This window comes from Rhamphochromis longiceps, linkage group LG4 (assembly GCF_057381845.1).
Source record: "Rhamphochromis longiceps isolate RC_006_pf linkage group LG4, R_longiceps_female_GT1.1, whole genome shotgun sequence".
In the NCBI taxonomy this organism is placed as follows: domain Eukaryota; kingdom Metazoa; phylum Chordata; class Actinopteri; order Cichliformes; family Cichlidae; genus Rhamphochromis; species Rhamphochromis longiceps.
In genome coordinates this window covers 35982196-36102883 of record NC_140560.1, presented here as the reverse complement: position 1 = coordinate 36102883, position 120688 = coordinate 35982196, and the positions used below count along the sequence as shown (strand labels likewise).

Here is a 120688-nt window from a genome sequence, read left to right as displayed (position 1 = left end):
TAAAAGAAATCTAAATTTTAATGTTTGCTTAGTTATAAAAACATGACTATATTGGAAAATTATTTTCACACAGAAGGAGCCACGGCGAGAGGATGAGCCTGGTATCAAATGTAGATAAAAAGGAGACGTTTCATATCATAGCAGGTTTCCAGAGCAACCTTCTCACATGGAGATATGAGCCTTGAAATGGGCTTTTTGAAGTTTTCTCCAGTGGAAAGCAAATAACCTTAGCATAAAAAGTTTTTTGTGTTTGGTTGATTATTTCTTTGTTATAATCATACTTCATGTTTTCATGAGCGCAACTCAGATGCTCAACCTACAAATGCATTTTCCTCACAAATGTGGCACCATTAAGGCGAAATAAAAACAGGTTTTCCAACTATATAAAATTATTTCTAAGAAGGTTAAATACTTGACACTATATCCCATCATATCGATACCCAAAATTAGGTATAGAAAATAACTTGGAAAAAAATGAAGATTTTGGTTTTTATCCCTGTTCGACTTCGACAATTTTGTAGAGTTTGTGATTTATTTCCAGTTTATGTCACGATCCTGGGTCTTTTGACCCAGCGTTTTGAGTTTTAGTTTATTTTTATGTTTATCGTTTAAGTTCATGTCGCTGTCACCCCAGAGCTGCTGAGCAATAGGGATGGGTATCGTTTAGGTTTTATCTGATACCGGTGCCAAACCGGTACTTTTGAAACGGTGCAGGTGCTCAAACGGTGCTCAAACCGGTGCTTAAAGAATGGAGAACACAAACTTTGTCCAAAAATCTCTTGTTTTTATTTTTAGCAATCTCTTTTTTTCTGCAAAATGATAACCAAGTTAGCCTTTTCTGTTGATACAACATATCTCCTTTGATTGGAAGCAGTGCTTAAACAATGAAAAATACAAACTTTGTCCTAAAACCTCTCATGTGTAGCTGTTTTTTTTGTAAAAAGATAACAATGTTAGCTTTTTCTGCAGCTATAGGGCATGTATGGTATCAGAAGAAGACAGCCGCATGTAACTACGACGGTGGTTGCTAGTTCACCTTACGTGCATTAATGTAATAACGTGGTTAGCCTACTCAACGTAAATTACACACGAACAACATTAAGCTACTCACGCAGAGAAGAACGGCTGCTGCTGCATCATCATCCTCATCATTTCTGCTACACTGGCAGGGCTAGGGGCCAGGACTCTCCTCTTCGGATTTTTGGAGGATGTTGCTAACTCCGCGTCAGATAACAGGCACCACACCTGCAGTAGATGCGCTCGGTGTGAGGTCTCGCAGCAAGCTATCAAATACGGCGCATTTCTCGGCTTTTAAAAAAAATGCTATGCGTCGCCAGGTGTTTCATCAGATTCGAGGAGTTACCTCCTTTGACAGTATCACCTTAAATCAGGGGTGTCAAACTCAAATACACAGTGGGCCAAAATTCCAAACTTGAACAAAGTCGCGGGCTAACATTAATATTTATTGAAAAAAAAATCTTCCTCCAGATTTATGAATGAATCTTTTCTTATGGACTCAAATAAGTTTTGCTGGAAAACTGAATATGGAACAAGCAAAGCTTAATACTAAACAATATATATATTAGCTGTATAATACCAGTAGGCCAGCTCTAATAGTAATTTGGTATGGCTTCGCGGGCCAAATGTAATTAGGCTGCGGGCCAAATTTGGCCCGCGGGCCAGAGTTTGACACCTATGCCTTAAAGCACTTGTTGCTGCTGAGTTTGCATCTTTTGCTGTGAAGTACAGCCAGACTTTTGACAGCTTCGCCTTGGGCGTTTTTAATCTGTAGCTCTGCTCTAAAAGAACGTACGTACCTGGGCCCGCCTACTATCCTCGGAAACGTAAAATGATTGGCTAGAATCTAAAGTGTATCACAGCTCAGGAAAACAAAAAGGAACCGAAATGTGCGCTGCTTTTCGGTCTGGTTACTACCGTTTATGTCAGAACCGGTGCCATACCGGTACCCATCCCTACTGAGCAAGCCCTGTCGGTGAGTGATTGTGACTGTTTTTCGCTCACTCAGTCCGAGCATTGTGACTATGGACAACCTGCTGCTGAGCTAAGCCCCTTCTATGATCTGTTTAGTTTTCCAGCCAGCTCCCACAGACACTTGTGAACCTGCTGTTGTGACTGAGACACCCTATGTTTCTCCACCAATTTCTTAGTCTGTGACTTTTTCTTCGCCTCAGTTGGTAAATACTAATGACAACAGAACGCCACCTGCCATAGTTAAACTGGCTAAAAAACTTGAACTTGATGCCACTGAGCTAATGAATCAAGTTGAATTTTGTGTTCCACAGCCAGCCATGTTCAAACACATTCACCATGTTTTAGAGAAAGACCAAGTTAACACAGTTCAAGCTGCACCTCAAGAGACTGTTTTGGGTGTGGCTTCACCCCTGGACTGTCCCGCTCACCAGCTTATACAGAGACTGTTAGTGAAAATACTCTTGAGCTCCATTCTGCACCATCTGTCCCTGCGCCCAAGGCGGCTAGGGCTTCTTTTACACCTGCACCAGTTCCTCGGGTGAAGGAGGCAGAGGTCCAGCGGATCCCTGTTCCGGCTCCCAGGTTGAGGCCTGCCAGGGCACAGTCGGTCTCCGCACCCTTTCCTACTCCTCGCGTGGGAGTGGCTAGTGTCCAGCAAGAGCCTGCACCCATTTCTGTTTCTGCTGGCAGCTCAGTTAAGCCCATCCAGCAGCTTTTCCAATGTTCTGGAGGCTCAGCGCCACCTCCTGGTCCATCACCCATGGCTTCCCCGCCATCGCCTGGTCCTGCCGTCACCTGGTCCTGCCTCGTCCATGTCCGGCTCAGCCTGCTCAACCTCGTCCACGTCTGGTTTGGCGTTGGCGGCCACCTTCCAGGATGCTGACTGGACATCTTCACCAGAAAAGACAGCCTTTGGACCTGCTCAATCACCACCGTCTTCTCCGCGGTCAGCGTCCTGAACTGCTTCGTCACCACCACTGGCGCCGCGGTCGGACTCCTGAACATTATGGTTCTGAGACTTAAAGAGGCAGACTAGTTTGAACATAAAATCTTACATGACTTTATTAAATATACTACAGTTAATGTACAGCTAAATAAAATGGCCCTGCAATTTCGGTGGTCAGTGGGAGGGATTATTGGGCTGCTGCCTTCTCCTCCTGTGAAGAGGAGAATTTCAGGTGTGTTGTCATTATCTGCTTGATGTGAAGGCTGAACTGGGCTCAGATAAAAATATCAAAGCACAGTTTGTTCATCACTGGCTCTACTGCGATGCACAGCTGGTTTGAAATGTTGTAGCTGAAGTGATGTAAACTGAGCTCCGGTGTCTTTTTCCCCTTTTCAGATAGCTGTGAAAGAACTGTTTACACAGCGTGTGGGCTGAATGAAATCACACACACCTGTCCATGAAATGAAATCACATTTGAACAAAAGGAGGCTGTGTCTACACAAAGCTGCAATTCCTTGAAATTCACCTAATGTTTGTTTAAGCGCCTGAATTAAAGGTGGAAGTCTTGTGTATTTAAGTTTAAATCTTTTGTGGTAGCACAATCTTAGAAAGGAAGTATTTTTTAAAGAGGATTGTGAGAATTTTTCTAATATTTTTCACTTTCCACATTCATTGAGGATACCTCTTTAAAATGCAGGGGGCACATTACTGGGATGGATGGATGGATGGATGGATGCGACCTGTTCTTGGTGCACGCTGCCTCTCACCCTGTGGTAGCTGCTACACAGTCCCGCCCCTCTGTGAGCCTGAGCTGGATATGCTGTTGAGAAATTTGCTGGACAGCTGGAAGGATGTTTGTGCTTAGGAGTACTCAATCTCAAGGTCATTGTACTGACTGACAACCTTTCCACTCCCACCTGGTCTGATAATGAGATCTCGTGTTTACTTTTTGCTTCGGCTCCCAGCCAACAATACTGATGCACAAAGGCCATTTGATTTAATATACTGGTGTCATCCATGCTATTATATTCTGTTTAATACAAGCGGCTTCACAGCGTAAGACAGTTTACTCAGACTATGGTAGGCAAACTGCCATGGCTGCTCTAAAGACTCTAGCTTGTCTTTCTTTAACTGGTGAGCTGTAAGATTAAATGGATTCTGATATTGGTAAAAATGGTAAATGGTCTGTATTTGGATAGGGCTTTACTTAGTTCCTAAGGACCCCAAAGCGCTTTACACTACATTCAGTCATTTTGTTTTGCCCAAGGACACAACGACCGAGACTGTTGCAGCCGGGGCTCGAACCGGCAATCTTCTGATTACAAAACGAACTGCCAACTCTTGAGCCACGATCGCCCCGTGTTATGAAACTCTTTCTGAGATATTGTTGGATTATATGAAGTTTGAGGTGTTTGCACTGTTCATATGGATTTCTTCTTCCTAGCAGGGTTTTCCAGTTGTTAATCTGTTAAAAACATTGATAACAGCAGTGAAAGAAACAAAACTTCTCCTTGTATTGACACATTGTAATCCACAGTTTTTTAAAACAAACAAAGACAGATCCTACTACCATCCATGTTTATTATAAATTTGTCCTTAGACACATTCTAAAGATGGACCCAACATACAGTGGTTGTGCTCCCGGTTGCAGATTTTATTGGTATTTTCTGCAGATAATGTCACTCAGTCTCCACTCAGAGCTGGTCTCAGTACGCGCACTGCACTGGTCTCCCGCCTCACTATAAGAGAAGAGGCTGTCATTAGTCAGGTCGCCACCATCTGTGGCCTCACCTGCCTACTGCCCCCTTGAGCTCACTGCACCATCCCTCCCCTGCAGCAGGGACCACACCTCCACCACACACGTATAAACCCACGTGTGTAAACCCTTCTGGTGTCACTCAAACCTCGGTGAAAAATGCCTTAAACGTTACAAACTGCCAGACTCAGTGAAATAATTCTCCTTTAGCTTTTGTGCATTTGCATATTTCTGGTATTGTTATCATCATGATTCCACTTGGCAGGAGTTACATGTGTTTACGCTGAGAAATTATTGCATTTACTCCCATTTTATTCATACTAAAAATAACCAAACAACTGACTGATTAAATGGTAAAATGAGTTCTGGTGAAAAATCTTTGAACAGATGAAATCACATGAACTTGTATATATGACTCTTTTACTTCTGATTATTTATTTCTTCCATTTCCTATACAGAGTCTAATGAAGCTGATGAGAAAGTCCAGGTGAAATCACAGGACGAGGACCTTGGTCGTGCCTGTGAGCTGCTGACATGAACTGAAAGCAGCTCGAAAACAAGAAGAAAGACGAGACAAAGACAATGAATGTGTTAATCTTTATAATTATCAATTTTGATTATTCTTCATAAAAAATATGTATTTTTGTGCCTTTTTGTTTGCCATCCACTTAACCAAGTTTTTGTCACATGACAGCAGTCTAACCACATGTTCAGCCCTCCTTGTCCTGGCCACCTCCTCCACCTCTACTGCAGGGACCACCAAAGCAGCTGAGAGAAATAATCTCTCCAGTGTGTGCTGCGTCTGCCCCGGGATCTCCTCCCAGTTGCACATGCCTGAAAAACTTCACCTAAAAGGAGCACAGGAGGCATTCTTATCAGATGCCCGAGCCACCGAGGAGCGTTGGCACTACTCTCTGATACTTAAATTCCTCCCTGGGTCTGGGAAGAGTTGCTGCCCTGACACTACATCCTCTGACCTTGGCCTCAGACTTGGAGGCGCCAATTCTCATTCCTGTTGTTTAACATATGGTTGCAGACGGCCCCAAAGTAATCCCGGGGTCCCCCAATTCTCATACACTCTCAGATTCGCACTGTATCTGTTTTTATGGGCTATTTGTTGCTTTTATTATTTTATTAACCATGGCTAAAGCTTCAAATGAGGTCAGGTTGTTTGCACTTAATGCCTGATTGCCAAAAGCCACGGGGTCAGACTGCTCTAACTGCTCACGGCTCGTTATGAAGTCAGTGAGAAGGGATGTCTGATGTGGTAATCTCAGGCACAGAAGCCCCACCCACCTGCCGTCTGACGAGCATCCAATGTGAAAAAGGGAGGAGGTGCTGAGGCATGCTACTGCGTGTTTGCACCACCACAGTGAGTGTCACGTGAAATTCTCAGACTTAAACCTGGAACTGAATCTTAAACAGACCACAGACAAATATCAAAGTTAGTCATCAGTAACTTGTAAACTCTTCTCAGTTTCTTTTTTTGTTTGTTTCTGTCATCAATCTTTTTCTTATGCTTCCATCTTCAAGCTTATGGGTTTTTTGTACTTTCAACCAAATAAATGCTCACTCTTTGTTGGTTTGAATCCGCCCACATGTCACTCTCATTTCAATAAGGCTAAGCAGAGGTTATCAACTTGATAACTTAACCCAGGTTTTGATAACTTTCCCAGATGAATGTGCCTGATCCCATCGGTGGATCACTGACTTCCTGACGGACAGGAAGCAGCACGTGAGGCTGGGAAAGAATGTCTCGGACTCTCGGACCATCAGCACCGGCTCCCCTCAGGGCTGTGTTCTTTCTCCTCTGCTCTTCTCCCTGTACACCAACTGCTGCACCTCCACCCACCAGTCTGTCAAGCTAATCAAGTTTGCAGATGACACCACCGTTATTGGACTCATCTCGGACGGGGACGAGTCTGCCTACAGGAGGGAGGTTGAACGTCTGGTGTCTTGGTGCAGCCACAACAACCTGGTGCTGAATGCCCAGAAGACAGTGGAGATTATTGTGGACTTCAGGAAGGACACAGCCCCACTCCCCCATCATCCTGACTGACACCCCCATCACCTCTGTGGACTCATTCCGCTTCCTGGGTACCACCATCACCCAGGACCTGAAGTGGGAGCCCACCATCACCTCCGTCATTAAGAAAGCCCAGCAGAGGATGTACTTCCTGAGGCAGCTGAAGAAATTCAACCTGCCAACACGGACGATGATGCAGTTCTACACCGCAATCATCGAGTCCATCCTCACCTCCTCCATCACCGTGTGGTACGCTGGAGCCACTATCAGGGACAAACAGAGACTGCAGCGTGTTGTGCGCTCTGCTGAGAAGGTGATTGGCTGCAGACTCCCATCTCTGCAGGACCTGTACACCTCCAGGACACTGGGGCGTGCAGCTCGGATCTCAGCTGACCCTTCTCACCCTGGACACAGTCTGTTTGACCTGCTCCCCTCAGGCAGGAGGCTCCGGTCCATTCGCACCAGAACCTCTCGCCATAAGAACAGTTTCTTCCCCTCTGCTGTTGGACACATGAACAATAACCATATGACTGTACCCGCCACTAACACATGACCCTACGCTGTGTTCACTGCATCATTCCATGTTCGCACTGATCACCACCTGCACTCATGTATATATCTATCTAGTTAGCACTTTCAATTTTAATTTTTATGTTTATTTAAGTGTTATCTGACAGTATGTTTGCACTAAGTACCGCAGCAATTTCCTAATGTTGTAAACCTGCTCAACATTTGGCAATAAAACCCTTTCTGATTCTGATTCAGGGTTAATCAGTTTAGTGCTCACATGGTTGGAGCTGAGAGCAGCTGACCAATCAGAAACACAGATGAGCCCACTGGCGGCGCATTGACTTTATAAAGCAAATTAAAACTACAATATTAGAAAATATCAAGAGATTAAACACATATAACACACTGAAAGCAGTTAAAGCTGCAGCAGTGTGTGTGTGTGTGTGTGTGTGTGTGTGTGTGTGTGTGTGTGTGTGTGTGTGTGTGTGTGTGTGTGTGTGCGTGTTTCCAAAGCTCTGTGGGAGTGTGCAGTCACGATTGTACAATGAGTGTGAATTTTAAATGCTTTGGTCAGCAGTATGGAAAAGACTTGTATGGGCAGAAATCTGTGCCATCAGAAACTGAATTTGAATAAGTTCAATTTGAATTTGAATTGCTCCGATTGAATCTGAATTGTAACTTGAATAAATGCTTTTGAAAACTGAATTTGAATTAGTCTAATTTGAAATTGAATTTATGGTTTGAAAATGATCATCACTAAATTGAAATTGAATTTATATTTTGAAAATGAATTGATTTGCTTTGAAACTGCATTTTATCCTTTAAAAATTCAGCTCTCGAATAATTTCAGTTTCACTTCTCACCATTCAGTTTCAGTTCTACAATTCAATTTCAGTTCCAAAATTCAGTTTTTTGGAACTTACATCCGGTTCCGGTTCAAGCGCAGATTAATAGAACTACGTTTTACTAGCGGACCGAAAGTGTTACCGACGGGAATCTACAGCGTCTTGAGCTGAATTAAGACTTCAGAAGTCATTCGTCATGTCGAATGACCAGCGGATAAACTCTCAGGTTGGTAATAAATGTACTACATGTATAAGAACAAGCGTCATGTTAACAAAAGATAGCCGTACAGTAACTGTTATGCTTATTGTAGCTGTTAGCTAAAAACGCTAATTTAGCGTAGTTTGCCCTGAATTCAGCTTTGACAACAAATATGATCGACTGTTTCTAGTAGAATTCCAAAGTTGTCATCTTGGACCCTCTCAGAGTGCCCCTCTGTATGCTTGCAGAGACCCCTACAGTAGGGAAACATGCAAAACAGTGTCCAAACCTTTGTGTTTTAGCTTTATTTATGTCTTACACAGCATCCCAACTCTTTAGCTAACTTAATAACTTTAGCTAAAGTGAATAGTTAGTCTAATTCATTAGTGCAGCATTACTGGATCACCTCTGTTTGAAGTGATATAATGTGATATACAACTATCACTGAAACAGCAAACTTTGTAAATAAGCAAACAACACTTCTCATTCTCTAAACGTTTGGCCACAGCTGTAGATTACACTATCAGTGCTTGTTCACTCTTGACAATAATTACATTTCTAAATTCTCTTTGTGCATTTACAGGTAAACAATATCTAATATTTTATTTAAATGACTGCTTTGTCTTTGAAAAGGGTGAAGAGCCTGAGGCCGGTGACAGTCCAGTTCTACTCTAAGTACATCCTTACAGTGGCTCACAGGACAAGGCCACATTCCTGTCCTGCCAGAAGAGAAGACAAACTTCAGAGTCTTCATGCAGTTCAACCACACCTGTCATATTCCATATGACAGGGGTCTCAAACTCCAGTCCTCAAGGGTGGACTGGAGTCATGCAACTTTTCCATGCCCTCGAGGACTGGAGTTTGAGACCCCTGCCGTATGGTGTTCATGCTGTTTTCTACCCCACAGTTACAGCATGTCTGACTGCCTGTTCAGCATATGCAAAAATATATGAGTTTAAGCATGTGATGACTAAGGCCTTCCATTATGGTGTTTGTCATCACATGTCACAGACATCTGGATGATCATTTGGAATAAACTAAAAACTTGTTACTTCATCTTTTATCTTTATTATTATTATTATTATTATTGTTGTTCTTATTTTACACTTTTCATGGTTAGGCATTAGGTTTATTTGTAGTAGTCCTTTCCAACGTCTTTCCCTCTTCCATGTTACTGTGTCAGCTTGTCAGCATCTATTTGGGTTTGGAAGTGGAACAGAAAGTCAGGAAATCCAAAGTGCCATTAAAACCAGAAGAGGTTCTTATATTTCAGAAGAAGGGATTAATTCAAAAGAAATGACCTCAATGCCATATTTTATTTAGGAACACTAGAGAGCACTTTGCAAAATAACACATTCTTATAATTTCACCCTCAGATGAGCCAAGCTACGACTGTCAGGGAATGTGATGTAGGTACAGAGCATATGAGAGTGGTTAAGTTAATGTCTCTTGTCTAGATGAAGGCACAATAGGGATCAATGGCAAGGCGTAGAGATTCAGTATCTTCAGTCTTCAGTGGACACTCCATTTCTGGCACAAAACACCTGTAAAAGATGGTCGATTTAGGAGGTGACCCGACAACTTCAGCCTGTCAAACATAGTAATGGAGCAGCATGTTTAAAAAATATATCTAATTAAGCATGCACTCAGTACCCTAAGAATTATTATGGTAGTTAAACACAGTGATAGTTGTATATCATATTATATCACTTCAAACAGAGGTGATCCAGTAATGCTGCACTAATGAATTAGACTAACTATTCACTTTAGCTAAAGTTATTAAGTCAGCTAAAGAGTTGGGATGCTGTGTAAGACATAAATAAAGCTAAAACACAAAGGTTTGGACACCGTTTTGCATGTTTCCCTACTGTAGGGGTCTCTGCAAGCATACAGAGGGGCACTCTGAGAGGGTCCAAGATGACAACTTTGGAATTCTACTAGAAACAGTCGATCATATTTGTCGTCAAAGCTGAATTCAGGGCAAACTACGCTAAATTAGCGTTTTTAGCTAACAGCTACAATAAGCATAACAGTTACCTTACGGTAGGGCTGCTCGATTCTGGCAAAAATGATAATCACGATTATTTTCACTGAAATTGAGATCTCGATTATTTGACGATATTTATTTAACCCTTTAAGACCTACCATAGAACCAAGTCCGCCAGAGCTTTTTTTTTTTTTTTACATGCTGTAGTGCCATTTGTGGGAGCATTTCAAGTTGCTATACATCAATACAACTGTTATAGCCCATATTTTAATAATATGTATGCATTAAGTGACCGAGGACAAGCTGATGACTTAAGCTTGTCACTGGCTTGCCATCACCAGTGTGTGAATGGGTGGATGACTGGATATGTCCTTAGGGACTAGTAAAGCGCTATATAAATACAGGCCATTTACATAAGATGTAAGTACAACTCCTCCGGTTTCTTATGCAAAACAAAATATTGCGCTAGCTTACACGGTTCCGGTTCTACAGGGATTTAAAGGGTTAACAATAACAATGTATTGAATAATGACTTTAAAAAAATAATATAAAATAGTGTGCAAATACTGATAACAGTGCAAATGTTTGCAATATAAAAAATAAATGAAAAATGTAAACATCTATGTTTAGTGAACTTTGCAGTGTTGCTCTGTGGTGCAGCTACTACACCGTGGCAACGTTTACACACTATGTCTACTTGATGTCTGACTCTGCGATCCCATAATGTTTACACACCACTGAAGGGTTTTTTTACCTCTCTTTTCAACCAACGGCAGTCACTCTCCTCTCCAAATAACTTCTGCTTAGCTTTCCGAGCCTCCCTTGGGTTCTCTTAATTGTTGTGACGGGTGTTCGAAATGCAGAGAGGTGCGCTCGATTTGCCACACGGAGCAGCGCGAGAGTAAAGCACGAGGGAGGGGCTAATAATCGGCTCAGTCATTTTTAATGATCGTTGAAAGCCCAGATCGTAATCGTGATTAAAATTCGATTAATTGAGCAGCCCTACCTTACGGCTATCTTTTGTTAACATGACGCTTGTTCTTATACATGTAGTACATTTATTACCAACCTGAGAGTTTATCCGCTGGTCATTCGACATGACGAATGACTTCTGAAGTCTTAATTCAGCTCAAGACGCTGTAGATTCCCGTCGGTAACACTTTCGGTCCGCTAGTAAAACGTAGTTCTATTAATCTGCGCTTGAACCGGAACCGGATGTAAGTTCCAAAAAACTGAATTTTGGAACTGAAATTGAATTGTAGAACTGAAACTGAATGGTGAGAAGTGAAACTGAAATTATTCGAGAGCTGAATTTTTAAAGGATAAAATGCAGTTTCAAAGCAAATCAATTCATTTTCAAAATATAAATTCAATTTCAATTTAGTGATGATCATTTTCAAACCATAAATTCAATTTCAAATTAGACTAATTCAAATTCAGTTTTCAAAAGCATTTATTCAAGTTACAATTCAGATTCAATCGGAGCAATTCAAATTCAAATTGAACTTATTCAAATTCAGTTTCTGATGGCACAGATTTCTGCCCATAGACTTGAGCTACAATATTAATAAAATCTATCATATTGCTGGAAGGGAAGCTGGCTGTAGTTTAACAGACTTATCAGAATCACAGCTCGATTGTTAAGACACAGGAGGATCTGAAGGATTACAACCGTTTTTCATTGAACACCTCTGCAGCTGAGGGTGTGTTTAAATGCCTGAGAGGAAAGTGCCGGTTCAGCTCAGTTTGTGGACTGAAATAACGTAAAAACAACTGTGTCAGGCGACACGTTTATAAACTCATCTCCAGTAAATGTGATTATTATAGAAGGGCGCTGGTTCATGCTGGCATCCGTGGTAATTTTGCACCAAATCTCACTTGTCTGATGCCAGAATTGTAAACGCCAATAAAAGGATTTCATTCACTGGGATTTCAGTGTGAGCCCAAGACCCAGGGACTCTGCTTTATTATGGCACAGACAGGTATGCCATATGTCATATGACATGTACACGTGTACATGCCGCTAGAAGGGTCGCTCATATTGATAACCCTGACAGTCCGAAAAGGCGGGTAATAAATTGTGGCTAATTCAAATAGACAAATTTATCAAATGTATTTCTAAAACGCGAGGCAGAATAAGCTAAAGGTTACCATAAAAAATAAATATAATTAATATGTGATATTAAACTCTAAAACATGGAGTCAAATTTCAACCGTGATTTTACAGTAGGGTCGTCAAGTTAACGATTATAAGATGGGGCAAAATGTTCAAAATAAAAGCTTTCTTTGGTCAGCCAACGGGCTGCCTTGCAACTAGGGTAAACAAGCCTTTATTTTGAAAATCAGTAACGGAAATGTGTGCTTGCGTCAGAGGTAGTTTTATTTGACTGGTTGACCGAACCAGCACCTCAGCTGGTTCGGTTAGTTTACTGCTGAAGTTAGCGCCGTGTTAGAGACGTATTTCTTTGTGGAAATGTGTTTTTATTTCCCGCTTTACACCGACTTCCAGGCTGCCACATAAAGGCGAACCAGTCCGTGCTGGCTGAACTGGAAAAGTGAGCTTTTTTCGGCTAGTGAGTGAGGATTTGGTCCCGAGCATCCTGCTAGCTTAGCAGCTAAGTTAGCAACACAAACCAGAGAGGAGGGAGGTGAGCAGTGTTTACTTTCATTTCCAGTAATGACAGCTCTGTGGCAGCTCGATATCTGCAGAATAACTTGATGAATTTATCTATTTTTATTAGTAATTATTTTATGCTGTTATTCAAACGTGATAGATGTGCTAGTCTGACGTTATACTTCCCGAATGAGCGGTTGCCATGCAAATGTCAGCTCTCTGAAGTTACATAAACTCAACTAAATGAAGGCAAAGTGGCCAGCGAAGATACACATACTTAACGTTTAGTAGGTCATATTTGTGGCCATGGCTCAAAGGAACTATGGCAGTACAGTTTTTGTCACTGACAGCTGGAAGAAGACATGTGACACTGAACACAAACCTTCAGATTTAACGCGTCATATTTCTGCCGAATTAAAGAGCAGCTCCTAAAAGTTAATTAATGTCCCAGGTTGGATTTTGTGCTTGTACTTCATGGAAATGTTAAGGTAAATGCTAAATTACACGATAAGTTACCGGGTTTTTGTTTCCATGCAAGTAAGAAAAGATTTAGCACTTCGAATGACACTCCCCCTGAAACTTAAGAAAAGATAATTGTTATCATCATGGCAGTAACGCAACAGGCTTCATAAGCTACCTGACTGCTTTTTCTTTCTGTCCAGGTGAGAGGTGAGAACCAGGGTCACCGACCATGGCAGGTGGGATTACAGACACAGGAGAGCCCTACTCTCCATTTGTAAGTTTCCAGCATGCAGGAGTTATCTCCCAGTCTCTCTTTGAATATTTAAAACACTCCCTTGCTGGTTTAAAACAGCCTCTCCTACTAAAGCACACTGTTACGAACACATGAAAGGGCGTTTAATGTTCAGCACATTATGACCTCTAAAGGCTGCCACACTGTGCTGCTTTTGGTTGTAATTTGTAGTTTAAAGGAAACAAAGGACGGTGTGTTAGTCACAGCTTTCCTGTCAATGAAAAGAGGAAAATCGAAGGAAATTGTTTGACTTCCAAGCGTGGCTGTGCTCTCGTCACTTCTGTCCCAAAGCAGCTGATGCATTTAGTCACTAAAGGAGCTAAGAGATGGTGCTGGTTGTGAGGACACCTAAACACAAAATCAGTGCTGATAGTTTAATTTAATTAAAAGTGTTTTCAAAGAAAGAGTAACACAGCAGCTATGTGACGGCCAGGGAATGATTTACTTGACCTGGATAGAAAATTAGAGGACATTAGTGTGTGATGGTGTCACTGTAGGAACCAAAGACTGGAAAGCAATGATCTTTCAAATTTTAGAAGAATTAGCTTTAAATCAAATCAAATCAAATCACTTTTATTGTCACATCACATGTGCAGGCACACTGGCACAGCACATGCGAGTGAAATTCTTGTGTGCGAGCCCCACAAGCAACAGAGATGTGCAAACACAACAACACAAACGAGCAAAATACAAGAATGGCCAACCTGAAACTAATAAATATATGTACAATATATAATAGTGTATGCATTTCTGGATGTGTATACTAAATATTTTCCTACGTGTGTGTGTGTGTGTGTGTGTGTGTGTGTGTGTGTGTGTATACACACATTTTTACAAATTAAATATTTAAAAAAAAATAATAATAATAATAATAATAATTATAAAATATACAGAGTTGAATATGTGCAAAACAAGTGGCAAAAAAAATAGCAGATTGAAACTGCTGAGGTTAAAATCCCGATTAAAAAGCCGCAGCTGTCGTCTTTGTCAGAGCTCCTTTTAAGGTCAGGCACATGCTTAACCACCTGACTGGCCTCTTTGAAAATGCTGTAGTTGCAGTATTGTTGCTTTATCGCCAACCTTGGAACTTGTTTGAACAAAGCTCTTCGAACCAGAGAGGGTTAAAAATAAGATTGAACCCCTGACATTCAGAAACCCGGAACCCTGTGAGCTGAACAACCACGTTAAATACTTCATAAAGTTAGGACACGTCTGTGTCAAGTTGCCTCAGAAATGTATCCATGTTACTTTTAGGATCGACTGTTGTGCTTCCTTATTATCAGGCTTTCCTAAAAGCTCTCTGAAAAGTCTTCAGTTGATTGAAAATACCACAGTGAGAGTACTAGCTTCACTCTCAGACTGCAAGCTTGTAGTTATATTTACTAGTTGTTGTTCATGTTCACTGTATGCAACGTTTTTCTCCCCCCTTTGGTTGATCCTGCTTCTACTGGCTGTCTCTTGATATTAAAATAGAGTTCTTCCTCTCCACAGTCACCAAGTGCTGCTCGCAGGGGATCATTTCATTTTTTTGGTTCTCTCTCTAATTTTCTTACAAACGAAGGGTCTTGAGATGACTTTTAGTGAAAATAGCTGATGAAGTCTGCTTGTAAAAATAAGTTTTGTGTGTGAAAGTGCAATGATAAATAAAGAGGAAGCTTAAAAGATCCTTCTACGTCCTCTTTTCTTCTTTTTGTCACGTCAGGCGTCTTTACTCAGTTCGACAGCTCAGTACATACCCTGACTTTGCTTACTTCAGCATGACTTTGCCACAAAGAGTCAGCTCTGCTGGTCAGATGATTTTCTGTTTTTGTTTTTTTTTTTTCTTTTTCCAGGAAGTAAAAGCCTTGAATGATTAAAGCACTCAGCTATCCGATAGTGTAAGTGCTGCCCAATTAAGCCCTACTGTCTCCCTTGGCACTGGCCCATTCTTCCACCCAAGTAGCTTGATCTGTATCAGCCCGGGTGCCAAGGAGCACCTGATACTGTGGTGCCTGAGGATTTGCACTTGAGGAAAAAGGCTTTTAGTAAATCATTAATAGTTTCTAATAATATTTTCTAATATTATTATACAATAGTAAAAAATATTGGATGTCTGTGGAGAGATGGGGTCAGCAGAGGTGAAATGAAAAGCTTGTGCGGTGATAAATGTTAATATTTATCAGGAGCACGCCTGTGCATGTCTTTACCTCCCGTGGTTTCCTCTCCAGGTGGGGCTGGTGTACATGTTCAACCTGATTGTGGGGACCGGAGCTCTGACGATGCCCAAAGCCTTCGCTCAAGCTGGGTGGGTGGTCAGCTTGGCCCTCATCATCTTTTTAGGATTTATGAGGTGAGTGTTGCTCTGATCCAAACTTAGTTAAATAATAATAGTCATTGACTTCCACCTCTGCCTTTTTTTTCCTGTCTGGGATTCACAGGTAAACGTGGGTTTCTTTCTTTGGTTGATATTTGCCACCCAGTAGGCCTTCTTTTACTTCCTCTTTCACTAATAACACGGCACATTTTAAAAACTCTATTGTGTCCAGGTTACTTTCTGTTAGGACTGCATGATTATGCCGGGTGTGATTTGTTCGTGGTTAACATCGCTGGCCCTGAATCTGAAGGATTGAGCTGCTTCCAGGAACGAGCTCTCGATTTGTTTCTTGTCTGGTGTTTGTATCGTCTTTTAATGTAGCGTTACAGGTTCAGACTGTTTACTGGAAACATAAAACTGCACGGTGCAGGGAGGAGCTGTGATTGGCACATGCAGGCACATCACCAGGTGGAGATTTAAAGACAGATTGATAGCACTCACCTTCAGTCAGTTATCTTGATTTAACTGAGACAAGCCAAAATTGTAATCAAGTGAAATTGTGCAGCCCTGTTTTCGTTTTTTAAATATATCTTCCATTTACAGATGTAGCCTAAACATCTCAGATGCGTGTTGGTATTTAAGTTTAAGAGAGAGAGGCTTGTAGCTGAAATATGAGAAGTGCTCATTCAAATGACTTCATGACACTGGACTTCCTTTGGTCCCTATCAGTGAACCCACAGCGAGAAGCAGCAATGTTTATTAAAGACATGCTCAGGCGCTGAAATTATTCAGGCTTTATTGGCACACTATGTGCAGGGTCAGTTATGTCGAGTTTTCAAATGAACATTTCTTTTGTAGTTCTGAGTGTTTCTTGCCAAATTTTACCCCTAAAATCAGATTATTATGTAGAAAAATATCTGATTTAAGAAATATATAAAGACTATTTAATTAACAAAAGTGTCGTGGCGTGGAGCACAGATTGCTTCAGTGGTTGTTGGTGGTAACTCAGGGATCTGAAGTTTATTTGAGAAAGGATGGAGCTTTCATAGTTCAGCACGCTGGACCTGGATGTGTAGCTTCTGGTGCCAACTAGCCTCCGGTTAGCTGGAATTAGGAAGTGAGGAATACACTGGAAGTAATTCTTTATAATGCAAGGTCGGATCAGGGTTTGGTTACCCAACTAATAATAATAAATAACAGAAATGCAATAATTCAGGATAACTTAACTGAATTGGGATTTATTAATAAATGAGTGACAGGAAGTCTTTGCTGAGCGATCCTACTCACACATGAGAGGAGCGAGTGGAGAAATAAAACGAAATAATCACGGTGATGACATCAGTTTCATACACAGAGACACCGAAGTATGTTTTAGAGGGAATCGCTTTATTTTTGTCTTGGTTTGTTTTGTTGTGAACATTTTTTACTCCCAGTATAGAATATTTCATGTTCTACATGTTGTATATATATTTCTCTGGTGACTGTTTGGTAGAACAAACTCACTCTGCACCCTGGTCATGGAGCAATCTGCAGAACACACTAAAGCTGTTCATTCATCTCCCTGGAAGAGCTCCGTTTCCAAGCGCGTTATTCCTGAGCTGGACTTTGTTTTGGGGTTTTTTGTAATTGTTTGCTTTGATTTTCTTGATCGCGCCTCTTCATTTTATAGCTTTCGCAACCTTTTGCTTTCTTGGCAGTGTGCTTTGAAAAAGAGATTTTAATTATAGGGAGCGCACCGGGCAAATAAGGATCAAATAAATAAATGCGTATAAAACTTTGCTTCTTCCACTTCATGTTAGTAGCTGGTGTATACCTGCAAGCAACGAAATGTTACTGATACTGGATCAGTTTTTCAGAGTTGGGATTACACTCAAACCAGCATAAATATGAGAATGTTACATCCAAACTCTGCAATCTGTCATTGCGAATATGGAAAGTTTATAGGGAAGGCCCAGTGTAGGCTTTTCCTAACAATATGAACCTTTTTATAAACCCATTTTCATTAAACTTATTCTAATCTGAAGCTTTCATAAATCCCTCATTTGTTATACACAGAAACTTGGTGCTTTCCTTTCTTCGCCAGCCTGCGGCGGCGTAATAAATGAAGGTTTCTGCTGGTGAAAGCACCATTTGATAATGGATCAGACTTTTTTTTTTCCTCTGTCATTAAAAATATGACCTGTTAACTCGATTATCATCTCCTCTACAGCTACATGACCACCACGTTCGTGATCGAGGCGATGGCAGCGGCCAACGCTCAGCTGCGCTGGAAGAGGAGAGAGCAGGAAGAGGTGAGATGATAAAGTGTCGGAAGGAGCAGGCTCTTACTCTATATGTAAATATCCTTTTTAATAAGATGTGGGCTGGACAGATCGCTCTCCCTTTGCTGTGAGGATGTGTGTCAGACAAACCAAATATTAAAGAAGTAAATGTTCCTCCCTGTCAGGGGGAGTTTAATAAGACACTTAGCCAAACAGAGCTGCGACCCTGCAGCAAGGTGAAAGTAATGTTTAGTGTTTAAAAGCAGTGCAGGGATGTTTCGAGCTCTTAGGTCTGCTTAAGGTCTCATTCTGACACGTTGACGCAGCAGAACTTGAACAGCGATAAAGTTGTAAAATGTTTACAGTAAACACTGAGAGTGAAAGACACCAGAGACAAAACAGCAGTCAGAGGAGGCATTCGCTTCCTTGCACATTTGGTCTGCATAATGTAAAGCCAGTAATGTCTCAGTCATATCGAGTAAAATCAGGAGGGAACTGCCTAGCGACTAGGAAAAATTGGTGGTTGCTCAGTGATTACGTTGAATTTTTTTGCAGTTTGTCCGCCTGAGTTTGAGTTGAGAAATACCTTAAACCTTCAGCGACCGCTTTCAATTTCAATGGACTCAGCTGACTACCAGCTGTTTTATTCTAGTTGTTCTCATATAATTGCAAGGTTGGCGAGCGTTTGTGCCATTTTTCAGTGTGATCACCGTACTACAGCGACTCTGAGTGCAGTCACGCTACGTCCACACTTGCACGGGTATTTTTGAAAACTGAGATTTTCCGTTTTTGTTTTTTTTTTTTTAAATCCCGTCCACACGTGCAGTTTTGGAAAAATATCTCTGTCCGCATGTAAACACTAAAAACTAAATGTTGGCCAATCAGAAGTCTAGAAGCCTGGGAGGAAAAGGGTAAAGAGGGTTTGTGCCACCACTAAACCTGAAGTACTGCTGAAAGGTTTTAGTTTTTCTGGTCAGGCAGCTAATTTTGTGTTATTTTTCAAGTGCGTTCATCATTTCAGATGTTAATAACTAAAGACAGTATTTTGGCTGTTGTGCAGACTCACAACTTAGGAATGAGCAAAATGCAAACAGCATGCATCAATTTAATTAAAAAAAGTAAATTTATTCAAAACTGACGTTGGGATTTGGGTTGTGAGTGTTGAATGTAGAAGTTCACCCTGATGCCTGCGTCTTTTTAAATGGAAGGACAGTAGCTGTGTGTACGGCACACACGGTGTCAAAAACGGCACACGCCTTTGACGTTGCGCGAGTCTGCTAATCAAATTTAGAAGAAGAATAAGACGTTGCATGAATCTCAGTTTTTCTCGTCCGCACCTAAACGCCAAAACTGAATTTTTGAAAATCTCCATTTCATTGACCCAAAACGCTGTTTATGTGCGGATGAAAATCCCGAATGCATAGAAGAATCTGCGTTTTCAAAAATACCCGTGTGCATGTGGACGTAGCCTCGGAGACGATTATGGCAACAGATTTGCGTTTTTCACTGATTTTTCTTTTCCCCCTGTTACATTTATTGCATATTTTTACAGAAAGGCTGCATGTAATTACGATTCATACTGACAGCAGACCAGCTTTGTGTTATTGTTGTGTTCTGCTCCCATTTAAAAGAAACGAGACTGCAAGATCATTGCGGTTGCAGTGATTGTGGTCGTAGCAACGACTACAACCACTCTTTCCTTTAGTGTAACTGTAGCTTCAGGCTTTGTCACCTTGACAGAAATCTGTGCTGTTTTCTGTTTTTCTGGGTATTTGCATCCGTTTAGACTTTTGACATGATGCAGGAACCCTACTCTTCTCTTTAGATTGAGGATTTGGCTCCACTCGAGCAGACACAGGTGACATTTGTAACTGTGATGCCAAATGCAGAGAAAACAGCTTCACCACATCTTATAGTGCTGCTATGAAGATTAAAGTGTCCACTGTACTGTGCAGTCATTTGACTCGAGAATGAGAACGGCAGTCTGACTATAGAGGTTTGTAACCTTTAAACACGACTGACGTCTTCCTTATTTGAGTTTATCACCACACGGACATTTGGACCTTCTTTATAGATCCGGTGACTGTCTTCATTTCACTCCCAGTAAAAATCACTTGACTGTAGAATATTTAAAGCTTAAAGCCTGAAAGTTCTCTCTTTTAAAAGGGAAGCTGTATTTTTTTTATTTAGGGGGCTGTTGTTGTTTTATTGCCCAATCCTAGCAGAAGTGAAATGCGCCTCTTGCCACTCGTCTATAAGAAACCCAATTTGGATGAAGCCGTCGGTGTAGAACGATACTGATTACCAGAGGAAACAACAGAGTCTTAAATCATTTTTACTTTGCCTTAGAAAAAAAATCTTGGTGTACTCCAAATGGCTCGGCCTTTGCTTTTTTGTTTCTCCCTGGGTACAGAAGTCATCTTGCTTAATGCCTGTGGGTTTCCAGTCGAGGAGTTATGAGCCCGAGGACAATAGCTCGGCTCGAACTGAGCCTCAAACACTCAGCCGTGATTCATGGCTGCTGTGCTGCTCAGCATTTTCCCTCCATCTAATGGAAACGGGAGAGCTGCTCAACACTTTATTTCCCTCTGCATGAGTGAAGCCTCTTAACAACAATATACGCTTTTTAAAACAAAAACACAAAAAACCCCATCAGGTTCAAAATGAGTTTATTTAGCAAAAACCAGAGAGCAGTCAGTCACCATTACCTGCTCTTTAGTTTGCACCGGTGCATGTTTGTCATGATTTGACATCACATATGTAAGTGTCACCCACTGACTCAGCGCTACTGATTTGGACGCCACCATGTTGGTTTTTTGAAAGTTACCGTATCTGAATGAGAGGTGGCGCTCTAACAGTTCTTATGGATGTCCGACACAAACAGACACCTGCTAATTAGTGCCAAGCAACACGCTAATTAAATACTGATGAAGTTCATCCACCCGAGCACTCAGCAAGGGAGATCTTTGTCTTCAAAAACACTCCAGAAAGCTTATATAAACTGTACTTTAGCATCAGCTTCATTTTTCAGTCCCTCAGGGGTCGCACATCCTCCTCTGTCACACCAACCCTCTGCATCTTCTCCTTTACTGCATCCATGAATCTTCTCTGTGGTCTTCCTCTTCTCCTCCTGCCTGGCAGCTCCATCCTCAGCATCCTTCGTCCAGTATGTCCACCCTCCTCCTCTGCACATGTCCAAACCCTCTCAGCCTCTCTGACTCTGAGCTGTCCCTCTGATGGACTCATTTCTAATCCTGTCCATCCTGCTGAGTCCAATGAACGTGAACATCTTCAGCTCGGTGTCCCGTCTTCCTCCCAGTGCCACCATCTCCACACCATACATCACAGCCGGTCGCACTTCTGTCTTGTAAACCTCTCCTTTCACTCTTGCTTCCATCCTTCAGCTGTCTTGTGCACTGTATTTAAACTCTAACACTGAACACAGGACATACGTTTGACCTTTGTCAGCCAGTTTGGAAGGAGAGAGAATGAGTGCCAGTTAACATATTGTTAAATGATTTCACTAAAAATAATTGGTGGATGGATATAAGCTGTGATATGTTTAACCTCTTTATATTATATGTTTTTGAGGGTTAATGATAACAGCAGGTGTAAAGTCCATACGTTCCCAGCTTTAAGTCAGCACAGATCCCTTATTGCAGCCTTTCTCAAACAGTGGGGTGCGATGCCAGAGGGGGAGCGTGTGACCCCGGGGAGCATGCTTTCTTTGCTGTACTAGAATAGAGTGTGATTGCACATCCGCTACAGTAGGTGGCAGGGTTTTTTGCACTGAGCACGTGCACACACACAGCACAGAGCAGGAGATAAAGTGCAGTAAACAAACTCTCCAAAAAATATTTAACAGTGACGAAAAGAAAGGCGGAGAGAGACAGCGATAACGGGACAAACGAACGTCTCCCGAAAGCTAAGACGAGGAAATATGACGAAGCGTACGCAGCACCTGTCGTCACTGTGACTTTGTGGGTTAAAGTGTTTTATGTATTTGAGGAGGACTGAGTTTGAAGTACAGTTTTTGAGGACACGGCTCTTTTGTGGTGCTACACACAAAAATGTTGTTGCTTGAATCTACCTGTGCTCCCGCCAACTGCCATTAAATACCAAAGCTTAAAATGATTCTGGCAGTCTGGCAGTGCACTGGAGGCTAAATTGTGAAACTCTCAAAAGGGTTTCTTTTAAATTTATTTTTTTGTCTGAACATTTAAGAATTCAAAGGGATTCATTTTCAAGGCAAAGAAAACTGTCAGACACCACCAGCTGTTATCAATCAATTACTTTTCATTACCTGAGGTATTAAAGAGGAGCCCTCCCAGCAGAAGTGATCTGGTTTAGTATGGGAGGCGTACAGGCCTGCCTGGAGGGAGCCATGACTGCCCTCTGCTGGTGTTTTAGGAGGACTGTAACTGAATTAACATGTCATAGTGTTCAGAGTTTCAGGAAGGATAATAAATGTTTGGCCTGACTATTGAAAATCATCAGGTTAATATTGAAACAGATTCTTTTCTACACAATCTGCAGAAGCTGTTCAAGTTAGAGAAACGGATCCCGTTTAATCGTTTTAAATCAGCACAGTTAGCACTGTGACTGCACCTGTTTTTATCCATTACACGGATGCCTTTTATCCAGTCTGCTTTTGTTTTATGTACATTTTATGTTTGTGGTTGTCTTTAATTTATCTGAATTGCAGTTTGAGTGAATAGGTCGTTGTTTGCTATGAAGCAGTGGGATGTTTAAAAGCTTTGAGGTGGTTACTGAAAAACATGTGACCCTCCTTTTGTTTTAATTTTAAGATCTGGGAGCCATCAGGAGGAGGGTCAGGTGGTCCGAGTGATGCTATAATCTGTGAACACGGTTATTACACTGGGGTGCAGACTGTGGTAGAAGAGGTGGTTTCTGTCCTCCTTCCTGTATTTACTCTTGTTGCCTCTGACACATCTGACCAATAGCCACGTTAAATGTTCTCAGATGGTTTGTACCGAAGATTTTGGCTTACTTGGAGATTTTTATTTTTTTTGTATGAAAACAAATTAAACCACAGGAAAAACGACTTTACAAAAATCCCTGATTTGAACCTGAGCAAACAAAGTGTGTCGGTGTGAAAACAGCCTAAAACCTGTGAGGTGAGGCTAAAATCAAGGTTGGAGTCCAAGAAACTAATTTACCATCTTTTAAAAGGCGGGTTCACATCCTGCAGTCTGGTGTTTGTTGAACTCTTAGTTAAGTTGTGATTGGCGCTGTAAGGCGGGCCATGTAGCTGCTGTTTGTCACTCCTCGTCCGATCTTTGTCCCTATGTCACTCACCTCATCATTGACACCTAATTGACGCTAATCTGCAGAGACTCTGTGGGCACGCGATTGCCTCCGTCCTCCACGGGGTTTCCCAGCTGCTGCTTGTAGTTTCCAGATGTTACCTTCCTCTGCTGCAGCTGTTTGCTGATTGTTTGTGTTTAGAAATGAGGAAAACAGGAAGTCACGCTTTCCTCCTGTCGTCCTCAGCAGGTCGAGAACAGCGACTCCACGTCCGAGTATTCAGACGACGACGAGGTCACGTGCCGGGGTCGATCGGAGCCGGAGACGAGGCCCATCTTGTCTGTTCGTGAGTGTCGCTCTCTTTAGAAAAATAGGAAAGAAGATGTAGTCTTACATCAAGACCACGCACTTAGTTCAGGTTTCTCTCTCATTGTAAGGTTTCACCTCTACAAATACGCTCGCCGAGGGCTTTATTACACGTTACAGATGTATGTGCATGGCTTGCTTAGCACAGTTTACCTTTAAGCAATTTTCCAAAATTGCTCATTTTGCAGGAAGTGTTCACAAATGCACGTAAAATTCAGAAATGAAGAACTGTGAGACATGTATAGACTTAATATATCACAAATTCATCGTGCTCCGGATCCAGGCTCTGAAGTCGAGGTGTGCCGGCTCAGGCTCCTCTTACTCATGTAGTTATCCAATCAGCAAGTCACATGACAGCAGTGCAGCTACAGACAAGTTAATATTCACATCAAACATTAGAGACACAGCAAGTGCTCCAATGACTGGCTAACGACATGAATTTTAGACTTTGTCATTTATCAAACAAAAATTGTCAGTTTTATGCGATTTTATATTAAATATTTTTCAGATTTTCACAATTTGGCAAATGAAACAAGGTGGAACAGCCTCTGAGTATAATTATCATCATTTCTGGCATTTCCTGAGAAAAAGTTACATTTGTTAAAATGCTTTAATGTGAGTTCTTTAAATAAATGTAGTAAATTTGTAGCAAGTATAAAGACACTTTTTTTTGATAGATAGATAGATATCTCAGTCTGGGCTTATCTGACTCCTTGCACGAGGTGTCTTTACTCCCGTCGTCTGCTTCCTGTCTTCACAGAGAGATCAGGGCAGGCCGATCATTTTGACATCATGGAGCGGGTTGAGATGGGTCAGATGGCCTCCATGTTCTTCAACAAAGGTAATAATCTTCTCGCCTCCAGCTCCTTCTTCACCTCCTCTCTCTGCCCATTATTCAGCCATTATTCAATTAACTTTCGACGTCGCCATCATTAGCCACGCGTAACATTTATATGGAGGAGTAGTGAGGGTTGTGTGGGATAATTCGGGAGAGATATTTTTTTTAATGTCCGGTGCTCACATTTACAAAAGGAAGACTACTGGCAGTTTAATTGGATGTAATTATAAATGGAAAAACTGCCTCTGGTTTTAATTACCTGTTTGAGACCCTATCAAAGTTGTTAATCTCTCTGCCTTGCTTGTGGGTGGGTGAGTAGGTGAGTGAGGGTAACCTGCACTTGTGGCAAATTCCTGAATGATTTGGGGCTAATGAGTTCTCTGTGAAGTTTTGCTGTTGAATTAAAGGCAGAATCACCTTCAACCGGAGACAGACAAAGCCTCGAGGCTCATATCGGAGCTCTCGTCTCCTCGTCTCCTTGCTCCTCTTGTCCGCTTGCATTAATCCAGCCAGCTCTTCTTCACTCGGCGCGGGTGCCTCCGCAGTCTGCAGCATCCCTGTTGTTGCAGGAGTAAAGGAACAGCAAAAGGTCGAAGCTCCGACAACATTGTTGCGCTGACACGCTCTGTCCTTCAGCGTTTCGGCAGCAGGTGGAGCACTTGGCACACGCTCAGTGTAACACATCCGCTCGGCTCATGTTCACACCCACACGTGTGAACGGACTCATGCATGCTGTGATGCAGCTCATGCTGTTAAAGCTGCAGTGCGCTCCGTACAGTCTGCTCGTCACTCACTCGCCTGTTCTGCTTGGTTAATGTGCTTAAAAGAAGAAAAAAAAACGAGGCTGGCTGACGACCTTTCCCACCACGAAACGACTCCATGCAGGTGAAACACGGGCAGCTATCGACTGGTAATAAGGAAATGAGTTTTCTCTCCTCGTTTCTCTCCCTCATGTGGTGAGAAGCAGCCCAGTCACTCTAATCAGAAACGAATTAGCCCAACACGTGCTGGTCGAGGAAAGAGACGGAGCCCTTTTCTCTGTCCCGATTACGCCGACCCGCTCAGCTTCTACCTGCTCACCACCTTCCTGTCCACTTCATCCACTTCTCATCTGTTGCAGTCATGCAGTTTTAATAAGCAGGCACTGACTTTTTAATATTTGGGTCAATAAAAATTCAAACATTGTTTCTTGTAGACATCTTAAAGGGCTTTAACCCTGCATTCTGTTTAATGGCCAGTAGGGAGCGACTCCTCTGGGTCACAAAGACATGAGAAAGCGTCCAAGCACACATCCAAGGTGTGCACATTGGCTGATAGCTTGTCCATCACAAGACTAACAGACAACAAAGCAACAAACCTGAAAAAAGCATCGACTCCTCCAGTTTCTCCAATGAATTATCAGCTTTAAACATCCAGAGTACTGACGCTTGCTTCTGTTCCTCCACATCAAAGACATTAAATTGGTGCGTTTTATTGAACGGATGATATGTCCTGTTATACTCATGCTCAAATTTGCTTATAGAAAAATATAGTTGGATTGTGGCATTTGTGGAGTGGGCCTCGATGTTTAAACGTTAATTTGGTTGCACTTTGTTTTTAACAGTGTGCATATAGAAATATGTTTTTCATTAGAATCTCATGTTCACTCATGAAGTCACTCAAAGGTGTTGGAAAAATATACAAATATAAAAAATCCAAACTCCAACCCAGCGTGTGGTTCAGATAATTTTTCAGAATGAAGGTAAAACTTTACATTTAACACACTGAAAAACTGATGCTAATGGAGTCAGGTGGGGTTCACTGAAAAAGTGCAGCGCAGGCTTTATTTATCAGCCAATATTCCCTGTTTGCTAATCTGTTGATGTCTGCATTTATAACAGCTGATAGATGAAAGTTTAAACTAAACTGAGCTGTGAGTGTTGCATCGTTAGGCCACCAAAAGGCAACCTGTAACTTCCCCACGGACAAAAACCAAATAAAAATCTGCACACAACAAAAGTTGGAGAAATGTCTTTAACTTTAATGTGTCTGAAATATTACATTCTATAATAATATCGTATTCTTAAATCACCAAATCGGTATCATAAATATAAAACCTTCTGAATGTTTGGCTCTTTGCAGCTGCAGGGACACTGCGCTGCTGCGTCGAGTTGTAGTAATAACTATTTATAAAGCACTTTCAAACAAAGTGCTATACAGCTATCTGAAACTAAAAAGATGAATAAATAAAAGGGATAAATAGCAGTACAAGTAAAACACAATACAAGTCAAAAACGGTAAGAATTTAAAAACTAAAAGGCAAAGAATTACGAAATGTGTCTTCACCTTAGTTTTAAAAACCTCCACAGAGCATGCCTGCCTAATATCTTGAGGGAGGTTGTTCCACAAGAACGGGACACGAAAAGAAAAAGCTCTCCAGCTGTCTTTTTTCTGGCTCTGGCCAGAGTCCTGAGATCGTAGAGCACGGCATGGAACATAAAGGTGTAAGAGGTTGGAGAGGTATGAAGGTGCCAGTCCATTTAAAGCAGGGGTGGGCAACTCCAGGCCTTGAGGGCCGGTGTCCCTGCAGGTTTTAGATGTGTCCTTGAACCAACACAGTTGATTTAAATGGCTAAATTAGCTCCTGCAGTTCTCCAGAGGCCTGGTAACGAACTAATCATGTGATTCAGGTGTGTTGACCCAGGGTGAGATCTAAAACCTGCAGGACACCGGCCCTCGGGGCCTGGAATTGCCCACCCCTGATTTTAAAGCGTTACAAGGGGTGGGTTTTGATAATCGATTTATCGATTAAAATCGATTCTGGCTTGGATAACGTGATATCGATTCATTAAAATCCTGAATCGATTTTTTAATATGAATTTATTTTGCCAGAAACGCCAGAATCTCAGGTTAAACCTCACAAAATTTCGAAAACCACCAAACAGGAACACAGATTCTTCACAAAGACGTAAACACAAAGCTCGACCCGCCGACGCATCAGAATCAGTGAGATGTCGCCTTTCTCACCCAACGGCACGGACACGGTCGGGGCTGAAAGCCGACAGCTCGCTGATTCTGATGCGTCGGCGGGTCGAGCTTTGTGTTCACGCCCTTTTTGCGCCGATTCTAAAGCTGTTAGTTTTAACTCTCTCCAAACATTATTGACCGAACTTCCACCACGATAAAATCACACTTCATGCACAGCTCTCTCTCTCTCCCCCTCCCTCCCTCCGCTGTTTTTTCCTTTTACTTATTTCCGAAAAGAAAACCTAATTTTTTAAAATTATGCAAAATTCAAAACGCTGTGTCTGTAATAAAACCGATCGATTCGGGACCTTGTGAATCGAATCGATTCTAGAAATCAGTGACGATACCCAGCCCTAGTTACAATAATCAATACGTGAAGACACAAATGCGCGTTCCCAGTTTCCTGAAAAAAGTAAACTAGACACAGCAGGCTGGACTGAGTGGTAGAAAAAACAAAAACTTAACCCCTGACTCCGATAGCAGACGTCTCTTTGCTCTAACCAGTCAGCATAACAGAAGGGAGAAAACTGTTGTGGGAAATGAAACATGAACTCAATGTAATGGAGTCTAAACCCAGCTTAAAAGTCAAAATCTCATTCAAACAAACACATACAGCACTTTGATCGTAGACATACGTACACACTGATCACACCCTGGTTGCAGGTCAAGGCTTTCTAATTCTAATTCATGCAAACACCTGAGGACTGATATAACTGTTAGGAAACACTCGTCACTGAGGTACACACATGGTGTGCTGAACAGTGTGTTTGTCTCTTGTCATTTTATATGATTATAAATTAAATTTGAGTTGATTTTTTGGGCCATAATAGATGAAAATAATCAGCAGATAATCTGATAATGAGGGAAAAATTGAGATATGTCTTTATTTTTTGGTTCTGTATGTCAGTCGGTGTTTATACAGAATTTAGAGGGTTGTTTTCTAAAATTAAAAATGTAAATGAAACATAATCCCAGCCAGTCTATCAGGGACTATTTATAGTCTGTATGGAAATGTGTGGGCTGAGCAGTTTTGTTTCTTTGTAGAGGCGACAACTTAATCCAAACCAAGTCCAAAAACCCCCAACCCTAAGTTGTGAGGGATTGTATCTTCCTTTAAATGCCAATTTTTTTTTTTGCAATGCTCCTTTCAAAACACTGCAAATTGTCACGTTTATGAATAAGTGGATTGGGCGTGAGGAGACAGATGTTGACATGTGACAGCCGGCAGTTGTCTTTTCTTGGAAAGCCGAGTAAAACAAAATGAGCTGAGGGCAGACTGCAGTCTTTACTGACAGGCGCATTCAGCACTCTTCATGCGTTATTAACAAGAATGGGTGCAAACAAACGCCTTCACGCTGTGCTAAAGTTACAGGACTTTAAAACAGTTTTATCACCGCCCTCAATTCTTCAAAGACCTGCAGGCGTGATTGCACACTGTCTTCCTGTCCCGCGCCGTAGCAGGCAATTAAAAAGCATCTCTCCTGCTGTTGAATAGGCACTCTTAGAGGGCATTCGACTTCCTCCTGGGCTGAAATTGACGTGACGGTGGCAGCAGCGGTAAAGCAGGCTTGGAATAAGGCCATGGATATCGTATCAGCCTGACCTGCAGCCACTGACAGGAATGTTGATGGAGGCAGGTTTATCTGCACCTCTGTGGAAAGGTGCTACTATAACCTTCACATTGACGATTTGAAAGTTGATTAGGAGACGACTTTGGCTAAAGTCACAAAGGCAGAGAGAGAGGGAGGCGAGCGGGAGTGCCATCCTCGCATCAGCGTCTCGTCCCGGCGTTTCATACTTTTGATATGATTTGCCGTTTGTCCACGGCTCTGCAAACAGAACGCTTGTTTCTTCAACGCAAGCCGTCCTTCCCCTGACATATGGAGGGCCGTGGACATGAATACTGATATATCTGTCTTAACACAGACCTCTGTCTTTAATGAGAGCCAAACATGGGCACATCCATTTTTAATACTTGAGTGACTTTTACTTAAATGTCATACTTGTGCATGCAGAGCTCTGGCAAAATGAAAACCAGCAGGGCCCGAGCCACTGGGAAGATGAAGGGACACGTTTGCTCCAGCATGGCTCCTGATCTTTTTCTATAAGTCACAAACACCTGTTTCCTGTAGCAGTTTTAGGATAATTTAATTTCAAAGTTTTGTTGTGATCACAAGTTCAGTCTCCTCCTTGAAGGCTTTACTTCTGTTGTATCCCCCCTTGTACTACTGAATGCTTTTGTCTTTGTAACTTGCAGTGCTTTCATCCATGTGATAAAGCAGTCCCCTTCCACGCAGATTCACAAGTAGGCAATACTTTTATTTTGCTAACTAGCTAGTGCCAGCACTTCCTGTCTTGTTGTCTTCATTGTCATTCAGCTGTCTCCTCCCGTGATCTGATGCTGTCCAGCCCTCTCGCTGCTGTTGCAATCTGTGAAACGGACAAACTACCGTCCATCGGTGCAAGAGCGAAAGACTGACTCGTGGAATCAGATTGATGGAAAGCCAAGTGTTTAATGTAATTCCTGGACTTTACGACTTCTGTTACTGCAGAATATCCTAGTAGGCAATCATTTAGAAAACCACCTCGAGGTGAGAGTCAGCGTTTCTGGCGTTGTGTTGATGCAGGTGAAATGACCAAACAATGAAGCTTCTCGGGAATTTTGTCTCTTTGTGTTTGGACAAAAAAATTTATTAGTAAAACTTTTTTTGCATCACGTTTTACTTTATTGCAAAACATAATAATCAATGTGCATGTTGTTAGTGAGAGCATTTCTTTTGTATTTTGTGCCATTTAAAATGCATTTAAGCATTTAGGATCCATTGATGTACACGGACTCATTATCGCAGTTACTGTTTTTGTTATTGTGTCGCTGGTTACACGAGAATGACACAGCAACTGACTAACTTCTGCTCCGACTTAGAAGGGAGATATTCTCCAGATGTTAATCTGAGAGATTAGTGATTGTTTAGCGCTGGGATGTCAAACTCATTTCACATCGATGGCCACATACAGCTGGACGAGTGAAACTCCTCTTTCTGTGAGTGTAAAGACGGGTAACTACACATTCATCCCTGAAGTATACTAATATAAGATACAAAAATGCAATTTTAGCAGCACGTCTCAGTTTTTCTACATGATAAATATGTCAAGCCGTCAATCGGTTTGATTAGCGACTGTTTGTAGTTTGTGTTCATCAGAATTTCCCTTTGATAGAACTGGAATCTGAGGAGAAGGCGACTACTGAGGTCCGAATAAAAGTTAATATTCTCTTTCTTCCTTTTATTTCAGAGGTTTTCCATAAGATGACAGCTCATTTTCAGGCATCACAAAACCAAACTGCTTCACCTTAAAGAGCAGGCCACAGGTGGCTTAGTACTAGAGTACGAATAAAATATTATCCCATTCCTTTTAGGACTTAAATGGTATTAAATCCCTCCAAAGTCTCCTTGTAGTCTTAACTAAATGTGGTCTTTGTGCTGTTCTCTCAGTTCCTCCCGGGCAGGTTTTCATGTCTGCTGTCAGTCAGAGGAAATGTGCTGATGGATGGCGGCGGTGTTTCACAGCTACACGGAGTCCTCAGCTCCTACACGAAGGCCCATTTTGTAGCCCGCGTGCCTGCGGCTCGGAGTAATTGGGAAAAATTAGTTGCGGTGCAGCGAAGGCCTGCACGCCCGTGGTCATGTGGAGCGCTCGCCTTTCTATCATTTACCGACTGCAGCAGCAGAATACCCTGCTACCTGTTTCTCAATGATAAGTCTCATCCATGATCAAATTATTAATGGCTGTCCAGTCTGAACCCGGACATTTTTAGGCCATCGTAATGCGAGGTGCTGACCACAGTGCTTCGTTAGTTTGCAGCAGACTCTGAACTTGGGACTGTGTGGAAATATCTGCCATTTAATTCCTGCACCTGTACTTTCTGTAGTATTAGAATATGAAGGCGCAGTGACCTTGGTGTGAAAGCCAGACTCAGTGCAGACAAAGCAAGCAGGTTAACGTCTAAGCTCACACCATATTCCAGCAGCATGCAGAACCACATTTAGCAGCAATGATTTGAAGTAACAGTTTTCTATATGACTTCATCAGTCTGTCACATCCTTCTTCTTTACAGCGCTGCTTCAGGTCATAGAGGTTTGCAGCTTTGTGGAGCTCAGGTTGAGGTCTGGATTTTGGAAGACTGCACCTTTTATTCTTTTTCAGCTTTTCTGCTGTAGATTTGCGCTTGAGATCATTGTCCTGTTTTATGATCCAGTTTGGACCAAGCTTTAACACTTGAAGAGTTTATGGGCGACTCAGTGGCTGCAAGGTGCTCTAACCATCACCTTTGTATGAGGTGTTGTTATTGATGTTCTGTGTTTGGTTTCCTCTGATTGTGGTGCTGTGCATTATCGTCAGTTGTCTCCAATTCGGTCTCATCTCTTTAAAGGACATTGTTCCAGAGGTCTTGCGGTTTGTCCGTACTGCCATGTTTTTTTCAAACAAGCCGTACTTGTGCAGACTTTTCTAATTGTGCTTTCATGAACTTTGACCTTTAACGTGCTAACTGAGGCCTGTGAAGTCTGAGATGCAGTTCTTGGGTTTTTTGCACGGTCAGATCTTTGGCTGCCAAAACTACAGCTTTTATAGAGGTTCTCACATTTACTGGTGATTAATTAATGAAGTGCATTTGATAGCAGCACCTGGCTGCTGCTCCCCTTTTAATTGCAGTAAGGGTGTTCTTTGTGCAGGCCTTTGTAGTCCTGTTTATGTTTCATGGGTCTGCGTCTTTGTTCTTAACAGAACGAGCCGTTCACCATGACATATGTAGTACATATGCTGTTAAAATGTAATGGGTATGTTCCATTTTGACACTGTATTGACCACATGATTAATTGTTTCATTTTCTTATAATGATAATAACCAGCACACTCTAATAGAGTCTGGGCTAAATTAGACTCGGATTACTCTTTTAGGGCTCCAGACTCTAATGTTGCATTCTGACTGTTGTGAGTCAGCTGACAGCTTTAATTACAACGAGATGAATGGTTGTTTATTAGGCTGCCACTTCCTCGTGTTTTCAACTTCTGTCACTGCTTAATTTAACTGTTTGATGGGCACCCTCAGCCATAAAAGAAGCAGTGTAGCCCTTAAAGCCATAAATCTGTCAACTTTTATTTCTTTTTAATCGACTGTATGCTCTAATTTCCTTGGCAGTAATGAATTAGCTGAGGGGTCTGGTTGGACGGTCGAAACCCCTTCTAAGAATTCAAGAGGATGATGGATGTGTGGGGCACCGTGTTGATGTGTCTGCTGGTGAAAGCTCTCGATCTTGGCTGCATGGCGAGAGGAGGACAGATGGTTAAAGAACTTGTAAAGAGTAAAGGCTGATGAGGAAAATTCCCCGATTAGTTTTTTTAAATTAACGCTATTAATATATTTCATTGAACCAGTAAGACGTGCCTATGCCGTGCAGGCCGCTGTCCCAGAAAAGGGATGGAGGGATGTAATGAGCAGAGGTGTAGATGAGAGTACATTTTAATAGAGATGGCAAAGTTTCACACTCGTGGTCCGTCGCTCATATTTCATGATGAAATGTTGAGACGGACGCTAAAAATGAAAAATGCGTCTCCTTGTCACTTATTGATCTCGTGTTACTTTGTTTTTATTCACGTGGAGAAACCAGCCGTGCTTTGGTGATCTGTAAAGATTGTCTGCGTCACACAAACGTAATTGCCAAATTATAAGCTTTAATGGGGAGTGGTACGTACACACAGGAGTGACCCACACCAGGCTGTGATGGCTCTGTCCCCGTGTCTGCCGCCTGCCTGTTAATCCCTGATGGTGGAGTTGCCATCTGCACTCAGTTTGGATCCAAGTTGTCCTTAAACACCTCACCGAGCCTGGAAACCAACCGTCCATCAACGCACTACCTTCTATGTGAAACTCTGAAAAAGACTCCTGTCCTCAAACATAAATATCCCATCATGTAGACTGTATATTTATGGCAGTTTTGAGTATCCTTAGTTGTAGGTAGTTTCCACAGTGCATGGATGTCATACTGGTCTGTTGTTGTGAAAGGAGGGCTGACCATGAAAGCAGAGTTGTTGATTTACAGGTCAGTCTCCATCCACTTTGGTTAGGGGAAGAATGAGATGCTGATACAAGAGGTGGAACTGAGCTTCCTTTGAAGGATGTCTCATCTTAGCGAGAGGGTGAGGAGCTCGGTCCTTTAGGAGCAGCTCAGAGTTTCGAGGAGTCAGTTGACCATGATGCCTGCTGGGTTCTTCCTAGGTGAGGTGTTCTTGCTGGGGGAGGCCCCGGTGCAGACCCAGGAGATGAGATCTTTTTAGACATGCCCTTGATCCAATGCAGCTGATTTAAATGGCTAAATGACCTCCTCAGCATGTGTTGAAGTTCTGCAGAGGCCTGGTAATGAACTAATTATTTGATTCAGGTGTGACTCTTGGTGAGATCTTAAACCTGCAGGACAACGGTCTTTGAGGCCTGGAGTTTCCCACCCTTGCCTTAGTGTCTCCTGGTAGAGCTGGAGAAGTTGGGTAGGGGGGAGGTCTTGACACTCTGTTTAAACCACTGCCCCCTGACTCAAACTTGGACCTGGACGGATGTCTTGTAGTGAGGCTCTGGACCCAGATTGAAGGATCAAATTTGAATTAATCCTCATTTCATTCTGAGCATTTGTCTGAGACTACAAGACGAGACCAAGATAAGGTCCTTTGATTGGGTTGACCAAACCATTTGTCAGAATTTGGTCATGCCTAACGTCCGTAGCTTTTCTCAGCACTGAGTACAATGCATCCCTGACTCATTAATATATTAATGTCTTTGTTTTTGTCTTTCAGTTGGCGTCAATATGTTCTACATCTGCATCATAGTCTATCTTTATGGAGACCTGGCCATCTACGCAGCAGCTGTGCCGATATCGCTGATGGAAGTTGCCTGGTAGGATTATTTTTGGATTTATTTCGAAATAACGAGATTATATTAGAAGTAGACCTACTCTGCTTGTCCTTAGCCATGATTAATATAGAGACTAATGTTTCCAACCATAGAGGTCAGTGTATGTACAGGTAATCTCTTCTCACTTTAGTGATTTCATTCCGGTCAGACTCATAAATACTCAGGAGCTTCTACTCGCTGGACTTCATAGAGCCAGTTCATAGGAGGTGCTTGTGAAGTTGTACAGAATTAATTAACATTAAGCAACAAGGCCCCTCTCTGCTGCAAGCCCCATTTTGCTTTGAGACATGAAGTGAGGCGCTCCAAAGCATTTTCCTGGGAGCAGCCTCCTGTTTTTGTGAACACGTGGAAATTTCTGTTGTGGTTTAACTTCACTTCTAATTTGTTCCTATTGTTTGGAAACGGGTGCTGCTGTAGAATCTTATCGGGACTATTGATAAGTATTAGTCTCAGTTCTTTTATGGGTATTGACTTTGTAACAAAAATGAAAGGGCATAAATACTCAGTTTAATATTGTATTATTGAAACTGTATTCATTTATTTACTCAAATTAATTTGGACAGTAGTGTAGTAGTGTAATAAATATTTAGCTATTTTGCTGAAATTATGCCTTCATTAAACATTATTTTGCAAAAACCGTTTGTTCCACTTTGAGTGCAGAAACCCCGCCCACCTGGCACTCAGAACATTTCTTTGAGGGGCAGCCAATCACAAAGTTGGCTAATAGGAGGTGCAGCCTTAAAGGGGGTGGGGCTAAAGTGGCAAAGCTGCTCAAGTAGAGTCCAAGCTTAAAAATACGAATCTGAAAATTGGGGATTACTTGTGATATTCTTCATGAAAAGTATTCATAACCTTTGTGCTTTTACTTTTGGCACAATGAAGCACGCCCGTCTTCTCATTGGCTCCTCTGTCCTTTCTCTTTAGTCCTGTTGTGACCTGCTGAACCCGAGATTAAGACAATAAAGCCTCGCTCTCACTTTTAGGCCTGCTCACCTCATACCGGTGCTGCTGGCGACTGAGTCGTGTTGATTTGCTTCCAGAAAGGTTTTTATTGCGAGTGTCTGGGTGAAAATGAGGTATTTCATATATAGTTATAGTGGACTGAGCCCTTCAGAGCCCAGATCACAGAAATAGTCATTCTGCCTTCAGTGTTTTTTTTTTATTATTTGTGGATTGTGACAGTTTCTGACAGTGATGTTTTTAATAGTTTCAGGCAGTTTCAAAGGAGTTTTAAGGAAGCTATAATGCACAGTCCTTTATTAACTGATTTATTTCAGTGAAATAAACCAACATGGCAGCAGCAGCAGTGTAAAACCGAGCTGTCTGAGAGCAGTCTATTCTCAGCTATTAATGGGGGAACAATCCAACCCTTGGTAAACATTCAGGCTTTTGGAGAGGGGCAAAAAAGGGCCACTGTAGAGGAAACAGGTGTGGTGGCTTTAAAACACAAGCCAAAATAGAAGCAGAAGGAAAAACATGCTACATGTGCTTAAAGGGGACCTGTGGTTCTCATTTTCAGCTCCATGTCTTTGTTCTTTGACTCTGCTAGGGTAGCTTTGCATGATTTCCTGTTCAAAATGTTCCTTGTTTCTCTTAAACTGGGCCTTGTTGCAGCGCCTCCGTTCATCTGTCTGAAAAAGTCGTTCTTTCTCCCATCTTTCTCGCTTTAAGTTCATGGCTTCTCCTCGTGACCATATAAGGGATGCCCCCCCTCGTATTTAACGTGTCCTTCCCTCTTCTAATTGGTGTTATGACAAAACTGACCTCTCCATCCTGTCCAGGGGTTTGGCATGCTGATGCTGTCTCATTGTATTAAATTCTCCTCACTCTGGTGCCAACCTTGCTAACCTTCCAGCTAGAACAAATGTGAGCTGTAACTGAGACTTCAGAGGCAGTTTGCCTCGCCTGAAGGCACAAACTGGAGACCTCCGAGTAACACTGACAGAACTAGATGATTTTCCTAACGCTTGCTATGTTACGCAACAATGACAGGCTTAGTGATCGCTCTTAAGCGATACGCTCTAAAGCTTTTCCTTCAGTGGAAATCTTCGTCTGTGTAAACACAGACATTTTAAATTAAACCTTTGATAAAAGTTTGTGCGTCAGAGTTAGAGCTGCGGTGACAGTTTGTTTGTTTCACACAGCCGACAGGTGACGGGGTTTAACATGAAGCTCTTTTTTTGTGATTGCCTGCAGTGGAAACCACTCCTGCAGCGCTGGAAGTGTCAAGTACAACGACACAGATCCGTGCTGGGGCTCTGTCACGAGGAAAGATGCGTACCGGGTGTTTCTGGTAAGTGTTTATTTATTCATTTTTTAACCTACGGTACTTTTATCAGTTTCCAGCTAACGGTCACTTTTCAAGCCTCAGGAAGTGGAACTTAGCCCAGTTCTGCAGCCACAGTCAGTTGACCTCAAAATGTTAGGACCAAGGCCAAACTGTGGAGAGCTGGCAGACTGTAGCTGCTCTGACAAATCCCTCCAACATCCAACTAACCAGTGCAAGCTACCAACTAGGGCTGCCACAAACGATTATTTTGATAGTCGACTAGTCACCGATTATTTATGCGATTAGTCGACTAATCAGATCATCATCATCATCCAAAATAAACAAAAAGTCCTTCAAAAATAAAATGCAGCAACCATCACTGGACGTAAAACTACAGCTTATTGCACCAGCAGCATCTGCTCTTATATAACTATCATTAGCTTACAGCTTTAAGTGTTTAAGGTCTGTGCTAACTAAAAATAAAGACAAGATGATAGTTTATTCAATTTTAATGAAATTTGCAGATTGTTTCGGTGAAGTTTAATAAACTCCTTGCTATCTAAAATATAACAGGACACCGGAGTATATTCTCCAGCATCTCACACTTCTGATAATCAGCTGTCTGCTTGACGTTTATTCAGCTGTGTAAAAACTATAACTTTAATCTCAGACAAACAGATTTACTCAGGAACAAATAAAATACTAAAAAAAAAAAAAGCCAAACAACAACATTTTTAATTTATCTAAGTGACTCATATATATTTAACCTGAGTCGCGAAAGACGGCGGTGGGTTTGAAAACAATTTGCGGGAGTCCGGTGTTCTCACGGCGCTAGTGACCTAGCCCCCGGCTCGCTATCGAGCTAGTGGGTAACAGACGTCTCCGAAAACGTCGGAGCGCTTTTGAAAATATGTGGTGTCCTGATAAACTGAGCCGATATTTGAGGTTTACACAGCTACATTCTCGCCTGAAAATATGTTAAACGTTTATTTTGTGACCCAGAAAGAATAATAAGAGTAATATTAAAACTAACTAGCTACCGCCATTGTTGGAAACTAAGCTGGGCCGCGCTATGAATTCTGGGACACAGCTGCTTCTTCTTCTTCGGGGTTTAACGGCAGCTGGTATCCTTGTACATGCAGTGCTGCCATCTTCTGTTTCAGTCCGTTATTACACTCTTAAATCCTGCTACTTATTCCTGCGTCTTTTGCGATCTTACAAAGCTTCAAACGACACGTCGACTATTAAATCAGTCGTCGACGATTTTGATAGTCGACGTAATCGTGACTAGTCGACAAATCGTGGCAGCCCTACTACCAACTAAAGATTCATTTATAGGGTTTTTTGTTCGGGACACACCAAAAAGGTGTGACAGTTTAAAGCCACGCCTGTATTCATAGCAGCTGAAAGTATCCTCTGGATCAGTGGACATGCAGTACTTTGTTCTTTTGGTTTGTCTTCTGGCTGAAATGTGCACAGAAGTGGACAGCTTTCACATTTCTCTGTGTGTCTCCTGTGCGGTTTTTGCAAATATTAAACATGTTTTTAAAAATCTAATTGAGAAAGTTGGCAACAACAGAATACATCTTGCTGTGTTGGTTCAACCTAACCAGGCTTTTCAATTTGGTTTCAAAGTGTTATTGTCATTTCCCTGGGTGGCTGTAGCTCAAATTGCTCTCCGATGCGTCCATCGGAGTATGAATGTGTGTGAATGTCAGTTAGAAAGCACCTAGGAAAAATGTGCTGGTGTGAATGGGTGAATGCACAAGTTGTGTAAAGCGCTTTGAGTGCTCAGAAGAGTAGAAAAGCGCTATATAAGAACCAGTCCATTTACCATTTACCAGTCCCTGTACAATTGTGCAATTCTTCCACTGATGTCCACAACAGATGGCAAACAGCAAAATCCACATATAAAACAGATAAATAGAATAAATTATAATTAAAAACGGTTATAAAATCACATATGTGCAAAAAATAGAACTATAGAAATAAAATGAAAGAATCTGACCTCCCGTGAGTTATGTGCATATTGTGGATATTTATGCAGTTTGGAGTACTTGATCAGCTGTATGTGCAGTAGACAGCTGTGAGTGTGCAAAGTGAGAAATGCAGACAGTAGCAGATGAAAGTAGGCCAAGATTAACTTCTGTTTAATGGCAGCAGGAAGAAAGAGTTCTTTAGTCTGCAGATCTTAGATTTCACACTTTCATACCTCCACACGAGGGTAGAAGTGTGAACAGTCCATGTTGGAGGTGGGTCTTTGATGAAGGAGGCAGCTGTCCTGTGGTCAGGCTTTCTGCTTCAGGCTGTAACATAAAAAGCAGATACTTGACTCTTCCTTTGCACAAAATGCATGCCGCTTGTTTCAGTCATAAAAAAAAGAGACCCAGAGCAAATCAAGAGAACAACGTTTGCAGAAAACCAGCACTCTTCTGAATTCATGGATTAATATGTATTATTTTACCACTCAGGACTTTCTCAGGGCTGGTTTGTGTCTCATTTATTTACACAGGACAGGCTAGTGAGTGCGTTCAGGTCTGTTTCATACCCTAATGAAGGAGATGTGGAAATCAATTTGTGGCCAGATCAAAGCGAAATTAATTTTATGGATTGAATATTCTTGGAAAATAGTCTAAAGATTAACTGATCCATTTTCTAATTGCTGCAGCTTTTTATCAGTAAACATAAAAATATATTTATGGATTTTCTGCATCACATGCAATGTGTTGCATATAGTTTGCATTTCCTACCCAACTTTGTTTATTCATTAACTCTTTATTACAATAATATGTGACAATTTTGTATTTCCTGTGGAGTTAAAACTGCAGCTCTGGACATTTGAGATACTAACAAGCCCCAAATTTCCTGCTAACCCCTTAGTTCATGGTCCCCTCAGGTTCTGTTCAGCTCGATGTGTCTCAGTCAAGTCGCATTTACAAACAGCATGACAGTAGTTAAATGTGGGAACCACATGCGAGGAAAAACAGGTGTCAGTGAGAGTTTGTGGACTTTGTTGTTTCCAGCATAAAAAGCAAAGACAGTACAAGAGGTTTGAATAGAAACGGTTTGTTCAGCAGTGCAAGTACAGCATGTTTTCCAGGGAACAGTATTCCACAGTGATGACTTCACTGGGCACCAGATAAAAATATTCTTTTGGCCCAAGCAGCCCATGTTCGTACACCCTGCATGGATATTTTTATCTCCCATAAGAACAAGGCGTAATGTGCCCAGCCTCCATTTCTGTCAGACTCTGATCTTAACAACATTTTCTGTTCTCTTCTTCACTCAAACTTCCCCCGACACCCTGCACACCCCCACCTCGGCTGCCCACAGGAAGTGTTTTGTGTCCTTGAAGTCTTAACTGTGATTTCCACTCGAGCTTTAACTTTGCACTGAGACAGTGATCGATGTGCTGATCTTCTCCTGAATAATTTTGGAGCCTCGCCTCTCTCCTCTCTCTCTCGCTCTTCGTCCAGTCCTTGCTTATATTTAACAGAATGAGCAGACAAAATAATTTCCTAATAAATGAACTTTTCTCTCCTTTGTCTCCTTTGGGGTGAAGCTTCTTGTTATATAAAACTAATTTAAATAATGCTGACTTGTGATCTCCGGACTTTTCGTTTACAGTTGCAGTTTTGCAGACTAATTTAACAGTTTCGTTAGAATCAATCATGATTATGTGAGACAAGAAAAAAAGATTTTTATGGCTAAGTAATAACAGAAATATGTATATAAATATATGAGACTCTCATTAATTAATAACAGCTACTCTGCGGTTTTGTCCGTTCCTTTGAAATGCTTGAAAAGAAAACCGTGCTGTCTGTGGACGTATTTCAAACTTGCAACAATGGAGTATTGTTTAGGAAAGGCGTGAAACATGCTGTCCAACCACCAAACCAAACTAAACCAAACTAACCGTGCAAGCAGTTGTTTCCAAGCCAGCTGAGAGATACAATCTCTCCAGCAGTGCTGTGTACGTCGAGGTCCCGCCGCAGTTGGAAAGTGCTCAGCTAGGTGGTGTTCAGGAGGTTTCATCCTCAGATACCAAAAGCCGTCCACTTGGCTCTTTTGTAGGAGTGGCAGCTTTATCCTGAGCTCCTCTTATCTCTAAGACTGAGCCCAGCCAACCTTCAGAGGGAGCCCGTTTCTGCCACATTTTATCCGCCAACCTATAATTTGGTCACTGCACACAGCTTGTGGCCGTTGTTGAGGGTAGAGACATAGATTAATTAATACTTAACACATTCACTTTCATGCTCAGGTGTCTCTTTACCGAAGTAGGACGTTACAGCGTCCACACCACTGTAGACAATGACTGCAGATGCTGCATCTGTCAGTCTCCCGCTCTGCTCTCACCTCACCTGTGACAAGGACTCTTCCACCTGGGGCAGCACTTCATACCCAACCCTGAGCGGGCCCTCCGCTCTTTTCCAGACCCGTAGCTTCAAACTCAGAGGTGCTAATTCACAATCCAAGCCACTTCACACCTGGCTGCAAACCATCTCAGTGCGAGCTCGAGGTCACCGCCCGATGAAGACAAAATCGGTTACAGCGCTTTGAACTGACATCAGGGTTCTTACAGCGAAAGAGTAGATTTAACTTTTAACGTTTATTTCTATCAAAATTTAATTTGAAGTGGCAATAAAGTTTCACATAATTATATCTGCCAATGCCGCGTGCGTGTGTGCGTGCAGGCATGCATGGGATTATGTGAATAAGTCTTATATAGCAAAAAGTTGCACTTTGAAGAAATGAAGAGGAACAGAGAACTGTATATAAATCTATGTAATGACACAAATGTAATTATTGTTCATTACACCGATCTAAATGAGTCAAACTTACACCCCTCGCGTTCGATTTTTCACTGTGTTAATAACTAGAAATAATATGATCTTTATCATAATCAGCTTACAGCTGACAAGTAATAATTTGTTACATTTTTATTTGTTTTTTATTAGGAATATAATTTTAACAGTATTTTTGTCCATCAGATCTTTCTTTCATATCTTCAATAAGTCATAATTCTGTTAGGGGGGATAAAACACTCCTGTGGTCGGCTCACAGTGGCTGGCCTGCGTCTTCACTGGGGTCTGTGTGGGGTCAGAGGCTCTAGCCTAAAGTTACTACCCAGACTGATGACTCTAAATAATTGACTCTTTCTTATCAGCTCTTCTTTTGCCTGCAGGGGACCATCAAAGCCAGCCCCACACAGAACCAGAAGTCTTTTTCAGTGTTGCATTGGGAGCTCAGTTGCCCTTCTTCTTCCATTGTGTTGAACTGGGAGTTTATTTCTGGGACCCACCACTTTCACTCAGTTGCAAAGTTTAGGACAGGTCGCCCAGGAAGCCATGCTCAAAATTGCTATCTGAAAGGCCGAGCTTTATGATAAATATACATGTCTCACCTTTATTCATCGGTAGAAATATCCTCTTCCAGCTGTATGTTTTTTAAAAAGCATTTCCAATCCGCCTGCACACATCCACCCTAATGGGTCACACTTTTTTTTAATCTACTTTTTTAGAGGACAGATATTCTCTTAAATTGAAACTGGCATCAAACGACACACCTTAAAATACCAAAGTTGTGCATTTAAATGAATCTTTCTGTAACCTTGATGTTTTAAAGATAATACTTAACTAAAGCCAGACCAGCTTCAAGGACGTTCTCGTCTCACACTCTTAAAGGAGCCCTGTTCTGCTCATTTCCACTGCCACATTTGTACCTTTGGAGCTTGAGTGGCTTTGTACGATTCACCGCTCAAAGCATTTCTTTTTAAAAAATTCTTAATACCACAGGCCCTGCAGCTGATCCGCTGAGTGAAACGAGCCGTTTTAGGTCCCGTTACTCTACCGCGAAACTAACCGTCTCCTGATTGGCTGAAGTGATATTGATACTGGTCCCACTGACATCTTAGAAAACGGATGATAGAAAAGCTGGTAGGACTTTATTATACAACCTCTGACTAAGAGCGTAACTGCCTCGTAAATAAATGGAATTTCAATCATAATTCAACAATATTTTCCAGTATTATATCTACGTACAGTGTAAGATGGAGAAACATTGTTTGTTTTTCTGCAAAGTTACCAGGAGTTTAAGCACTACTTAAATTACTTATATAATTTTCATAGTTTACTTTTGTTTTCACATTTACTTAAAAATTAATTATTTCTTCTTTCCTGTATAATACCTTAAGTTTTGCAATACATAAAAAATTATGTATTACTTAAAGTTACTTATAATATAATTACAGTATAATTATTTCTTTGTTGTAAGGTACCATTACGTGTTTCTGTCTGAAGCGTTACACATTATTTGAAATTACTTAAAATAACTGTAACAAAGAAATATTGGGGAAAAAACAACAGTTCTGATCTTTTATTCCACTGCACGATATATACAGGATTAGACAGAAACAGGATAAAATGGTCATCATGTACTTAAAGCAGCATAAACAGCTTTGAGGATAAAGAGTGCTTCAGGAGCTGCATTTACGAGATTCGTATTATTTTGCTCTTTGCAGGTAATGCATGAAAACAAAACCAACTAACTCCAAGGTACTTTCTGTTAAATAACATTTATAATGTGTTTATTCTCCTTTCATGAATGTAATGAGTGCTTTGCACAGTTATAAGTGTGCTCGTTTTGATTTTGGATTTAAACTCAAGTTTAACAAATCTTCATTTTTTTCTTTTTTTGGCTGCTTGCCACAGCCTATCATCGGCCTCCATCTCACCCTATCTCTGTCATCTTCTGTCACACCAACCACCTGCTTTTCTTCCTCCACCACATCCATGCCTGGCAGCTCCAGCTTCACCATCCTTTGCCCAATATATCAGCTCTCCCTCTGCACTGTCCATCCCTGCCTGAGCTGTCCCTCTGATATACGCATTTCTAATCATGTCCATCCTGGAAATTTGACAAACATTTTCTGCTAAAAGGACAATGCTTTCTGACATGTGTGTTTGTTAACACCCTTCTAGACTACTAAACCGTGTCCACGTTTTAAGGCTTCCATTGTTAGCACATCAGCAGTGGGACGCTCGTTGTCGATGAACACAAAGTCGAAGGTTATTATAATGCCATGTCAGGAGAATAAAGACATTTGAATTATTTAAAAGGGAGTTACATTAAGTAATATTCAGATTACCTTAAACAGGAATCTGAATATTGGATGTGTAATTTTACCGTTTGATTAATAGACTTTACTCCATCTTATCTTTGAGACCAGTTTAGCAGCTGGGCTTCTAACGTCACTTCACTTTGTTCGGTTTGTTTGGCCGCGTCTCGTCTGCCCGGCGCTGCATTGTTAGATTTTTATGTGTGAATCTGTTGAGCAGTTTTGGCAGATTTTTTCCCCCAGACGGACAGTCTGCAGCACTCGGGGTGCTTTGTTCGCAGCGGACAACAGATTGTGGGTTATTTTTAGGTTTGACAGCAGCTGTCCCCGTGCAGATGATTAGACCTTTAGCAGCAGCGCTGTAGAGATGAGCAGGGATGAGAAAAACATTAAGGATGACACCTGTTTTGATCCGGGTTTTTGAGCTTTGGCAGCATTTGTGATCAAACGGGTCAGAATTTAACCTGTTTGATTCAGAGTTCCTTTCTTTCTTCCCCCCTGGAGTTTCAGGCCCTATGGTTTGTTTTTAGCGCCTCACCTTAGGCCTGCTCTCCAACCATCTGTCAGTCACCCAAACAGAGTGACAGGCTTGACACGACGCCTCTTCTCCCCACAGGGAGATGATGGGTGATGTTTGTCGAGTGCACCGAGTTAAATTAGCCGCACGCTGCCTGTGATCTTGCATTGTCATATTTAGTTTCACTCAGCCACAAGCCACTTAAGTGTGATGTGAATATTTTATTGTGCATTAACCTCTCATTTTAATGAAGAATTCACAAAGAGACAGAATAATTACTTCACAATAATAAGGCCTAAAAGCAGCCGGGTTGATAATTCATCAGGTCACATCTTTAATCAGCATCGGCTTCGTGCATCAGCACTGTCAGCTGTGGGTGTGACGTGATCTTCAACTTCTGAAAGCTCTTACAAAGATCTGTTGACTGAGATCTGCTCTCCTGCTGATTGATTCTCATGTTCACCACCCAAATGGATAAATGGATGGCTGAATGCGTTATTTTCTTTTCCCCCTTCCTGGCAGTATTTGTTGGCTCCAGGGTGTGAAGGGGAGACGATAGAGGCCATTGCATAACAGAGTTGATCACAGTGTTGATCCTGGCCCTTTACACAGCTTTGATTGAAAAGATTAAGCGGCCGTGAAAGAGCCGGGTGTTTCTGGCTTTTTGCTTGAGCTCCAGCAGAGATTCCCGAGACCTCGATTAAACTTCTCTGTCCTTGATTGTCCCCAGATAAGTTTTCTTTTTGAATTTCACCACAGGGTCTGTGTCACACTGACTAGCCAAGCAGTGGTTGGTACACCCCACCCTGCTGGACGGCCAGTACATTTTAAATGGCTGATTTATTGTTCTCCCAGTATGTGGGAAGTGATGGAAAATCGATGCCGTATATGAGCTCAGAGGCAGTTTATGCTTGCGCTGCATTGTTCACGGCTTATCGTCATGCAGATATTTCAATTACACTGCGTGACTATTAAGCCACGCACAGTTTCATGTGTTGAAATAAAGTTAATTTTAACTCGCCTGTCCCCCACAGCTTCAGAAATGACCCAACCTGCCACTTTCCTCAATACAGACCTGATTGATTAATTAACTGACTAATAAAGATTTATTCTAAGAGGAGTTTCAGTGACCTTGAGTGCTGTTCCCCTTGAAGGCCGCGCACCTTGTTGTTACTGCAGTACTTTAGCCTGTTACGGCCTGAAACAAGCCATTTATGTGTAACTTTTACTAGAGAGCTTTGCATGATTCACACTTCAAAATAATCCCTCTCTTATACATGGCCTTGGTCTAGCCCCTCAGTTCATCTTCTCTCTGAAACAAGATGTTTCCTTCATCCTGCCTTGAAGCCGTGGCTGCTTTTTCTATCACGCAATTATTCACAAAAAAATAAAGTCAGCTGCCCCACACCCGTCTCTATTTTATTTAGAATTAATTGTGAATCCACTTCAAGTGAAATAAAGGACAGCACTGGTTTATCATATGACTCTTAATTATTGCTTTTAGAGAAATTATATTCTTCATATTCAAACTTGGTGAGTTTTACTTTGTCTGCATAGATACAGTTAATGACAGGCTCTCTATTAGTAATCTCAATCTAATCGAGCTGCACTGAACTGTGAATGAGTGTGAGCTTTCACGGAGAGGTGGAAATGCACTGTAGCAAGAAGTGTAGTGAAAAAAGCTAAATTGGTTTTATTCCAGTGATCTTGTTTTCATAATTGTTCAAAGCACAAATCTGAAATTAAATAATAATGCTGTTAATCAAAGGAAAAACTGGTTGGTTTTGGTAGTACAAACTACAGAAAATGGTGACAATGCCAACAAACTACTGGAAACAAATATAACCAACAACAGTATCTTATGTGTGGGAATAACTTGGAATAACGTCATTAAAAAAAAACCCAAAAAAAGTTTCATTCTTTTCCCTGTTGCTCTCTGATGCACTAAAGGACTCTATGCAGTGGGGGACACCTGACTATCCGGTCTGGAAGTATGACGTCATTAGCTGCTTCCGGGTCAAACGAACACTGCGCCATCACTGAGAGTTACAAACTGTCTAAATTCTTTCATCTGTAATAAAATGATCAGCATTCTGCTCTACCAGGTGTAACAGTGAAGTTTAACATCCAAGTAGGGCTGTGCGATATGACCAAAATCTCATATCCCGATATAAGACATCTATCGTCCCGATAACGATATAAATCACAAAAATGTAACATTTTCTGTAAATTCTGTGAATCTCGTGCAGCTCAACTTGCAGGAAGTGTTTCCAGCTGCGCGTCATGTACCTGAGTCGAGTGTTTTAACCGATGCATGAAACGATACATCTGTAGACATAAGTTGTAACGGCGCCGTTTTCTTTGTATTTATTACACGGCGTGCTGCGGGGAAAAGCCTGTTCTAACGTTTGAGTCTAAGGTTTATTTTTTAGCACCCGGAGGCTCTTTTTTTTAATTCTCATCCGTAAATACTCTGAATCACGCAAAAGAGTATGCAGTTTATTTTGAAAAGCCTCAACAGGATCTTGAGCTTTATTGTGAAAGGTTTATGTGGAACATAAACAAGCGGACACGCGATGGTGTTACCGTCGTTGTTGCTAACGACAACGCATAAAAACAGGTGGTTGTCCATCCATAGTGTGGTTATATTACATATAAGAGAAAGAGAGAACTTTAAGAAATTAATACAGCCACTACAGTGACATCAAAACCATGAACAAATATTGCCGTAAACAGTTTATTTTGCGACACCACGAAACAAACGATAGCGTAAAATGAAACGACAGAGGTTTTTATATCGTCATCCGATATATATCGTTATATCGAACAGCCCTAAACAGTGGTAATAAAAACAGAGGGAGGCTGACAGTCATCACTGACTGTTCTTTTTAGGGCTTGTTCAGATGAAATGAATACCAAAGATGGCTTGAGTGGCTCTCTACAAAGAATATAGCAGCACACCTAATGTTTGCAGCTAACCAAAAAACGTCTGAAACGATGTCTTTTGAACATTAGACAAAAGAGGAGATGTTTGTCCATTGTGCACAGCACTGTGTTTGGAGAAAACCAAATACACCATATCAGCGCAAACATCTCAAACCGACTGTCAACATGATTGTGGAGGGATGGTGGTTTGGGCACCTTGTGCCCATTGATGAACTCCAAAGTATTCTACAGTGAAATGTTAACGTTAAATCTCGGCCCAACCTGGGTCATCAATAGGACAATGATCCCAAGCACAGCAGCAAACCTCGCACTGAATTATTGAAAAAGAAAAGAATGAAGGTTCTGCAATGATCCAAAGTCCAGATCTGTGATAATGTGAGATCCTGATAAAGTCATGCAGAAAACCATTAGAGCAGCCTGGAGTCTCTGAAGGACAACCACAAAGAATGGTATACAGAACTGTGTAGAAAAACCTCAGGTCTGCAAAGTGGTGAGCAAAGGTTTGACTTTAATTAAAACGAAATTTGGACCTGTGTACTTTTTATACGTTTATTCGGTACGTCTGGCAAAACAGCAGGGCCCTGTTTCAGGAAGCCGGTTTGGAAAACTCAGAGTGAAAAACGACACTCACGGTTGAGTAACCCCGAACTGTCCAACTCGGAATATTCCGTTTCAGAAAGGCTGATAACAAGTAGTTCAGTCAACGCGGAGTTGCTTTAACCCTAAGTGAAGCGCGCGGACGAGGATACATAAAGCCCTGATAAGCGGAGCACAGATTAAGCGAGTCACCATGGAGACGGAGGGAAAGAAGGCGCGGTCAATGTATTTCACAGCGCTTGAGGCCGAAATTCTGATGGCAGCATATGCCGATAACATGCAAATTCCGCGGAAAAAAGTAACACAGCCACAGCTGCAAAAGCATGCATGGCAAAACATAGCCGACAGAGTCAATGCGTGAGTGTTAATTTAAACATTGATCGAGGGATTTCCACCCATTTAACACGTTATTTTATCATATGTTATTTTATTTGTTATTTTATACATTTTATTTTGTGATGTGATGTGAGCGCAGGTGCAACCCAACAGGCCCCAAACGTTCCTGGCAGCAAGTAAAAATGAAATATAAAAATATAGTCCAAACAGGTAAGGTGTAATTGTATTATGAGCCATAGTGCTTGGTCTGTTTGTCCCATGTAAATCAATTGCAGTTAGAGGCTACATTAATTTTCTTTCTGTAAGCACTTATTGAAATTATCTGAGCACATTACAAGTACATATTTGCTTACTCTGTATGCTCAAATGTGGCCCGTTATAGCCAACAGAAAAAAAGCGGAGGCCCGAAAAACAGGTGGGGGTCCTCCACCACCACCACTCACAGAGGCTGAGCAGTTGGCCCTCAGCCAAAACAGTGGGCGCCCTGTGGCTGAAGGCATCTCTGCGGGGACATCCTCTGAGGCAATAACCCCGCAAGACACAAGTGCCTACATAGGGGGTAAATTCAAAATAATACATGATGTGCATACATCCTTTCTTCACAGTCACCTTTGCAGTGCTACTCATTCATTTGATAAACTCTTTACCATAATGGATTATTTTGTAGTGAAGTTATTTTCCTACTGATTTTGCCTTCCCTCAGTCTTGGTTGTCTTTGAGAGCATAATGACAATGAAGTGTAAGGTGATTGGTATGTTTGTTAATTGCCATTTGGTCCCTTGTAAGTTATAAGTGACCTGTATAAACCTCATATTCTATCAGTTGATGGTGGTGGTGTACTGCATCTGGTGCAGCCTCCTGTTGAGCCAGACCAACATGCAGTTGTGAGTAATACTCCACAGATTATATGAGTTTACAGTAGAACAGCAATGTTGTTTATTTCTTTACTACAGGAAAATAATGAAGAAACATTGACAGCTGTTACAGAGGAGGAAGCAACAGAGACACTTTATGAGGTTTACATCTTTTAATACTTTGTGTACAGGAAATACAGGCGACCAATAAAGCCAGTTGAACAAAAAATCTGTTTATTCTTCTTTCAACATGTTGAGGTGATGGGTCAAAAGAAATGATTGTGACATATGGTGTCTCTGACTGCTCTTCCATCTTGTATGTCCGTGGGAGGGTCAGGATGTTCATGGTTTGGATCACTGCTGATGTTTGGTTCAGAAGGACAGTGTTCTCCTCTAATTGTGGCAATGTTGTGAAGAATCACACATGCCACAATAATGTCACATGCCCTTTCTGGGGTGACCCTGAGTCTTTGCAGGCACTGGAACCGGGCCTTAAGCATTCCGATAGTCATTTCAATTCTGGCTCTTGTCCTGCAATTAGCCAGATTATATCGCTGCTGTGGGCCCGGTTCAGGGTCAGAGTAAGGGGTAAGCAAATAGGGTAAACATGGATACCCCCTATCACCAAGCAAGTAGCCAGTGAACTCTCCTAAGACAGAAGGATACACTTCAGTTCAAATGTCCCTGAAGCAATTGGTCTTTATATATTTTAAAGTATTCTCAACTCACCATGTCCAAATTTTGTGCTCAGTGTACATTCACGGAATATTTGTGAGTCATGGACAGAGCCTGGCCACTTGGCTTCCACATTTGTGATAATGTTGGCAGCATCACATATGATCTTCACAGTGCAGAGAACACAAATTAGCATCCATTACTATAATGAAATAATTTGTTAGTTTGAAATGCTACAGGGAACTATGTACCTGTACATTAATGCTGTGGAAAGACTTCCTGTTCACATAGTCTCCTTCATTTACTGAAGGAGCAATGATTGGAATGTGAGTGCCATCTGTACAGCCAATCACGCCTGGGAACCCTGAAAATAAATGTGCAATTTAAGTAGTAGTTCAAGTATCACCACATCATACATTAAGTTTTGGTCATCCTGATACCTGCAATTTTGTGGCATCCCTCTTTGATGAATCTTGTGGGTCTGTGACCGGGGAACACCACAGACGAGTACAGGAGACGTTTCAGTGCAACTGTAACATTCCTGACTGCCCGACAGACGGTAGCCTTGGAAACGTGCTCAGCGTCACCAATATTATACAGAAAGCTCCCGTTTGCAAAAAACCGAAGTGCAATACAAATAATATGCAATGAACTGAGAGCATGTCCGCGATGTGTCACATGCGTAATATATGGCCTGAGGATGTTATCCAAATAAATTATAGATTGTGCTGAGAAACGGTAACGTTCGCACAGAAAATCATCAGGAAATGATAAAATGTCCAAACGCGCTCTAATCACTCTCTCCCGGCGGAGAGCTCTGCGGAGAATTTGGGCTTCACGATCTACTGGCTCTTCAAGGAAGTGGCACGCCATGTCCGACACTTCCTACAGTCAGGTTTCCGACAAAGGGGCGGAGACAGTCAGGGTTAGTTGTAGTAAACCTGCTAGGGGGCAGGTTAGCTTCACGGAGTGTGTCGTCATAGTGACTCACTCAGGCTGCAGCTGAACTCGCTTTGTGAAACCGAAAACCCAGAGTTTTCGTTAACTCAGGGTATACTTACTCAGTTTTTCCACTAAACCGGCTTCCTGAAACAGGGCCCAGGATGTGAAAAAGTAGTGGGATAACTGAGTGCGTGTAAACAGGCTCATGCGATCCTGACAATCTAAATCACTTCATTCAGACATTAGTTGTCGTCAGTTTATTATTGGGCTGCAGTTCTGTAGACAGATTGTTGTGCACGGTTTGGGGGATGTTTTTAGCTTTTATGCATTTGTTCTCTTCTAAAAACATTTGTGTGCCACAGTTTGTTGGTTTGTTTAAAGCTTGTGTAATCATCTGACTGTTGGTTTTCTTTGCTCTGTTGAACTGTTTTAGCGGCAGTTAATTATCCCGACACTGAAAACAAGTTTTACATGAAGTCGAATGCTGCATTAAAAGCAGCTCGTTTTAAACACCTCAGTTTGATCTAATGTGGGCCAGACCACTGAAATTACCTTTTTCTTTTAGCATAAAGAAGTTTTAAATGTATTTTTTAAAAAGTTCACTTTAACAAAGTGATGATGAACACCCTGAGATGTCTTAAGAAAAATAATGCGTCTCAGTTTTTCCACATTCATTCAGTTTAATGCCATTACAGAAAATGGTGCTGTAGTAAATCAAAGGAAGCCTCGGGCTTAAACTCTGAGAAATAAATCCCTAAAATTACAGAAAAAGTATTACTCACACTTTCTCCTGTGATTAAAAAAAAGAGAGAGGATATTTTCTATGAATTCACCAAAAATGTTTTAAATAATTTAACGGTGAACGTGCAATAAAAAATCAAAAACCTCTGTTATTCAGTGGAAGACTAACTGTGAATATTCATTTTATTTGTTCATCTATTGCTTATTTACTCTGTGTGAGATGGAGGCTTTGTAAGAAGTCTGCAAAGCTTAGAGTTTAGAAGCTCCCAGTTCCCAGTTTTAGCTCTTGTTTACATTTTTCAGTGGGCTGGTTCTGATCCCTGTGAACTCACCCTACATAAACCTCTAAATGACACATAGTGTGTACTTGAACTTGATGAAAAGCGGATGTTTTTTACAGTGTCTGAGCTCATTTTTCCTTATCCTTGAAGTTTGACAGCTCATGTCATTTCTATATTGGAGCCTAGTATTTAAGAGCAGTTTCCATCCTGCTGATCTGCTGCACATGACTGAAGCAGTCATGTTTGATTTGTACAGTGCAGATATATGCTGTATGTAATGGCAGTGGCTATCCCAGTCAGGGCCGGAGCAGCGGGGAAACGACAGTGCAGATGGTTTAATGGGGATTACCGCAGCGGGATGAAGTGTTGGAGCTACGATCCACGGGGGGGGAGTCCACTCCATGCAACAGCAGGAAGCCGTATCAGAGCGGGGAGGGGGGAAAGCATGGTGCTGTTTAAATGGTGGAGACTGGAGAGGAGGGAGCAGTTATCAAGGAGACGTAGAGGTCACTGAGGAATAACTGATGGACCTTTTTAAAGTTTTAAAAATTAGGTTCAGATAGTTATTCAGGCCATTTTCGTGTAGGCTGATAAACAGAATGATTAATAATGGGGAGTTGTTTAGGAGAGATAATGTACTGTACACTCATGCATCATGCCTTTATTAAGCAGTAGCATGTTCAAGGGCATTGTGAGGGTGGGGCACCTGATGAGACTGTCCTCCCAGAATCAGCATCATTTGTTTCAGTAAATGCAAAAAAGTCACAAGTTTAGGTTTAAGCAAGGATGGAATGTGTCGTAAAATCACAACAATATCAAGTGGTTCAACAAAATGTTGCAGTTTGATTCTTGTTTCTTATTAGAGCAGTAAATGGTGAATATTTGCAGATGGATGGAAAATAAATGCATAAAAGGAAAAAATTAGTCATATATGATGTCCCCATGTGGTGTAATTGTTTCTTCTGAGCTTTTATAGGCACATGACCACTAACCGTGTGATGTTAATCATGTGACCACTAACCGTGTGATGTTAATCATGTGACCACTAACCATTTTGAAACTATTACAGTCTTGGTAACAATGCACAATCAAGTACCCTCAGCAGGTCACAGTAGATAGCTGCCACTTCTTGAACATGGTTCTGCTTGAGGTTTCTTCCTGTTAAAACTGTTTCTCCTTGCCGCTGTCACCAAGTGTTTGCTGATAGGTCGTCAGATTTTGTTTTTTTGGTCCTGTTTTATCGTAGGGTCTTTATCCTCTGATATATAGAGCATTAAAGCAAGTACTTTGGCACAATGGAAATAAAATTTCACTGAAGTGAAGTGAATTAAATAAAGTTGCACAGACCTAGAGACTCGTCCACAACCATCAGTTGTTAAGAGACAAATGAGTATTCCCCAGCTGGTTGCCAGTGGTTGGTGGAGGTTGATGGGCGGCTCTGGTTGCTCGGGGAAAATGTTGGAACTTGTGATTGCTTTGGTTGCTACCATATAGCTAGTTGCAGTTTGAATAGTAAAAACTGACTTCTCTACAAACATTGCCCAACTTCCCTCTGAGCTGTAGAAAAAGAACCTGTTCACGTGTTTGCTTCAGCGCCGAGGGACAACGTTTACTTTGAAGGTGAACCTTGTCCGTCTCTGGTTTGCATCATAACTTCAAGTTTTACTATCACAAAGCTAGAAAAACAACTACAGGCAACTGAGGGAATCTAGTTGCACCCAAAGCGATCAGTAGGCCTTTTTTTTTTCTTTGGTCTAGCAAAGTTTTTACCCACCAACTTCCAGCAACCATTGCCAGCCAGTCAGGAATATACATAGGAGCTGTATTGTTGGGCAAAGTGTGCGTGACATCACATGAGAACCTCTGTATATACTTGGTTTTTTCTCTTACTGCTTCATCGAGCTGTATTCCATGTGAAGTGGAAGGAAATCAACATGCAGAATGCGAAGAGTGCAAAGCCGGTTATCTGGTACAAGGACGTTTCAGAGGGATCTGAAGGCAAATGAATGTGATTTACATCAAACATACAGGAGTACTTGGCTGCAATTAAAATGCAGACAGGTTAACAATAGCTGTCTACACTGAGACCCGGTATAACCTTGAGCTCATTACGTGTCCTGCTGCTTCTTTTGGGCGCTCGTGTACTGAAGACTGCAGTTCATTCCAGTGTCCTGAATTGATTGGGTAGTTGGGTCACGGTGCATCTCTCTAGCATCTGTTTAAATGCTGTCCACTGACCCATAATGCCCTTCACTAAATAAAACATTGAGCAATTGTCTTTTTCAATTAAGAAAAATCCACGTAAGGCTTTATTTTTTTCATTTATTCTGATTGTTTTCATCTGTCTATCATATTGGAGGCAACTTGTTTTATCCCTGCTTCTGAATCCTTCTCTTTGCTCTCATTTTTCCAATACTCGTGATGGCAGGAGTGAAATGGTCATCGTCCTAATAAACCAGCAGCAAATAATCATTTCTCATGTCCCCCCAGATATGTCTCAAGCCCATCATAAATCTTCACTGTGCCCTGCTGCTTGTTATTTTTACCTTGGTAGGTGTTTAACGGCGTCTTTCTTGAGAGGCCGTTTTGCATTTTGTAGGTTTTAATTAGGAAAATGTCTCCAAAACAGCAACTTCTTCAAAGCCGTAAAAGTCTGTAGCAAATGCACACACGTCACTCTTTACTGTAATTTTCTTTTCTTTCACACTGAATGACCTGATGTTTTTGAATACAAACAGGTTTGACGGTAGAAAGGAGTATTATGGGACAAAAGAGCAATTATTCCTCAGAGTTATTTCCAACACTGCCTGATGTGTGAAATGTTAATATTTCTGTAATGACAGATGAGTGTTCATAAAGGAAAGTGGTGCCAGCGAGATTATAAAATTATTTACACTTGCTGTTGCTTTTCTGAGCTTTTTCCCCATCGCATTAATGAGGAGTGATTAAAAGTTTGAAGCTTTTTCTAGAAGAATTAAAACCTTTGCCTAATTTAAACTTTGGATGAAGCCCATTCAGTGTCGTCTCCTTGTGTCTCTGCTCTGCTTCCTTCCTCTCGTGGATTGATGGTTGGAAATGACAATGCTGAGAGCAGACTATTAAAATATCAGAGACATATTCCAATAACCTCCATTTTCTCCTTGAGCTCTACTGCACAAAAAGCAAAGAGAGAAAACAAACGAATAAAAACTCAAATCCTGCACCAGAAAAATTCGATCTCACACACCAAGAATCGTATCGGCATCATAACCAAACGCTGACTTGCACAGACACAGTTATCTGTTCTTTCACCATTAACTCGCCCAATCTTGTAAATCGATACGACGTGAAAGTTTCCCATCTATGACGAGCTCGATCTCTCTCATCACTTCTAACCAGGATAACATCACTCTTTGAATTGCATATTTTCCACACTCAGTTGAAAAGTTATCTTGTCCGTTGTGTGTTTTCCTGTAACTGCTGACTTCCATATACTGAGAGTGGAGGATTTTTTTAAACTAGCAATATTACTTCTTTGGCTGCTGCCAAAAGTATTTGCTGTAAATGCATCTTTTATTTTTATTTTTTTTCTGCTCCTCGCCACTTCTCATCATCCCACGGATGGGCAGAAACTGTGTCCTGGGTAACTGAAATATTTTGTCAAGTAAACCAACTCGTTGCCTCCAAAAATAATCCAGAAGAAAGCACTCCTAAAGTGCAAAGATGACTCCCCAACACAGTTTTTCCAGAAGAAACTCATCTTGCTGGCGTCCTTTGTGTTATATTTCAGCAGCAATTCTAGTCTTTTTACCTGCTTGACTCATACCTTAAATCTTAGCATTTAAATAACTGGGTTTAGAACAAGTGAACTGATCAAATTTTCACAAAAAACAAATATAAATAAGTTTGTCCTGCTCTGGGACATGCACCAACTCCATCACTTTGCTGTTCTTGGTTGGGGTTATCTGGTAATTGCATTTCATTTTTTCCTCATTAACCAAATGATTGCAAGTATTTGTAGTGACCACATTTTGATCTAGGGCTGCCACAAACTATTATTTTGATAGTCGACTAGTCACCGATTATTTTTGCGATTAGTCGACTAATCAGATCATCATCCATTGGACGTAAAAGTACAGCTTATTGCACCAGCAGCATCTGCTCTTATATAACTATCATTAGCTTACAGCTTTAAGTGTTTAAGGTCTGTGCTAACTAAAAATAAAGACAAGATGACAGTTTATTAAATTTTAATGAAATCTGCAGATTGTTTTGGTGAAGTTTAATAAACTCCTTGCTATCTAAAATATAACAGGACACTGGAGTAAATTCTGGAGCATCTCACACTTCTGATAATCAGCTGTCTGCTTCACGTTTATTCAGCTGTGTAAAAACTATAACTTTAATCTCAGCCAAACCAATTTACTCAGGAACAAATAAAATACTGAAAAAAGCCAAACAATAACATTTTTAAGTTATCTAAGTGACTCATATATCATGTTTAACCTGAGTAGCGAAAGACGGCGGTGGGTTTGAAAACGATTTGCCAGGAGTCCGGTGTTCTCACGGTGCTAGTGAGCCTAGCCCCCGCCTAGCTATCGAGCTAGTGGGTAACAGACGTCTCCGAAAACGTCGGAGCGCTTTGGAAAATATGCGGTGTCTTGATAAACTGAGCAGATATTTGAGGTTTACACAGCTACATTCTCCCTGAAAATATGTTAAACGTTTATTTTGTGACCCAGAAAGAATAATAAGAGTAATATTAAAACTAACTAGCTGCCGCCATTGTTGGAAACTGAGCTGGGCCGCGCTATGAATTCTGGGATACAGCTTCTTCTTCTTCGGGGTTTAACGGCAGCTGGCATCCTTGTACATGCAGTGCTGCCATCTTCTGTTTCAGTCCGTTTTTACACTCTTAAATCCTGCTATTATTCCTGCGTCTTTTGTGATCTTACAAAGCTTCAAACGACGCGTCGACTATTAAATCAGTCGTCGACGTAATCGTGACTAGTATCGTGGCAGCCCTATTTTGATCACACAGCAGGAACCCTATCTCCAAAAAATCATGATGATGGTCCTGGCTTGACTCTGAACAGACTGATGACAAACAGGGTGCATTTTAATTGCCAGATTGACTCACAGCAGACTGACTTCATCGTGCTGCTGTTTTATTGACATCTTTATGGACTTAAGACAGGCTGCAAGTGGTTGCAGACCTGGTTAAAGCACCTGTTTCAAAGGCAGTAAGATTGAGTGCACTGCATATAGTCACATTGATTTGTACTGCAATCTCAAACCACTGTTTTCTGTGCCTGTAGCATAAGCAGAGATCACAGAGGTTGTAGACTGGAACAAGCACTACTGATGATAAAACTGTGTGAAGTCTTGAAGGCTAAAAACTTTCTACACTAATTATTCTTCATTCATGTTCGTTTTACTGCTGGAAAGTGTTTGTTTTCTGTTTCCCGTTGCTGTTGTTTGTTCTGATTTATTCTGCTTGTAGATTGATTCTGTTTTCAGATGGCTCCGTTTTATGGTTTTTATCTCTGTACTCAGTTGACACTTCTGAGCAATTTAAGCCATCTTTATGATGACTGGAGGCATTTAAGAAACATGTCTTTGGCTCTACAGTAATAATAAGGCCAAAGATGGCAGCATATTCCAATAGAAGTGCTTGCTGGATGGTTGTGCAACACCCGTAACTCTCTCCTTCTACATTTTTCTAATGTCATAACTGATGTTATGATTTTTTTCTAATTGAAACCAACAATCTAACATTTACTACTTGGTGATTGGCCAGATGTGTAATGTTGGGGAACTGCTATAATCACTTTCTGACGTACAGCCTCAGAGATGCTCCGTGTTAATGGGAGCGTTTGTTTTTGTCTTTGTTTAGTTTTCATTATAAGTTTGTAAGTGGAATGCAAGGAAAATGTGACCCCATTACCCGAAGGTAAACGCTGTCTGTCGAAAGACCTTTTGTTGTTATTGAAATCGTGGAAGTGGAACATCCTAATCACCTTCTAAATCACTCTGCAGATGACCGATGTGTGATTAACTTTTACACACGAGTTCTGCCACAAACGGTCCAGCCAGCTCGTTTACTGCGCTTGCATATTGCAACAGTCGTTGTTTGACAGTGATGAGATCTGTGTGATTTAGGAGCACTGCAGTGAAATAAAGCTGTCTCTGCTCTACAGTGTTCCATCAGGTTGGCTCTGCGGTCTGAACTTGAATGCCACATAGTTAATCTTCCCACTTTTTTGTTGGGCGATATCATCCAAACTTGAGACGGCGTTACCCTCTCTCCACGGTCAGAATCACATCCCAAACCAGGCACTGTTTGTTTTTGCTCCTGAACTTTATCTTGAGCTGCATATTCACGTACTCTTTAAAATATAATGACCCGCTCTGCAGTGCTGTCGCAGGAAACGCCATCAGCCATTCTCCTTGTCTCTGTCCTCACTTCTCCGCCGCCTTGTCATCCTGTCTTTAATTGTATATGCACGGCGGTCTCCAGGGTGTGTCTCTAACCAGCAGTCTGAGGCTGTAAATCCCCTCTACATCATGCATGAACTGACTCCTGGATTCTGACGGATATCTGGAAATCTGGAGTTGCTTGTGGGATTTTTAAGAACATCAAAATAATGTTTCCTCGTTTTTCATGTTCCTGTTTGAGTGATTTTGAAGACGTGACTCCAAATCTAACCTCGGCCAAGTCGCTCCTTCTTGAGGCAAGGCCTCGATTAGCATAAGCGGACAACATGTTCTGCAACACAAAGTAACACAGTCTAAGCAAAGCAGCATTAAAAAAGACCTTTACTGAGGAGCATAGATGTGTTAAGTAGTTCCTTTCTTCACTGTAATCTTATTGATACACACATTATTGATACACAATATTCGATGTTCTAGGTTCATTAATCATAGCAGACACATTCCTACTTCCCCTGACAGAGGTCTGTTCACTGACTTCCTGAAGCCTGCTTTTGTAAAACGCGTTCAGAGAAAGACACAATGATATATTTCGATATTCAACAATACACTCTGTGTTGGTGCAGAATGTCTAGTTAAATATATGAAGCCAAATGGTGGCCCAAAGACTCAGAGGGGTGAAAGGAGCATCCGGGGCTGATGGAGACAGTCACATGAGACAAATGGAGAGGCTTCTGCTTTCAGTAAAAAAGCACTTTTTAAAAAAAAAATCCTCTCTAACAAAACACAAATATGAACACACAGAATGAGGAATTAGCACAACGTTGCTTTTTTAAAATAATATTTATGTTTAGATTGACAGAAAGTGTTACTTGTCTACTTTGGGAATGTTTTCCTGCAGAATTTGAACCCATTTCATTCCTCAGTGTGTGTGTGTGTGTGTGTGTGTGTGTGTGTGTGTGTGTGTGTGTGTGTGTGTGTGTGTGTGTTGAATTTACAAGGTTTATCTACTCTCTCAGGCTCAACACAGGCAGTTATTCTCATAATGATAATAATATTAATAATGATAATAAACTCTAGTTCTCTAATGTACATCCAGTTCCTCTCAGTGTAATTGTTAGAAGCGGTCCATACTTTCACACACATGTATGCAATTTGACTCCTCAAAGTTTAGTTTGGTTAACAAGTGTGCTCATGGTTTGAGCTCAGCAGGCGGCGATGGTTGATGGGCGTGGCTCATTTGGTCATGGCTGCAGTGCTATGACAACAAGCTAGTTGTGTGAAAATCATGATGTCAAATAGTTAAAGGATGCATAAAATCATGAACCCCGTTATGACCTGTTAGCACTTAATGGGCTACATGCTTACATCTTTTATATACAGTCTGTGATTTTTAAGGGAATCAGATTTTAAATGAATCCTTTCGTTGTCACTTCATTTGTGTTAAAAAGAAAGAAGATGGTGTATAATAATGGGTTAAGCAATACAAACGTATGTCTGTGTAAACACGCTGTATCAGGTCAGCTTCATTTATTTATTTGTGCATTTATTTTTTGATTGAGTGTCCGTTTTATCCATTTTCTCATGTTATCCACTGTTTTGTATGTAAAGCACGTTGAGTTTAATGTGATGAAACATGCGTATAAATGTCAGTTAGGTTTGCTTGATGGGGATGTTTTCAGGTGATTAATGGTGCTGAACGAACACTCTTATAAAGTGCTTTCTTTCATGCTCCATCTGTATTTTCTGTTTCTCCCTCGACCACTTCCACCATAATCATGTTCTAACACTCTTTGTCTTACTTGCCTCTCCTCCTCCTCGCTGCCCGTATATTCAGCAAATCCTTGTTTTTGCTATCACGAGGATTTGCATGTATGTTTTGGGCTTTTATGGACTATTTCAGGCCATTTCTACTCCCTGCTGTCGGGGTATCCTCACGTCTTATATCATACATGTCAGAATCGTAGCAATGATACATTTTTCTTTGTGGTCTGTATGTAAGATGCAGTCATAGTGGTGTTTCCAGCATCATTCAGTCACGGAGTGGTTTACTCTCTCGTGCATCATTAAGGTTAAATATCGCCGGGAAACAACAATCTTTCTTTCTTTGCTTTCATTCATGTCATGAACATACAAAGCATGTCGAGCTATTTAAACATATGTTGAATAATTGAATCGTTTTTTTATTGCTGATTAATTTCAGTCAGCCATAACGGAAAGAAAACTGCTTCATTCGCACAGTGAATGTGAGCAATGTCTTAATTTCTGTCAGAGGGTTGGAAAAAAACTCTTAAATTTAAACGTTCAAGGTCTCAACTCAAGGTCTTAATTAAAGTTAAATGATGCTTGCAGTTGTTGAGGTCTTAAATAATTGCAGTTTTGCAGAGGAAGCAGCTCAGCTCTATTTCAAACACTGTTGAGTTGTCTGCATTGCAGCTATTTAACTGTGTTTGTTGTGAAATGCATCTTGTAATTAATTCAAGCTGGCATTTCAAGTGTTACACTTTAAAAATATGAACCAAAGAATAATATTTCATGCATTTCTTAAGGCAGGTATCTAGGAATGAGACAAACTTGTTCAGAGTAACTAGCACCTCCTTCCTTATAAAGGAAGGAGGTGCTAGTTGTTTTTGCTCTCAGTGGGACAAAAACAGAGACGTAAGATGTGTTAAGAGACCATAAGTACAGTTTGAACAATCCTCCAAATTCATGGAGTCTGCTGCTATTAGACGTACGTGATAATTTACAGATCATAGCAAAAAAGATGTTTTTAAAACTAAACACTGACATTATTTTACATCTTGATTCAGACAACTTATTTCTCTTACATTTCCATTTGTGTTTAGAAGACAAGTGCTGGCATCATCACATCATGAAAATCATTTTAGCGTTTTCACGTGTTACAAAGCCACCGTGTGGGCCAGACTGATGGAGATAGGAGACTGTAAATAATGGAGCAACAGTCAGCTGCCTCTCAAGAAATGTCCTCATCCTATGAATGAACTCAAACTGCAGCTGCAGATGTCCTTTCTTCACCTGCTCCAAGTGCGTGACCCTCCAGCTCACAGCAGAAACAGAACAAAGACTACGATTTCCAGCTGCAGATCACAACAATTGAGTCAAAATTAACTGCAGGATAACTGAAGAGTCTCTTGGGAGGCTGCTGAATGATTTCCGAGGACCACCAAAACAGCAGCAAGCTGGTTAGCTGTCAAACTTTCAAAATAAGAGCAAGGGGATCTTGTTTACAGATGGGAATAAATATAAATCTGTCCTATATTCCTTTAAAGATAAAGTTAGTCTTAGTGTGGAAAAAATACAGATATTTGTGTTAGTTAGTGCTAGAGTCTCCGTGCAGCAGGCATTAATTACAGTATAATATTCATTGTTCTTTTAACTCTGCAGTCAGATTGATGAAATAGATCACAGCGCAGTGTGTAATGCTGCCTCACCTTAACATATGTGCATACATCAAAAAGTATATGCATTGGTATGCATTACATGTTGATTGAGGTCATCATAAACCTCATAATAATGAGATGAGATGGGCCTGTCTGGCTTTGCCCAACACATGACAATGATTAATCAATCACTTAAGACGTTCACTTTGCTTTCATTAATCAGGGCAGCTGTGTGTGGGTAGAGGCAAAGAAACTGAGAGGGAATGGCTCAATCAATCAAAAGCAGGTGGGGATGTTTGAGAGGACGATAAACTTGAGTTTCATGCAGAAACAACACTAACATCTTTCCCCTGTCAGCAGCAGCAGCGTGCGACTGCACAGAGCACAACTAGCTGCAACTGGAAACAGGAACACCTGATTTTTAAAGGTGGACACTGGAGCTTCTTGTGAACCTGCTGGGTGGGTGGGCGGCGTAGAAACCCACGTTTTCAGGTGTGATAACTCGATACCATACTCTGCTGCTGTTCTGTCTCTGTCCGTTTTATTCAAGCTCACTTTGACAGCATAGAAAACTCAGTTTTCAGAGCAGCAGCAGGATTACTTTTACATACGCTCATGTCGTCACTTTAAGCGTTGTCTGAATCTACAAATTATAGAAAGTAAGTAAAGGTTTGACCTTAGCACAGGTGTTCCTCACGTGGGTGTTTTTTAACTTTGTGTTTGCATCCCTGGTTTAAAAAGCAACAACTAAACAAAAATAATAAAAGTGTGGATGAGTGGTGACGTTCGGTACCAGCGCTTTCTGTTTGAAATCTGTTCAGAACAAAGATTAACATCAGACACAAATGGCCTGGGAGCTCGGGACTCTGGGGGCAGAGAATCATAATCCTTCTTCCTCTGATTGTGTGTGTGTGTGTGTGTGTGTGTGTGTGTGTGTGTGTGTGTGTGTGTGTGTGTGTGTTGAATTTACAAGGTTTATCTACTCTCTCAGGCTCAACACAGGCAGTTATTCTCATAATGATAATAATATTAATAATGATAATAAACTCTAGTTCTCTAATGTACATCCAGTTCCTCTCAGTGTAATTGTTAGAAGCGGTGAGTGTGTGTGTGTGTGTGTGTGTGTGTGTGTGTGGGGGGGGGGATTATGAGTGCCCAGGCTGGACCATCAGGGCACTTAGGATTTTCACTGCTGGACTTTCTCCCTGAGGTGATCACTGCTAGTCATCGGGGTATTTTCCCCCTGACCCGCTTTGAGTATGGCGAGGTGCCCGCCAATATTATTTATCACGCAATATCTGCAGTTACCCAATCCCCGACGGCGTGGCAGTCGTGAACAAAGCAGTCGTGTGGCTCTTCTGGGTATGAATTCAGCCACAGTGACATCAGAGCGCTTAAGGACATCTGTGCCACGAGTGTTTGGCTGATTAATTACTTAAATGGGGTGGACGGTCAGGGGTTGACTTATGGCCCAACTGTGATGGAGGCGCTCACATATGCGGTGATTAAAAGAGACCAGTGGAACGGCTCTTGAGCTCAGAGTTACGCAATCTACCGCCAATTAAATGCCTTTTCATAGTCCCTGCGCTCTGTCAGCCACACAAATCCAAAACAAAGTGATTGACAGCTATCGTCTGGTTTGCCAGTTGGTGGCGGGTTTTCGCCATTACCGAGATCATTCACCATATCTAAGCCCCGTTAATCTCCTCCTTCCAAATTATAACTTTGTTTCGTGGCACAACACAAAGTGCATCAAAAGTGGGTTTTTTTCACTTTTAAAAGTTTCGTACTTTGTTGAACAGAAAGAACAGAGAAGGGGGACGATGTGCAACGCACACCTCCGGTCAGAGTCCATCACAGCAGCTGTGGTCACATGGTCAGTATCATAAAGTACAAGGCGGCTGGTATGCTCCTGTTTTAGTTATTTATTTATTTTTTAAGTGAGACTTTCTTCCTGGATCAGATTTGCAAGCGTTCTGTTATCTGACAGAGACTGCCATGCAAAAAGTTTTGAGAAAACAGGAGGCATCAGGCTGTAGCTCCCTCTGATCCCTGTGGTTTACCTTGGTACAAGGATGAGGAATGGCAACATGCGTGTTGTTGATGTATGTTTGCATCACAGTGCGAGTCTGATGGATGATGTAGTCACCATAACTCCACCTGTTGGTTAGTGAAGTCCTGCTAAAAAAGCTTTAAGCGGAGCTGCTGTTTCGCTGCTGGTGTTTTGAAAGCGGACAAGACGAGCTGTGAGGTGGTCTGACTGAGCATGCTCAGTGTCAGCGGATGCTATAAATCTGATTATATCATCAAAAGATGGCTAAAAAAATTTAGACTATTTACTGTGAAAATTAAATATTGATTGTGGGGAGAGAAAAACACAAAAGCAAAACACCTCACTATAAAAGGACTATTAAAGGTTCATCACAATCATTTTTTAATTCTTATAAAAAAAACAGTGCCTCATTCACAGTGCAGGGACCACACAAATTCACTTTTCTTACAGCTTGATCTGATGAAGTCCAAACTGCAGAAAAAATAGTGACTCGCTGGTAAAAAAAATATTTAAAGGAAAACTTCAACAACAGGCGTCTTTCTGGTAATCTGTTTAATCAGCTACCAAGCTTCCTTGGTAAATTGTGTTTTCTAGTAAAAAAGCATGTCAGATTTTATAATCCATGACTTTAAATTCTCTTAATAACTTTTTTGCGTACTCAGTATCATTTACATACCCACTTTCCACCTTGTTTACATAAGTGCTGCATCAGTGAACGTGTGTGATTCTCTGAATGTGAATAAGAAAAAGAGAATTTGGATCTTCACTTATTCCAACAATGAAAATCATTTTCATGTAACTAATCGCACGAGAAAGTTTTATTGTAAAATGTGCTCATTCCAACTGCTGCTATTGCTACTACTACTACTACTTCTCCTTCATCATCTTCTCAGTCTTCATCTCCTTCTTATTCCACCTCATCAGTTCATCCTCTGTCTGAAACAAGCTGCCCCCCAAACACAAAAACATGACCATATTAGGCATATCCCCTCTCTTTGACATCATACAGACACAAAAAAGATGTGATAAACTGAGTGAACATCTGGCTCATCCTTGTACATACACTGTCCTTTGGCCTTGCTTAAATGAGAATCCAGCACTGAAACAGGAGTTATAATACAGCAAAAACAGAATTTTTACCATTACAGTTGCTTCGACCCCACATTTGTGTGTTCAGGTTGTTGAACAGTTTTTCCTGAGTGTTTAGTCATGCACCGTCACTCAGTATTCTCCACTGAGACATAATGGGACCGATCTCGGTGTTTGTGTCAGTCGTCGCTTTGGTCACCTTTGCAGTTTCTCATCTCAGACTTGCTGTTTACTGCATTTCACTGAAGTGTGTGATTGCAGCCAGCCTAGGTGGCTGAGAGTGTCGTGCTGAGGAGGAGAAATGGACGATTTTTAAGAACGTCTTCGTCGTCAAACCTGAATCGCTCACAGTTGACGGGTGTGCTGCTGCGGAGGAGCAAAGCCCATCGGCCTGCCAAAAAGGAGGGAACGCAGGGGTGTGGGAAGGGTGAGGTGAGCGTCCAGACTAAATTGATTCGTGCCACTTTTCTCCTGACAGCATTTGTTTTTGTTTATTGCGACATTTATTAAAGTGAGCGTGAAATGTAAGCAGTTTCTGTGGCGAGAAAGCAAAAACACCGTCAGAATCTGTAGACCGGCTCCACGAACAGGAGCCGGATGAAATTGCAAGAGCAGCCCAAACAGAGTATTAAATGAATAAATGCATTGGAAGCAAGTGTCATTCAATCTGTCTGCGTTATGAAATCCTGGTAATATTAATCTGTTGCTGTCTGGCAGTTTTGTTTTTTCTGGTGGGCATTTCCAGCTAAAGCAGGCCATGTTCACTCCAACGACACCGAGGCTGTTCGGTCTGATCTGAAAGCAGTTACTGCTGTTTGGAGAGAACACAATCAGAGGAAAATGAGTGATGACTTCAGTGTGCAGCTTCGGTTTTATCTGCTATATAAGGTGTAGTGCTGGGCGATATATATCGTGTGGACGATAGAAAAGTGTCTATCGTGTCATTTGTCTTCTATCGTTTCTAACCTAATTTTATAAATTATGACATAAAATATATCATTAACCCTATAACACCGGTCAGAGCAGGCACGCTCCGTTTTGCATAACTATTTTTAAACCTCTGTAGAACTGCAACCACATAAGCTAGCGCAATAATTTGTTTTGCATATGAGGAGTTGTACTTACATCTTATGCCATCAGCTTGTCCCAGGTCCTGGTTTCCTTCCACATATAGCTTTGCAAAAATTGCATAAAAAGCACTTGCAGCAACAACAACATAATATTCCAGAAACACGCTTTGCCGATCCGATCAGCTGTTCATAACACTTCCTATTTGGAATATAGGTCACCGCGAACTATCGCATGTCTGCCATTACCTGCCCGAAACCGGAAGTGACGTCATTTTTGCGGAAATGTAGTTTGTTTTTTTTTACCATCAGGGCCTTATAAGCCTGTACTGGTGTTTTTAAAAGTCATGTTTGACTTCATGCTTGTCTGTATCATTTCTGGGATGCTTAGAACTCAAATTACACTGTTGGAAATAGTTTGTTTTGATGCACATGCTGTTTTTTTTTTGTTTTTGTTTTTTTTTTTTGCAAATTTGCACTATAATATTTATTTTCATTATTCCTGCAGTATATAAAAATTTGTGTATCTCAAAAATAAAACTATGAAGACACTCAAAATAAATTTCACGTGTTTGGAAACTATTTTGTGCAACTTTTTTGTATTTACAGTTTTGAGGGATAAGCCTCTTACATTTCTCTAAGTAGAAATATATGTAAAAAAAAAAAAAAAAAAAAAAAAGAGAACGATTTTCATTTTTTTTGTAGTTTATTGCACTTTTTTGCAATTTATGTAGTTACTATGGACTTAATGCATACATATTATTAAAATTTGGGCTATAACGGTTGTATTGATGTATAGCAACTTGAAATGGCTCCACAGCATGTAAAAATATAAAGATAAGCTCTGGCGGACTTGGTTCTATGGTAGGTCTTAAAAGGTTAAATAGCCTGTGGCAAATATATTAGTGTTGTCTTCTCACTATACATACTCTTAATTTTATGCAAGAGAAAATAAAGTATAAAAAAATGATATTTTTCGCAAAGAAACTCCGTCTTGTGGTTTTGCGACATGGTGCTGCTTTACATGCACCCGGATTTGCGACATGCTTTACGGTAACCCGGACATGCAACAGGCAGACACAGCTACACAAGCAGCCCAAGAAGAAGCACTTTTACCGAAAAGAGGGAGTATGTCTGTGATTTGGTTACATTTTGGGTTCAACAGCACCAACACGGAGCAGAAGACGCCCATTTGAAAGCTATGCTATAAAACTATTCGTGCACCCGATGGCAACACAACAAACCTCTTCTATGACCTACAGAAGGTCCAAGAAAAAGAATACTCAAGAATCTAGAAAATCCGAGCTAAACCAACTTGTGGAACGACGGGAGCAAGTTGGGAAAAGTTGAGAAGGACAGCTTGATCCGAGGTACATTATGCCCGGTCGTAAGCACTTCAGTAAAGTCGAGTTGCCTCGCTTATATGACGCATGCCGGGCCAAAGTAGAGAAGGATCTTTGCAGTGTCGTGCATTATGCCTTGACGACTGACCTATGGATGAGCAGAGATAAGCAGCCCTACATGAGCGTAACCATCCATGTCACTAACAAAGACTCCACCCTCTGCGCTCGCTGTTTACAGACTGCGTACTTTCCAGATGACCACAGGTCAGGTGGTATATCGTGATATATATCGTTATCGTGATATAAAATAATTCATATCGCGATAAATATTTTTTCATATCGCCCAGCACTAATAAGGTGCTGAAGTGGAAAACGTGTTGGTGTAAGGCAAGGCAAGGCAAATTTATTTGTATAGCACAATTCAACAACAAGGTGATTCAAAGTGCTTTACAGAGACATTAGAAACAAAAACAAATAAAAAGCATGATTTAAAATTGATTAAAACAAACTAACTAACTAAACACACACATTTCACACCTGTTCGCGCGATCTGAACCCTTATCGTAAGGGGAGCTACCAGTCCTTCTGTGGACGAGCTACTTTCTATTTTAAATTCCCTGAATTTAAAATACTCTCTAGACCCAGTTGGGGAGCTACCCAGAGCTCTAATCCCACACCTGTTCGCGCGATCTGTAGTGCAGCAGCTCCTCGGTTCATTCTCAGCACCAGTTTTATGTGCACTTTGCTTTTTGACACGACCAAACAAGAAAATTGTCTCTGCTCTGAGCATGAAGTTTACCTGATCAGAGTTTCTGAGCCGCTGTACAAGGTGTCATCCAGACGTTTGGGGAATGAATGGATGAAATCTAAACCTTACCTGATTTAAATTTGGACAAACTCTTGTTTGACAGCTTCATCACAAATCCAGAACCTGCACAGAGAGCAAACATCAAGTTCTGTTTCAAAGTGACCCGGTCATTCGATGGTCGATGGTCGGTAAGGCCTGCGAACATGGAGAATGCTGTTTTTTTGTTTCGTTATTCTTCGGGTCGAGCAGAGTGAGTCTGTTGGCGCGTGCATGACGAGATGACTTTGTAATGAAAACATTTAAAAGCTTTAAGATTGTTTATTTTCATTTCTCTTCCTGGAACATTTTGATCACTGTTTGTAATGACAGTAAACACCAAACAAACAACACAATATGTGTGGCATCAGAGAACCTGAGTGTACAAGCTTGTGAGGCTGTCACTAAGGACAAGTTTCTGTCAACATGAATTTGCATTATGTTCATACACCAGGTTGGCTTTGTAGTTTGTGCTTGAGCTGCTCTCACCTTTCTTTTTTGTTTCTTTTTTGTGTGTTTTTAGTTCTTCTTGTGTTACCTTAATTTCAGTCTTTCAGTAATGTGTCGCTTTTTAAATCTTTTGAGTAATGTGCTGTGTATCGGCCTTGTAAAGCACTCTGATGTTAAGTTTCTCCTGTGTAAATCACTGAATGAATCATTTTAACTTGTTTGTTTGAGTAGCAGAAGGTCAGGGCCTGTGAGCTGCTGTTTAGCTTTTCATTAGAAACATCAATGTTTCAGTTTTCTTAAAAAATGCCAGAAAAGCCAGAGCAGTTAGGAGAGCTCGGAGTATCTCTGTGTGACATGTGGGCGCTTTAAAACGGACTGAAAATCAAATGGCATCAATGTCATGAAGTCCATTCATAAAACAGGAAGGTCTGCTCAGACATATTTGCTAATGTTACAGGTAAACTGATAAAGTGCATGGTTGGATTGGTGTTATTTAAAGTGCAATTGTGAAGTGTGACCCTACCAGTTTTTCTCCTTTTGAGTGGGTCATGCCAGCTCTGTGGGTCTGACTCACTCACAAACACATGGCATCTGATTCCTCGCCCACTCACTTTTCTCCTGCTCCATTCCCATGCTCTCTCGCTCCCTGACATCCTGTCATCTTTCCAGTCTTCTGTTTCCTGATCTCAAATCTGCCAGAATCAAGAGCTTGTTATTGTGTCGACGTAGGTTCGTCATTTTTGTCCAGTTATGCACTCATTCTTTCTTTTTCTTCTCGCTTCCTCGCAGATGAACATAAATTCGGACCAATGTTTTGAAGGTTATGGTCAGTGTGGGATAAAAACCACCAAATATCAAAATACAGATGCAAGTCCAAACCTTAGCTGCCGCGTTATTGTGTCTGTTGCTGAGCTGATGGAAACCCCAGTAAAGATGTGTTGCAGTTCTTCATTTTTGGACGTTTTCTTGTAGTACTCTTGTAGCTGAGGCCCAGTTGAGTGGAGTCCGGTGTCCTCAGGCTGTTGGAGGTGCAGTCTTGATTCACGATCAGTCCAAAAACTGCTGAGAGTCGCACGCAGACAACAACAGACAAGCCTCAGGGATATTACCTGAATCTGTGCCACATTCGAGGGATGCACTGCAAAGTGAAATTAATGGGTTATGAAGACACGTTTTGCCTAAAGCCAGAGTCACAAAGGTGGCTCTGCTTGTACCTGGCTCGATCGCCACGGTAACTGATGCTGCACATCTGAACTGCCTTGAAGGAGGTCACGTTCAGATGTTGTCATCACTAAGACAGATATAGATTCTCACCTGAGGGAGTACATTACACATTTTTGGACGCTGACACACTTTCTGTTTTATCTCTTTACCAAAAATATTCAAGTTATAAATCTAAGATCAGATAGTACAGGACTAGACACTGACCAATGAGAACAGCTGTTTTTCTACAGGTACAAGGCTACTCTTACTTATTTTGTTATAAAATAAGCAGGTTAAAGGTCTGGTGATGATTTCAAGCGCGGCATTTATATTTGGAAGGTTTGGCATTTTTTTAGAGATCAATGTTTAAAGTTTTAGAGCCCTAATAGGGGGCGGTCTTCTTTAAAACGACCCCTATTCTTCACAACTCTCTGTGACCAGGTCCTCTGACTGAAGCAGGCGGTGATTGATTGGTCTGTTTTGTGTGGGAAAATAATCACATGACTTGGTGAAATGCACCTTAATGAACTATTGTGACACCCATCGTCTCTTCTCAGTACAATGTGAAATTTATTTAGCTTTGAAAATAATCGATGTTATACTAACAAATGTTGGCCATTGCCACCGTACATGTCTAGTATTTTCTTTGTTGATCCTATGAAGGCATCATCACCTGTTTCACTGATTTCTGGGTGTATTCTCTCAATACATCTTGTCTGGAAAGTTAGGTTGGGAAGCGCATCTGTAACCGGAAGGTCGCCTGTTCGATCCCCGGGCTCTCTGTCCTGGTCGTTGTGTCCTTGGGCAAGACACTTTACCCTACTTGCCTACTGGTGTTGGCCAGAGGGGCCGATGGCGCGATATGGCAGCCTCGCTTCTGTCAGTCTGCCCCAGGGCAGCTGTGGCTACAACCGTAGCTGCCTCCACCAGTGTATGAATGCGAGAGTGAATGAATAGTGGCATTGTAAAGCGCTTTGGGTGCCTTGAAAAGCGCTATATAAATCCAATCCATTTATTATTATTATGCATGATTTTATGTTAATGATGGAGCTTCATGACGTCCTGGCCAAACTGTCCGATTACACTTCCCACGGAGTTTGTTTGCAATCATGCAGCTTCTAAAATTCTTATTTGAATTTGGTTTGGAGGCACTTCAGTGCTACAGGATTCTTCAGGCTCAAAGACATCTGAGGAATAAATAATCGAAATAAATCAAACTTAATCAGAGTTAGTTGACTAGATGGATGCAATCAGCCAAACACATAATATAGAGGATTTGTAGATGAATACTTTTTTATGCCTGGATGAAGTTTTATTGTATCTGAACCCAAGTGTTACAATCAAAGAACCTCTTTAACAGAAACGTTACGTTTACACTTTCAATTAAAAATCATAGAAGAATATTAAGCCCATGCAAAGTCACTTATAATTAATCATGCTGGTATATTTTGTACAGATTGCACACATGATTGGTGAACTTTGTGCTAGGCTAAGCACAGTTTCATCATTGGCACCACAAAATCCAAAGAAAAAGATTAAGATAGATACGAACCAGCCTTTGTCGTCCAGCGCGACAAACACACCGTAGATGAATTCAGTCTGAAATTAGACCTCACATTGTCATTCTGTAGTTTGCAAAGTGATCTTTAGACAGAAAATAAAGGAACAGGAGAGCGGCCGACCATGCTTCAGGGCTGAAATACAGCTTTCTGTCAGCCGGCTGCCATTAATTTCACTTTCTTCTTCAGACACATCTCTCTTCATAATGGTTCATTCATTACCTCCAATGGCTGTTGCAGATTTATGCTTTGGCTCAGCCCGAGCTTAGACTGCACTTTGCCAAGGGGACAGCTGGTAATACTTTAATATATAGAGACATAGGCATCATCATTATTCAGCAGGATTAAAAGCTGTTGGGGGGGTTTTCTGTCAAACTCACAGATAGCCCAGCTGTCCTTTTTAACATCTTTTGAGCTCTTATTGTGTCTAAAATTGCTCCTTTGTTTCCTCATTCATTGATTTCAACTTTGGAAAAACTCTGTAAGGCTGGGGTGTCAAAATTAAGGCCCGGGGGCCAGAATCGGCCTGCCAAAGGCTCCAACCTGGGCCACTGAGCTGCTTTGGAAAATGTGAAGTAGGACATAAATGATCGGTATCGAGAGGCAAGTAAACAAACACCTCCGCAAGTGGCTCAGGTATGTGACTGGTCATCACTGCCGACCTGAGGGCGTTTTGGTTCAGGGTCGAAATGCCTGATGATATTTGGACACCACCTGACGACACCTGGTTGAAAGCTGCAGTCGCTTACAGCCACTTAAGGTGCAACTTTTAGGTGTATTTTATAAGTTTCCAACTGTATTTTCATCAGCTTCGCAGGTTTTCTCCTGAAGACCAAACCAGTGGTCATTCATACTATCCCAGTGTAAATAACAGATAAACAATAAAATAACACAAAGTTTCTGTTTTTCCACTATCTACTATAGAAATGTATGTTTACAGTAGCTTCACAGTGGAACAAAAAACCCCAAAACAAATTAAAACAAATTGAAAAACCTTTCATTTTATTCTTATAGGACACTCGGGACGATGAGCTACCAGAACTTTTGTTTGTCATTTTACACATTATTTCAATTTAAATTTCTTACAGTTTCCGGATGAAGAGTCGCGCTGACACACTTTCATTACTACAGCATCATTTCTTGATCGTGTAGAAAAACCAACATGTGCTGCTGAAATTGCTTCTTTTCCTTATATTAAAATATCTCAGGGATTAAATTTATGGTTAAAGTTCTTTACACTGCCTTTTTACTCAAACTCCTTTTATGATGTAAAATGAGTTTGATACACCGGCTGAAGGTCTCGTGGGGAACCTTTCAACCACCAAGTTCCACTTCTGAGTAAAAAAACCTCATAAAATATGTATGTGGGGTAATCAGGTTGTTAGTTTTTAACTGTTGCAAATCGGCAACGCCTGCCTTAAGAGGGTTAAATATACAAAGTGTGTTTTCATTTTATTGTGTTTTTGATGGAGGGGGTCAACACAGGAGGTCCATAACTGTTTGCCTTCTTTCATCAGCTTTTAGTGTTAGAAAAGGTTTTAGGGATGCTGAAGCTCCCAAAGAAGACTCACACTCCTTATACACACATGTGACTTTATGTTTGATTTAACCATCCTGCTCGCGTCTGTAGTTGGAAACAGTTACCATCAAGGGAGTGATGAGTCTTTAACCAACCAGTTAGCATGCATTAGCAGGATGCTAACATTGTTTTTACAAAATTGCACACGCAGTCATGTTAAATTTGTGAAAACTAAAATAAACTGAGTTTTTTATGTTTAGCGGCAGATGTAAAGTGTTTCAGCTTCGTTCACTCCGTTGAGGACTGCAGGTGCTCCTGGACTGCAGCCAGTTTTAGTACATTTGGATCAATAGGATGTGGACAGGCCACGTTGTTGTATTCATTCTCAGTGTCTGAACAAATACATCACATAGTTCCTGAGACTTTTTATACGTGTGGAGAAAAAACTAATATAAACTTGTGTTGCTGTAAAAGAATAGCACTGAAGTCATTATTACCCATCGTTCGGGGACAGTAAAGGTCTGAAAATTTAAAAAGAAAAAACGAGAAACCCATTTGTAGCAGTTCCATCGATGTCTTCAAACATTATAAAAGCACCTTTGTGTTACCATCCACCCACCCTTTTATACAAACTCTGGTATTATTTGATTTTGTGCCATTGAAGTCCTCGTTCAGGGATACACTGGTGGCACTCGGTGTTTTCTTCATCAAAATTTTAAAAGTGCTAAATTCGCCTCATTCTTTTTATTTTTCAAGTACTTTGGAAGGTGTTAAGCAGCCTGTTTGTGCACCTCCATTGCTGGGCTGAAATCCTGCGCTCTTGCAGAGGTGTGTGTCAGTGTGTGTCTGTCCTCATGCGTTTGATGGGAGGGCGAGGTCCTCTCTTTGAAAGCCTGCAGGCTGCTCTTCAGATGAAAAAGCACACAAGCGACTGCCTCGGAGATCACATGCCACTCAAACTGTGCAGTCAGACCTGAGAGTGTCAGAGAGCGGGGATATGGAAGAGACGGATGAAGGGAATACGTTTGCAGGCGTGGGGGAGAGGGAGTGATGGGAGCTGATGGGAATGGAGCTACAGTAGCTGAGCTGCGTCTGATTGCAGCTCTTGATAAAGAAAGTATCTGATAGGCTATCAGAGCTGTGGCCTGGGAGGATTTGAAATTTTTGTTGTACTATGGATTGGGCCACCTCTTCATCTTTTCACCCATCTTTGAGAGCGCTGATGGGATTTTGACAGCACTTGAGGAACGTTGCGTCTTCGATAGCGTTTCAGAATTGCATGTCAGTGTCGCAACTGCAAGACAAAAAAAAGAGTTGCTGGCTAAAGTCTGCAGGATCAGTCCAACTCAGGAGTTGGGAAAAGCTGCGATGCTGAAGCCAGAAAGTGTTTTTCCAGTTTTGTGTTTTCGTTCCTGTCTGTTGTTATATGAGATATTTTTCTGGCTTAAAATGGGGAGATAGTTCTTTTTGGTCATTTGAAAATTAAAAGTGTATTTTTGCTTTTCATACACAAGAAACCCCTGACATGTCTCGTTATAATGGTGGCCACAGTTTCAAATAACGGGGTCAGTGTATGCGCAGGTAATTCCTGTGAGCAGAGAAGCCCAAACATGTTGATGAGTGACAGCCGATCAGAATATTGTTGATTAAAGGGGGAGGGGCTAAAACGACCTAGATCAGACAGAAGGTGAACTGTGGCCCAGTGTAAGAACACAAGAGATACTTTACAGTAGCTTCACAGTCCGATCCAGTAATACAGACGAGCAGAACGTCACGTTGGAAGTTTTCTTTCATTTAACAGATTGACTGACAGGTTATTATTCATGTAACGCAGGAAACGTGACTTTGCTGTTAATCTCTTGGTTTAGTTTCAGGATCCTGCACTGTTTGAGCTTTTGTTACTTTTCTGAGTCATTTCATTTTTTCCTCTGACATATTTATTTTTATTGAGCAATTTTACTGTAATGGGCCGTTTTAGTATGCATTGGTGGTTTTTCTGTGGCGATTTTCCCAATTTTGGAGGTTAATAAAAAGTGCTTCTGTCTACATTCTCTGTATTTTTCATCTCTTATGGTTCACAGTGAAGCACTCAAAGGCAGCTTTTACATGACTGTGATTGATTTCTGACCTAATTAAGAAATGTAAAGCACTTCTTCATTAATTAATGTGCCTTCTTCAGCTAGCTAAATGTGCTTTCCCATTTGCTGTTCCCACAGAGCGTGTTCACTGTTTTGTTGGGCCCGTTCACCTTCTTCAACGCCCAGAAGACAAAGTATCTCCAGATTCTCACCTCACTCATGCGATGGATTGGTAAGAAAACATTCCTGCAGTATTCCCTCGTAACGTGCTGTTTTTCTTTTCACTATTTTCTCCCCTCGCTTTCTGTGACCTCTCCATTTCTGCAGCCTCTTTTTCCACACACACATATTTCCATTTTATCGGCGTCTCCCTCAGAGTTTCTTTCATCCCTCCCTCCTGCCTTCACCTGCCTGTGTGGCTGCTGCGTTTAAGGTCCGTCCATCATGGTTTGGTCCATCTCCTCTCATTCCTCAGCCTGACAGGCTTGACAGCCCGTCCCAAGCTTGATTGGACCGTCACTCACATGGCGACGGATGAAAATAAACCGCCCGTCCTGGGTCCACTGTTAAAATCACAACACCACTGAATCACGGCAGTCCCGCCGCCCCCGTACGGCCGCACGCTCGCTCACGTAAACGCACGCAGACACAACAGCGTTCGCGCTCTGTCCATCGTCTGACTAAATAACACGCGGGTTTTAGCTGCATCCTTCCCTCTTCCTCGTCTCAGCGTCCCCTGGCTCTGCAATTGATTGGTCGTGTCACTTTTGCAGGGCTCCAAACAACACGGGATAATGATTTAAAACGGCTCCAGTGGACAAGCGAAGATACTGGAACAGCAAATCGTTAAAAAAGAAAAACCAGCCTGTTTTTCTTGTAGGGCGGGGGTAAACCATCAAAATTACGTTGAAGTTGTTGATAAAAGCCAAAGATAAACTTGTCGTACTTATTTTGTTCTTGGTCTGCTGTACTTTAGGTCGAGTTTTGGCAGAGAAGAGAAGCAGACGTGCTTATTAAACTAACTATTAAATAATTCTCTCTGAACGTGAGCATCAAAATCAGCTGCGTCTCCAGTGAGTCTCTCGTCCTGTGGATGAATTTCTGCGTCACCTTGCTGGGCTGAAGCAGCTGAAATAGATCAGGCTAGCTGATTACTGAACATTAGAGTGAATGAATTATTCACTAGTAAAGTGATCATGTCATTGACCGGCTCTTAGAGGGATAAAAATGTAGTAGTTAGTAGTTAAATATAGCTGCACGGGCCTCTCAGCTGCCCATATTACCAGTATGGGATAAATATACGACCTGCTAAAAGTTAAAAACCCTTCAAAGCTATAAACAGACGGATACACTGGGGGAAGAGGCCGGTTATCAGCTGAACATATACAGTCCTGCAGCACATTTAACTAGTGAAGCATATCAAAATTCCCAGTCTTTCCTTTTGTCTGGAAATTATCTTCTATGATCAATTAACATTTCTCCTGTAGTGACATTCACACCAAGCAGCTCTGTCAGTGGCATACATTTAGTCAACTACACAAACAGCACACATTCAGTCAGTGTCTGTAAAGGTCAGTACTGTTCTCGGAATGAGTTCACCTCTGTGGACTCATTCCGCTTCCTGGGTACCACCATCACCCAGGACCTGAAGTGGGAGCCCACCATCACCTCCGTCATCAAGAAAGCCCAGCAGAGGATGTACTTCCTGAGGCAGCTGAAGAAATTCAACCTGCCAACACGGACGATGATGCAATTCTACACTGCAATCATCGAGTCCATCCTCACCTCCTCCATCACCGTGTGGTACGCTGGAGCCACTATCAGGGACAAACAGAGACTGCAGCGTGTTGTGCGCTCTGCTGAGAAGGTGATTGGCTGCAGACTCCCATCTCTGCAGGACCTGTACACCTCCAGGACACTGCGGCGTGCAGCCCGGATCTCAGCTGACCCTTCTCACCCTGGACACAGTCTGTTTGACCTGCTCCCCTCAGGCAGGAGGCTCCGGTCCATTCGCACCAGAACCTCTCGCCACAAGAACAGTTTCTTCCCCTCTGCTGTTGGACACATGAACAATAACCACATGACTGTCCCCGCCACTAACACATGACCCTACGCTGTGTCACTGCATCATTTCATGTTTGGCACTGATCACCACCTGCACTCATGTATATATCTTTCTACGTAGCACTCATAATTCTTATTCTCATGTATATATCTCATGTATATCTCATGCACATATCTTTCTTTCGACATAGCACTTTAATTCTTATTGTCTGCACTGAAGCACCGCAGCAATTTCCTAATGTTGTAAACCTCAACATCTGGCAATAAACCCATTCTGATTCTGATTCTGATTCTGATTCTGATAAAAGCGCTCCACAACAATCCAGAAGCAAGTCGACCTCTTTACGAGAGACGACAGCTAAAGCGTTGGCGCTGTTTCAAAACATTTTTGTGTTTCGTGTCGACTTTCACGTCCTGTTTTACATCCAGCAGTTTCCACTTTGTTACACGTTAAAATGAGGACTTAATAACCTTCTGTAACACTCCGAGTCCAAGTGCTGACCTGTGCACAGATGTCTTGGCCCTCGTCGCGGCCTACTTTATCCATCACACCATCGATCCTTATTATCGGCCTGGATCCTTTTCTTTGCTCTGTCCAGTTGTGCATCTTTGTTTTTGGTGCAGAGCAGCAAGCAGCCTTCCCAGTGTGTAAAGACAGTCTGAGTTTTAGATTGCTTGTTGGAGTATTTCTGCATGAGCTGCGTCTTGAGGACGAGTCAATGTGCTGGAGCAAATAGGCTGCATGCAGAATATGAACAAATGAACGATAAGAAGCTTGTTTGCGAGCTGGGGCGCTCGTACTCGTAGCCCCATATTTTGTAATTCTACCATCTGGAAAATGTATGTTGTGTAGTTGTTTTTTATATTGTGTCCCTGGGTGTTGGTATCCGCTTTATTTGAAGGCGCTGACACTGACCACATGAGACAGGAGACCCTGCCTCCCCTCCTGACCATTACTCACCAGTCCCCGGATACACCTGCAGTCACATGTGCTGCCCTGAGCGAAGACGGGGTGCGTTTGATGTCAGGGGTAGCAGCTGGCCGGTGCGTCGGTGCCCCGCCCGCCGCCCTCGGCTCCGGCCTTGTCACAGTTGTTGCCACTCAACTGTAGTCACCTCGTTGTCCAGAGAGCCCCGATTTTTACACCAAACATGAGTGATGGTGTACCTGCCTGCTGCTCGGCTGTCGGTGACATGCTGGGATATTCAGCAGAGTCGCCATTAGCCTGGGTCAGCGCGACACCTTTTATACAACCCAGAATTCCTAGCTGCAGTCATTTAGTCACCTTGTTTGCAGCGGTGCCATATAAATCTAAATTAATGCTTTATAGTCACTAATAAAGGACGTCATCAGGGCCATCTGCATCTCTGCGATAACGTGTCTCACAGCAGAAGTACCTCACATGTTGGTGAAGGACAAGGAGACAGAGAAGGAACCACAGTGCACAGCTTGTATATGAATATTCAGTGTTATGTATACACGATGCGTTGTAGCTGCAGTTAGATGTAGTTGGAGTGTCTTCACCTTATTTTTGTTGTTTTTTTTCCACATTAATCTTAATAAATATAAGGTAAAGGCAGACATTGCTGTAACCTGTTGCAGCCGGCCTCTTCCTGCCCGCTGTCAGCAGAGTGGATCATTACTGGTGCTCCAGAAGGACACTTTCCAAACACTTACAGGAGTACACAGCTTCTCTAATTGTTATTGAGTCATATGAGACAAAGGGAAAAAGTTAACAGCCTGTCCGCTCAGTAAATAAGTATTCATTACTGCCAGCCATCTCTCCTGAGACGTGTGGATAGATGTGTAGAGGGGCTGCTGTCTGAGTTTATCAGTAGGTCGGTGCCATGTGGATCTCAGGGCTCCTAAAAACAGCCATCAGACTTACTTAGCAGGAAAGCCTTTAAACATTTGTACTCGATGTTTGTGGCTGAAACAGTCCTCGATCAGGAAACTCCCATCTCCCATTATTGGGAAAAATGAAAACATAGATTTACACTCTAGCTTGACTGGCTGGCAGCAGGATATGGCTGCGATGGAGTGACTTTAGTTTGTCCAGTAAAATAGTACTTTTTGATTTCAGTGTAATTCATTTAAAACACTTTAAATCTTTAAGATTTTGTCCTGAGTTCATCTTTCATAAATAGCTTTTGCTGTAAGTCAAATGCTGTAAGTTTCAGCGAGCCGCAGGTCTCTCCATCCATCTAATGTTCTTAGTTTACAACAACATAATGTAAAGAGCCAAGAAACTCCCCGCAGGGATGCTCACAGCTGCCCACTGCCATTTTAAATGGCCATGGGATTGAGATATTGTTTTTGAAGGTCAGGGGGACTCTGGTGGCTTGTTGACTGGAAAGGTTCTGCTCATTCAGAGCGAGGGGTGAATTATGAGCCGGTCTTAATGAAGTGAGCAGCAGCCAGAATCACAGTTCAGAGGTCCTGAAAAATTACATTTCAAGACCAGCTGATGAGCATCAGTCCTGTTCTGGCTTTCAGTGACATTTGTGCTGTCAGGAGCAAAGAACCTTTTCTTTTTTTGCGTCTAAACATTTACATGATCACGACCACTTTCAGTGTTTTTACTGCCTGCTTGGCTTCGCTGCTTAGCACTGATGTTCCTTTGTGTGATGGCCACTTTGATTTTCTGCAGAGATGGTTTTGAGGTGGTTCAGGAATCACGATCCAATACAACTGTATCCACTAGCTAAGCTTTTAATTAGAGACACTGACCTCAGGTCTTTGTTTACCTCAGAGGCGGTGTCATTACACAGAAAGATTTGATTAAAGTGATTAAAATGTAATGCTGCAGTTTCAGCCATTTGTTTAAAAAATCGTTAATGCTTAATCCACTTAGCATTGTGGTCGTCATTTATTTGACATTTGACCTTAATTAGGCGTAATATTAGAATTATGTTTTGTAGGCTTTTTTAAAAACATTGATTAAAATGTAAACGGCTGACACTGTCCACTGCACGCACTCACTGCTGGGTAACAACTGGGAAACCAGTATATATACTGTATACTTATAGAAAGTTGGGTTGGACATGACAAAGCAGCTAATAGCAGGATGTACAATGTTAGCAAGCAGGTAGCTGTAACCTAGCTACACTGCAGGAATCTGGTGATGGTTAGTTTGTAACATTAGCTGGTAAAATAACATGAAAATGCTTCGTGGAGTTTATAGACCAGCATTGAGGGTCAATTAACAGACCTTGTCTATATTTTTCATATATTAACATGGATACTTGCATTAGCTAACATTTTCCAGAGGAGAGATCCTTCCATGAATATGATGACAGTTTGACTGTGCTCTTCCCCTGATGCTCAAATTCCTGTTTGGTAAGAGGGGCTTCATTAGTTACACTGTATTAAGTGCTTCATATCCAACGTAGCAGCTAAACGTCAGTATAAAATCCACCATGGATTTTTCCCAAACATTGAGTTTGTGTTGAGCTAGGAGATAAAACTTTGCTGAATTTTTCGCACTCTGCGATGTCTTTTTGCAACTCGACTGAACTGGTTTTATTCTGTTTATTAATAATCTGAGCACCTTTTTCATTTTGTGGTTGATTGCTGTCCTACAGGAGCTGTGCTTTTGTTTTTTCAAAACTCTGACAATTGGCTGGGCTCTTAATGCGAGTTAATATCATGTTCATGTATCCCTGATGTGTCACAGCTAATTGCTGTGCTATCACAGTTCGCATGTCATTACCAGTTTGGCCCCTTTCAGTTGCAAACTGATAGCAGACGGACTTCCTCTGATTGCCGTTTTATCACTTTATTGATGCACCAGAGTTGTTTCGAAGATGACACATGACTGCATGTTAAACTCGTGATGTTTAACATTTATTCGTAGTTCTTCCCCTGGAAACCATTTTACTGGGAAAGTCCTGACAGTCTATTTTATAAGTTACTTTAGACACGGACAATTTAAAAAAGCATCACAGTCATTTAAAATCAACATATTTAAGTCATAGTATAGAATAAGTATAAAAATCTAATAATTTCTTTTGAGAAAGTAGAATGAGCCAGAGAAATGTTATTTTTTTTAGTCCTAACCTTTTTTTAAATGAAGAATAAACCACTTCTTTACATTGTTTGTTTCCTTTTTATAAAGCACCTTGAGGCGACTGATGTTGCGAGTTGTTGCTATATAAATAAAATGAAATTTTGCATCTTTATCAAAGCATTTAAATCAGTGAAACAGAGGTTTGGCTGGCTCGTGTCTGTGAACCTCAGCTGCAGCATGGGGTGCTAAACGGTGCAGCCAACTGCTGCGCTGCTTTGTGCCATGTATACAGAAAGCCCTATCCAACATCACAGAGCACGTTAGGAGGCGAGGAAGCCACTTATCACCCAACAAATACGAGTAATTCAACAGCCCCAGCAGCTCGCTACCTCTGTTCCTGATAGGCTTGACGTGATGGAGGCTCGGCACAGTGAGAATTCCTGAAACCCTGGTGAGACCTGGGCAAAGAGCCGGAGCTACTAATTACTGCAGAGATTATCCAAGAGTGCTCAAGGAGTACCTCTCTTAATTAGGGATGGCAAGATTGCTGTGCGTTAAAACTGCCAGGGGGGGGATGCTTAAATTGGCCAACGTGACAAGAAAACAAGCAGCATCACCAGAACCTCGTGTTACATTCGAGCGCACAGCATTTCCTCTTCAGCACGGCTGCTTTTTTAAGCATCAAAGCACAGCGCAGATGTCCTTGACCTTCCTGCAGTCATCAGTGAATTGCTCACACTTAAGTACTCGCGTTGTTCCATTCAAAGAGCAGGGCCTCCCAACTTTCAGCTTTCCTGTGCACCACTGCACATGAGATTGATCACCTCTCACCTTCTACCATTTTCTCCTCATTGATTGAGTCCAGGATTCCCATCTCTTCTCCGATAGCATCTGGGAGTCTTTCTCTCAAGGCAGTCGATGACTTCTTGGAGCATTGAGAGAGTCTGCCAGCCTTGGCTCTAACCGCGTCTGCTATGTTTGCTACTAGAGACAACACAGCCGTACGAGCTTGCTCTGGAGGGTCGTTAAGTTGAAGCATTCCTCACAAGGTCAATGGCGTTCCCATCCAGGTAATATAAATCACTGGCTCAAAGAGATTGACGGGCCTAGTCGTGGGGATTGGGATACGTGGCTGCTCAATTTACTCAGCTCCTGTTGTCGCACGTCAAGTGCGGTGGAGAGTATTGGTTGGGCTCAGTGTGTCTATGTGAAGGCGCATTGAATTAGCATATCTCGACGGGTAGGTGCAGGGGTAATGGCTCATCCTGTCTGTGATGGTATGTTGTGCAGGGGCTTTGAAAGATGGGTGTTGTTTTCACGCTTCCACATGTGCACTGCACAGACGTGGCACTGAAATCCAGTCCATGAAGGTGATTCTGAAAGTTTAATTTCAAACATTTATAACCTGTGATTTCAGTATAACTGCCCAAATAAGCTCCCACAGGCCAAAGATGGCTGATGACTGGTAGATATGCAAGTATACAGTCAGATCAGACATTAGTCACTCCTATGATGAAGTCCATGAGATGTCAGATTGCATCAACGTGCGAATAGTAGCATTAACAGCTCCAGTGCCTTTTGCACACTCAATCCATCACCTAAACCAAAAGGAGTCATTTCAGCAGGGCGCACAGCATTTCCTGTTGTGTATACTAGCAAGTGAGGACTACATCGATGTTTGTGACACCTAATTTACAGGTCAGTTAACTGGTTTGGCATTTTTAGGTTTTAGAATTGGCTAAGACTACAATAGAGCACTAAAATAATACTGTTTAGTTTAAACATCTACGCCTTTACTCGCTCACATACTTGGTAAAATTATCTTTGGGTCTAATTCTCCTGAAATCATTTGAGATTTATGTGTGAAATGTTTCCGGTGAGCAAATAAAAACCACAGAAGAAGACAGGAGCATTAATGGCTACAAGAAGACGTGATGAGTTTAGATTAACGCAGAGTCGTGTGTACGCACTACCCGGCTCTCTGTAATTTGTCACTGAATAATGCCTTTTAAGGAGTAATGAATGCCCCTTATGCTCGTCTCTTACGTCAGTCCAGAGAATTATGAGGCCTTACTGAATTTACTATGTAAATAAACTTCTACACTCAGTTAAGGTGATCAAAGCTAATATGCTTTCATTTCACGGCTGTACAGTACTCCAGCATTGAGATTCATGGCTTATAGGTGCAATGAGCGCGATAAAATTGTCACGGCCGGACGTGATTTGCCCACCTCGTGTAGCATTATGCAGGCGAGGGCCGGTGACAAATGAGCACATTATGAAAGGCTTCAATCTAGTGCTCAGCTCCTCTCTACCATCTGATTGACTTTCAGTTACTTTGAATTATAATGAGTTGGTTCCTGTGACTTTAGTGGGATAAATGAGTGCTTTGTCTCTGATCAGCATAAAAACGTTCTAATTGTGGGCCAAAGAAATGTTTTCCAATCGATTCTTTTCAATTTAAAAGCATTTGGAGTTATATTTCATTTTTAAGCTTCAATAAGATTTGACTGGGAGCTTCCCAGTACAACCAGCCCCGTTGTCCTTGCAGGCTCTCCTGCAGCATCTTAATCTTGGCCAGACTTGGAAAAAGGTGCTTTAGGTAATGTAACCGTGCCCAACCACCCTGAGGCACTCTTAATTAAAAGCCCCGTGCTAGTTTCCTTCCTGTGCAGCCTGTGAGTGTTGGAGAAAGATGGAGAAAAGCCTTCTTTCTCTTCCCCTGCACCTTCGTCTCCCTGGTGTACCGCAGGCAGACGGGTTTAGTTGCCAGCTATTTCACACATAGCTTCGTGCAGACAGAAAGGCGGAAAAAGATGAGAGTTTGAAGGAGAAAGAAGACAGGCGGAGCAAAGGGGGCAGACAGATGGTTTTGGCAATGACTCTTTCACACATTGCAGATGTTTTGTAGGAAGAGGAGCAATTCAGAAAGAGTATCTATACAGCACAGATAAATTAAGGGACTTTTTTGCGTGTCATCGTCCTTGAAAGCTGGTGTGTTGCCCATTCGTTTGACATCTCTGTGTAAGAGGGTTGAGGTTGTAGCGGGGAGTCGCAGAGCTTTCCCCGGAGCCACAGATTACATTGGGCCTAAGCCAAAGATGCATTCAATATTGAACAGTCGTGAAACAGGTTTTACAGAGTTTGTGCTTACATGTGAAATTCAAGGCAAGCGTGAAACAAGGGTGCGAAATGTAGCTGTGTTGTGTTTTCCTGACACGGCTACATTTTCAGCAAGTGTTCAATCAGGCGGCCCATCAGTTATAATCCCATGAGTTTAGCCTCTGGAGACAATGGCCCGAGTTTTGGAGAAAGCTAAACGATGGACACAGCTTCTGGGTCTAATGGAGTTGCTTTCTTTTGACGTGGCCAGTAGGGGGCGACCTTTCTGGTTCTGCAAAGAAGTCTGTTTGAATCGAGGTCTATGACAAAATTAGCTCACTTCTCCTTTGACGTATGACCTCAGTAAAAACGCTTCTGATGAGCGCCATGTTTCTCTGTTAAATGATCTTCACTTTCTGAGTAAAACAGACGATAAAGGACGGCGCGCTTTAAAGTGTCGCTGCTTTGTGATAGATGAGTCGGTACCTTATGAGCTTGCAGTGTCGTGTCGTTGCCTTTTTTAAAATTGTGCACGATATAAAATATATACCAAGTTATACTGAAATCAGTGCTGATTTCGTTCGTTATCCATGCAGGTAAATTTAAGCAAGTGAATAAAAGTGAATATTATTTTTCAGAGATCAGATTACTCTTTTGTAAAGCTCTACATCCACACTGAAACACTGAAACACTAAAACAAAGGCAAAATGAGCTTTTTTTCCTGGTTCTTCTTTGGTCAGCAGTTATTTTGCCTCTTGTACAGTGTAGATGAACAAAGCTTGCCTTGTGGCATATTGCATCCCTACAGTTTGGTCTGCAGATGTTAGATATTCCCATCAAAGACAGCGTGAGTCTCAGTCTTATAGAGTGATGTCAGAGTTTAAGGTATAGAATTATTTTACTGCAGATATGAGGCATATAATGGTCCGAGTGACACTTCCTAAATGTCACCGAGTGTTTAAAGGACAGCTGATAATGAAAGCTGAGGAGCTGGCTCCTGGCCTGGGCTATGACTAACTCCTGGTGTCACGGGTTGATTGAGTGTGTGTGTGTGTGTGTGTGTGTGTGTGTGTGTGTGTGTGTGTGTGTGTGAGAGAGAGGAGAGATGGCTTGCTGGGCCACATGACCGTTAGCCTGTAACAGGACTGCATGCGGCTCTCAGGAGTCTCCTTTAGACACAGCTGCCAACGATGCGCCTCCTGAAATCAATTGGAGCTGCAGTGGGAACCGCAGGACGGTTTTATACTGGGCCGTGAAACGACCGCTGGTTTGTTTTTTACGCCTGATGTTTCTGGAACAAACAGCTGGAAGGCAGTTCAGCACTGCCATCTTTATCCACATGAGGTTAAACTCTGAGAGAACTGAGACCGGACTACAATGTGGTCACCATATCAGGTTTTCACCTCGTTGATCTTTTGAGAGAATTCACTCTATAACTATAGAAATCAGTCAAATGCACCTTCAACTTTATGTATGGCATGTTTTGGAAGCCCAGTTTAATTCAAAATAAAAGCACAAAAAAGGTGGAGAGACAATTATTTCTGATATTTTCATGTTTATATTTTATTTTTATATAATAATAATAATCTGATAACCAGTTTGGAGTTGAGTGGATTATATGCACCAAATACTTCATTTAAAAAAGTTGAATTAAACTGACGCTGTAAAGCCTGGATTTAAACCAAAATAATACTTATTGGGTACACTTTGCTGTTTTACAAGAACATTAAAATCAAGTGAGACCATCAGAAAAACGCTGTCTTAAACCCTCCCTCTTTACTATTTATCATCTCTTTTATTTGTTATTTGTAAAGTTGATAAATAATGTACAGGAAGTTCAGCTCCCTCACACTAACGCAGTCCTGCACTCACAAACACAAGATTCAATCTAAATACCTTTGATAACACTTGGAAGATTACAAGATTTAACCCTGTGGATGTTAGTAACTAATGTTAGAGTGATGTTACTGATATTTAACTAAATTAGATTTTTTTTGAGCTGCAGTTGCGCAACACTGAAGGCCAGATGACCAGATCATGATATCTTTAAAATAGCTTAATTGAAAATGTGTAAAAAGTACATTTACTGTAATAGTTTGCAGAAGTTTGAAGTTAAACATCTTCAAAAAATATAATCTGCAAGAACTATATAGTTTCTAATATAGATGTAAGATGCTTATTTGATTAATTTGACTTACATTTCTGTATTTAAACCCAGAGAAATGATTCATTTAGTGTAATGGTCAACATTTCCCTTTTACTCCTGTCAGCCACCACGCTGAGGCTGCAGTCACACAACCATAGAGACCGGTCAAGCACCCCATAGTAACCACCGATCACTAAGGGAAAACGGGTATTTTCCTGTTGCCAAGTGCTTCCTGTTACTACTTAGTTGCACAGAGTTATATGGGTACTACTGAAAACCTCCCTATGATTAAGTTCTTTGCAGATGTCTACAGTCACCCGCAAGTTGCATTGAAGACTCCAACTTGTCTGCAAATATTTGTGTGTCAACCAACCCACCCACCAACCCCTATCCACCCCCACCCAAATCAGTCAAGGCAGGCGGCCATCCCTCCCTGAGCCTTGTTCTGCTAGAGCAGGGGTCTCCGACTCCAGGTCTCGAGGGCCGATGTCCTGCAGGTTTTAGATCTCACACTGGGTCTGCACACCTGAATCAAATGATGAGTTCATTAGCAGACCTCTGGAGAACTTCACGACATGTTGAGGAGGAAATTTAGCCATTTGAATCAGCTGTTGGTTCAAGGACACATCTAACGCTGCAGGCCCTTGAGGCCTGGCGTTGGGGACCCCTGTGCTGGAGGTTTCTTCCTGTTAAATGGAAGTTTTTCCTTACTGCTGTTGCCAAAGCACTTGCTCATACGTGGGTCATATGATTGTTGAGATTTTCTGTTTTCTTTGTATTATTGTAGGGTTTTTACCTTACACTATAAAGCGCCTTAAGGCAACTGTTGTTGTCATTTGGCGGTGTGTATAAATAAAACTGAACTTAATTGAATTTGCCAACTAGGCCTTCTTAGTAAAAGCAGTAAAACTGTGAAAAGTGTTATGCAAACTGGAAATGGAGACTGTTCACTGTCAAAATAAAAGCTGGGCCTTTTCAAAAATGCCATATGGTGCGCTACTGTTCGGTGGTTAGTTGGCAAGTGTTTGCTCGTCAGGGTCTTTCGTGTAAACTGTGGGAACCTCAGATATCTGTTAGCAGCCAAAGCAAACACAGGGAGGTTTTTGGTGGAGGATCCTCTCGGCAACAGATTTCAGTCCGCAAACTCAACAAGCACTCACCAACTGGTTGAGGAATACACATCTTTCCCTACTGACTGGAGGTTGCCGAGGAATCACCCATTGGTCTTTGGGGGTCATTTGAGGCACACGGTGCTGATGCCCCACTGGCCTGCTGATTTAAATCCTCTGTTTGTGGGGTGCAGTCAGTTGGAAGAAAGCAGGCTTGTTTTGAACTTTAACTTCTTTCATAGCTACTCAAGAAAAATAAAGTGGAGCTGAAAATGAGCAGAATAGTTCTCCTTTCTACCAGGATGGTCAAATGTACAATAATATTATAGCTTTTCTGCCATCAGTGGGTTTTTAAAATCTATTTCCTGTTTTGTTTTTGTCCCTCCAGCTTTCACCATGATGATCATCTTGGCAGTAATTCGCATCGGTAAAGACCACGGCGCGGGACACCCACCTGTCGCCTCCTTGTCTGGGGTCCCCAACCTGTTCGGGGTGTGCGTCTACTCCTTCATGTGCCAACACTCACTGCCGTCCCTGGTGACGCCCATCTCTAACAAGAAGCGCGTCGGCTCGCTGGTGCTTTTCGACTACATCCTCATCCTCGGCTTCTACGTGCTCCTCTCGTTCACCGCCATCTTCTGCTTCGATAGCTCGCTGCTCTACGACATGTACACCCTGAACTTCACAGACAACTGCGACGTCTTAGACATCCCGGTGCTGCGCTACTTCCTCGGCTTGTTCCCCGTCTTCACCATCAGCACCAACTTCCCCATCATCGCCGTCACGCTTCGAAACAACTGGAAGACCCTGTTCCACCGAGACGGAGGTACCTACCCGTGGGTGGTGGACCGAGTGGTATTTCCCCTCATTACACTCGTGCCCCCCATCGTGGTTGCCTTCTGTACACACAACTTGGAATCCTTGGTGGGAATCACAGGGTCCTATGCCGGTACAGGGATCCAGTACATTGTCCCAGCCTTCCTTGTCTTTTACGCCAGGCGCCACCTGGAGCCTGTGATGGGCAGAGATGCCATCAACAAGCACCGGTCACCCTTCCGCCACAGCTTCTGGGTGTGGTTCGTTTTGCTGTGGGCTGCCTTCAGCCTCATGTTTGTCACAGCCAACATCATCCTGACTGACACCAAGAACTGAGAACTCGTATCTGTGTTTCAGTTTGTGGTTCCCGTACAGGAAGCCTTATTGCTGCTGGTTGGGCAGTGTGCCCTTTTTTTGAACGTTTGTTGGGTCAATTAAATGTAATTAAGAGTAATTTATCAAATATTTTTTGAAAATTCAATTCAGTTTTGTTTATATAGCGCCAAATCACAATAAAAGTTGCCTCAAGGCGCTTTATATTGTACAGCAGATACAGAGAAAAGCCCAACAATAGTATGACCCCCTATGAGCAAGCACTTTGGCAACAGTGGGAAGGAAAAACTCCCTTTTAACAGGAAGAAACCTCCAGCAGAACCAGGCCCAGGGAGGGGCGGGGCCATCTGCTGCGACCGGTTGGGGTGAGAGAAGGAAGACAGGATAAAGACATGCTGTGGAAGAGAGACAGAGGTTAATAACAGATATGATTCAATGCAGAGAGCTCTGTTAATACATAGTGAGTGAGAAAGGTGACTGGAAAGGAAAAACTCAATGCATCATGGGAATCCCCCGGCAGCCTATGTCTATTGCAGCATAACTAAGGGAGGATTCAGGGTCACCTGGTCCAGCCCTAACTATATGCTTTAGCAAAAAGGAAAGTTTGAAGCCTGATCTTGAAAGTAGAGATAGTGTCTGTCTCCTGAATCCAAACTGGAAGCTGGTTCCACAGAAGAGGGGCCTGAAAACTGAAGGCTCTGCCTCCCATTCTACTTTTAAATACTCTAGGAACAACAAGTAGGCCTGCAGAGCGAGAGCGAAGTGCTCTAATAGGGTGATATGGTACTACAAGGTCATTAAGATAAGATGGGGCCTGATTATTTAAGAGCTTGTATGTGAGGAGCAGGATTTTTTTTTTACAGTTCATTACAGTCGTCCAGCCTGGAAGTAATAAATGCATGAACTAGTTTTTCAGCGTCACTCTGAGACAGGATATTTCTAACTTTAGAGATGTTGCACAAATGGAAGAAAGCAGTCTTACATATTTGTTTAATATGTGCGTTGAAGGACATGTCCTGGTCAAAAGGGACCAAATGTCACATGTTTCATGTTCCACAAAAGTAAAGCTGGAGCAGTGCATGAGAGTTAAAGGGAATTTATTAATAGGGTTTTTTGTCAATAAACACCAGACAGTTTGAGTTTTTCACAAAGTTTTGCACTTTTTAAAAATGTATCCGACAGGCTTTTTGTGGCTTTTTAAGCCTCAAAAGAAGAGAAAGATGTTTAACCCTTATTTATCACCCGCCAGGATTGCTGTCCAAGTATCGGACAAAATTGTCAACGCAACCATCACTGGAGAGCGTTCTTCCAGCAAACGCTTCATTTAAAGCAAGCGTTAGAGTCGGGTGGTGTGACTCACATTACAACAACAACATTACGGGCAACCAAGTAGTTCTGAATGCTACAACGTGGAAAAATGAGTTTTTCCTTTGCAGTTAGCTCGATCATGTTGTTATCTGGAGGATTTGTAGACTACTGGGGATTTAGCTGTGACTCTATCGCAGAGCAGGTTGGTTTTATTCAGTCCACCTCTTCAGCAGTAATGGTGCTTCTGAAGTAGCAGCTGACACGTAGCATCACCCTGATACACAAGAATATGAATTATTCCACAGTGTGAAGGACGTCTGCTCTGTCATCACACTGGCTCAACAACAATGTGCTGTTTTTGATCTGCAGCAACATATGCTCTCATTGGTAATCTGAGTACTCTAACATGCTACTTAACACGCCGTGCTGCTTAACAGCTCTGTGGGTTGCTCTTAAAGTTTGCCTCATTCATATTCCAAACTATAGAAAAGATCCGACGGACCTTGAGGGCAGAATGTTCCAGTAAAAATATATTAAAGCAAGCGGAAGAGCAGACATGAAAAAGAGCCTGTCACATTCAGACTTGTGCTCTGTTGCAAAACTTGATAATGAGATTGGAACTGGGACCAACAGAAGAAGAAAAACGAAGGGATCGGGGACGATCACTCTTTCATGTCTGACGTGCATCCATTCCTCAGCGGCGGCTGCCTCCAATCTCCTCGCCTCCCCCTGGTGAACAATGAAGCTCCGTCCGTGACAGATCCACTGACAGATAGGCTTCCAGGAGGAGCTCCATCTCTGTTTATCACCTGACACTCGCGCCTGTAGTTCACACACAGGGCATGTCTTCCCGTCTTCTACTCCTCAGCACCCATTCATGACTCTGTCAGCCTCGAGCTGTATCCATCACACAGCTGCACCTGACAGGATAATGGAGATCTACAGTGCTTCAGCTCTGGCTGTGACGAAGGCATCCGCGGCCAAAAGCGATGGGAGCCAACTGCACAGCTTCATAAAGTGCACGCTGTACTGTACACCAATGGTAACTTCACTGACACTTGGCAGCTTCTTCCAACTTCATTATCGCCCTTACACTTCCATCTTTGACCCGTTGCACGATTCTGTCTGTGTGATTTTCACATTACAGTGGAAATCATCTGGAAATACTTCAGTGCAGACTAACAACAACCAGAAAAACCTTCATGCTCGACTTATAGTGTCGCACACAGGTTTGCAGGCAAATGTAGGTGGTGCTCAGAGACCCAAGCAGCAGTGACCTCCAGCAGCGTGGTGACCACAGAGTGAGAAACTAGCAGCAGTACAAAGCGGGCAGATCCCAAATTAAATTTACCTGAACTGTGAGCTGAGCTGTCACAGCATAGAGTAACTTTGACATATGACAGGTTCAGCCGCAAAGCGAAGCACGGTGAACAAAACGCTGCTTTAAGGAAAACAGTTGAGATCACAACGCGGCAAAGATGAATGCAATCATGGGCAATGAACTTTCAGCCTTTGGAGACAAACAGCTCTGGAAATAAATGGACAAATGGAAATAAAAAGGCAGCAAGACAGTGTGCCATTGAACACGGTCAAGTTGGCATTTTACATTCAGCCTGGCATCTAGAACAGAACAGAAGTCCCTCATCAGATAGCAACGTAGTTGCTGCAGGACGGCAACTTAACTGCACGTTAATATAAGCAACCTTTGTTTTTATGTAACAACGTAACCAGAATGCCACCAGCTGAGTGAAGTACCTGCTGTGTAGAGACACATCAGTGCAGACCGACTCAGACTGTTTATGAATCAGTCTGGGATTATTTGCAATCCTTCACCGATCTTCAGTCGCTTTTCTATTTTTGCTTTAGTGTGTTGGAGCTGTTAGGAGTTCTTTTGTTCTTTTTGTTGAATATGATTTTGTGACTGTTTGCAACCACCAAAGACAAAATTCAGCATTTAAGAAGCGCAAGAAAGTAGAGCTGGGAGGTGTGTTGCTTTATAACAGAGATACAGATTCCTGCTTGGCTGATGTAGTTTGGTTGCATCCGTCCATTTTCTACCACTTAACGGGGTTATGGGCTCACGGAGGCAGCCCTTTCCATCTGCTGCTTCAGCCCCTCTGTCGGATGTAGAGGACTTGCCAGTCTAATAATAAACTCTAGGTTTACTCTAGGTTAGCACTACTTCCCTTTATGTAAGGCTTTGACTTTGAGATGCTTAAATCGTGACTGGGTAACACCAAAGTCCTTCTCGAAGTCTTTGCCCAGTTGTTTGGATAAAATAAATAATTATTTAAATAAATGTAATTTCAGTGGATTCAGATCAGCATTAAAACCGCATATAAAGAGTCATAGGTCAAGTTTAATAAAAACCACCTAAAGGTTATCTCCGCCCGGATGCGTGCGGCTGTGAAATTCTCCCGTGGATTTTAATTTCAGATTATTAGTGTCTGAGGCTCCACACCTCAGAGTGTTTGGAACAAATGGAAAATGAGGACAAGTACAGATTTCTACTGCTTTCTGGTGATGGTAACATGTGAGGTAAATGGAGCTTTTATTTGGTTTGAAGCTGAAGTATGTAAAAGTCCCAGTCAGCCTGATTGAACATCAGATGGTCTGGAAGTATTTCCAGTGGGGAAATAGTTTTGGTTTACAAGGATTTTCTGCACCTTTACTGTGTAAAAACAGCTTTTTTGTCTGTGGACTTCATAACATTCCTACATTGTCTCACATTGTTTTTGTTTACATCTCAGAATAAAGATCCAGGTTATGTTTATGGTTAAACTGAGCATCTGTCTGTCAAAGGAAGAACGGACAGGTCAGCTGACCCAGCAAAGACATCCACACTTTTAGTCCAAAGCACAGTTAAAACGTCCTACAGTATATGCAGCGTGTACAGGATGATTACACGAGACTGTGGGAAAGTATTATCTTCTGGGTTTTAATTGTTGCTGTTGTTCTCAGCCTGTAGAAGAATTAACAGTTGTGGTCAATTTACATGCAAACGCAGTTTGAGGGTGTTGGGAGGGTTCAGCGGGTTGAGCAGTGGTTCCAAAGGCGCCGCAGCTTTTTCATCAACCGCTGTAATGCAGTTTAAATTGAAAGGTAATGTGCTGCGACTCGAGTGTTTTTAAGGCACTGCAGCGTCAGTCCAGCACTGCTGAAGGTTACAGGGGTGACGGCGTCTGTGGCGTCAGCAGGACGCGCCCGTCTTTAACAAGATCCGTCGCCAATAATCGAATTGACTGCAAATATCGGCGGTGGGTCCCACTGGTGTGACGCCCGCCAGCTTCGGTCTGGGTTGAGGGAGGAGCGGTGATGTTTAGAAGCCATTTACATGTTTGCAATGACCTGAAGTGAAGCGAATGATACGAACACGTGAACCCTGAAAAGATGTTTGATACTTCACCTGAAGCCAGACTCAACGTGTGTGTTTGTGCGAGCAGATCAGTTATGAAATGTGCCTTTTTTTAAAGAACAGCCCTAAACTTCCTTCTTATCATCTGAAGAGCAGCGTGCCCGACATCATCAGCATTAATCCTTTTCTTTAAAAATGACAATCTGTGTTTGCCAAAAAGAAACTTGCATGTTTTCCTTTTCTTTGTGTTTCATTTCTTTGTTTTTCTTCCATAAGTTTACATCTTGTGTTTGTTTACAGAGATCTGGCTGTAATGTTTCTGCTTTAATTGATATTCTGTTTCTTTTCTTTTTCTGTTTTTTTTTAATTATTTGGTTTTTATGACTCACAAAAAAGTTAAATAAATGAAATAAATGATTTATATTCATCTGAAGTGCATCAGCCTTGAAGGAAAACTCTGCTTTCCTAACCCTCGGTGACTTCAGCCTTTTGTCAAACATTTAGGGCTCAAACTAATCTGGTCTCTATTGTACCGTCATATTCTATTAACCGCTGAGATACGCTGCATGACCACATGAACAAAGTGGCTCAAGATAACTTTCTCTTTTGTGCCACAGCATCAGCTCTGTTGTGTTTCTCAATTTGTGATAAAAACTTGGAAGCTGATTTCCATTTGCTGTCCCTGGTTGACGTACTGTATCGACTGTTACTTCAAAACTGATCGAGTTTGTTAATGGAAAAGAAAAATCATATTTTTCTCGGGGTTTTGATGACGAGGGACGGATCGGACTGAAATCTCTGGCTTTCTTACATTTAGAATGACGAAAATGTGCAAAGTTGATCCGAATACGATGCCTGAGCTCATAAACTCATGAAAGGTTTCCACAGACCTTCTATAGGAGCAGACGTTACATCTGCGTTCTGCTTCTACTGCGTCCACCTTTTATACAGCCCGCGGTTACGTCATGTGAGCGAATACCATCATTGCATCATGTCAGTTTGTGCAGCCTCTTGTCTCAGAGATATTCCACGATCAGCTGTGAGTGGATTATATCACAGTGGAAGTGTTTAGGAACCACAGCAACTCAGCCACAGAGTGAAAAACCTCAGAGGGTTACAGAGGGGGGCACTGAATGCATGAAAGGGACCAACTGCAAACAACCTCTGGCATTAACATCAGCACAAAAACTGTGTGCCGGGAGCTTCATGACGTAGGCGTCACAGGTGGAGTAGCTCCTGTCGGTGTTGAGGTGGCCCACCGACAGGACACCAGTCCAGAACCGGTTTCATGCATTTCTGCCAAAACTAAAAACTGGAACGGCACCATCGCTGAAAATTCAAACCAAATAAGAGGAGCCGCTGCAGGACATTTTAGAGTAAACCAAGCTAACACACGACAAACAGCACCGTGATAGGCCAGATGTTTTCTATTGTTTACATTTCTTTATTACAGGTCTTTATTTATTTCATATTGAAGACTGAGCAAGGAGAAGACAGCCAGGGTGGAAGATTTTCCTGAGATGGTGTTCAGAGGTTTCATCCACCGGCGTGTTTGAGGAAACCAGGTAACAGATTGCCAACGTGGTGTCTTTTGACTCGACTCTAAAACAGTGGAAAATCTTAGAAGCGATTAAAGCATTTTAACCAGCAGAGTAGCAAAAACTACTAAACCATAACCGATTCTCCAAAATGATCAAATCCTCCTGTAAGAGTCAATCTAATTACAAGAGTTTGTCCCGTTCACAGAATCAGCCATACATACATTTTCTTCTGCTTTTCTAACTCAGGGTTGCTGGAATCTGTCTCAGTCGTTACAGGGTGAGAGGCGGGGCCATCAGTCTGTCTCATGGCCAACACATAAATTACAAACACGCTTTCATACCAAGGGCCACTTTAGAGTCACCAGTACACCCCGTGCATGTCTTTGGACCGTGGGAGGAAGCCGGGTAACCCTGAGAGATCCCGCAGGCACGTGAAGAACATGCAAACTCTACGCAGAGAGGCCTCGACTGGATTCAAACCTTCCTGCTGTGGACGACGGCGACCGCATCGCTGTGCCGCCCTGTCAGGCTCCTAAAAGTGCAAAAACATGACACATTCTCCCGACTCTAAGAGTCATTCTCTGGAATTGGATGCATGAATCGGTCTCATACCACGTTCATTCATACTTCCACACACTCACCGTTGGCAGTATTTGTATCTGCTCTGCAGGTAATTGGCATCTCCTTTTTTTTCCAGCCCTCTTCACCTCGATCTTCCCTGAAGCATGCCGCCATTTTTTATTTTTTTTTATTGATACTCGAGATGGCTGTTTTTATTATCGAAGCAAGCCTCCCCCTCTGAATTCCAATCCCAGCAGCGCTGCTCCGGTGTAATTTAATTTACCCTCTGTCCTTTTATGTATGTGGGATGTGCCTGCATGTTTGGGGGCAGAGCTTTAATTGGAAATGCAAACTTAATTAATTCACAGCGTTTTTAATTGCTGCATGGTTTATTCAGCACGGCGGTGTGAAGAGAGCGCACGTACTGGCTGCCTCACGCCTGCAAATATTTGATCACCTGGGGTGATTGGAGATATTTTTTAACTGCTGGCTTCATCAGAACTAATCAAAAACCTCGAACCTGCTCTCTTCTCCGCTGAAGCGTCAGATAATCTGCAGAATTAAACTCCCGTCTCTCATTAAAAACACGATTTTGATTCATTTTCTACATCCTTTAAAAACAGTTTTGTCTCATTTCACTTTGAATTAACGTTAAAGTATCATGTTAGTAAAAGTGCCACGCTTTTCAATTTTACACATACAAGATTTTTATTTATTTATTCATTTATTTTTTAAAGAAATACGAATTAAAAATATTATTTTGGCTCCAGGCAGCTGGAATTAACTCGGAAACGTTTGGATTTTTGAAGGCTGCTGGGTAAGAAGCTGACCTCTCACAGTGAAAATGTTTGTAAAAGTTCCACCAATTTGGGACGTGACCCGTTACCGTGCTTGAAATGGTTTATTTTAATGCACTACAGTCTTTTATTAGACCTGCCGAGTATGTTTTTCTCTCCTGAACTTTAACAAACTCCAGAGAACAAACACGTGTCTTTGCAGGACTTTGTTCTCACTGAAAATCTTGTGCCAGACAGATTTTCTCTTAATATTAAGAAAACTATAATGACATAAAGCCAAAATCTAGTTGGTAGTCAAAGGTAATAGAGAGCTTTAACATTCGCTCTGTAAGAATGGACTGATTCAAAGTCCTGAACACGTTTGGGGATTTCTGGACTTTTTCCTTTTAGTTTCACGATGACTTTGACGATTATGCTTCATTTAAGGATCACCTTTAAATCTCACGCAGACATCATGTTTCCCAGAGAATCAAAGGGTTAAAAGTTCCCTGAAAAACACTTTTCTGTTGTGATGCTGCACAGGTAACAGCCAAACAAGCTCGTGTTAGTTTGGGACCAGCGATCATTACCAATGTCTGTATGGATCCGATCCACGCTATCACATTCCCATCATGCCGGCATCTTTCTTCGATGTGTCTCGTTTGGCACAAACCTCAGTGTTGCTGAGTGAAGGTCAGCCTGTAAGCGAATAAGGTTTATTTGATGAGACTTTAAAATGTAAAAATTAAACCTTTACATCAACGTATTATTTATGATATCTTATTTACACCGAGTGGCCCAAAAGAAGCTTTCTTACATAAGCAAATATGTGCTTCCACTGCATGATTACTGCAGTTATTAATATTGTTCGGCTGGCTCTGGGTTATTTAGTGCTAACTGATTAACGATTATCTTCTCATCTCTTCAACAACTACACTGGAACACTTGTGGCATCCTGTGGTCGTGTGAAAGATGTTGTTCTGTTTTTGCTGCATTATTGGCCTCCAGTGGAAACAATAAGGAGAAAGGGAAACTAGGATGAGGTTAAAACTGTCCAACGCAGTTCAAACCTGGAAGCAAAGCAGTGAAAAAATGTTCATTTAAAGGTTTAGTTCAATCAAATCTAAAAAAATCAGAACTCACGGCTTTGTGCACACCTGTGCACCACAAAAAACACCACAGAGGCTTCAGTTTGCATGAAGACTGGACTCTGGAGCAACGAAAAAAAAGGCTCACCTGCTCCGTTGAGTCCAGATTTACTCGTTTTGTGCCATTGGAGGACGGGCAGCACCCAGCATGCATCGCTCCTACCATCACATTATGATCTGGGGTTGCTTCTGTCGGTCAGCTTCAGCAAACTGAGGTCATCTGACAACCTGAAGAGACCGAATGACCAGGTTTCTCTATCAGAGGATTTTTCCACGAGGACGCTGCCGATTGTGAAGATTCAAACTCAGATTATGAATCCAGACATTCACCTCATCTTTGAAATCTTTCAGATATGCTGGAGGAGACACAGCAGGCCAATCATCTCCCTCCGTGCATGTTTACGTCATCGCTTCTATGACGTTCTTCTTTCTTGCTCTGTCAGATATTATTTCTCTGCAGTTAAATTCCCTCTGTGTCTTTGCTGAGCTCTTTTGATAGTCGTGGAAATCTGACCAGATTTGTCCTTGTGAGGACGGACACACACACACACACACACACAGTGCCATCTGCAGTCGCATCTATTCTGGCCTACAGCTTTATTACTAGATTTATTTACTGAGGCTGGGTCAGGTGCCTCGGCGAGCCCTGCTTGGCCCCTCAGGTGAGCCCCGGCGGTGGAGGCGATTATGACTCTATCAGCAGCTCTTATTAAGTGTCGGCAGCAGCGGGCAGGGCGCTGTGGCCGCTGTGGAGGGAAATCAGTCGCCGCGTGCCGTTTCAAGCCACTCGCCGCTCATTAACAGGTCATATGTTTCTTCTGTCTGCAGCCGTGTGGTACAGCCAGCATGGCTGAAAGCTTTAGTTCACCTTGCCTCACTAATAGAAGTCATTTCAGACGATGGGAGCAAACACAGTCATTGCTGGGTAAGACATGAACGCACCAGAGCAGAGTTTGATTTTGGACTGTTGGTACTAAAAGTAGAAATCTGCCCCCATCTACAAACTCCTTTTGTTTCATCATTGCTCACGTCTGAATTTAACTGCCTGAGGTTTTAGCCCGTTTGGAGCTCAATCCCAGCCAGGTGCAGTCTCATCTTGTAATGACAGATGGTTTTCTTTTAATTCCAGACAGATGCTCCCTTTTTTTAAATGTCCTTTTTTCGCTCCCCTCCCTCGTGCCTCGCTGCTGTGAGGTTCATTAGCACAAACGGGGCTTAGCAGAAGTCTTGGAGAGAGATGAGGGTCACAGCGTTTTAGGGATGCTGGCCAAGCCCTGACTGAGCTGCTCTGACAGCCTGATCGTCATGCAGGACAGAGCGGGTTGTCTGTCTGCGCTGACGGGAGGCGCTCTTTAAACTTTAACAGCATCTGCATAACTGTGTGAGGAGCTGCGTCCTCAAACCGAGCGTCCAGACAGGAGGGAGGGAGTGTTTCTGCAGCCACGAGTGACCTCATGGGCAAGAGATTCACTTCGGTTTTAACATGAGATATTTGCTCATCCCAAATGTGGGAAATCCTTTTACAACAGCAGTCAGTATAATAATAATTATACTCTTCTTCATTCAGCTGCTCCCTTTAGGATTTGCCACAGCAGATCATCTGCCTCCATCTCTTCCTGTCCCAGCATCCTCCTCCTCTGCATCATCCTGCCTCTCAGCTCCATCTTCATCCTCCTCTGTCCAGTATATCCAGTCTCCCTCCTCAGCTCACACCATCTCAGCCTCTAATTTGACTCATTTCCGCTCACTCCCATTGAACATCTGAACATCTTCAGCTCCTCCTCCTGCCCGATGTCCGTGTCAGACCCAACCATACATCACAGGTCCTTTCCTTTCACTCTCGCTGCTCTCCTTTTATCTAATCCTAAGCCTTCCAATCGGTAAACATGCTACTCTACCTCTTAAATTACAGCCACGTTGAACTAAGTGCCATCGTGGTAATGGCAGTTTTTTGGGGCACTTATTTTAAAAATGTATCTAAATGATTTTCATTTCAGTGGCCACTGGGACACAGACATGGTGAGTATTTAAATGGGGTCAAATCTCCTGAAAAGATTAAAGCGTTGATGACTTTGGCTTGATGATGATAAAGTAACAGGAGGAAACAGCGCTCATACCTGCCTCTCCCCACCCACCTCCTCAGCTCTGCAAGGGGGACATGCCCGAAACACTTCACCTACTGTAGGAGGTGCGCAGGAGGCGTCTCTCCATGTGGAGGAGTACCACGCCATCAGGAGGTTCTGTCGGGCGTCAGCGCTTTGTGGATCAGGTGGAGGTCACAGGTGGTCTGACCCCACCTGCTGACACCGTGGTTACAGGGACATGAAACATTAAACGCAGCGTACAGAGCCCGAAAAGCAGAACTGCAGTGAAAGAAAATGAAAAATATTTGCTTGATTATTTTCTTTGCAGCACTACTGATTAGCTGATACTGGGAAAGTCAACAAAGTCAGAGAGAAGGTCAAACGTCAGATAGATAATATTATAAAACCTTTTCATCATTTCTAAAAACTAGATCAACACTTTCAGGCGTCATTCTCAAAAACAAGCATTTTTATCATTGCCTTTATTTCAGAGTTCTGGCTGCAGAGCAGTGAATGAGGATTTAGTGTTCCTCTTCTTTAAACTGTAGAAAGGACAGTAAAGTCCGTTTTTATTGGTTTAACTATATTCTCAAATGGCACAGCTTGAATGGTTTGTATTATAGAAACTGTTTGGGGGGGGGGCGTGGCCACACGATGCCACAAAGGGCGGCGCTGTAGTTGAATATTCTGTGGCAGCGTGTCAGTGCATGATTAATAATCCTCACACTCGGCGTGCAGATGAACTTTAACATGATTTTTACATTCAGCAGCCACACACGTGTGAGCATTCACCGCTTTGTGTTCAGGCTTAAACCTACATCGGATCACTTTTCCATTCAAAATCCAGCTGGAATTTCATTCAGTGGCTCTTATTTGTTTTTATATGGTTAAGGGTCCCATCAGTCCACCTTAAACAAGCTGCCACTGTGGTCTGATGCTTTTATTATTTTATTTATATGACAGGTCTGCAGGATGACGTCTCAGGCAGCTGTTGGGTCAACGAGCATCTCACTGCTCTCTGCTGTCAGCTCGCCGCTTCACCGAGAAAGCTCTTTGCTGGAGCTGGACACTCTGACACCTGTCTGCTTAACAGACTCGGTCCATGACACGGCGCTCAGCGAAGCCTCGCTGTCATTTACAAACACTCACACACGACTCCACCCTGTTCTGTAGCCCTCCAGGTGATCTCCTGCCTGCAGATTTATAGTGTAACCAGATGGCAGCAGTGATACATCATAGCTGTGCTCCTGCTACATATTACATATTTAATCTGGGCAGGTTTGGCAGTTCAACCAGAAGCACATTAACTCCACTCTTTAAAGTTCGTATATTTTATGTGCTGCTGATGACACTTTGAAGTTGACTGTGCATGGCGGAGTACGTGGAGAAACAGCTGGTTCAGCTTGAGTGGATAAATATGGTCCGAGTGCTTATTATTTAAATTCTTGAATATTAACTGCAGAATGTTTTAGTTACCCGCTGTAACGTAAAACAAAAACAAGCATTTCTTCATAGGAGTCCGAGGGGACTGACTCACTTCTGGAGAAGTAAAAATGTTTACGGTCCGATAGTGAGAACAGATTCAGTCTCTGCAGCTGCTGTTAACCTTCAAAGATATGTTTGTCTTACTGTAACACTGGTGGGTACAGACAGAGCCACTAATCTGAGGCATTGACCTGGAATTATTGGAGCTTTTTGGAGAATCTTCATGTAATTATCTGTCAAATAACAGATATCTATGTTTTTGCTGTGCATCCATACAGCGCAGAAATGCAACCACCCTCTTGTCCAGATATTGTTATTTGAAACTCCCGGCCTGCAGGAGAAAATCATCTTGTATTAGGCAGCTGCAGGATCACAGACCAGACACTATCAATCATCGAAATTACACCTTTAAAAAGATACACCTTTAATAAGTCCATCATCCATCGCTGCTTTTCTAAACTGTTCCAGGGGATTATATCACAGAGGTATTCCCAAGCCAACAAAAAGATATAAGCCTCCCAGGGTGTCCTGGACCCCAAACACCTCACTGAGGTGGTGTCCAGGAAGCATCCTAGTCAGACACTGAACCGGCTCCGATGTGGACGAATAAATTCTGAATAACTGAGCTCCTTGTCCTATCTCTAAAGCTGCGTACACACGGTCACTATCCAGGCTCTGGCTGACTTGTTCATTTACTACCAGGTAATATATCAGTCATGGGTGTTCTTCACTCTTATTGGTAGGTTTACAAATGTTTGTCTCTGGCCCCACCCACTTCTCGTCACCAGCACCCGTAGTTGTTTGAAGTCGTGGGAAATCGTTCACTTTCTATAGTCTCTGGTTTCTATGCTGCACTCATAATTAGTGATCTATCCATACAGTCAGTGGATACAGCCTGCTAACCAAGCTAGCTAAATACGACATCAGCCGAAATGCTAATGCTAAGAGTTCAAAATGAGGAGCCGTAAACCAATGGGTGATGTCATGATGACTACGTCCATCTTTAAATACAGTCTGTTTTTCTTACATTACACCATCACTTCAAGAAAGCGTCCGTGGCTTTAAAGATGTGAGATATTTCAGCTTGATGGTGATGAGTGAGGTGTTTCTCTTCACGTTCCCAGCTTCTTTCACTTCCTGCCTGTTTGCAGACGCTGATGGCAGCGCTGCCGGCCCGTGTGTACCCAGCCTCAGCGGTTAAAGGGCGCTGAGACAGAGCTGCCATATGCTGCTCATATACTCTTTCACTGTCCCACCGTCTGGGGGGAAAAAAAGCAAACGGCCCGTGTTTTGGCAGGAACTCAGTTTTCTTAGGGATTTTAGGGTATTTTCTTCTAAAGTTTAACCTGGAAAAGCATTCTGCAGCCTCTTTCTTTGTGAACTCCGTCACTTTATTTGAAGGGTTCAAACAGAACCTGCCAGTTATTTGGAAGCCCAGAACTCACTGTGATGTGCTCAAACATTAGCTAACAATAGCTCGATGCTCTTTCTGTTACTGCTTTTGCAGCATTGCTGGAGCACTTTGGGCTGTATGTTCCACACTCGACTGTCACATAAGGCGGATATATTCCAGGTCTGCACGTATGTAGGGGAGACCGGGGATAGTTGTAACATTTTTGACATTTCTGTCTGTAAATTGAAGCTCTTTTAAGGTAGTGGATTCAAAATGTAATGCAAAGTATTTACATGTCTCTGCTATTAAATAGTGCAGCTATTTTCTCTGCAGCACAATTACTCATTGCATGGTATGGCCTCAAACACAAAGAGTGAAATGTTACAATTAACCCCATAGTCTGGGTTAGTTGTAACATATCCTGGGGTGAAATGTAACACAATGAAATAAGGGTACTAACAAAATATTAACATGTAATCTTTGTTTATTCAACACATGAATGCACTTAGAGCCATTTATGTAGCTGTGTGTGTGTGTGACAGAATGCAGAAATCTAGCTTTTGAACATATTCCACCCCCCCAAAAAAGACAAATTCTGGAATTTTCTGCAACTAAATATTTCATTAATTTTGGTTGGTAGTTGTTCACCAGCATCACAATTCCATTACTTTTTATCATGGCTTACCTTGGTGTGGTTTGCAAAGTGCTTCAGAAAGATGAGGAAATCTGTTTCTTGCACCCATCCTGACTTATTTCCACTACCAATACTTCCTACTGGTCCATCTCTGACACAGTGGTCTGCATAATGTATGTGTGGGAACACAAACAGTGGAGGAATTGTGTTGCCAATGGCATTAACCGCATATACAAAAGCGACCAGTGAACCTCTCTCTGCTGATGTCGTTCACAAACTTGTTTAATATAAGTTAAAGTAATAGTGTGGTAAGTTGTAACATCTGCATTATTGTTACAACTAACCCAGACTGTTGCTGTTACAACTGACCCAGACTCCTATAGCCATGAACTAGCTAACATTACAGCCAACGGCTAAAACATTAGCACTAAAGACCTACACAATATATATGCCCATAGACATACAAATAACACAATTTAAGTTTGATGAGTTTAACTGCAAAGCAGATAATGCTATTAGAAATTGAAATAAAGTAGAAAAACTTACTTTTTGGCATACAAATTACTTTTTTTCATGTTAAATTGTCTGTGTTTGACAAAATGTGCTGATTTTTCACATGTGATAGCAGAACTGAGTTGGGCATGCACAGGATGAGTCACATCATTTGAAACTTAGCCCTGATTGGAGAAATTGGAAGTGTTACAACTGACCCACGTTACAACTATCCCCGGTCTCCCCTACACACAGTATTTGACACATGCTAATACACAAGCCCTTCTCGCTCCACTTCCTCTGCACTCTGATTACTATAGGCTCAAGTGATGTGACTTGAGTGATGCACCACTCACACACTTGGCAATTCAAGGTGCTTCATAAAAGCATGGCGGTAAATTTAATGGAAAGATGCAGAAAACAATGAAGTTGATGAGCTGAAGGTTTTAGGAATTTAGGGTCAACTTAAAGCTGCTTTGTCGTGCTTGGTTGTAATACTGGGAACACTAAGGAAGCTTAGCACAGGTAACCTGAGAGGTCAAGATGCTTTGTACCCAATCAGCAATGGTAAAGCCACTGTGTATGTGCAGCTGCCATAGACTCCCATGTTTAAATGTCAAACTCCACAGTAGAAATCAACACGTTTATTCGTTCCTCTGAGATCTTTAGCATAATTCTCCTGTTTGAATTTGATTAAAGGACAATTATTTGCATTATTAGGGGCGTGGTCTGTTTGAATTCCAACATGGCCACTGTCTGCTACGCTTCACCTCAGCTAATTAGTCCCTGAACTGGAGCTCTGGACCATGTCGGTGCTGTTGGTTTTCAAGCACTTTTAAATTACATCTGACAAATAATCTGGTTTCTGTGAGGTTAGTTGGGCTAAAGTAACATCCAAGAAGTTTGGATGTTACTGAGCAGGTATCTGTGCACTGCACTTGTTCAGCATGCTGAAGCTTCAGAACTGAAGCCTGAGCAAACCAGTAGGTGATGTCACAGTGGATACATTCATCTCTTATATACAGTCTGTGCATGTGACGTAAGTAAAGATGTCTGATGGTGTTTTATATACACATACTAATCCCTAAAAATGTAAAATTAACTGATTATTTTAAGGACTCGCATTAGCTTCTACCCAGCTTTAGTGTGGACTCGCACATTCATTTATTTAATCAGCACACGCTGCAGGTTACTCTGTCTAAACACCTCAGTCCAGAAAAGGACATCCAACTCTTCCTTCTCGTCTTCCAAATAAAGCAGCTGGCTTGAGGCTGTGTTCAGGGTCTTTTGTCAGATTTGCTGAGTAGTAAAACAAAGAGTAAAACTACCATCAGGGCGGATAAGGTGCCGCCTGGCTTCATCCAGTCTTGGCTGAGACTGAATATCCCATCTGTGCTAAATTGCCTCTAAAATGTTGCAGATATGCTAACGTCCTAAATTCTTTGCAACTTTTCCAAAAATATAAACTGGACAGTTTTTATGCCATTGTAGAGTTTAAGTGGAGCTTGGATTGCTGCTTCATCCAGAAAATGCTGAGGATTTTCTATGAGTCTGTTGTGGCCAGTGCGATCCTCTATGCTGTTGCATGCTGGGGGAGCAGGCTGAGGGTCGCAGATGCCAACAGACTTAATAAACTGATCCGTAAGGCCAGTAATGTTGTGGGGATGGAGCTGGACTCCCTCAAGGTGGTGTCGGAGAGGCGGATGCTGTCCAAGATAAAGACAATGTTGGATAACACCTCCCACCCACTCCATGACATGTTGGTCAGTCACAGGAGCTCGTTCAGTGAGAGACTGAGATTACCGAAAAGCACCACTGAACGACACAGGAAATCATTCCTGCCTGTGGCCATCTCCCTGTACAACGCATCCACTTAACACACTGTTTGCTGCTACAACTACACATGTTTCTTTTCCAAATATTTATTTATAAGTGACTTATGTATGTATGTATGTATATATATGTATATATTGTACTATTCTTAGTTAGTGTATTGTCTGTCTTGTCTTAATGTTGGTTTAAAATGGAGCACTGTAACAAAAAATAATTTCCCCCAGGGATCAATAAAGTATTCTGATTCTGATTCTGATTAAATAGTGTCTGAGGCATTTTCCTCCCACTGTGACAGAAAAACCAAGCTGGCAGCAAACAGCAGTAATTTTATGGAAATCTTTGGCTTCAAAAAGGTGCGATTAAGAGGCGCAACATTTTAGCTTCTTCGTGGTTTCATGGCATAACACTCACTGAACTATTCATATAGTTCAAACTAAACTAACTTCTCGAGGCCAGTGATAGACTGGGAGGGATTGTTGCACAGTAGTTTTTATTTTACATAACTGGCTCATGAAGACTTGAAGGCAATCATGTTGCAATCAAACATCCCTTAACCCCTGCAGAGGCCGCAGTTTGTGTCTTCTCTCTTTGCACATTTTGTGAATTTGCATGAGAAGAAAGAGCAGCATTAGTCTCTGTCAGTGGGATGACACAGAGATGGTGTGTTTTCCAGGCAAGCTGTGAGTCTGATGTGAGAGATAAGACTCTGCTTCATCCCTCCAAGCTGTCTGAAGCCTCGTCATCCATCACCGGGCGATGCTGCGATGTGCGCTACATGCCAGACTCACTGAATTACATCCCTGCATATGTCACATACATATGTACCTGCAAACTGCTGCTTCTGCTATCTATGAAGCATCTCAAAAACAAATGTTGAGGTTTTAACTCAGCTGAAATGTGTCTTCTGCCTTAAAAATCATGGTTTTAACTCTGTGAAGCCAGACGTGGCAACTACTACACGTTTTACATAGAGGTTACTGGTGCTCTTGTTTTTACCACTCCTCTTTTAAACCATCTTTCTCCTGATTGGCTGTCCTTCATAAACTGGAGGTTTAAAGAGCAATGGGTGGGGCTTAATGTCCATATTAGGGATATCCACTCACAATGATTTACACATTCAAAAAGTATAAACACCTCTCTGAGCATTTGGAGCAGTCTGCTGACCACTGGCTCGCAGGGATTACGTCTACATGCACTGACGTCATTACTTGAAGCTCTGGCCATGTTTAATATGAGCATCTGGCACTGAAACATGTGTTCCCATTCACTCATTTGGTTTTGTTTCAGGCACCAAATCTACCAGTCCTGAAGAAACACCCTTCAGTCTTATGTGTGCTGGCGTGGCATAGGTTGTCCACCAGAGGTCACTCTGCTACTTTGAGCAGCCTTGATTCTGGGAATCCATCCTACCCGTTGTTTTTGCGCATGCGCACGTCACGAAATTAAGTGGCAAACCGTCCTGCCTTTGTGAATGTGACCTACAAGCATAGTTTAACGGGCAAAGTTAAGTGGCAAACTGTCATACCTACTTAAGTTTGTGCTGGAATTACTGTGTGACAGCAGAAATGTGCATAAACTACTTACGGTGGGACGTTTCGCTAAAGTAGGATGGTTTGTCCTGCAGGTTTTAGATGTGCCCTTGATCCAACACATTTGATTTAAAAGGCTAAATTACCTCCTCAACATGTCTTAATGTTCTCCAGTAATGAACTAATCATGTGATTCAGGTGTGTTGACCCAGGGTGAGATCTAAAACCTACAGGACACCGGCACTCGCGGCCTGGAGTTGCCCACCCCTAGAGTAGACAAATAACTGCATTTAATACATATTTATGTTGATGTTTCCTGTGTCTGAAAGAGGAAAAAAAGCAAGTTATTGCTCATATTAGAATATCAGACGTTTAAAAATCCTGCTGCGTATCAGTCGAGCTGTAAACTGTTTGACTTTGGGTTTAAATGCATGTGAAACAGTTTTCCAGGCTTCCTGTAAAGCCGAGGACAGCAGCAGATATGTTCCATGCTCGCCGCTAACGATTGCTTAACTTTGAAAAGGCGAGTGTAGGCCATAATAATCTGTTCGTCTGAGGGAGGACAGCCTAGTTATTCTATGCGCCTGTCTGCTAATCAAAGTCTGTATATAAAGATGGATGACACTTCACCGCATCCTCCCACTGTACCAAAGTGAAGCCCTTAATAGTGGCGGAGGTGGTGGGGGCTCATAATTAGTGCAGCAGTGTTGTTCTTTTCCTTTTTCATAAAAAATTAAAATAAGAAAACAGAAGCCGCTTCTCCTCGCCTGTCTTGGAAACACTTTATGTGCTTCCCTGCATGGATCGACAATTTATGGTGACACTTAAAAGTGGCCAAGAAAAACATTTGGCCCCTGTGTGCTTATAAATCTCGAATTAATCAGGGCGAAAATGCATTTAATGCACAAGAGTTGTTATTACTGTTAACAGGAGGGATGTAATTTCTGTTAATCACCCATAAAATCACTCCATCAAAGCTGCCGCTGCGTACACGGGACGTTCTGCACATCCAGGTTTGTTTCTGTCATGAATCAGCTCGTTAAAATTCTCGTCCACGACTCGGCGCGTTCATGGGGGTGAAATCGGCGCCACACCGGTGGAAAACCCACGGGAAGGTTAACAGAGTTAATTATTAAATATTTAGCTGCCCTCCTGGGGGCAGCAGAGGTGACTGCTAATCATCATTCACAGTGTTTTCCTCGAAATTGTGTGTCGAACCACAAAAATCAGCTATTAGGAGCACAAAGCTGTGGGGAGGATTGTGTCTTTAATATCAATGTGAAAGGAGCTTTCAGATAATTGGATTGTGAAAAAAAAACAATGCTGCTAGAAATTTAAATTTAGGGTTTTTTTTTACCAACCTCCCTGTTTCCTACTTCACATTCAGCTTTTTATTCAAATGCCTCTAATACATTACTGTCCTCTGGAGTCATGAAAAGGTCATTTTCCAGCTGCTGTGTCCATGTTACATGACATAAAAACAGGGCAAATCTTCAACAGTTCATGTGGTTTACTGTAAAATTCTACATAAACTCCAAGATAATAATTAATGTCCTAACACTGCATCGTTTAAAGCCAGTGCTCAGAACCACAGTCAGTGACTTCCACACCAGCCAGACTGTCTGAGAGCGACTGCAGTCGCTCTGAGGTTGGAGACAGGTCGCCTCCCACCGGGCGATTGAAAGTGGTGCCCAGATATTGACGGTGTTGCACGCTCAGCTCAGTTGCTGCAACAATTTGTTTCCAAATTTTAAAAAAATGATCCAGTGTTTTACTAGTTTTACTCTAGTTTAAATGGTATTTGTAAAATAAATTGTACACACTATATGAGAATATCTAAGGATGAGTGGCAGGGCATCAGCTGATCTATCAGCTGATGTGGACTGACAGGGTTTACCGGCACAGCGGCTGAGTCTGAGTCTTTTTGGCAGCTAGTGATTGGACCACCTCGGCTCGCTCTTGACTTCTGCCTGATTCATGACTCACCTGATTTTTCCAAAGGGCCACTCTCCCTCAGAGTGAGGCGTAGTCACGGAGGAGCACGCAGTATTTAAAATAAACGAATAAGATATAAGACAATGAAAGTTTGACCACAAACTCATCCGGAGAGTGTTTGCTGAAGTCACACATCACAGCATGAGAGGATCATTTTCCCACAGGATCACCCACTGGGAGTCACCTCCTGCTAACGTGCTTCCTCATTAGTTTCACCTTTGAGACCCAGAAGCCATGTCCATCTTTAATATACAGTGTATGTGTGGTTCAGACATATGGGACGTCTTTTGTCTCACTGGGATCAGACCTCAGGACACACCTGAGGGATCGTGTCTCTCGCCTGGTTCGGGAAGCATCGGTGCTTTCCTGGAAAATCTGGAGGTGGAGGGGATCCAGAGGTTTGTGACCTGGGCTGTGAACAGTGGTACAGATGGATGAATAAATATGTTTCTGTGAGGATCAAACAACGATACATCCTTATGGATCATTCGCTTCAGCAGAAATGTCACGATAAATCTGCTCAACCTGCAGTGAGAATGATCGGTGAGCCTCTTCCGATCCTTTCAGTCTGAAGACTCATTCCCAAATCCTACCTAATGTTCCCGTATAGATGTATTTCAAATAAGTTTACCTCATACAAAGTCTTTAAAAAACATCAGAATCATGTAAGCGTATCATGTTCCTGCCTGAGCAGCTGTTTCTGGCAGTTTCCTCTGTAATCTAAGGTCAGAGATACTTCTGCATTGTGAGCGACTGCCCTTCTTTCCAGGAGGGGCCGGCCCGCCGAGGATTAATTGACAAAGTTAGGATTGATGTGGGTGGACGGCGGGGTTGGGGAGGGGTCACGGAGTCACCTCCATAATCCTCATTAGGACTCGCCATCAGAATACAAAATGGTGAAAGTGACAGGAGCTTAAACCCTGCAGAGCAATGATGCTGAAACAGCCGCAGTGGGACAGCGGGCGGGTTTGACACGAGGCCACGGCGCTGACGGAAAAAACCCTCGAGTTTCACACTGACGTCGAACACACAGTCATGTACACGGCTGCTTGTGTCGCATTACATAACAGCTGGATTTATGACAGTGTGGATATGCCCTCTCATACCTCTCACTGCTTCTTCTAACAGAAGTGGGCCACGTTCCAATCCCGCTGCATTTATAGAGCACTTTAAAAAAGAGGAGCATGGCCCATTCTAGTAAAAAGAGAGCAATAACATACAAAACATATTAAACAAAACAATAAACAGTAAAATATGAAACACAGAAATAAAATAGACAATAAATAAAACTAAAAAGTGGCAGAAACAGACTAAAGCTGGGTCACAGCAGATGGCCCCGCCCCTCCCTGAGCCTGGTTCTACCAAATGTTTCTTCCTGTTAAAAGGGAGGTTTTTCCTTCCCACCTTCACCAAGTGCTTGCTCAAAAAAGGGTCGTCTGATATTCTCTGATATCAGTTTTATCTTCTCGGGCTTTTCCAGGCAGCACGTCTGCTGTTGACAGCCTGTCAGTCATCAACCGTAAACATAAAAGTTCTTTTCGAGGATCATGTGGTGGTGAGAGAGGATGTCGCAGCTACAGCCGAGCAGTTTTTAGCAGAGGCGATCTGAACTGTGGCGTGTTCTTGGCCACGCCTACTCTGTAACCCCCCTGCTTTTTCATAAACACGCCCTGATTCGTTGTCCCGAAAGCCGGGCCATCGGCTGTCTCAAATCTTCATTCATGCTTTGCTGTTCTTCACCTCATGTCGTCGTAGTTCCACTGGTGCAGTGACCCAGTTTACCCAGCAGCATCAAGCTCCCTCAGACAGTTTGTTTGTGTATTAAGACGTGGATTTATGCATGAGTGTGCCCGGATGCTCGACTGAGCCGAGAAGATTCCCGAGATCATGCAGCTTATGCCGGCGTCTCGCCGCTCTCAGAGAAGATTAAGATGTTCTGCGGCGTATCGGTCGTACAAGTTTAGACTTTCCAGCAGTCCCCCGGTGACCGATCTGCTCCACGCTGCAAATCCATGGCCTCGGGTCGCGTCTGCCTCGGCTGACAGGGCACGGACTGATTCGCAATCTTAATCACAAAACTCACAAGGACAGCAGAGCGTAGTGGAGACAAACTCTGTGTGTCTGCTGATTACCTTTTCATTTGGTCGTCATGAAGTTCAGTTAGGTTAAAAGCGTCTATTCACAGATCATCGCTGCGCCTCTGGCTGCAGGGTCAGATTGAACTTCTTCCTCAAAGTCTGGATTGATTCGCTCAGTAATACCTGACAGATTCTCTGAAAAGACAGGTTTGTAATAACTGCGACTGCCTTTGATGCTACAAGGAATTTGCATGTTAGCGCTCCCAATTAAACTCTTTTTTTCCTCCCTCACAGCTCCAATCTGTTGCTGCGTCTTTGAAATTGTACAGGAGCATCATTTGGGATTCAGGACACAGTCCAAATGAATTGATGACATACTGTACCCTGCCCAGCCGCCTTCATCTGGAGCCATCTGGAGCCATCTGTCGCCGCTGCATCCTGAATTGTGGCCAGAAGTGCACGTGTGCGCACATTCTGATTTGGGTTTGTTGGGAATGAGCGTGTTTCTCTGGGTTAGCGCCGCAGTCACTGTTTAGCTCCATCACACTCCGTGATGTGACAGGAAACACTGGAGGAGCAGGGACTCACGTCCGTGTGCCTCTCTGCTGCTCTGTTTTACTTCTGAATATTTATTAATGCAAACTTTGATATCTGCTGTGTCCAGTGTGCATGCTTTGTGACATGATCTCATCCCAGAGGCGTCACAGGAATCACACAGAGGTGTCTGGACTTTGACTCACTGTCTATGGAAGCACCTGATGCTGAGAGTCACTAGAGTATAAACAGGTAAATGCATTGAATTTTTTAGCATTTGGCAGTAATTAGCCCGTCGCCCAGAGTTTGACTGTGCAAGACACTCAACCTCCAGGTCATGGGTGTCAAACATAAGGCCCGTGGGGGCAGAACCGGCCCAGCAAAGACTCCAACCTGGAATACTGGATTTTAGAAAACATGCAGGAGGGCATAGATTTTGGACTTTTAACATTTTAGACCTTTGGCTGCTGATAAAGACTTCCCCCACAGCCATGCATACTACACTACAGTGAAAAAGTAACAGACAAACAATAAAATTACGCTACAGAAAAGTATTTATTTATTATCTATTATATTATTATCTTTTTATCTTGTCCTTATTTAGAGTTGCTTTGAAGATGGAAACTTACTGGGAGTTGCAGACCTGCTCATCAAAAAAACCCTTTCAAAGGGAGATTGTACGGAGCCCCGCAGGGGACATGGGAGAAAAAAAAATTAAGACGGACTTTTGCGAGATCTCGCAAAACAAACTCGGGATCTCGCAAAACTTTAATGATATGATCATTAACTGCACGTCTAAACTGTGTTTTATAGTTTTCTTATCTTTGTACATATTTATTTTTATGTGCAATCATATAAATGATTTGCGTTTTGTACTAATTTTTAAGTTTTGCACGTCAGTGGGTCCCACAGTGATTCTGTTGTTTTGCTGCCTTCATTGCAATAACAGTAAACTGAATCTGACTTTTACTTTGCTCTTCATGAGACCATAATTGAACATTTCAAGACAAGGAGTGTGTTTAATCACGTCTTTAACTAAACGAGAAGTGGGCTCATTTTCTGATCGTCCTGCCGACAATTAGGAATTCTTTTACCTGTCAGGGGAGTCGCCCCCTGCTGGCCATTACAAAAAACGCACCTCACTGTGTGTACAAACATCCGGGACCATTATTCAACCATGAGATGTGGTGCGTTATGGGTAGCGTGACTCCAGCTACCTCTAACAGTTGAGGAACAGCCGCTCTGATTCTGCAGAGACTTTTCACTCCCTGAGGTTAACTTCAGGCTACATTTCCAACGATTTCTCTTTAATGTGGCCCCTGCAGACTATTTTAGGCTGAACTAATGACTGATATGCACACGCAGAAGATAAGTGGAGCCTCCTGAGAATGCCATCCCAAATGTTGTTAGGAAAGTAGATGGACTGTATCGTGCCCCAGCGCTGCCTTGATTTGGGTTAAAGGGGCACATTTCAGGCCTGATGTTATTAAGCCAACACCGATCCCCTGGTAATGAAATGAAGGCAAGTGCCAGCTCATGGGTGAAGATAAAATTGGTGTCTTGGGAAAGTTTGGAAAGTGTTCAGCGTGTCTTCTTCAGCACAGCTCCAGGCACATCAGTAGCTGGTGGTTAGCCAGAATAAGAGATTTTAGATAATATACAGACAAAAATGTGAAATACAGACGGGAGCGCCACAGTTTAGAAACTGATAAGTAAAAAGCAAAATTTGATGTTGAATTCTGGGTCGTACTCGCTGCCAGCGGAGAGAGGCTCAGCACTGGAGTGAAGTGCTGCACTTCGTCCTTGTTAGAAAGTCTGCAGAGGTTTGAAGCATCTGCAGGTGAGTCAGGCCGATGTTCAGGGATGAGTTACAATCTTCAAGTCCTGAAGTCACAAAAGTGTGGATGAAATTGTCAGCACTTTAGAAATATATAATATGCCTCATTTTCAGCCGAATGCACAATTTTATTAATGTGAACAGAGGAATTCAGAGGAGTGGTGTGACAGGTGCTGTAAATCGTTGGTCTACTTTTTATTCTCGATTTAAACAGATTTAAAGTTTTCAGATAAAAGTTGAGACAGAAACTTAGAGATGACTTCGCCTCGTGTCCGAACAACGCTGAGATTTGGCTAAAAAGTGAAAAGTAGTGCCTTTACATTTGAACTGGGCTGCAAAGCACACACTTCCTCCTGAAGACAAAGACAGAGTGTGCCAGGACAACAGCAGCAGCTCCCACAGCGAACGACCTCAGGCCTTTAATTTGCCCCCTGTGGGTATCAGACACCACAGAAGAAGAAGGAGACAAAATGTTAATGATCTGCTGAAAAACGGCTGATTAATGACACAATCAAAATGCGAAACACAAGAGTATACATTTTTTGATAATCTAAACATTTAGGCACAGATCAAATAGTGTTTGAAAAGATGATCGATCAGCTCTCAGACTTGCTGATTAATCAATTAATAATGTCAGCACTACTTTTGTTATTTTCAAAGTCCATGTTGAACATGCTTTGCCTCAGTTTGGAGAGTTAACTTCCCATAAAAAGCCGAGTAGAGCTGCTCTGTAATTAATGTCCCTCCTCTTCTACACTTCAATGAGCTTTTCTTCCTTCTCCTTTTCTCACCTCGCCGCCTCGCCCTTGGTCGAGGTCGGTCCTGGCCGGGCTCGTGTGCGCAGGGTACAAATTGATAGCAGGCTTTGGATGTCATATCTAATTAGTCTCCAGGTGCTTTGTTTCTCATCTCACCCATCCCGCCCCGCCATCATCTCTCTAAGACTTCGGTCCGCTAATGCCAGCCTCAGCCTCCAATTTTGTTCTCACCCAAATGACTTGTCAGCGAGGATGTTTAATCAGGATACGCTGACGAGTGTGAGAATTAACCCAATGGTCAGCTCTGTGATTATGATATTTAGATTCAGAGAGGTATAAAACAAAAGCATCTTTAAAAAGAAGAAAGGGTAAAGGTCACGCCTATTTACACCATTTTTATTTTTTGCTGGTCTATTGAACAAATGAGGAAAAGTCAGCCGAAGATGCCGACCGAGAACTTTGGCTGCTAAACGATGACGCAAACAAGAAGATCCAGGCTTTCAAATATTTCCAAAGTTTCTTACGTTAACTTCACTGTCTGCAAAAATCTCTCAAAGCTTAGTTTGTTGAATAGTTTCTGAGCCTCTGCTCAGTACAGACACACACCCCTGTGGAGGCCTGTAGTTATCGATCTGATACCAAGTGAGCACAGCGCCATTACTGCTGATACCAGCACCGACCAATCATCATCACCACCACTGTGATTTCTACTTTCCACAATAATTAGTTAACACAACAGAACGTCAGATTTTCATGTCTTCTGAAATAGTTTATTTCTGGAGACCTGGACTGTAAATGAATCTGTCTGCTGTTTGAATGTGCTGTAGGCTGTACGTGAAAGAGACCTGACAGCTAACACAAGCAGCTGAGGTATCAGAATCACCGATCTGCATAGTAAACTTAGAAGATAAAACATATAGCGATCCTATTGCGCTAGTATCAGTCAGCATTAGCAACAATACTACCGATATTTGGATTGCTCCGCCCACTCTGATGACAACTTTCCATTTTTGGCCACTTTTAATAAAACTGATGATTTCTTGTAAACCTAGTTTTTTACCCTAAGTTTATGTAATAATTAAAAGTGAGTATTAATCTATTTGCATCATTATTAAAACACAAGAATTCAAAGAACAGATACAGTTTGACATCTGCGAACAAATTAAATATTCAAGATAGAAATGAAATCTTTTTTCATATTTTTAGGAAACCTAAACCATCAGAGTTCCCGGGTTGTGGGGTTTTTGAGTTCTGTAATTTTTTTCGGGGTTTTTGTTTTTTAGTCTAGTTCTGTTATTTTTGTTTTTCTAGTTCATTAGTTCATTAGTTCTCTTCGTTGTTTCTCTGTCGTTTTTGTGAGGTCAGTCTTGTCTCCGTGTTTAACTTTTCGTTTGTCTTAGTCTGTATCTCTGAGTTAGTTCCACTTTTATTTTGATAGTTTCTGGTTTCCTGTGCTTTAGTTTTACTTCCCTCGTCTCGTCCTCTGTGAGAGACCCATTCACACTACGATGAACATATCAGGAGTAACTCAAGGTTCGTTATTATGTCCGATGATACTTTGAAACAGGGATCGAACCACCAACCTTTCGATTAGTTAACGACCTGCTCTGCTTCCTCAGCCAACATCCCGCTGATCCAATGAACTTGTGCAGAAATCTAAAGATCTCACTTATCATTAACAAATGTCAGCTGTGCTTTATTCATCTGTTTATTACCAATCGTTGTACTACGATGCAGTGACTCAGCTTTCCACATCAGACGCTCCTCAGCTCCAAATAAAAGAGTACACTGGACCATAAATCGCGTTTACAGGCTGATTTGTAGCTTTATGCCACTGCATAGCCCACCTCTGAAATCACAATCAAACTGACAGCTTGCAAACTTGAAGTACGATGATGAAATGTGAGGTATTAACTCTCATTTCAGGAAAGGAATTTTGTTTCCTGTATCAGAGCCTTTAAAAGCAGTGCCGTTGCCTTATTTGTGTTGATCAATGAGTGAACCGGGAGGCTTGAACTCCCTCACCTGCTGGATAGTGGCCAAAACCAGGGGAAGAAAGTGAAATAATGGCTTTTAATATCCCATCCAAACAGTTTGCCACACTGCAACGATCCACAAGTTCATGATAAACAGCGCTGCCCTACCCAGCCGGAGCCTGTTTGCATGAAAGCTCTCCAAGGTCCAAAGGATTTGTCTGGTTTTATTGCTGGTATTTACGGACACATGACACAATATTTGTCCCCCTGTCTCCTGCCTCTGAAAGTCTCCTCAGATTTACACTTGTCCTTCTCCTCTGGCTACCTTGTTTCTCTCACGGGCGAATCGTCTCCCCCCTCTGAGGGACGCAGGGAACAGCGTGGTTAAATCTCCGTTAATGCGTCTTGACATATATGAGACTCTTTTTCCTTTCATGGCCGTGAGAACGTTGGAGCTCAGCTGCAGGTTGGACGACTTCTGGATTCAACCTGAGCTTTTTTAACTCCCCTTGTTCATACTGACTCCTAATTGGTGTTGGACGCCGTCTTTGGTCACCAATTAAAAAGGGCGAGAATAGCACCGGAAGGTGGGCAGATTAGTCGGGAAGTGTGGGAACATTTTCCCAGCACTGTCAGAGCATAAACAAAAATCCCGACAGAGATCATTACCTGCATCTTCTGGATGCAGGATTTATGAAGCTAGGAGTCTGAAGCTAGCAGGAAGTTAGCTCGCTAATTTCCACCTGAACATGATGTAGCATGTTCTGACTGAGAGATTTATGAAAAATTCAAACATACAGCTCTGCTATCACTTCCAACATAAATGAAGACCAGTGTTGGGAAGTAACGGAATACATGTACCGCCGTTACGTATTTAAAATACAAATTATGAGTAACTGTATTCTGTTACAGTTACCGTTTAAAAAGGTGGTATTCAGAATAGTTACTTTGTTGAAATAAATGGATTACACGGCGGTACTTTCCTGTTTCATATTGTGGGGTCAGGACTGTTTGGGTTTTGTTTGACAGCTATGTTCTGTTGTTCCAGCGGTACGGTTGCCATGGTTACAGGGTGACGCTCTCTCTCTGCGTGTTTCCTGGGTGAGAGACCGCCTTTTTGTTGTTGTTGTTGTGCTAAGCTAATAGCCAGAATGCTACAGGCATAGCCCTAAAGAATGTAGCCTCATGGGCAGTGTAGTCCGTGCTGCAGGGAGAATGGACTGCCATACCCGTTATGTGTCTGTGAGCGAGGGAGGGAGATAAAGGAGAGTGGAAAACTACAAGTTGTCATCGAGCAGAAACGGGAGCTGGAAGCATGTAAATATAATAATAACCACTGCAGCCAAGAAGAGTGCCTGACAAGCCCAGTTTCTAAGTAAGCTATTAAGACTCGACTGTACACCGTGTTCGTGTTTTCCTCCGAAACAATAAGTTCCATTGGAGCAGCCTTTCAACGCCTCTCTCTGTCTCTCGCTAGCAAACTTGACCCAGACAACAAAGTAAAGCTAGTTTTCAGCTACTAGCCTGACACGAACCCGACGTATTAGTCAGAGGTCCCTTTACTAAGGGTTACTGAAGTTGGACTAGCTGGTATATAATGATGTGCTACGTGGTGGCTAGCTAACAGCTATGTTAGCATAATATAAACAGTGAAGCTGGAGGATGAACACTAACTTTTTTCCACTCGATAAAAGTTAACATGAAGGTTCCTGATGGTTAGAGACAAATGCAATCGCATGGCAGGATGCTGTAAACGGACCAAACTTCAGTCAGAACAACTGAGATAATCCATCCACAATACGAGGTTAGTCATTAATAGAACAAGATACAAAGACCGGACTGTCACTATACAGATGTATTCACTATAATGAATCAGGATTTGATCGCAGGCTGCAAAGTGAGGCCAGCAGCAAAAACTGTTAGACTCCTTGGACAATGTTCAGGATTTTCTTCGGGTCTGTTGTGGCCAATGCGATCCTCTATGCCGTTGCATGCTGGGGGAGCAGGCTGAGGGTCGCTGATGCCAACAGACTCCATAAACTGATCTGTAAGGCCAGTAATGTTGTGGGGATGGAGCTGGACTCCCTTAAGGTGGTGTCGGAGAAGCGGATGTTGTCCAAAATAAAGACAATGTTGGATAATGCCTCCCACCCACTCCACGACACAGGAGTACGTTCAGTGAGAGACTGAGATTACCAAAAAGCACCACTGAACGTCACAGGACATCATTCCTGCCTCATCCACTTAGCACACTGTATACTGCAATAGCTACACCCTTTTTGCACACGCTCTCCTCTTATTCAGCTATTTATCAATAAGTGACTTATATGTATATAAGTAATGTACATATTGTGTCTATTTCTTACTTAGTGTATTGTCTGTCTTTGTTACTGTTTATACTGGAGCACTGTAACCAAAATAATTTCCCTTAGGGATCAATAAAGTATTCTGATTCTGATTCAAACATGTTAGCGCAACAATAGTAAATAATAAAGGACACCTGATGGATGAACTGAGTTTTTATATCATAGTGTCTGCTTTACCGAAGTTTTAAAGTTGCACAAAGAGACTCAAATGATTTCAAAATAAAATAAATTTTCAGTTTTATTTTGAAATCACTGGTTTTATCGTTGGTTTTTGTTGCATGCCAGTTGTTTGTAGCTGTCGTGGTAATTAAGCCTTTTACTTGTTTTTGGATTTTTGGCTCGTTCACATGTTTGCACTGTAGTTTTTAACCTGGGTTAACACTTTCAGAGTTTGGATCCTCGTCCTTTTTAATTTGTGACACGGAGTGAAGATAATAACTGATCGCGTGATATTTAAATTTTGCTCCACACGGAGAAATGTTGTTGTTTTTAGTAAAGCTACTAAATAATATGAATGATTCAAAGTGTTACCGTGAACCACAGATGTCTCTGTAACAGCCATTTACTCTCTCTTTTCTTTGTTGTAATGCACATTTAGACACTAGGGGGCAGTCAACTTTTCAAGTCTACACTTTAAATAATCCACACAGTGCAGGTGAAGTATCAGAGGCACCACAGACTGTATAAGAAAAAATAATTGGTGAAATCCTGTTTGATTTGAAGCCTTGATTTTACTGCTTTAGCTGTCACCATTTTTAAAAATAATAATTGTAATAAAAGGCAACGACAGCACAGAGGTGAAGCCTAGCAAACAGTTAGCAGCTGTGTTAGCACACACGTGACATTCAACGTGAATGGATAAAAACAAATTCTGCTCTAAGCAGTTATCATGAAGTAAATGAGCCATAGCGGTCGTTGTAGCAGCCTCTAAACACCGGACTCTTTGGGAAGTGATTCTCCTTTGGAGCCAAAAGCACAGGTTGTTACAAACATATAATAATAATAATAATAACGCCTGAAATTTTATTCCACATCTGCTCGCCCACCACAAGCTCTAAATCCACTGTATTGTTCTGCTAATAGCCGGAGGAGGACGGTCATTAGGGCTGCTTGGAATGGCTCATCGCTCCGCTAACTGACCAAAGTCATTTGGAAAAAGAACAAAAGACAAACAAATTATTTCCTTTCAGTTTAAACCGAGTGAAGGAAAACCTGTGAAACACACGGTGCCTCTCATCGAACCGTGACAGCTCCCGGTGGTTAAACTGCTGATCTGCAGGAATGTGACAGATGTGAGCCTCTAATTTACTGGGAGAGCGATCACTGTGGGACAAACATCCACTGGTGCTAAGTGGGATTCATTAAGGCTGGGATTGGTATCATCAGCTGCTTCAACCAGGTAGCTTCATGCTGTAATGATCAATGCTAATGTATGACTGGACCCTGGTCTGTGCAGTAATTATGGGATATTTGCCCAGCACGTTATGGATGAGCACATTAATGCTCGTCTTGTTTGTGTTCCTCATCCGTTCTCTCGCAGGCATGTGAGCATCACACATGCAGGAAACTCTGCCCAGAGGACCGGGCTGTCGAGAGGCGTCTCCACTTGGCTCAAAGTAGTCGTGCAAATTGAACACGACGATGAATCGAGAGCTGTTCGGTTGTCATGAGGATAATGTGCAAATTGCTCCTTTGTTTAAACAATATTGGTGTGGCTAAAAGCGAAGATGGATACGAGGAAGCCAGCAGCTTCCTTCACCCTCACCTCCCAGTCTGAACACCGAGCAGCAGAAGTGTCCTTAACCAAATGTGGGCTTTCCAGGTTTGTGTTATAATAAAGCTACTTAACTTCAGTAAGGATGATCTCCATTCCTTTTCTTCACCTTCTCCAGTCCGATGAGCCCTTAGCTCCTGCTCTGTAAATGCTTCGTGCTCTGCCACACTGCCTTTCAGCCCCTCCATCATTGTTCCTTCACGGTGTGATTACAAGCAAAGTCTGCAACCTGCTTCTAGACTTCAGGAAGGTCCTGTCACCATCTCTTCCCTTCATCTGCAGATTTGCTCCATTATTTTTCTTCTCAGTGGAGTCTAGCTGTTTGTATGTTTTGCTCTTTTCATAAAAAAATATTTATCTATGAGAAAAGACAAAAAAATCTGTAGATACCTAAAGTGACGATAAAGATTATTGTTTATAAATTACTACATAAACGTGTGTTAAAAACAGTATATATATGTAAGAATAGGACTGATACAGAAAAGTTTTCTGTGATGAAGTGGTATCCAGTGCTTTGAGAAGTTCTGACAAACTGAATCTATTGTTTCTGTCCTCGTGTTTGGAGACGGTTTGCATCCCCGGGCCCTCGGGAGCAGCTCGGTTTGTTAGCTGCTGGCTCTGGAAGCGCGTCTGCCTGGTGTTTTGAGGCTACACAGCAGCAGAAACACAGGGAAGAAACTACTGTGCACGAGTGTTCGTCATCCTGGACGGAGCGGGGAGCAGACAGACGGCAGCACAG

At 42.1% G+C, this 120688-nt stretch overlaps 1 protein-coding gene and 1 long non-coding RNA gene across 3 annotated transcripts; both read left to right on the top strand.

The window, feature by feature from the left end:
* Window positions 1-7834: 7834 nt before the first annotated feature.
* LOC146672219 (uncharacterized) lies at window positions 7835-9074 on the top strand. The gene is made up of 2 exons (XR_014911622.1): window positions 7835-8301; window positions 8908-9074. It is a non-coding gene; the product is annotated as an uncharacterized LOC146672219 (long non-coding RNA).
* A 3570-nt stretch (window positions 9075-12644) lies between these two features.
* Window positions 12645-93789, top strand: slc38a12 (solute carrier family 38 member 12). 2 transcript variants are annotated; one of them, XM_085404744.1, is made up of 10 exons: window positions 12645-12909; window positions 13538-13611; window positions 15837-15958; window positions 18132-18213; window positions 23701-23797; window positions 24578-24658; window positions 34504-34603; window positions 36818-36914; window positions 75052-75145; window positions 87732-93789. In XM_085404744.1, exons 2-10 carry the CDS (start codon window positions 13567-13569, stop codon window positions 88493-88495), a joined length of 1482 nt encoding a protein of 493 aa, XP_085260870.1. In that variant the 5' UTR covers window positions 12645-12909; window positions 13538-13566; the 3' UTR covers window positions 88496-93789. The 2 variants fall into 2 exon arrangements, with proteins under 2 accessions (XP_085260870.1, XP_085260869.1); XM_085404743.1 differs by having other exon boundaries at window positions 23698-23797; window positions 87732-93788.
* The last annotated feature ends 26899 nt before the right edge of the window (window positions 93790-120688 follow it).

Bases quoted from the DNA above. Each gene is read 5' to 3' on its own strand.
- slc38a12 (XM_085404743.1), top strand. From the start codon at position 13,567: ATGGCAGGTGGGATTACAGACACAGGAGAGCCCTACTCTCCATTT. The intron at 23,798-24,577 runs GTGAGTGTCGCT...CTGTCTTCACAG, and splicing joins GAGGCCCATCTTGTCTGTTC to AGAGATCAGGGCAGGCCGAT. The intron at 36,915-75,051 runs GTAAGTGTTTAT...CTGTTCCCACAG, and splicing joins ATGCGTACCGGGTGTTTCTG to AGCGTGTTCACTGTTTTGTT.